The sequence below is a fragment of the Cololabis saira genome, chromosome 1, assembly GCF_033807715.1.
Source record: "Cololabis saira isolate AMF1-May2022 chromosome 1, fColSai1.1, whole genome shotgun sequence".
NCBI classification, from domain to species: domain Eukaryota; kingdom Metazoa; phylum Chordata; class Actinopteri; order Beloniformes; family Belonidae; genus Cololabis; species Cololabis saira.
This window is the reverse complement of record NC_084587.1, coordinates 28348681-28491207: the sequence shown is the minus strand read 5'-3', so window position 1 is coordinate 28491207 and position 142527 is coordinate 28348681. Positions and strand designations below refer to the sequence as shown.

Below are 142527 nucleotides of genomic sequence, written 5' to 3'. Positions count from 1 at the left end.
TCACAGCAACAGTAATACTTTAACAAGTCGAAATGATGAACTGTATTCAGTCACATTAACAGAAAAGCACACATGGTTGTGAAAAGTCTGAATTTGGTTCCTCAGGAAGTCCTGTGTTGTAGCGTGTTATATCCGTCAGGCACAGAGGTGCTGGTGGAGGTGCCCAGGTGGAAACTTTGAACAAAGGTGAAAAAAGTATGATTTTTTTCTAGTGACTATGAGTGATATCAAGTTAAGGATAAAATCCATAAAAGCCCTCGTTGGAAACCATGTAATAAAGGAGCATATAATTATTTCACTGATCTAAAACATGATTTTGACTTTCAATGGCACTTATTTTAACTTTGTAAATGTGCCGCAGAGACTTCCAGTGCTTTATTTGAACTAACATCACAGTGGAGGGCACATTTAGGCAAAGACACAGACGCAGTACATTAGCCTGGACCAGAGGCTCGTAGCTGCAGGTGAAATCCCCATTTAGACACCCAGCGCAGTGTAATTCATGTGAGAAGTGTAATCCTGAAATTACTGACCGAAAATTGCAACTCAAGTACACCAGCAAGATGCATTATCTTACAAGTGTTGTGGTGCAATTGGTTTTTGGGGCCTTAATGTGTGAAAGGGATGTGCCCTATCGGGGTCTTTTCATTATCTTTCCATCTCCCATCTGTCACTTGTAATTTTTAACCCAAGGCAGGTGAGTTTGGTATGTCTCCATGGTTACATCATCTGTCTCCCTATCCTCGTTTTCCTCCCTTTGAGGCATCTTGTATCTCATGCTCAAGCTCAAACAACAGAAGTACTCTTAGTTAGTAAGCACAAGTGCTTTTGAGCAAATCTAACACTTATAGATGTTAGGATGGAGAGATATTTTGTCTTGCAGATACCTTAAAATATTCTAATTTGATTTGTTTTATATCTGATTCATAAGCATAAATATTATTTACAGAAATGCAAACAACGCTGTAGTCGACACGGAGCTGATTATTAAGAATACGCTCACCTGGCAGAGAAATAGGCTTTGGTCGTGTATACCGGTGGGGCACTTGAAAAGGGCAGCCAAACAACTTCAGGTATTGCCGCGGCTCAGACTGGAAGGGAAACCATGTTTAATCTAGTTCTAAAGCGCGCTGGTTGAGGGCTGCCCTTTGTAGATGTGGTCTCATCAAAGCAGTCTGACGCAGAGTACAGATGGAGCCTCCAGCCTGCCCTGGTGTCGGGCTTGGAACACAAGAAGTTGTCAAGCTCATCAAATGCAATGCTGCAGTGACCAAAATATCTGCTTTTTTGTATGTGTTTGAGAACGTGTGTGCCGCCTGTCTCCCTCATCACTCCACCGTTGCATAAGCTCCTCAAGTAACAAAAAAGAGGCCTCCCCAGGCACAAACAATAACCCTTCCTTCATTCTCCACATGGCATTTACACAGAAGCCTCTGGTTGGGATGGAGGGGTGCCGGCTATATGAGGACAGAACGAAAAGAAAAAAAGAAAAAAAACAGAAAGGAGAAGGAAACAGAATTAAAAAAAGCACGCTAAGGAAGATAAAAGAGGACACTAAGACAGTTCTTTGCTCATTTTCAGAGTTTTGATTTCTCTCGGCGCCCCAGGGGGTCTTCTTTGTGAAATAACCTTCTTTTGAAAAATGGGAATTAGACTCGCTGCCTCACTCAGAGATGGCAAATTAATGTGGGCCGGCCTGTAAAGAAGGCGGCTTGATAGAGCATGATGATAAAAGAAATAATGAGAAACATTCTCACCGCTGTATTAATATCTATTAAAATCAACCTTCTAAAGGGAGAGCCCTACTTCTCACTGCAACATATATACAGTATATACACACACATGCTCACACCGCTGCACACATGGGACAAGTAGCATTAATAATGTAGCGTCAAAGTGATAGAACACTGCGGAAAGGTCGCGGTTGGCTGAAGGGGGATACAACATGACTTATGCGCTATTAGGTCAGTGGTTACACTGGTTACCTTGTCTTTGACTAGACTAGAGGAACAAATCTAACCTGCTGCTCTTTAAATATTCGATGCGCCTAATCATCCGAGAATAACTTGTTTAGTGGTAACATTTTCAGTATAACTCTTTCTTCCAGAAAGAAAAATTGTAGTTAGATTAAAATAAATAGATCAATGAATGAATGTCCGCTGAACGAATATTGGTGGATTTCTGGAGTTTATTTACCATCGGACCAGCCTTCGGGAATAGGTACAGAAAAACCAGCGACAGGCTTTAAGCCAGGAGGAACATAACTTTGGCTTGAAATATCAAAAGTATGAGCAGGGGAAGTGCAATTAATGCCAGCTTCATGTCAGCTGTGTGGCATTTGTACGGTCCGGTGCATTGCTGAGCCGAGAGTATTCACACTGCAGACATTTCTTTTTCACAGATACCATCTGCACAATTTGTCTTTACACAACATTGACTGTGGTACTGACAATAAATACACAGAGTTTTGTGTAATCAATGGTTCATTTGACTGAAAAACAAAAAGGTCCCCAGCTGTTTGTTTCAGAGCAATTATATGCATTTTAATAAAATATGAATATCATTATACTGTTTGAGCTACACATTTTAGTAAAATGGGAATTTTGACTGTATAATAGGGGTATTCTTGCAGATATGATGTGAATTTAATGAGCATTTAACGTCTCGGCTCTTCAGTGTATCTGAAAAGTGCTTCCCTGACACCTGTGTAAAGTCTAGTTGCCGTGCAGGCAGTCAGTGTACATGCTGCAATCGTAACAGGTGACAGTTAGCTGAACATACACAAACACACAGCAGCATGCATTCCAACACATACCCACAAAGGCCCAGACTGAAGGAGGCTGAGGCAAGATATCAAGGCAGTGCAAATGTAAAGTGCTCTAATTAGCCAAACTGTCACTCTCCTGCTCTGGCAGCCACACTGGAGTCTGCCTGGAGACCTGCTCATCTGCACATTCCCACAGTCCCTCCAAACAGCTATATAATATCTACTGAATGGCAGCGAGGATTAGGGGCAACGGCTGGTGAGAATTCCACTTGCCAGACGTTGAGTGCTGCAGCAGCTCCGAAATGTGTTTATGAAAGGAGAGAAACGTGTTATTGAAGCTGCCTGTAGGGGTCTATCATTATAGGGCCAGTATTAAGTTTACCTCATTACAACTTGTTTCCACATTTGCTTTCAAATCCTGGAATCATTCCTTAGTGCATTATTGTACAGAAATGTTTTGATCAGGAGAAAAAAAACAAAGCAGATGTTAGTATCCTATCAAATAGGTTATTTGCAATGTATACTACATATTTTAGTTGAAGAAAACCTGAAAAACAAGACTTTACACATTGTATAGTATGAGCTTAAAGACTTAACCCCTCGTGGTAATCAGATGATGCTCTGCTGTGTGAATTGAGAACCACATGCAGCAGCTTTTGTTTTTGCTTTTGAAATTCTAAATGGATTATCGGCTTTATGTGGGGCCTCTGATATCAGCTCATGCCAGGAGAGCATGAAAATCAATTTGAAAAACTTGAAATGTGGCTGAGTTTGGTGATCCATTAAAGGCAGCAGCTCCTTACCTGCAGCCTTTGTTAAAGTTATGCTTCCGTCACGGCAAAAGGCAGCACAACGTGTTTTGTTTCCTGTTGGCGTTGTGATTTTCACATTGACATTTTAACATTACAGATTTGAAGCAACAACTCAGTTCACACACACAAAAAAAGAATTACATCATTTACAAACTGTCTGTTTGTTGCTTTTCTTTTGGTAGCGATTTTCAGGCATCATGCTGCGCTGTCAAGTCACTTATTACATCTTGGATGTCAGTGTGTCACAAAAGGGTTTGTATGTGTTACCAGACAGTGTAATAGTGCCTAAAGAATCAGAAATATGAACCTATTTCATGTATTAAATTACCAATCTATTATATGTCTGTGCAAAATCATCTAATTGATTGACTTAATGAAAAGTCGACAACAATGGATGCATGAAAGGTAGGAACTGGATCAAAGATTTGTTTTGGTAAATCCATCCAAGCTTAAAATAAAGTCACTGCATGTAGTAATACCACTTCTGCCACATTATCCCACTTGAGATGCTAGGGAGCTGACACAGGAATGTTCTTCTGCTCTGCTGCTCCCATGTGGTCAGGAGTGGTATTGCCACATATAACACATATATCAAGGTGAAAACAAAAAAATGTTTCAATAGAATGTTTAAAAAAAAAACATTTCAGTAATGGGTGTTAGTTATTTAATTGATTGAATTGTTACAATGACATTATATAAAATTATAAAATAATTGTTTTGTGGACTTGGAAATGGTATTTGATTATGTCCCTTGGGGAATCCCTAACAAAGTCTGTCCGTCCCTGTACATCCGGTGTCAGAGTTTGGTCAACATTGTTGGCAGTAAATTGGATTCATTTCCAGTGAGGGCTGGACTCTGCCAAGGCTGCCCCTTGTCACGATACTCTTCATTACCTGTCTTGAGGTGCGTTTCCACTAGCAGCAGTTCAAGGCAAATCTGCCATACAAGAACCTATAACAGGGCCGCCCATCTCCTCTACCCCTTCAGCTGGTGTGTCTCCATTACACTGTAGTGTCACACAAGAACCTTTGTCTGGAAAAAAAATACCACAGCCAGCCACCATTTTTCGCACCATAAAGGTTCCTGAAGGCCACTTTTACCGGGCCGTTTCCTGGTAAAGGAGACAAGCACAAAGAGCCCAGCACCAAATATCTACCTAGAACTCCCGCTAGTACAAACGGGCCTTTGGACAAAATGTATAGGTGCAGCTGAGAGGTGGAGTACTTTCTTTAGGTTGGGGATCAGATCCTGAGTTCAAATATCTTGGGGTCTTTTTCACAAGTGGAAAAAAAGGGAACAGTCATGGTGAAGAAGGAGATGAGCCAAAAGGCAAAGCTCTCAATTACCAGTTGGTCTACGTTCCTACCCTCATCTGTGGTCACGAGTTGCGGGTAGTGACTGTAAGAACAAGATTGCGGATACAAGAGGCAGAAATTGTCAGAAATGGTTTTAGTGAGGACCCAGATGCAGGAGAGCAGGAGGCAGGAGTTCCAAAAAACTGAGATTTATTCTCTTAAACTTAACCAAAAACGCTGCTGAGCAGGATACAAAACAGAACATGAATCAAAAAAACTGTGAAAACCTGACGAGGAGAACATGGAGGGAGCAAACAGTACGGACCAGCGAGGAGCAGGGGCAGGACAAGACTAGATATACACAAAGGTAAACGAGACACAGGTGCAGACGATCAGGGCAGATGGGAAACAGGAAGGTCAAGACAGAACTGAAACTCAGGGACATGGGCTTTCAAAATAAAACAGGGAAATGTCTAATCCTGACAGAAATTAGTTTCCTCTGCAGGGTGTTTGGCCTTTCCTTAGAGGGAGGGTGAACTCAGTCATCCGGGAGGGGCTCAGAGTAGAGCCCCCGCTCTTCCACATTAAAAGTAGCAAGTTGAGGTTGGTCAAGCATCTGGTTAGGATGCCTCCTGGATGCCTCCCTGGGGAAGACTCAGACACACTGGAAGGACTTTGTCTCTTGGCTGGCCTGGGAACTCCTTGGGATTTCCCCAAATGAGTTGGACTGATAGGCAGCAGAGGGGGAAGTCTGGGCTTCCCCGCTTAAGCTACTGCCCTGCGACCCGAACCCGGATAAGCAGTAGCAGGCAGATGGATGGATAGAAATAGCATAATAATTACATTTATAACACAAAAATGTGGCTTTTTGAAATAACTTAAATTGAGCTAAGTAAAAAAAAAAAAAACAAGTCAAATTGTAGCTGAACTGCTAACACTTAATTTTAGCAAGGCGGCAAATCATGACTCTTTCAAACATGAGCTGTACTCCAAATTACATCGTTGTACACCTTTATCACTTTTTTGAGTACACAAGTGTGTTCACACCGACAATTCTGTCTTTGTAAAGTACACTACAAGTGCCTCGATGGTATACTTAAAACAGTCATGAGACTGAGTGTGACGCACTTAGTGGTCACCATCTTGTTCAGGTAGTGGAAGTGGTTGGACATTTTGGTTAAATAGACGACAATTGTCCACCGTCAGTGTAAAAGATGGAGCAACTTTAAACTATGATGAAAAAGGGAATTCATTTTGTTTGGAATTAAAAGTCAATGAAAAACGTGACGGTGAAGCAGCCAAAGAAGACATTTTTCCATCATCAATTCTACTGAGGGCACAACGGCTCTTTTTAATTGGGACAGCACTGAGTCAAACACTAGTATACCATGTGAAACACAACCATGCACTGCTTTCTATCAATCTGGATGCAGCTGAAAGTGTGGGCGTAATGTGCGAGTGAGGCTCTCAGAGGGCTTTTCTATAACTGGCAAGGGCAGACTTAGAAAAAAAATGAAAATGAATCACTTTCAACACAGCACAAGTCTGAACTATCTGAACTGAAGCTACATTAACAGACAGACGCAGTAGCACTGGGATCTTTTAGCCTGTAATTTACTACTCAGACAAACCTGATACCTTCTGCTGATAATAAATACATGACAGGGATTTCCAGTCTTTTAAACTCTGTGTTCTATGGACAATGATGAACTGCAGCGCAGATGTTCTTCCTTCACCCATCACTTGAGCTGAACGAACAAAACCAGACGATTAAAAAGTTTTGAGCTGCAGGTAAAGCTTCTCTTCTTTCATTATACGTATATCAATATTTTCCAACTGCTCTGATGACATTTTTCTTTCTTTTTTATGTCATCTGCTGTTTAGCAATGTTTTTAACTGCTTCCTTCCACTGCCAATATGTTTTAGATAACCACTGGGCTTTTGATACACTATGAAATGTTGCATCAAAAGGATATGATGTGAGAAAACTGGGAATCCAGAAGGATTTCTTCTCATACATCACTTGATTTATTGCTGTGTGCAAATTGAAAGTACTGTGCTGGACTGCACATCTTTGTCACTTTCACGGGCATGTCTGAGTGAAGGGTGAGGGAGGAGGTTTAACGAAAATATGACCAGTGTCTGGATGCCATCCCTTTAACAGATTGATGAAGCCATTAATATCAAACATTTCATGCCTGAAAAGGGTTTACCTACAGTATGCAGGCAGGTATTTACTTACCTTAAAGGAGCCGTCTGTAAGAAATGTCCAAAACTGGTACTGCAGTCACTTTCAAAATATTGTTGAGCGGCGTGTACCCTCCCCCTCCTCCCCCCGACCAGAGGTTGCCAGGTAGGCTGCAGAATGCAGCAGGAACGTAGGCTGCCATGGCTGCGATAATTAGAGCCGAGCTGGCAACCCGGATGCCGAAACAATACTGACTTTGTGATTGGGAGATAGGTGGAGGGTGGAGCTTCAGAAACAATACTGACTTGGTGATTGGGAGATAGGTGGAGGGTGGAGCTTCAGAAACAATACTGACTTGGTGATTGGGAGATAGGTGGAGGGTGGAGCTTCAGGCCAAAACAAAAAATGACAACATAAACATCAGTTGAGGGCTGCAACTCCTCTTTTTAAACTGGAATATCCTGGCTTGAGCGCTGTTGTCAGTGACATAAGTATTTGAAATGAACATGATTTTTAAATGTCTGTTGACTTATCAGGGTCATTTTATGATTTGTTTTATTATTGCTCTTACATACAGCTCCTTTTTCCATTTGGGAAAAACTTGACTAAGTCACACAAAGGATATCAAGTCCTATTTTAAGTTTGTGTCCTGGAAGTTATATGGCTCTTGGTGTAGCGTTAGCGTACCACCCAGTTTAAATCAGCACTACCTGATGGCAGCAGTCCCACGAAGCTCTGTCAAACCACAACTTGTTGAAAACTGTTAAGATTCCAGCATCCAAACTACAAACATCCAGTGGATGTGTCATAACAACCCAGAGTTGGCCAACCTGATCACCTCTGCAACAACAGGGCTGTTTTTGGCATAAAGGTTCCTGAAGGCCACTTTTACAGGGCTGTTTCCTGGTAATGGAGACAAGCACAAACCAGCACCCTGCTAATGGAAACGGGCCTTAGGACATAATTAATAGGTGCAGCTGAGAGGATGAGGGGGTCCGGTTTGATGAGCTCAAAATTGGGTCTCTGCTTTTTGCAGAGGATGTGGTTCTGCTGGCTTCATCAGGCCATGACCTACAACTGTCACTGGAGCTGTCCGCAGCAGAATGGGGAGTGGCTGGGAGGAGAATCAGCACCTTCAAATCCGAGACCATGGACCTCAGCCATAAAAGGTTGAGTACTCTCTTTAGGTTGGGGATCAGATCCTGCTCCAGGTGAAGGAGTTCAAATATCTTGGGATCTTGTTCACAAGTGAGTGAAAAAAATGGAGCAGTCATGGTGAAGAAGGAGCTGAGCCAAAGGACAAAGCTCTTAATTTACCAGTCCTTCTACGTTCCTACCCTCATCTTTGGTCACGAGTTGCGGTTAGTGACTCTAAGAACAAGATCGCGGATACAAGAAGCAGAAATGAGTTTCCTCTGCAGGTTGTTTGGCCTCTCCTTTAGAGAGAGGGTGAACTCAGTCATCCGGGAGGGGCTCCGAGCAGAGCCCCCGCTCCTCCACATCAAGAGGAGCAAGTTGAAGTGGGTCAAGCATCTGGTGCAGACGCCTCCTGGATGCCTCCCTGTTGAGGTTTTCCAAACACATCCCCTGGGAGGTAATGCCGGGGAAGACTCAGACACACAAGTGTTAAGTTCCAAGATTCCAACATCCAAACTGCCAACATCCAGTGGATGTGTCATTACAACCCAGAGTCCTAAATTACTTCATTGTAAAGCAGTGTATCTATAATTAGTATGAAGAAATTAAATGGAATTTGATTGTGTTATTTGATTGCAATTAATATACATTATTGAATTAACGGTATTTAAAGTGATACTTAATACTATTTTGAAAACAAAATATCAACTTCAAAGAAAATAATTATTTTTAGGGAACATTGTCTCGCTCTCGTGGTGTCCTGATACTTCAGTCAGCTAAAACCATTCAAAGTAAGCTTGGACTCCCATCCTGAATGTCTCTAACGACACATCTACAACACTGTTAACTAAGACACAAAGATGAAGACATCGTGGTAACAGAGAGACCCAAAAGGTTATGATGGAGAAGGTGAGGTAATTGGTAGATAGGTGAGGGAGTGGATAAGGGAGAGAGACCAAACAGAATTCAATCTCGGGATAAAAAAAAGAAAGAAAAAATTTAAACTCCACACCTCTTAGGAGTCCCTCTGAGCTAAATATTGCACAAAGTCCTATGAATTTAATGCAGACACAGTAAATACAAATGCAAACAGAGATTGGAAAATTTTAACAGATTGGATTTGCCCTCTAATAGTCCTCCGGTGATTTGGTCTCTCCCGTTGCCAGCAGTCTGCACCCCTCTCCCACTTGCCTCTCCACCACAAACAGTCGCTCTGAGCTACAACTCTCTGCAGAGCACCATTTACTGCAGTGTCGAGGAGCTACTCTATAAAGGTTAACCCAAAACATAAGCAATGCAATATTTGTTCTTTTCTTAGAGTTAAATGTGTTTACAGTTTTAGGCTTACCTTGTTTCTTTCTTTCGTTCATCATGCTCTAATCTGATATTTACATGAAGCTGCTGTTAACACTTTTGCTTTCAGCATATTTTCCTTTTCAACTGTGTTTTACATGTCTGATGTTCTGTAAACTTTTAAGTAAAGACATGACCCATAAGAGAGACCTAATTCTAACATAATAAATTAAAATATTAGGTGGGCCAAAGCTGGTTGTTGGTTTTACAGCATTTTGGACTTTGACATCATCTAAAAATCATTACAGTTGCGCACATATTTTGCTTTAGCTGAGTTAAGAAGTGTTGCCTCTAATAGCACAGAGATAAAACGGGAGAGTGTGAGACTGACATCCGGTCATTTTTCAGTCAAGTAAGTAGAATTTTCCCAGGACTATCAAAGGCAGCTTCACAAAGACTTTCATAAGAACGGGCTGATGTTATGATGAAAATATTTCATAATGATGTCATCAGGGGAAAATGACAGAGAACGGAGTGCGGCTCAGAGAGACAAGAACAGACAGAGGACAGCAGGTAATTTCACTCATCTTTTATCAGTATTATGAAATATGGAGCCCCTTCACATCAAGACACTAGTCTTTCCGCTGCACTGAAAAGTGTGTTAGGTTGTTCTGAGTGGGAAAAACGCCTCATGTCTCATCTCAGAGACACGGTGTTCATATTTAGTGAGCTAGGTGGAAGGGTCAGAGACAGGAAGAGGCAGAAAACCTGAGACTTCAAACAACAGCACGAGTCACTGGGGGCACAGTAGATAATGATGATGATAACCCAGCTGCCAGGAACAGTGTCTGCTTCAACATTTGCTCTTCAGAAATGTTCTTTCTATTGTTTCTAGAAACATTAAATGCATTTTTCACCCGTGGTTCAAATAAAAATGTCACCTTTGAATACATGCACAGTATCTAGCATCTGCCTAGATTTCAAATATAAATGAAGTTGTTCTAGATCAAATCCATCTATTTTTGCTGAAAATTTAGAAAAGTTGAAGCTATTAGTCAAATTTATATCACAGCATTGAAATTGCTTTTGAAAATATTTTATATAACATTTGCCTTGCATGATGCAACAGTTGCAACACAGTTTTTATTGTACTGTACACTTCACTTGACTTCATAGTAAAACCATTACTGAAACCTAGTCCATGTAATAATTTATTTTATTTAGAGGCGCCTTTCATGTCACCCAAGGTCACCTTACAGGATTAAAACAATAAATACAATTAAAAATACATTTTATAAGTTAAAAATACAAAAAGACATCCGTAAAAGCAGCAATAGACAGCATAGAAAAGAGAAAGTAAATAAAAAAGCATGTAGCAGTACTACGTCTCACCACAAGGCATATAGAGCTGTTGTGTCTGTCAATACTGTGCTAATGAGTAGGGACGCACCAGCGTAACTTCTAATACCTTTTTTTTACCACTAGAGGTGCACTTCATTGTGTCTTATGCCAGGGACCGACACGTGATCATATCATCTTATTGCGATTTGCTGCTCCCATGTGGATGTGATAGATGTGACATTACTACATGACTTTAAAGTACTGCTGGTAAAATACTGAAACAGTGAAGCAAACACATCATTAATTTGCTTAAATACTTTCACTGGCTTCTAATCAGTTATGGAGCTGAATGTAAAGCTCGGCTTTCTGTCGTTAATCTTTGAAGTTTAAATGTGCAAGGTGACTCAGGTAGCCAGCATTCGAAACATCCATCCATTTTCCATACCTGCTTTATCCTTTGCAGGGTTACGGGGGCTGGAGCCTATCACAGCTAATTACAGGCGAGAGGCAGGGGTTACACCCTGGACAGGTCCATCGCAGGGCCACAAATACCTACAGAAAAACACCCACTCAAGCACAGGGAAAACATGCAAACTCCACACAGAAAGACTCCCGCTGGGCCAGGGAGTTGAACCGGGAACCTTCTTGCTGTGAGGCAGCAGTGCTAACCACTAAGCCATTGTGCTGCTGCACATTCGAAACAAACAAGGTGAAATGACTTGTAGACTTTTTGTTGCGCTCCCCAGGAACCAGATTATGTGGCCCATCTGTTGCCCTTACCAAGACAGGTGATCAGTTGAAGACAGCTGAAAGACCCTTTTCAATTCTTTGATCTAATATTCTGAAGTTCCATCTCTTATTTATTTTAATCAGTCCCTGTCTAATTTCCATGATTAGATGGGTAAAGATGGTGTTTAATAATAATTGCTCATTCTCTGTGTTTCAATACATTCTGCGCATTGACTGTGTTGTGTTTTTTCTCACCCCGAGTCAAGTGCAAGTTTCGGTTATTGACATCTCATGGTTTCCACCATGGACAATCAGCAGCTCTGCATGTGTGTGCAGCTAAAGGTTTGTAAATTGTCTTGGATCACTTATTGTGTAGGACACTGTAGGTGTTAAACCTCTATATCTTGCTGGTATTACGGTACTTCTTTTAAAAATAATTGATTGCTGCCAAAGTTAGTTTCTCCTGGGGTCAATCTTAGACTGCGGATGCCAGGTTGGTGTCAGATGTGGGATTGTTGATTTACAGCAAACATGTCAAAGCTAAGAGCAAAAAGATTGATGACCTCACTAGGCAGCTAGGAAGGGAGGGCCTGCTCTGTGAAGCTGGACTGGCTGCTCCATGACCAAGTTCCCATCCCCTCTGACATCGAGATGAGAGCATCTAGAGAATATCAGGGAGCAAGGCGCAAGGCACCGGGGTCAGCCATCAACAATACCGGAGGGGGCTAAACCTAGGCAGCCAGATCATGGCATTACAACAAGTAGCCAGGGCCGGATTAACGCAAAGGCAAACTAGGCATGTGCCCGATTGACAGGGGAGGGGCCCAGACAGAGGGACAAAAAAAAAAAAAAAAAAAAGTGTTTTTTTTTGTCTGCACACATATTAATGGTTGATACCATGCCGGTAAAAACCTAAGGCATATATATATATATATATATATATATATATATATATATATATATATATATATATATATATACATACATGTGCATTATTACTATATTTAGTATATATACTACATACATATACGCAGAGCTGTCTGGGAGATTTGCGAGGCCCTGTGCGAAATGGCCGGGGGGGGCCCTCACGCGCTCGCTGCGCTCACGCGCTTGCTACGCTCGCGCACGCAAAATTTGGGGGTTTTTCGGGTCGGCCCGAGACGCGGCCCGAAGACATGGCGGACAATTTCTAAATGGTCTTGATAAATGTGAAGGGTTCATGTTTGTCTTCTTGTTCCTGTACTTAATCACAGGTGTGAATATGGCCTCCAGGAGAAGGGACAAGAATTTTTGTTCACCCAATTTAGGCTTGTTTTCCTTGGCTGTCTGAGCAGGTTAGTAAAGAAAAGTTAAAAAAGTGTTCTTGGTTCAAACATAAGGTATGGATCAAGTTATTTAATGATTGGTAATTTTTCTACGATGTTTCTGTGATTACATCTGTTTTTAGAATGCAGTCTAGTAAAGAACAGCGTCCAGAGAAACATCCAGACCAGTGGAGAGAACTGCTCAACAGTCCAGACCAGGAGCTGAGAGTCCTTGTCCATGAAAATAAACATCTTTACCACTACAGCACACTTTGTTTAACTGCAAATTTTATTGGTCTTTGTAGATTTGACTTCTTATTTAACTATTCAATTTAATGAACACATTTAATTAAGATTTTCTGCAAAATGCAATAGCTTAAAACATTTATCTTATTTTACTCTGTTTAGATAGCAATGCTGACACCTATTGGTGATTTACTGGTACTAATACCTTAACAATGACACTCGCAATCGATAAGATAAAGATAATTTAATAGCATTTAATAGAGCGTTGTAATAACGTATAAATAATAAAAATCAAAAAATAGTCTGATAGACTGTTTAATATACAACGCATGATTTATTTTGGAATACAAAGAACCAACTTGACTATGACTATGCTATGTAAAATGTGAATTAACTTTTATTAGTAACTTTGGTAAGTTTAAGATTTCAATTCATAAATAACATCGATGGAGGGGGGGCCAAAAATCACAGTCTGCCTAGTGTAATCCATTTATTTAATCCGGCTCTGCAAGTAGCACATCAGCAGCTGACACAAACGGTGAAGTTACCCCAACACAGTGGTGAGGATCCCCCTGATTCAGATGCTACTAGCAACCAAATTCAATGCCTGGTCCCCAGCAGAAACAGCAGTCCAGCTGGCCTTGGCCCTGAAGAGAAAGGCAGCCCAGGTTCTGAATGACATCAGCCCAGAAGAATGTCTGCATCGGCTGAGCATTGAGAAGGTGCTGCAGCATCAGTTGGCTACCAGACAACACCAGACAAGGCGGAGGTGTTCCCGGAGCTCATCTGGTACCTGGGGATCAAGAAAAGAGAAATCTGTTTTCTCTACCCCCAGAATGATGGATTAGTTGGCGATGCTCAGAAACCAGTGATGGTGGGACTTAGACCCTCATGTTAGGGAGTGAGGTTTATGGGCTCTCCACCTGGACAGACTCACTTCACCAAACGTTTTATGGATGGACACTATATGGTTTCACAACAAGTGTTAAACTCGTACATCTGGTCCATATTGTGATTACAAAAATGAACAGCTGCTGCCAAAGTGAGAGTGCCTTGTGGTGTCCATCTCACACTACCAACACCACAATATTTTACTCGGTGAAGGCACTTCCAATCGATGTTGCGTATGAAATGTGCTACATTACAGTGGCAAGAAAAAGCATTTAGATCTCTAGCAATTAATTGTTCTTGCTGTTTTTTTGTTTTGTTTTCATTCATATTCCATAAAATGTGATCCTATTTCTATCAAGTCACAATAACAAACAAACACATTAAGCTTACGCTAATTAAATGAATTCCAATGGGCTCAAAGATTACCTTCCCTAAAGATGCAAATAACATTAAGAACTGAAGCATTAGTCAGAGTTTCTCACTTTACACCAAAGCTACCCAAACACTGTGAAGCGCAGAAGGATGGATCAGAAAGGTGGTCTGTGATCAAGATAAAGAAAAAAGCTCACCGTTCTTCACTTTCTCTGCCGATTCAGTTTTGCTACACTAAAGATTTGTTGAAGTAATTTGAACATTTTTTGTATCTCTTGTCTTTAGCTGTGCTATTATTGCAGCTGGAAATGTATTTAAAAAAATGACAAAGGCCCGGTTTCCCAGATCAGTTACGTAGTTCTTAACAGCGAAAGACTTCTTTCAAACCATCTTAAGGAGCCTGTGAAAGAAGTCTTTCGCTGTTAAGAACTACTTAACTGATCTGGGAAACCGGGCCAAAAGCTGAGAGGCATGCTGTGGTATAGTTAAACCTTTTTAAATAGGAGCATCAGCTACAATTGTCACGGACAGTTACAGATAAACACTGCATTGAATTCATGTCTAAAAGTGAGTTAACTTTTTCACCATACAATACTGTAAGAACGCATGAATGCACCCACACATTTTCCTCTGAGAATACAGTTTCATGCTGTTTTCTCTCTACAGGGGAATCCCAGGAAAAGAAACTCAGATCTGAACTAAAGCCTGACAGCTCTCTCTCTGTTGGGCTTTTAGAGATGGTGAAAGCAGGGGACCGGGGGAACTGATGGGAGAAAGACTCACTTCAGAAGAAATGATACAGCGTTTCCTGCGAGAGTGGAGACTGGCAGGTGGAGAGTACATTGAAGATGGTAAAATGAGATGAAGAAAAGGATGAGAGATGAAAGACATAAGTGACAGGTGCTGTCCTCTCCTGTATTCCTGCCCTAGAAGTATCTGGTTTCCAGCTGGGACTCTTCCCTGCAATGGGGACGTCTCGTCTCAGCATGCCTTCCTTATCAATATCTGTCTGTTTAGAAAGAAAAAAAAAGAAAATGAAAAGAGGAAGATGAAATGACAACCCCTCACGTTTTCATGAATGAATCATGCGTAAGAAGTGCTTTAAAAGATTTAGTGCTGCCTTGAAATGTTGTCTGAACATTTTTAAAACATTCCTCTTTAAAATGGATTGTTTACCACTTCCTGGGGACTGGCATGTTTGTGTGAAATGTGACGTATGCTGTGGAATTACGAAGCTGAGATCTGGCATTGTCATCCCACTCTACCGCCTCATCCATAGTTAATGAGATATCAGGGCGTGCACTAATTATTTTGCGACTCAGAGATGATGGCCTGATTAAATAAAGATAAAGGAATGAATAAGAAAGTGGAAAGAAGCCGGAAGAGACGGATAAGATGGCGGCGGGGCGGGGTATGGATTGTGGTTTAACAGGTTGAGAAAGAGAAAAATGTAAATCACCTCAATAAAAACAGAGAAAAGGGCTTTAATTTTCTCTGGGGGCAGGAGAAGGACATTAAGGATTAGTTCTCCCAAAATTGTAACTAATGGCCCTAATATTAGACTACGTAGAATCCTCTACATACTTTCTAAAGGAAAACATGAGTTACGATTAATGGAAATAAATTGTCTCTGGTTTAATGGAGCTAATCATTAAATGAAATCGCGACGAGAACACACTTGTATGAACATTAAGACAAAGCTTCTTTTAGGGCCATTGCGCATGCACAATAACCGTCCAGGAATCCAGATGGTCCTGCTGAGGAAAGAATGAATCAAGGGAAAAGAGAAGCAATTTTGTTTTCTCTACAGAAGGTGCAGGGGAAGGGTTCAGGACTTGCACAAAGAGTAACTTCCGTCATTCAACTCTTACTCAAGGTCGGCCATTGTCCTCTCATGACGATTGAAAAAGTGCCATTTCATAACCACCACAAACTGTTCCTACAGTCAGTTTCAGTTGCCATGGCAGCCTGTCTTGTCTCAGTAGTATTTATTTGTCCACACATTATCTGTTCTCACTTTCTCAAAAATATTGTGAAATGTATAAGTTGGAGAAAAAAAAACTAACGGAATATAAGCAAATAAATAAATACATGAATAAATCACCTGTTTATTTTATTTTTATTTTGAGGATAGGAAGTCAGCATCTGTAATAAAAAGGTTCTAAACAAATGCTTTTTATTTCACAATCACCGAATGTACAAATGCTATAAATGAATGATTCCCACTCACCTCTCCCTTCCAAAAAGTGAAATTTTGTATCTGAATTTCATGAATGGCGTTAGCTAGATTACATTTAATATATCTGATTTACTGGCTTGACACATTTTATGTTTGTTAGTTAAACTTTAACACAATTAATTAACTCTAATAAGATCCCTGTAACCTACTTCACAGGACATAGACTTGGGATCAACTTCTGTTGCTTTCATTGGTCTTCTTATCCCGTGCAGTATTCTAGGATTGATCAGTACATGTGATGAATTAATGCACAGTAACATGCGAAATTCCTGGAATTCTGCCCTCCTCATTAGTCATGTTTAATTGACCCCAAGGTCAATATTTATTAATAAAGTTACTGCAGATACCACAATAATGTGATACCTCTTAATGTGCTCCAGGAAGTACGGTTTAATAAAACATCCATAAGTATGAAGCATAACCTGTAAAAGGAAAACTGGAAAAAGATTTTCTAGATTGCTTTTGATGCCTCTTTTTTTCTTATACTGCATGGTCCCACGCCGCCAAGCCTGACTCAGTCACCAAAACTTGTTGGCTTAGCTTTTGCTAACCTTACAAATACAACTTAAAATTCATTCTGCCATTCATTCAACCTAATTACATACAAAAAACCTATATATAGTATATATAATATATAATATAATTCTACCTGATCTGATTCAAAAATCTCTGCCCTGTAAAGTTATCATTGATGTGAACTATACTGTACCTCAGGAGACTAAAACATGCTGTAAATATGTTTATTTCTGCTGCAATGTTGTACATTTTAACTCTGGGATCATTGGAGAATGGAGCCAGGCCTTTGGGTCTAGCCCCCAGTGGTCAGTTGAGGAACTGCAACTTTTCTTTCTTCCGCATTGGACGCAGAAGAGCAGATGTTGCTCCTTGGTATGAAGGCTTAATAAACACCAACACACTGTAAAACAGCTCATCACAACACAGGATTCTAATACAGTAACACGGGAATGCTCTTCGTTTTCACATATTGTTTCTCTGCTCATGTAAGACCCTCTATGAAAACTAGTAGGCTACTCCTTTCAGACAGAGGGAGAAATCCACTTATTTAGTGTGAAGTTGGCTAATCTGTGTCCAAAATACTAAAGTGGGCACAGCTCCTGACCTGCTACCCCAGTAGTATGATTAGTGGTAATCCTTTAAAACCCTTTAAGTCTGAAGCACTGAAGCGTTTTGGACATTGTGACTGAGTGGCACAGTAAGTTCAGTAATAAAAGATAATCAGCAGAGGAACAAATTTGGAAAAAGAGATAAAGGAAACTGGAATGACAACAAAATCAAAGAACTCCAGGTTCTATTGATAAAAATAAATGATGATGGAAAAAAAAATGTAATCTGTGACCATCAGTGCTTAGCTAACAGCAGGCAAGAGTTTCATATGAAACAACAGGCGACTGCTGCCAACCCGTAGGACAAGCACCGCAGGAGTGAGTGAGTTCGTCAGCACTGCCGACTCTCACAAGCGTCTGATTACGGTTTGAGGAAATGGATTGTGCCTCAGCCTCTTGATTCAGGGGCAGGACAGCTCTGGGCCAGAGAGCTGGATATATCACCACGAGTCAATCAGCACTTGCAGACCAGTTCCCCACCAAACCGCCCCCAGTTTTGCAGCTCTGTGAACATTTTGGATATAGAATTAGGAAAGAAGATGTTCTTAAGCATTCCCTTTAGCACAAATTACTTTGAATGCTGGGGATCATTAATTTAATGGTTTTTAAAGGTCTGTATGAATGGCCACATTTTCTCTCTCCCACGGTTGCTAATTTGAAAAAAACAGAACAGGTTTTACATCTTAAAGCTGTACAAGTACCAAACTAGAGGTTTATCCACCTCAGACAGACCTGCCTGCCGTTCACCTTGGTGCAGTCTTATGGCACTTTTCCACTAGTACCTACTCAGCCCAGCTCAGCTCGCCTCCACTCGGTTTGGTTCTTTCCCACTAGGGGTCTACCTGTGCTGAGTAGTCGTCAGACTACACGCCACCTTTTGGTCGGGGGGCGGGGCCGTCAGACGACTGAGTCAGGATGTGACATCAGCGAAAGAGCGACTCTGACGGCGGCCTTTTGTTCATTTTATTCAACGGGCAATGGCAGCAAAAGTCTGTTTTGTGATCCAGCTCTGAGGTGCAGATGTTCATAAACCTGGTGGCCGAGGAGAGAATTAAAAAGGGATCTAGACGGACGATTAGGAACGACCAGATCTACCGACTTTTCAGCAGCGCCAAGACAAAAAGTAAAAAAAAATTAAAAGCCTCGCCGCTTGAATCTTCTTTCACTCTCATTTTTTAACCTGATATTGAACACAAGCCACAGACCCAGCAGCACATATATCATCTCCTCCAGGGGCCTGTACTACGAAGCGGGATTTGGGGTTAGCGAGGTAACTTCAGGTTTAACCCTGGGTTTTCAGGACTACGACGGTGGTTCACTTCTTATCGCCATGGTAACTTATGCTGAACAGCTAACCTGCTCCGGAGCAGGTTATGTTCGAGATACAGATCGCCGGGTATAAAAGCACCGCCCACTGACCAATCAGCTCTCTTGGAAAATGACATGCCCTTTCGAAGAGAATCCAGTGGAGCTTGGTGCGCGGATCGTGAGAGGATCCCTCCGAAGAGAACGCGTATTCAGGGACCACCAAAACCCCTTTGCTTTCCCTGATGAGTACCTGTATGAACGATCCAAAAAAAAAGGAAAAAAAGAAAAAATAGGTGGAGGAGAAAATAAAAAATAAATCAATCAATGAATAAATAAAACAAATCATCACCCAAAATCCGATGTACAGTCAATCCAAAACTAATACCAATTAAATAAATAAATCAAGAAGAAATCAAAAAGAAGATGCATTTGTAAGGGGATAGCAAAAGGGATTTTCAATTTCGTCCCTCGAACATTCTGAGAAGTCACTTTTAAAATACTAAACACCCCCCTCCTGAAAAAATAAAAAATAAAATAAAATAAATAAAAAAACCCAATTCTTTGGTACAGCATCAGCACAAGTTATCGGTCAACAACAATAGTTATAGAACCAATATATACAGGACTGTCTCAGAAAATTAGAATATTGTGATTTTCTGTAATGCAAACACAAAAACAAAAAAAATGTCATACATTCTGGATTCATTACAAATCAACTGAAATATTGCAAGCCTTTTATTATTTTAATATTGCTGATCATGGTTTACAGTTTAAGATTAAGATTCCCAGAATATTCAAATATATGTTTATATCCCTATGAACTTATGCATTTATACAGTCAGCGATCTTTTGCCAGTTGTCTTTCCTGGATTTTGCAGCTGCAACTGTGTTGCTTTTTGCCTGTATAATATTCCTATACTCATCGTATTTCTGTAGAATTATAGTTTGCTCTTCACTGCTGAAGTAAGCGGCTCTGACAGCGGACTTCTCCATGCTTGCGATTGGTCATACGCTGAAAACACCGCCCCTTTTATGTGCACGCGCTCATATCCAGATTGGAGAAAGTCGGGTCGATCTACCGAGTTGATAACCACCGTCGTGTGACCGCTTAGCGTGATTGCAATTGTCCCGCTTAGTGAATCTGGATAAGGAAAAGATATCCTGGATATGTTGAACTTGCTTCGTAGTACAGGCCCCAGGTTCTACATCTATAGTGTTGTTGTTGTCTTCGTTTAGATCACACAATCAAATACGTCACAGCAGCTTCGCTCCAACCCGCCTACTTCTGCTCCAGGTGCTGAATTGTTATGGAAAAGAAACTAGGCCAAGTTGAGTCGAGCCGAGCTGAGATGAGCAAAGCCAAGTAGGTATAAGTGGAAAAGTGCTATAATTTATTCTTTATTTTTACAACACTCATTAGCCACTACACTTGAAACTAGAACTCCCAGGTTTGCATGTAAACACAAAGTGCTGAAAACTGTCTATTTGTTGATACTGACTAATGTCTGAACGGCGCTTTCTCAGGCTCGAGTTATTACAGATGAGTCAGAAAAAACTGAAATGCTGCTGCAAGACAATTTTCAAGTAAAAACTGAAATTTTCAGCCGTTTATTGATTACCATTCACATTTTCCTCAGAAGATGGGTACAAAGCTTTTGTTAGTGCATACAATAGTAAAGTTACATCACCATGCACTTCTAAAGAAAAATGCCCTACAAAACAATGTGCGTTACACAGAATGTGATAGCCTCTAAAATATGACCTCCATTTGAGAGCAGTTCCCAGTGCAGAATATTTGCTGTGGGATGAACATGAACAAGTTTATGGAAAGAAAAACAGAAACACCAGGACAGCATGTGCATTGCACAGTACAGGAGGATGTTTTCTCAGGAGACATATGGCCACACCAGCTGGAGATCTTATGTGGTGTCTGTGATAAGTCGTTAGGCGCTTAGCTCACTTCCTTTTCGTTTCTCACTTTTTTTATTCCTTGTTCCATTGCTTCCCTCTTCAACCCATGTGTATTTGTACCATTATGCTTTATTGCAACTGGGAAATTTCACAAGTCTTGCACAAGCAAAGACATTGTCAATTCAGGTAAAAACAACAACAACTCTAGATTTAAAAAGAAATGTAGTTCAAACCCAAGGCATTCTTTGTAATATAAAAGATCATTTCAGTCTCATCAAATCTGTAAATGCCACCATGGTGATGTAGTACACTTAGTGAAGTTCATATCATACATAGCAGTTCCTGTAAAGTAAACTATGTGTTTTAAAAAAAAAAAAAGTAAAATTAAAAAAATACAGGGGCAAACCGACACAGATTTATCTTAAACTAAAATATATCCTTCGATGCATTTCTTCTGTCTGCCAAACAAGGGGTATCTTGTTTGGTTGTGTGGAGCGGATACCAGTTGTATAAAGTCACATTTATGTCTAATGCAGATATCCGTGACCCTGCATTGGAATAAGCGGGTAGAGATAATAGTTTGATCGATGGTAGACATCTGTGGGGGTGTGATCCCACTTACAATGACCAATTATGAGCTGCTCAAAGCAGTCATTTTTCTCTCCACCACAATACAAAAAGCCAGACTGATTCATGTGAGCAGAACTCAACTTTAAAAGAAGAATTCCCACATGTGGAAAAATCCATGTCAATCCCAGGCGACTCACTTCTTTTTCTGTGCTAAACTCACAGTGAGACTTTAATAAGCAGACTTTTTCTTTTAAACTGTTTATTTCACTACTTCACGACTCCACATAGAGTTTCATGATTATTTGTGAGACTGTTTAACTTGTTTTTTCCCTATTTTTTTTATAATTAAGAAAAGATAAATAACTTTCACTATGAGCTTTGGAAGAATGACATAAAAGCTTCCAGTCCTGAATCTGACAGGTTTACTTCGTGACAAAGACGGGTGTGTTGGGGACTATGTATGTTTGTCTTAAAGGTAGGGTAAGTGATTTCTGCCTGTCACATCTGTTATTTGACAAAACATTGAGACCTCGCTCCTTTCTCACCTGCCCTCCAATGCACCCCAAGAAAACACACCCCATCAATAGCACAAACCCTCAACCTGCAAAAACAAACTAAATATTTTTTTCTGTTCCTAACAGTGCGTGTAATGTTTGGTGGTCAAATGTATTTCATGTAACAAATATCAAAATAATGCTCCAAATGCAATTAAACTGTGGAATTGTCCTTTTCATGATACCTTTCTACCAAAAAAGACTATATACAGGTTTTCATCCTCCACGTGTAGCACTCGCTACACTGTTCATGTTTTGAGGTTTTAAGAAACACCATTACATTTTCATAACTGACACTTAAGCTAACTTAACACATAATTTCAGTTGTGTTTAGTATGTCATATCACTTCAGATGGTGGTTTGTCGACTGAAGAGGTCAAGGGTCACAGCCGAGAGGAAGGCGGGAATGCTCTTCTGATGGTGCAGATGAAGAGCCACCATCTCCCCCAGAGTTTTGGAGAACTCGGTTTCCATGAGTTGCATGCTTCCATTAGAGCCCTGAGTCAAAAGGCAACAGACAATATCAAACAATTAGGCATCCAACGACATCCATTTTCAGAGCAAAACTTTCAAAGTACAGTACTGCTAGATCACTTCAAGTTGTTCCTGTCTAAAAGGAATAGTCAACTGTGAATCTGTGTGTGTTATGTGTACACAATCACAGCAGGGTGAGGGGTGTCTAAATCTGTGTGGATTAATTAAAAGGAGCGAGGAGCGGCTCGGGGCGATGGAGTGAAGGTGAAAGGGATGAAGTAAACGGGGGATAAAGTAATTAAGGCAATGCAGAGAGTGAGGAAGGGTAGCGTGGAGCACAGTCCCATGACATAATAGGACGATATTGAGACATCTGACAAATGTCCTGCTTCCGTGTCTGTCAGTGACGCAGATCTTTAATCTGACAAAACAGTGGGCCACAGGACAAACAACAAAGAGGGTAATTTAATAAGTAACTCAAGAACAGGAATGAAAAAGAAATGAGAGAAAATGAGCAGAAAAACAGTTAACAGTCCATTACACTATTCCCTACACGAACACTTGCACTGCAGGACAACTCCGTAAATGTTTACCCACCAAATGAGAGTTAGAATTAAACGGCGTTAGAAAAACAATTACACATGGAAACAAAAGACAGTTTTGCAAATTGGTTGGCATTATCATTTGAAAGCTGTCGGGACTTCGGCAACAGGAAGTTGAAAGTTAGAAGTCAGCTGTACGCTGCCACAAATCTCTTATGGGTGAGAGGACAGGATTCCTGAACTAATGGCATTTGCTCGCTGACTGCACACTGCTTAACTGAGGATAGAAACGCTGTGTGGAAAGCGATTAAGATGCACAGACAGAATAACTTTATGTTTCAATGATCTTATGCAAAATGGACAGAGTGAACAGACACCCATTCATAGTCAGGAGAAAAAAATCATTAATTAGAGACTTCATCTGGTAGAATTTCAATTTAATACTGGCCATGTGTAACAATTATAATTAGACTTATTGTCTCATTAAAGACAATTGTAACAAATCCCATGCTTTAAGATGTCATATAAAAGGTATACAGTATTGTTGCTCTGTGTACACTTTCAATGTGCTTTCTAATAAGTTAGATAATCTTGGGGCCAAATGTCCTTTTCTTCAATTTTTTTTTTCCTGGTAATTTTGTTTTGTTTATTATGGAAAGGCAAGTGAATAGAGACAGGAAAATTAAGAGGGGAGAGGATGACATGCAACAAAAGTCTGGAGCCGGATTTGTTGCAGTTGTGTGGTAAGCACCTTAGCCTGAGACCCATATCTGGTTATATTTTCAAACTGAATGCCAAATTAAAGAGGAAAACATTTAAGACAGTTGACAATCTTCAAATATACCCGAAGGTCGGATGCTTTCTACCCAAGGGTTGTAACTTCATTTATCCGTTTAACATGTTAACATTTCCCATGCTTTTGACCATATTCTCAGTGACCATATTCATTGTTTTTGCTTCAAGTAATCTTTTACTTTAGATGATTTTTTCCCCCTTATATGGCACTTACCTCAGTTTAACCCAGCCTGTGTGCATGAGCTTCATGTGTGTGTGTTTAAACGTCTTAAAAGGACAGAGGCACAGCTGCCACTGATACTTTCCGGACTTGTCTACCTCAGCTTTTACACAAAGGCATTTGTTGAAAGCATTTTATATATCAGGACATCTCAAAGCAAAATGGACTGGGTCACGTCTTAAATCATCAATCCCTTCAAAAGGTCTTGATTTTATTTTAAATTAATATTTAATAGACAGGCTTGAATTTCAAAGGCTTATTTCATCACATCGTGTTTCCCTGACAACTTTCCATATCTTCATCTTGCTGCTCACTATGTGGCTCCGTTTCCCTGACAATCCCTGGTGTGTTTCTTCTTTTCCTGTGTGGCTGTAAAGCTATACCATATCCTGAGGCTTGTTACCGTCTTCACAGGTGCATAAACAAACACGTGTGCACAAGGCTCTAGAGACCTACCGAGGCTTCGAGAATGTTAAACATGCACATTAACTATAAAGAAATTAAAAATTATTAAAAAGGAAAAAAAAAACGTTACCATGGAGACCTGCGTGTTTAAAGCACCTTGATGCTGAGGTTTGTCCTCAGAACAGGCCAAGTATGCGAGTGGGTGAGAGACGCAGTGGAATATTTGATGGAACCCTATGGGAGCTGAGCTAACTGTGAAGTAGGGATGGGCGGTATGGACTAAAAAATGTATCACGATAATTTCTGGCATTTATCCCGATAAAAAAAATACCAATTCAACTCCATCTTTTTAACTATAAATCTATCTCGCTCTCAGATCCGCCATGTTTGTTACACAAAAACGTCATCAACGGGATTCCTTCCTTCCTTCCTTCCTTCCTTCCTTCCTTCCTTCCTTCCTTCCTTCCTTCCTTCCTTCCTTCCTTCCTTCCTTCCTTCCTTCCTTCCTTCCTTCCTTCCTTCCTTCCTTCCTTCCTTCCTTCCTTCCTTCCTTCCTTCCTTCCTTCCTTCCTTCCTTCCTTCCTTCCTTCCTTCCTTCCTTCCTTCCTTCCTTCCTTCCTTCCTTCCTTCCTTCCTTCCTTCCTTCCTTCCTTCCTTCCTTCCTTCCTTCCTTCCTTCCTTCCTTCCTTCCTTCCTTCCTTCCTTCCTTCCTTCCTTCCTTCCTTCCTTCCTTCCTTCCTTCCTTCCTTCCTTCCTTCCTTCCTTCCTTCCTTCCTTCCTTCCTTCCTTCCTTCCTTCCTTCCTTCCTTCCTTCCTTCCTTCCTTCCTTCCTTCCTTCCTTCCTTCCTTCCTTCCTTCCTTCCTTCCTTCCTTCCTTCCTTCCTTCCTTCCTTCCTTCCTTCCTTCCTTCCTTCCTTCCTTCCATCTAATCCCTTGCCTTCCCGTACGTTGTGTGTGGATTTAACACAGAACCATAAATCAGCTTTACACAAAAACATCATAAACGGGAATTTATCGTTTTTACAGCGAGATGACAAATTCTTATCGTGAGGAATTTTTTTGACGGTTTATCGTGAACGGTAAAATATCGCCCATTCCTACTGTGAAGACCCCAACGATAACTGCTTCAGTCTGGTTAAACAAAAGTGCTCCTATACAAGATTTAATTGAAAGTGGACAAATGTGCTTGTACACACACGGCTCAACAAAGGCTTCTCAGTTTGGAATATGGTTAAAGACTCAAAAAAATAACAAGAATACTATCAATCTTCAGAGTGCAGATCTGAACACTACATAAACTGTGGATACAAAATGAGTCTAAATTCCACCATCGTGCCTGACATTGGCAGGAGGTGTTTGTGTTGGCGTTTGATTCTTGCCAAAATCAGAGATTGGCATCAAGGCCAAAAATGTCCACTTTTCCCATATCCGTCAAAAAGACATTGTTTTCTATATTTTTGTTTTTTTAGATGCAACTTTAGAACTCTAAACTGTACTGCCATGTTCTTTGTAGAACCACATTTGTGCAGGATTGTTCAATCCTTACATTCTTAAACTTAAAAAAAAGAAACATGCTGAGACCTATGGAGTGTCTCTATTTTTTAAGTTTCTTTTTTTTTTAGTTTCTGTAAGTATTGCATGGTCTAACCCTGGGGTGAACTTGCTGAGACTCTCTCTCCTGGGAAGATTAGCAGTTGTACAGAATGTTCTGCTCATCAATATTTTTGTCACTGTAGAGAGATGGGCTCCAAATTGTTTGAAAACAGCTTTTCCAGACTGATGGGCAGAAACACCTGCCCCTGTCTTCCTTTGCACTGAGGCATTTGAGCAGCAGAACCTGCTACTTACCCTTCAGGTTCCTATGGAAAAGTATGTACATCCCCCACGGTATCCACATTTTGGAGTAGTGTTTGTAATATAATTAGACAATATATTTGTTTTTCTAATCTGACAGTGTTTTACTCATTTTAAGGCCATACCATTTTTATTTATGTATTTAAAGTGCTGTTTAATTAAAAATGTTAAAAAAAAAAAAAAAAAAAAAAAGTTATGGCAAAGACCAGAAGATTACGATTCCGTGTTGCTATGCAAAACATCAAAATTGACAAAGGGTGAACTTTTTCTTCACAACTGTTGGATAAAGCTGCCATCTGAACCTGGGTGTACACCCACCCAACTGCCGCTGTTCTACTTTAAACATCAGTGTGTGATTACAGACAGCTTGCTGGCATTTTAGAATCATCAAAGCGACACAAACTCCATTAGTAAGAGCTGCCTGTTGCGTGTTGCTAGCTTGCTATTACGTGCAGTGCTCATCTCACATCTGTTGCAACACCCCGAGACGTTACACAGTGCAAAACAAAAATGGTCTGCTGCTGCACTTTGGGGTTGCACCCACACACACACTGAGGGGGGATACTGGCCATAATATCCCACCTTGAAAATGCTGTGTGTTCCAAATGGACCAAACTATTTGTCCAATCAGGGTGGATCAATACCTAAATCAAAGTTTCATCTGTTTTTTTGGTATGTGGCATAATAAAATAATGCATCAACCAGAAAAGCCCAACGCTAACAACCTGAAAGTGAGAAGTACTGCCACCTATGGTGAGGGAGTCTGACATGCTTTGGATGGTAAATTCCCTTGAACATGAACGTGAACATGTATACCTGAACAAAGGACATTTCGATTGAATGGCCTTGTCAAGCTGGTCTATAGATCAACTAAACTGTGCATGTAAATATTCTCATCAAGGGGAATGTCATTAGGTGTAATGATAGAGTATGCTTTGCTATAGGACAAGTAAGATTTCTCAAAGGACCATGATCAAATATTTGAAGCCATTTCAGTCTACATTAACAGCAGTGGAGTAGAGCGACTGACCAAAAGACAAGGCAAGTTTATTTGTATGACACATTTCAGCAACAAAGCAATTCAGACATCCACTGCTGCCACCAATTCAGCCATAATACTGTATTGATCAAAATGAAATTCAGACCTGATGAAGGAGCACCAGGAAAATTTAGGAGATCACTCTAGGTATTAGGATCAATTCTCTAGCAACCTTGCGCATCTGACATGTTGCTTTTTCATCTAATAATTGCTCAGAGGGGACATTGTGACAATAGTAGAGATTCCTCGATTGTGTAATTTTTCTTTGTCAATAGGCTCAACTACTCTCAGTAAAATGGCCAAAATGACATCTTTTTATCTACTTTTCTCTTGAAGTCTTAAGGAATCTCATCATTAGTATCAAGGTTATGTCATTTAACAGAGTGGTCACACATCACAAGCTTATAATAGTAGGTTTCATGTGTATGTTTGTTTTTGAATTTTTGATTTAAAACTTAGGTTCAGTACAAAACAGTAAGTCCATTGTATTGAAAATAAAAACATGCAAAATAAAGAAACAAAATCAAATAAAAGATTTAAAAAAATAAAAACAAAATAGTACAACTACCTAAACTGAGGCTCACAGCTCCTATTTTTCAGAATATTACAAGTTCATATTCATTAATTGCAATGCATATTCTTTTTTTTCCTTATACCTACCTTAATTATGTAGATACTCTTTACTGTCTTAAAAAATAGTTTTTTTTTTTTTTATTTTCATTTCCATGCCACGACTTTGCTAGTGTTTTTCACCAAGTCCACAGATCTTTTAAATTCTGCTATAAGATTAAAAAAAAAAACTTTTTAAAAGGTAGACAAAAGATAGAGGACCTAGGTGTCTTTTTTTTTGTTTTGTTTTTTAAAAACAGTCCAATCTCTTGTGTCTAGTTTAAAATGTTTGCGTGAAACACTCTGGAACCCATTTCTATCCCATTTCTATTGTGGGATGTCAAAATTCCCAGGTATTTACATTACATTAAATTATATGTAGCACATGCTGTTAACCAAAGTGACTTACAAATAACCATGCACACTTTTTGGCTGTGGGAGGAAGCAGGAGTTCCCAGCAAAGTCCCTAGCTAGCATGGGCAGAACATGCCTCGACTCGAAACAGGAAGACTCCTGCTTGGAGTTGAATAGGAATAATGTGCTATCCACTAAACCACCATGCTGTATTTAAGTGTAACAAATCCTGCTCCTCCTTCCCTGAAACACAGGATGCACTTTGGATTTTACAAACACTTGCCTTCACTGAAAAAGGGACCACTAAATTTCTTGCTGTTCTATAAAATAATCATTGATTATGAAAGTGAAAGCTAAATTCAGCAGTAACCAAATTACACCTCTGCTATCGCAATTGGTATGGAACCCTTATCAGAAGTGAGGCAAAGCAGCGTTAAAAAAAAAAAAGGAAAAAAAATGTCTTAAAAAAAGTTTACTCTGAATCTTAAAAATGACTTATGGCACTTTTCCACTAGTACCTACTCAGCTCTACTTATCTCAGCTCGGCTCGACTCAACCTGGCTTCTTTTCCATAACAATTCAGCACCTGGAGTGGGCGGGTTGGAGCGAAGCTGCTGTAACGTATTGGATTGTGTGATCTAAACGAAGAAGACAACACTAAAGATGTAGAACATGGAGGAGATGATATATGTGCTGCTCTGTCTGTGACTTGTGTTCGATATCAAGTTAAAAAATGAGAATGAGAGAAGCTTCAAGCGCCAAGCTTTTTAAGATTCAATTAATATGTTTCCAATTGTATATTGTTAACAAAGAAAGTTGCTTTAAGAATTAAATCACAAGACAAAAAAAAATTTCCTAAACAAATACTTCAGTACCTCAGCGCAACTTTAGCATCAAAAAGTGCATCTAGATATTTATTTTCCACATTCCTTCCTTGTCAAGTTGAATCTTCAAAACAATTTTTTATAAAACTGCGGTAAAATCAGTTTTATTCAAATACTGACCTTAATCAAAGCTTATTTACATGTTCACACTTCTCTAAAAAACAGGTTTAAACAATATTTGACCTTTATAAAAACAATAAGGCTCTGCCTGTGTTTCAAGAACACGGAGCCTTAAATCTAACTTGCAGAAACATGCAATGTGACATTAAGGTAAAATACCAACATCACAGGTCAAACAAAAACCGAAAAAAAAATTAAGAAACATTGGGTTTCAGAAAACCAGTGGAAAGATTGTTTAATGAATGAAAAAATAAATGAATAAATAAAGAATTTGCACAGAAAATCTAAGGTTGGTCTCCAGCAATGCAGAAGAGAAGGGCTATGTAATCCCATTCATCTTTTAATTCGTCTATCCAACTAAAGGAAATCAATGCCTCCTGACTTGAGATGCAGGGTGGGGTTTTATAATGACCTCATCCAATCAAAAAGCTGCATACTGCCTGAATGACAATCATGATACTCTCCAAATGCAGACAGGTTCAAAGAAATAAGGTGTACACTAACAGCAAAGGGCTGTGGGCAAAAAAACACGGATAAAGAACAAAACAAATTTAAAGATGTGTGTGTTTGGATGCAAATACAAAGAGCAGAGAAATGACTAAACAATGCTGGCTTTTTAACGTAACAAAGATAGTTGTACAATAAACAACTTCATTGAGAGACTCTCTTTCCTAAATTAGGGACACATGTTGACATTAGGGGTGTTAAATTAGCCCGTTAATTGCAATTGATTTATTAGTGTTTCTCAATCCTGGTCCTCGTGGGCCCCTGTCCTGCATGTTTTAGATGCTACCCTGCTTCAGCAAACCGTGATACAAGTACCTGTGTCATCAACAGAGCTGTCCAGACCTTGGTGACAAGCTAATGAGGACCATTAATTAGAATCAGGTGTGTTGGTGCAGGGAAACATCTAAAATATGCAGGACAGAGTAGCGGAGAAGAGAAGTGAAAATGGCGGAGGAGGTGAAAGTTGTCAGTCCAGTGAATGGGGAATTTACATTTCAAAAAAACCCTGATGGTATCATTGATAAAGGTAGAGTGATATGTGTTCTTTGTGTAAAGGAATTTGTTTACCACCGAAGCAGTTCAAGTTTAGCCACATAAACGCAAAGCACCCGGTCCCTTTTCATCAACGCATTGGTTTTTATCTGTCATACACATCCTATCACACCGATAAACTGGGAAACATGAGGTTCAGTGTCAGTGCCCAAAGAAGTGCTGTAGAGGCAAAGTATTACACCACCAACCTTTAGATTAGCACATTGGTGACACCTTATGAAATTACCCTGTTTCTAGATCATTTGGCTTAGTCATGCTTAATTTATCATACTGTATTTAAACTGGGTTGTGTTATTTCAATGTTGTTGTTTGAATTGAAATTAGTAGTAAAGAGTGTGCAGTCAACTACCAGAACAGGAGAAAACCATCTGGTTGGAGACAACAGAGTGACTGCTATGATAATTATGCAACCACGATAGCAAATAGCTCAATTAACTGGGTTTACGTAATTGATTGTTCACTGTGACAGACCTAATGAGCAGATAATTACTATTCCATGTCATTTTATTTGGCATCCCTCTATTGGCTCACCATCCAATTCAGAATTGATCGAGATTTTATCGTTGACTGTTAAAAGTTTCAAATGGGGGCCGCTCGGTGGCGCAGTGGGTTAAGCAGCGGCTCATATACTGAGGCTACAGTCCTCCTCCTGAGCCTTTGCAGTGGGAGCCCGAAAACTATGGGATTCCTTGCCTTTTCATATTGGCACGGGCTCTTATCTTTTCAGGTCAATGTTAAAAGCGTAGTTCTTCTCTTTGGCTTTCAATTCTGAGTATGATGCAAAGACAGGTATTTGACTGTACCTCTATTTCGATGTTATTGTTTGTTTAATGTTATAAATTAATTAATTATTTGTTTAATTATTATATCTTCCTGTTTTTAAATTATGGTCTTTGTTATTTTATTGTAAAGCATTTTGGTCAACTTTTGTTGTTTTTAAATGTGCTATATAAATAGATTTGACCTTGACCTTTGACTTTCATTTGTCCTTTATCCATGTGACACAAAAGCACTTTTGGAGTTTTTAGCTAAGCAGGCCCCCCTACAGGTCTGGAGGTTAAGTCATTTTGACGACAATTTCACTTCCATCATTACTTTCTTGGGCATATTAATCACCTCTGTATTGGGCTATTCTTTGCTCTGATGATGATCTAGCGCTATAAAGCAAAACACAGTAAAAGCAAGACATAACCCAGATATCAGTCCCAAGATACGTAGAGAAGTTTTTACCAATAGTAAAATGGAAACCATGAGACCCAGACACCAGCTCCTTAAAATAATAATTTTTCAGAGGAAAGTGAATCTGGTATTCTAACATTAAAAGAAATCTTCTTAGCTTTGAAGTATTTTTATACCATGGTTTATCATCCTAAGAGAAAAGGGATGGTGCTCTGCACTGGGTTTTGTTGCTGCACTTGTAGGGCCAAAGACTAAAAATCTCCTGCTGGTTTATACATCTCTGAATGGTCTCGGGCCAAAATACAATGCCTTGCTTGTTACGCATTTTGTTTCATTACAGCCTTTAGTTCAATGTTTTTGTTAATCTGAATTGTACGTGATGGATCACAACACAATAGTCTAAGTTGGTGAAGTGAAATGAGAAAAATATATATATAAAACTATTTTTTAGAAATAAAAAACTTAAACTTGAGGGAAGTTCACCTTCCAGCAGGACAAACACACAGCTAAAGCAACACTTGAGTGGTTTCAGGGGACACATGTAAATGTGTTGGAATGGCCTAGTCAAAGCCTGGACCTCAATCCAAACAAAATCTGTAGTCAGACTAACAGATTGCTGTTCATATTCAACTCAACTCAACTTTATTTATAAAGCGCTTTAAAACAACCACAGCTGAAACAAAGTGCTGTACATAAGAGGACAAACAATCAACAGCAAAAGACAATAAAAACAATTAAATAAACAAATAAAATTAAATAAAACCACTAAAAACAGAGTGAGGTCTCATACTGGGTTAAAAGCCAATGAGTAAAAGTGGGTTTTGAGGTCAGTTTTAAAAGCAGACAGTGAGGAGGCCTGTCTGATGTGCAGAGGTAAAATGTTCCACAACTTGGGGGCAGCAACAGAGAAGGCTCGGTCCCCTCTGAGCATTCGTTTTCATAAGCGCAAACCATCCAACTTGAAGGAGTTGGAGCAGTTTTGCAAGGGGGAATGGGCAAAAATTCTAGTGGAGACTTATCCAAAGCGACTTGCAGCTGTGATTGCTGAAAAAAGGTGGATGTACAAAGTATTGACTTTAGGGGGTCAATACACATGCACATGGCAATTTTCGTTTTTTTATTTCCAAAAAAATAGCCATATCGAGGGCCGAAGAACATAACCTCCTATCTGCAAAATTGTCTGACTGGTGTTTTTCACTTTAGATGACATCACAGGGTGGGCTGCACCTAATCAGCCTGTCTGTACGTTATTTCCACCCATATAGGTATCCTTAAAACAAAATAGCATTCTACATAACACAGTTTTTTGTGTTTTCCCAAAAAAGTGAAATTTTCAGATAGGAGGTTATGTTCTTCGGCCCTCGATATGTATATATTTTTCTCATTTCACTTCACCAACTTAGACTATTGTGTTCTGAGCCATCACATAAAATTCAGATTAAGAAAAAACCTTGAACTAAAAGCTGTAATGAAACAAAATACGTACAAAGCCAGGGGTGAATACTTTTGCAAGGCACTGTACATCTCTGATCTCCTGGTCCATTATGAACCAACCAGAACCCTCAGGTCGTCAGGGTCACGCCTACTTTCTGTAACCAGAGTTAGAACCAAACGCGATGAGGCAGCTTTCAGCTTTTATGCTCCTCACCTATGGACCAAACTCCCAAAATGCATCAGGGCTGCATCTCCGAGAATGCACTACATGTCTGTATGTCATTAATTCTGCATTTGAACTTTTACATTTTAATTAATTTTCTGAAATGTTTTCTGTAAAGCACTTGAATTGTCTTGTACATGAAATGTGCTATACAAATGCACTTTCTATCCCTTGCTTTGCCTCGCAAGGTGTGATAGATGGTTTTATTTTGAAGTGATGACATGCAGTTCACAGATCAGCTGACCTCCGTCTCTGCTCTCACTTGCTAATGAAGAGACTTTTCTGCTCTATCACAATCTCTTTTTATCATTCGTTCCATTGGATCTCTATCCAATCCACCCCACTGCAGGGATACAAAATTTAGTGAATTTGATCAATTCAAAGCATATTTTTCCTTATACACACTGTCAGTTCAAACATTTCACCTCCACTTGCCTCTAGTCCCATTATTCCACAATCAAACCTAAAACCGCACATAGCTGCTTCCGTAAAAGTATCCTTATCAATGACAAATAATTTTACTGGATAGCGGAGCCACTTGTTGGTGGTGAGGGTGGTGGAGGCAGAAGGCAAATTAAATGAATAATCATAAATATGCAGATGAATGGCTTTCAATTTAAATGCAGATTTTGGCATTTTTCTGAACTCCACAGTAGGATGTTGGGAAAAAATTGCCTACCAGAATTAATTCAATCAACAGCAAATGTATCCATATTTATATTTTAATCAGTTTTTAGCTTACTGATATTAAAATGTTATTTTAATATCAGTGGTAAATAACTAACAATGACAAACAATTATGATAAACACTTTAACTGAGAAACTGATTAAATTGATTCTCAGTAGCACTAATACATAAAACATGGGAGCAGTTACAGTTAGTCTAAACTTAGGATATACAGTGTCTAGATGCTAAAAGAGATTCAAACTTGGTCCTTTTTCTTTGACTAATAGAGGCTGCAGAATCTGGGTCGTATGATGTAGCAAAAGAGTTTCCAAAAACCCAACCACAGAAGTCCACATGAGACTGAGCGAATGCGGTCAACATTTGAGGTCAACCAAGGATCCACAACAGGAGTGCACTAGTTGGTAAATAATTTGGATCACCCAAATATACAATTGAATGTTCACCTGATGAACAAACATCTAATTAGCTGAGTGATTTGGGTTAAGCTGTAATATAAGAATAGCTAATCCTCTAGTGTAGGCGAGTCTTGCTCAGATCTTGTTCGCACCATCCTATCATAGCATCTTTCTTAGTTAATATCCTTCAATAATATTCATCCAATATTTTTGCAGAAGCCACTAATCTGTGAACTGTTGTGAGTCTGTGATATTATTGGGACATTCATCTTTGATTTAGGAATATTCATGACCTCAGGTGAATCTGAGTTGTGATGAATCATGTTACCATGGAGACAGATGACATATGTTCCAAACGGCAACCAGAAGAGCTTGTGACACCGACAGGCACAGAAACTCGTGTACACACTGACACACACACCCAAGTTTACACACCCTGGGGACAAGCAGGACAGAGAGCTGTCAGGGGAAATCAGAGTCAACATTCTCTTCTTTCTGAGGGATGTTAACTCCAAGATTTCTCTCTGAAGGTTTAAGTACAAAAAAATCCTATGCACTTAACATTCGGTATATTTACACGTTCCTGTGTCATCAGCCTTTTCTTTAACTGTTCATCAGTGCTTTGCCTCACGTTTATCTCCAAAGTTGTCAACTAAAGGCCTGTGATGTTTTGTTTAGTGGGACTGAATTTAGCTTTGCTCACCAACACATTTTCTTTTTCTCCAAAACATTTAAAACACTCTGGAGCTGAGCAACATGTGCCACAGATTGCATCACAGAATTTTCTAAAAAAAAAGGATTTTTGTACTGTCGCAGACCAGCTAAATTGTACCCTTTTTTCAAGCAGTTAACATCTTTTTGCATATCTCCTGCAATCTTTTCTCTCAAATGCCATATTTCTATAAAAGTGATTTTACAAATGTGGCTTGATCTCATACAATTACCTTTGACAGTGTCAGTGTTTTAATTTTGGATGCATTCATGTGTGAAAAGTACTTCTCAAGTACAGCTTGCAGCGCTGCAGGGTGGACATTATTGAGATGTGGAGAGCTACTGTGCAGCACTCTTTGTCTATCAAGTTGCTACACATATCACTAATTGCTGTTTAGAGAAAAAAAATAAGAAAAACCTTTTTCACAGCACTCCTGACAAAGTCTTAATATAAGAGAACCACAGGAAATGTGAACTATAACTGTTTCTGAGCAAAGTTGTGCGTGAAAACTTTTCAAAAATCGTACAATTTGAACAGATATCAGAGTTGCATGGTATAACCCAGTTCCTTTTAAGCCTTGATTCTTCTTCTAAAACCGAAACATGAAAAGTTTGCACTTTCCATAATGTTCACACTATAATTGGAGGCAAAAAGTGAAGTTAATCCTTGTGAGTCTTCTATCCATTCAAATCCATTCAATACCCACTTTCAACAAGAGCTCAAGCTGAAGTCAGAATCAAGTTTTGCATACTAACTTTGAAGACAACACCGGAGAAGTTAGATGGGAAGAGACATTAACGTGATTAAAAATGGTTCTGGGTCCCTACTGCCCCCCTTCCTAAAATCAGCTATATTGACATTTTTACATCCTACTGCATGCCATCGATAGTGTTGTGGTGAGAAATGAGTGTGTTCTAAATGACATTCCCTTTTAAATGGGCTTTTCTCCCTACTTTATTCTCTAATTAATACAAATGCTTTAGAATGAAAAAACACATTTACGAATCCCTCTGATTTTGTACACGTCAGACTGAAGGACTGGCCATCTGCCAGTCAGTGCGGTTACATGCACATCTAAATCAAGCTATTGGCAACAATCTAGCTAAGGATTAAACTGAGTGTTCAGAGAAATCCAGGTATACATGCGTGAGAAGACAAGCGCGAAGGAAGACAAAAACATGCGAAAAAATGGACGCTAAGGATGCAACAGCTCTGTAGATTTCGTACATACTATGCCTGATCATGTTACAGGTAAGATACACGGAAAGCCTCCCTCTTCTTCTTCTGTTACCGTGTCGTTGTGATGCCGTGACTGTTATTATTCCCGCTCCTGCAGCTCGTCACTTCCGGCAGGGGGGGTCCCGGGGCAGCCAGTAGCTCGGTTAAGCGCAGGTCGCATATACATCCTGGAATAACTCGAATTAGGACCGCATTATCTGGCACTAATAGCTTGATCTCAAGAGCCTCAGTTCACTTCGACCACAGCCCGGCTAAGGTGTATACATGGCTTTTAAAACTTTGATATCGGTTGGATTAAGGCAACAATTTGAAGCAGCACCGGAGCACCAGAGGTGACTGCAGGTGTCTGGGGCTGCAGTTGGATGACAAGCTGCAGTGGTCACCAAACATGGACACTATCTGCAGTAAAGAAAAGAGCCGTCTGTACTTCCTGAGAAGGCTGGGGTCATTAAACACCTCAAAACGCTGCTGCAGATGTTTTACCAGTCTGTGGTGGCCAGCGTCCTCTGTGGGACAGTGGGAGAGAAGAGGACTCTGGACAAATACTCTCATTAATAGACAACACCCACCACCCTCTGCACAGCATCTTCACCAGGCAGAGGAGCGTTGACAGTGGCAGACTGCTGGCACAATCGTGCTCCACAGACAGCCTTGAGAACCGTTTTGTCCCCGTGGCCATAAGACTGTACAACATCTCACTGTCACGGCACTGTCACTGAGGGGGGGGCTTCTAAATCTTGTTTGAGGTTTATTATATACAGAAGGCTGGGGGGGGGCAGGAGGTGTTTATTCTTTAATATTTGTTGTTAATAACATCCTGCATGTCTTGTATACTGCTACCGGATGTCTTGAATTTCTCTCAGAATCAATCAGAGTATCCATCCATCTATCTACTCAATTGCTAGAAGAAAAATAAAAAACAACAAAAAAAACTGGAGTCTAACACTCCACCAACCACTTAAATCTGATTGGTGGTGAAAGGAAAAGGTAATTGCCTTATTAACAGATGGGAGACGGACAGACAGATTAAACTACCAACTGGTTTTCACCCTGACTGGCTTGAATCAATGATCATCAGGCAGCGTTTTTCAGGCACCCTACATATAGCGGAAGACAAATCCGATTTTGTGTTCCTGTCAATAAAATAAGCACCATAGTGACCACAGAGTCACATACACTCGCCACAAAGCATGTGCCTTCAAGTATAGAGCATTTGCAGAATAACCAATTCTAACACGGAGGATCAAAGGGCAAATGTTTGGGACAACCGAGTGAGAGACTGCGTTTCAAAAACGTTTTAATCTTATTTAATATACAAACCTTCTAAGGGGCTATCTTAATGTAGGAATATGTTTTTCATACCATGGGAAATTATCTTGATGCCCATGCAAGTCCGACTGCCCAGTTTCTGTTTTTTGTTATTTTTTTGATTCGCACAAGTACAATTCTGCACAGCACTTTATATATGTTAAAGCAAGAGAAAACGTGTTTTTCATAATAGGTCCCCTTTAAGAAAAATAATGAAGAACTATTAAGGGTGGGATATACAGTTAAACCTTGCCTGTAGTATCTTGAAGACTGAAGCACTTCTTTTTATCATTTTTGAATGGCTGATAAAACAGACAAATCATTAGGACAGGACAGTGTTCATGAACCACTGGATTAGCTGTCTTCTTTCTTTAGCCACTTGAACACACCCATTACTTAGAGTTAGTTTTCTACATGGTCAATTTTCATTACTTTTGCTCACGGATGTTATACCTAGCATTCACTATGAAGTTACAGTTTTTCTCTCCATCTAGCTGCCTATAGTAAGAAGCCTGACAGATAATAGGAAGTGCACACAATGTTTTAATGAAGTCATTTGGCGATTCTGTTCTTTCCTCTCATTAGGAAGTGAAAACCAGAGAGAGTAAACAGAAGTGAAAAAATAGTTTGAGCAAAGGAGGAAAGGAAAGTAAGTCTATGGTTAAGATTTAGACGTTTTAGGTGACTGATGTGGAAGCAAAGCTCTGTGCAAGTGTGTTTGTTTATATGTTAATGAGCTAATCAATAGCAGGTGTTTTTGCACAGCAGTGGGTCTGCTTCGGCAGATTACTTAGAGAGAGATAAAACTTGCAAGAGTTGTTTGTCTAAAATATGTTTCTTTTTTTAAACTGTCTGAGTCAATCAAAGTTGCAAATCAGTCGCATATCCTTCCCTAACAAATGCAGTGGTTTAATTGAGTCTTGTCTCCAGCTTACAGTACATTACTGCTACAAATGCTCCATTTACTTTCTATTCTGTTTCCTCTCTTTATTTCATGATCTGGATGACATGCACATGTCCTATTGAGGGGGTTTGGAGCTTAAACAAATGTATCAAATCCCCCAGTCCTGTTTCACATAATATTTATTTCATCTGCAGCAAGCCAATTCTTAAACATTTCACACAAGAAGTGTCATTAATATTTCTACTCCTTAGTATTACCGTAATTTCGCGACCATAAGGCGCCCTTTTTTTTTTTTTTTTTTCTTTAAAATGTGCCGGTCGCCTTATGAAACGGTGCGCCATATCTATGCTTTGGGTGAAGCCCAGGGGAGTTGCGGACGTGAAGGAGACCATCCACAGACAAGGGGGAAGGGGGGGTGTGTGAAGCACCCGTGGTCTGCGGACGTGAATGACACCAGCCACAGACGTTAAAGGGGGAAGGTGGGGGGTGTGAAGCACCCATGGTATAAGCACACGTGCGTGTGTGTTCTGTGTTCTGCAGCGCGTGTGACGCGCACTGCTGCAACCCGACTTCCAGGTTCCCAAAGCGGGATCAGATCAAATTCTCCTGGTTCCCACCCGCTTTAGGAGCAGGGATTTCAGGGGTCTGTCCCAGGTCGGATCAACTTCACCCTGCGAGATTTTCAGGCAAATCTGTCGGTTACCAAGATGCAGAGGATGCGCTCAGGAGCCGCCAGGCTCCCGCCGCGGGTTTGCCGGGCCAGGGCGCACCATCCCCGGGGCAGATCCGGCCGAAATGCCGCTGGTCTTTCCCCGGGAGCCCCTGCTCCCATACAGGTGGGTGGCTTCGGTCCCAGCCGGTCCGAACAGGTCACATTCCCGGTTAAAGCCGCTGTGACGCGCGCTGCTCCACCCCGCTGGGGAGAGACGGGCTCTGCGCGGTGGAGGATCCGCACAACGGGGTATGAAAAGTTTATTTACTGTTGTGCAGAAAGTGTCTGACACCGAGGAAATTCGGACTGGCGCAGCTGAATTAGTGGAGCTCTTTAATGCAGAAACAGAGGTTTTGCTCCTGCTCTATTTTTTAAATTAGCGCTTGTGTGCTTGTGTGTGCGTTCTGCATGTGTGTGCGTTCTGCAGCGGGTGTGTGTGTTTTCCGGCCGGCGTGTTTTGCGGCACGCGTGTGTGCAGCTCTGCTCTGTAGACTGCGCCTTTTGGGTCGGTGCGCCATATGTATGTTTTAAATCTAAAAATGACACACAAAAATGAGGGTGCGCCTTTCCACACTGTGCGCCGAATGGTCGCGAAAATACGGTACATTTAATTTTCCAACTTTAAAGTAATGTAAAAAAAACAAAAAAAAAAAACAATGCTTTCCTTGTCAGAGCTTCAAACAGTCCACTCCCACAGCTATGATGTTTATCCCGGAAATGAGCAGAGCCACAAATACTTAATCAGAGATGCTAATCAGCCCTCTCACCTAGGTGCGATCTAAAAATATAATTCACACACAAGATAAGTTATACTAGAACACACATTTTCTGCATGTATATTTCAAAATAATTGTGAAATCCCACACATTCTCAGTGCAGCAATAATCCATAATGCCCTGTGACGGACTAGAGACTGCTAGAATATGCTCCTGCCGCCCAACCCTGCAGACCTTAGCAGGATGAAGCGAGTGTAGGAAATGGATGGATGGATTAATCCATAATTAATTAACAAGCAGCATTTCTCCATATAAACTGGCTGCAACTAAGCAGCTTTTGTGACAAACTGGTTTGTGTTGATACGACTGTAAAAAAAACGGCACAGAAACACACAGCTTTGACACACACAACTTTTGATCTCCTAACACTCCAACACCGCCTGTTAAATGATCACAGATGGACCTCTGACTATATTCTGTATAACAGATCAAAAGCAGAACTGCTGAGATGCCAACATTTAATTAATTTCATCTCTGAAGTATACGCATCAATACACGACTTTAAAATATCAGAGGTTTAAAGAAAAGGAGTTTTCCACCATATCCCATACTTGCTCTAATGAAGTTAGACTCTTGGGTGCATCTTGCAACAATTTTAATTTCTATACATGGCAGTATAGGGATCAAGTTGAACTGAACAATTATAATGAAAATGCACAAGAACTTGAACACAATGTTATCTACGATATTTGTCACTCAATCATTCAGATAATGATAGTTCTAAAAAGCCTGAGCAGAAGACAAGTAGCATTCTTTACTTGTTTGTTGAACGTTATTTTTCTCCAGCCGAATGGATGGGTCAGGAGTTTACTTGTGACTTCAATGACAGAAGAACAAACAGACAACAAAAAGCTTATGAGTCTCCTCTGCAGTCGTTTAGAAATGAAGATGCCTTTTGGATGAGATGTGAAACTTCAACATTCAAGAAAGGTATACCTCTGCTTACCCTCTTCCCCACCCATTTAGAACTATTTTTATTTTCTGTCTTTTTCTAATATAATTTATTCCATGTATGAAAGAATAAGTTTGTCTTAAGTTTCTTCTTTCAGACCTACAGGCATGTTAAAAATTCACTTTTTTTTTTAAGTTTGTTTTATCTTGTCCGATGTAGATTTTCATTAAGCATGACAAAGTTCATTTACATTGTATTGCAGTATAGACAATGTGCAGGACAGAGAGAAGAAATGTTGGTTTGTTGGTTGTACTAGTAGAAAGTAATCTTTCCTTTAGTTCTTGAGTGTTTAGGTTATGATCAGTGTTGGACTGGTTCATGATGTTGAAAATAACATTCCTCAAAAACTGAATGAAAGGCAAATTAATTCTTAGTTTTTTGGTTGTTTTCTTTTTTTATATAGACACTTCACGTTCCATTCAGAAGGATGGTGAGGAGTTTTGGATTTATATGCTGTTAAAATCATAAATCACTGACCCTCCCTTCACTGAGGGTCCTTTGTCCACCGTAAGCTGTTTACTTGGTCAGCTTGGGAGTAGGGCTGTTCGATTTTGCCCAAAAATACAATCTCGATTTTTTTCTCTCAAAATCCGATTTTCGATTACGATTATTTTGTGAATTGACAAAAGGCAAAGAAATGATTTCAAATATGCTGTTTTTTTATTGAACATTTGCCCTATTGGGCTTTTAGTGCAAACTTTGCTCTTATTAAACCAAATGAATGAATAAAGTGCAATACTCTGTAAAATAAGTTGAAAAAAAGTTTTAAAAAATATAATAAAATATAATGTTTTATCTCTGAAAAAAAAAAATCAGCAAATCAGCACTTGCAAACATACAGTAAGTTATATTTCCAATTAAATAAAACAAGACATTTTCTAATTAAACTAAACTGGGTCTTTGCATGCTAAATAATAATGCAACCCATGAAGGAGGTAGAGGTGTGTAATGTCAGTCATTACATTTGCTATTCACATTTGCACGTTTTTTGCCGGTCTACGGCATCTGGCTTGAGGGATGCCCGGTGGCATGTTACAACGCCCTCTCCTACACTAAAGAGCCTCTCCGATGGGGCACTTGTCGCAGGTATTGAGAGGTATTTCCATCAATCATTAATATGTGTGCAGACAAGGTAAAAAAAAAAAAAAAAAAAAGTGAAAAATCGATTTTACGATTTTCACGTTTTAACATCGTTTTAATTACATAATCGCGATTACGATTTAAAATCGATTAATCGAACAGCCCTACTTGGGAGATGTTTTGGCCATATAATTCAAGGTATGAACAGCTGTGAGGCTGGCTGGGCCGGGGATTGAAGACCCGGGGACTACATTGTAAATGTGTATTCTTTGAAACTTGGCTGCTTATATACGACTCTCATGAATAAATAAATGTTCAAAATAATAAGAATGGATAAGGTTAAGGATAATCATTTTTGTAATTTTAATCTTCGAGGGGGTATAGTTACCAGCAAAATGTCCAAGTTACCTCAAAGACCTTCCATTTGGTTTTATTTTTGTTATTTAAGTTGCAGGGGTAGAGAATAATTAGACCATGGATGCGTGCACTCCCATGCAGTCCTTTTAAGTCTATACCACAGGTTACTCACTTGCAGTGCGAAAATGTGGTTCAGCCGCTGGCCTCTTTTCTTATCCTGAAACAGTGTAACAGTATGTTTACAGCAGGGGGCTTCCCCTTTATATTACCTTAATGTTTGGCATGTACATATGATTATAATACAAAGGATATGCATCACATTTAAATACTACATAATAAAGGCAAAGGCAAAAGTGTTAATCTATTTGTTTTACTATTAATTATTACTGCCAGTGCACCATTGTTTATTCTTTGTAATAAATAAATAACAGTTAATTTCTTTTATGTTATTTTGATACACTGACTTTTAAAAATGTTGTTTAGTCAGGAAATAAATATTGTTTTCAATCTTCATGCTGGTAAACTTTTCCACATGGTGAGGAATAGTGGTTATTAATGGAACAGTTTTACCTTTACTGATATCAACAAAGTTAAAAAGAGGGAAAAAGTTGTTTAAATACATCAAAAGATTATTTATTTTAGGTGTTCTCATCACATAATGCTGCTGATCTTTCCTTAATTTCTGTTCAGGTGCAGCACAATAAGGAACAGACAATTTCACCAGAACAGTTTCAATTACCAAACTATAGTAATGTTAAAAAAATTGAAAAACAAAATTAAAAAAGACTGAAGAAAGTACCTGAACGAGTGTCTTACGGTGATGAATCTATTTGAAACAGCAAACTGAGAAATGTGACTATTGCAGGTTAAACGGCTTATATCATAGGAGGGGGATTTGGACGCCTCTGCTAGAGGGTAATATTAGCCGGATTATCTGGCAACGCTGTCGCTGAGGTAAATAACGTTAGAATCCTATTTGTACAGACCTCTGTGCTTTCTGTCCAAAATCACCCATTTTCTCTTCATTTACTCGCGTCTCATCCCCCCAATTAAACCATTTTACATTCTCACGCATAAAAAGCCTTTTCTGTACATAGCACTTCCGTGAATGTGTGCGTGTTCCTTTAGTTGTGGGTGTTCCTCTACACATACTCCATTAGCAGTACAGGCCTCTCTGCTCCCATGGGCCACTGCGCTCACAACTCAAACACACAGTGGTGAAAGCCTGAATACCAATTCTGAAACCGTTATCCCTGCTTCAGGTATGTTTGTGTGTCTTTGCACATCTGTATGCATGTAGGATGTGCTGTCTGGTGTCAAAGAGTCCGAGACCGAGATCAGATGAAGTATGCGCGATCAAGTGTGACGGTGCGTACCAAGAGGGCATTACGACTGCATGCATCCGTTTTTATGGACACAGTCTGAGGTTACTAAATATTGACAATGAATTATCCCCTCCAATAGAGTTGCAGGCGGGTTCGATAAGGTGGATTAGACACACCATGAAGAATTAAATACATGGACAGACAAATACACAATCTTCTTATTTTCACAACATTATTCATCCTAGCACTATTCAAGTGAGTCCTTGAGCAAGGCACTAATGACCATTATAATTACCTTCACATATAATAAAGCTGCTTTTTAACTTGCCAGAATGGTTTTTCCTCTAGCTAGAGTCCCAAAATACAACAGAGCAACAACACAGTGATTAGCCACTGCTGCACACTCAGATCCAGGTAGCAGAGACTATTTGTAATATGTTAGGATGGAGAAACAGACAAAGAGGCAAGGGTGAAGGGACTAACAGCAGGATGTTTGTTGTTTTTTTTTCCTTGGTAAAGCTACTTAAGTAAAAGATTTGCTCCACTGCTAAAGGACAATGACACAAACAGTTTTTTATTAAGCCCACTCCGTGTTTGTACAAGAAGTGGACATCCATTAATGCAGGCAAGCTCTGTCACAATGCCCAGTCATTACACTGGTCCTTGTGCATACAAATGCAGAGTATCTATTGGCCTAGTGTTCATACATGACTGAGTGGGAACAAAAGCTGTAATGTGTTGAGTGGTGCATAAACATGAAAGTGAGGGGGACAGGGAAATAACCAAACAAACAGATAAAAGAGGAGGCTGGGACTCTTGGGCCATTTTGCAAGAGCTCGGTGACACCGATATCAGCCCAGACACATATGCTGCGGCCTTTAGGAAGTTTGATGTTGACAGTGTGCCTATTTTAATTCCCCATTTCAGCAGTTTAATGATCACCATACGCATGCCTACAGAAACACTGCCAGTAGCTCATTGCCATCTGCAACCATATCTGATTTCATTAAGTGTGCAGGTGCAGATGTGTGCAAGGCTACATTCACACTGATACGATTTCATTTAAAAACAGAGCTTCAAAAAAGACATGGATCTCTATCCCAATAAGTGTTTGGGAACATACACTATGAGGAAAATGTTTCTTTGGCCATAGGAAGAAGTCTGGAAGCACATATATGATATCATATATGACCATTCATATACAAACGCTATGCGCATTCATGTAAAAAGAAAGCAGAAGCTGGGAACAAACAAACAGCACTGGAGGGGGAAAAAATACCTGACATTTTTATAGAATTAAGCTAAAAGGAACAAACAAGATAGTAAAATAATCCGAAAATTCCCCAAGTATAATAACTTGGATGAGTTTGTTGTTCTTGTTTTCTGCTCTTAATTCCTGCCCATTGCAACTAACACACAGTCCCAGAGTTCTTAAAATGAAACCGGATCAGAAGCCTTGACGTTTTTGTTATGTGGGTTTTAAATTTCTGGTGTAAGGGGAGTGATGGGTGCAATTTTTGCAAACATTTTGAGTTAAACCCTGACTCCAGATATACTGGTAGTCTTTGGAGATACTGACAATGTTAATAACAGAGTAAGACATCAGATTTTTGTTCATAGAAAAGTAATATATGTACACAATAATGGGTTAGAAAGTGTGGTATTGGAAATGCGTGGATTGTTCATCCCCAAATGTAAATTGTGCATACCTTTTTGAAAAGCAAGGAGTCATCCATCTGCTCTGCATAGACCGAGGTGAGCCTGTACTGGTTCTCGGTAGTTATATCTATCTGGTAGCCAGTCAGGACATAGCAGACAGTGCGAAACTCTTGAATTTTCTTCTGGAACACCTCCTTTAGCCTTTGGTTCCTCAGCTCTGAGCTTTCCATTTGCTTACGTAAATCTGCAATACAAACGCAATACAAATATTTTGATGCAAAAATTGAAACACACAAAAAGCATGACTGGTAAATGTATTTTTGCAACAGTACTCTTAATAGACATGCTCAACTAAGACATTCTACATTCGGCATTCTGAAAAACACAGAATATTAATCTAGACTTCTTCTCCAGGGAGTGCCACAGCTTCACAATCCAACTCACTTGGCTCATGCAGCATAGATGGACAGCTCCATATCAAATATACTTTCCCTGCAGCAGTCCATCTGTTCTTTTGAGTTAACAACATGCTATAATGCAGAGAGTGAATCACTGACTAAAGCAGGCAGCCTCATGAATTAGCTAAGAGCAGAGATAGTCACGGAGAGGAGAAACTGGACTACGCTTCAATTTAATTTGTCGAAAATCAATTTGCGATAGTTATATTAATTTGAAAGTAACTGTAATGACTCAGTGAGTAAAAGAAAAAAAAAAAGATATGAAGAGTTGTGTCCCATGACATCTTTCATGCATTTAGTATGTGAAGGAATATTAACTCAGGTCAGAAATGGTGAAATGAGTTTAGACAGCAGAGCCAACTCAGAGAATACCGTGGTTTTTATGATTAATGTTCACATACAATTCCCCTGGACTGTGTTCCAGCTATTTATTAAAAACACAACTTTTCTCAATCATTTTTAATGTCTGAAAAAAATGTAAAGCCATTTCCAACCAAGTGTCATTTTCTTCTTTTTCCTACAGTGGAATGCAGTTGAACTTCAAGAAAATACACGTGGGCAGTTTTTAACAACATCAAGCTGTTTTCTGAGAGTCTAATTATTTTCCGTGCTGACCGATTATTATAGCGTCTAGTGGGTCAATGTTCAAAAACAACATTTAAAAATGAAAATGCCTGGTATAAGTTATAAAGCATATTTGCATAATCAAGTACAGGATGTATGCTTATCCTGAATCAACTGTGGAGCTTACCTTTAAATCTGAGAATAATATGTGACAGAAGGACCTAAAATGCGCATCTAAAAACTCATAAAATTTTAGCTCCTGTTGATTCTTAAATGTCAAAATTATTACAGTTTTTCAGCATTTAATTTATTATTGGCTATAAACTCAACTGTCCTTAATGTCTAATGCTGGAAGCCCAGACTTCCCTGACTGCTGTGACTGAATTATTTCCACCCATTATTATTCTCTTCACACGTCTTACCCTCTTAAGATTTAATTCAGTTCTTCAGTTTTAAGATGTGAACAACTAGAAAGCATAAACGTAAGTGCGAGAGTGTGCAGTGATCTATCTACTGGGTAAATGGGCTTCCCTCAAGTGTCAGTCAGTACTGATAAATAACATTTCAAGATTACAGAACTGTGACAAAAATGCCATGTTGTAAGAGGTATCCAACTGTTCTGAAATGTTTTATCATTTTCAGGTCACAGCTACATTCAGGTTTAATGTTCAAACACTGGATATATATTTTGGAGTAGTTTCAGAGAGAGGATGAACTGCCAGGCCTGTCTCTGTATTAGTTTACAGCAGTTCCCCTTTCCTCAGATATGACACAGAGGGAAGAACTCTGGATGAACTGCAGTGATTGCACAGGCCAGGTACTCCTAAGAGGTAATGCAAACCTGTAGACATTTAGCCTATATTCAGTAAAACACATAAAGGCCCAATCCCAATTCCCCTTCACTCGCCCGTCTTTTCTACACTCGCCCTTCTTTTCTTCCCTACCCCCTAAAAAAGAAGGGGGAGATTTTAGGGGACTTGAAATCTAGGGCACTTGGCCAAGGTGCCTGTCCCATTTCTCCTACTCCCCCTCGTTTTCATTCCTAACCTGATCAGGAAGCTGAGAGCCAAAAGCTGTTTTAATTTCAGCTGTAGCGCTGTTAATATGGCACTTCATTAAGTTTTAATATTTTTTCAGGCCCAAAAGTAACCGTTAAGATCCCGAACCTGGGTTCAGTTCATCCAAATAACGCCTGTTAAGAAATTTGACTCGACGTTTTTGGAGATGATAAGAGCCGCCGGCCCCGGGGAGCAGCAGCAGCTCACAGCCCGAGAACAGACGTGTCCGCCGGGTCAAGCTGCTCCGTCGTCCCGGGAGAGAAACCTGCAGCTCTGTTGAGAATTAGCTGGCTGAAATAAATCATTTAGGAAGATGTTGGTTTAATAGATGAAATCTAACAGTTGAAGCTACGCCTGTTAAGAAATTTGCTCGGAAATTTTGAGATTTCTGTCTGCCGGCTCCGGAGCTTGGGTCCGCGTTAAATCGACGCAGAGCCTACGGCGTAGGTTATGGCGTACGGCGCGCATCGCCGCGTACATCGACGCAGAGCCCTCGGCGTAGGTTACGTAACCTACGCCGTAGGCTCTGCGTAGGTGTAACACAGAACCATAAATCCCTTTATTCTGGCGTGATCTTCGGCAACTTTATCTGAAAGTGTGTAAATTACCCAGATAACAGCTGGATTACTTTGGTTTCTGAAAACTATTATATCAGAAACATCCAAAACAAATCTGATGAGTCACAGGATTATTTCTCTCCATTTCTCACAAAAAAAATGCTTGCTCCCTCGGTCACAATCTGAGACGAGTCTGCCTGTTTTGCCTTCGGTCGGCGAGTCAAATCGACGCAGAGCCTACGGCGTAGTTTACGTAGCATTCTGGGAAATTTTCATAGCCCCTCGCTCGCGAAGTTCTACCACCAGGACTAAAACTCAGAACTCTGAGTTTGCTCATCAAATCAAATCGTGAATTTATGTCAGTAATCTCTAAAACATTATGAAACAGTTTTTAAAATAAAAAAACATGCACAAAAAAAAAGTATATTATTTTTCCAATCAATCATTTACCGCTGCATAATCTATAGTTGCAGTGGTGGATGACTGCATGATCTATATTTGTTAACATTTTTAAAATTCATCAAAGTTGTGCTGAGACAACCTGAGACAACCTTGAAAGTTATGTGGATTTTGTTTATGGAAGGAGTTTTTTAAATATTTGTCAATACATGGCATGAGGTTTTCTATGTTATGATTTACTAGTTACTGTACCATTTCTCATCTTATTTAGAGCAACTAGCTCCAACTAGCTACCTCTGATTTACCAGTCAACAGTCAAATATGCAGAAATACATCCAGACATTCATTTAGTGATGCTAGAGCGGGTCGTCCAATGATCGGAAGGTTGGCGGTTCGAAACCCACTCAGTCCCAGTTACTGTCGTAGTGTCCTTGGGCAAGACACTTTACCCACCTTGCCCCGTGGGAATGTGTTTGAATGTGTATGACTGTTGGTGGTGGTCGGAGGGGGCCGTTTGGCGCAATATGGCAGCCACGCTTCCGTCAGTCTGCCCCAGGGCAGCTGTGGCTACAAAACGTAGCTTACCACCACCGGTGAGAATGTGTATGAATGAATAATGGTCTCTGTAAAGCGCTCTGGGTGCCTTGAAGGGCGCTATATAAAACCAAGCCATTATTATTATTATAATCTATTAATTCCAATATCACTTTTTAAAACATGATTGGGAATGAGAATGGAGGAAATTGTGTCCAATTGATAGTATTATTGGTGCAGGAGAGATCAGGGCCACGGTAGAAAGTGATCTCTGACCGGTTAAAACCACCCACAGTGTCGCTCCCTATGTCCCCCCCTGCATCCTACGACCCACTTATGTCGCATTTTTACATGACATCCAGTGCAGTTTCCAGAAATAGTTTACTTTAAGTGGTACCATTTGAACAGAACCTCAGCTGCTACTCCTTCCTGGCTGACCTGTGGACTGCAACAAGAAAACTAGAAAAATTTGATATGGGCATGGCCTACTGTCCATTCGTCCCCTCTTGCTGCTTTGGGTTGGGGCTGTAGTGGTTGTGTGCGGGGTGGTTCTATGTCAGTTTGAGGTGTTTACGGTTGTATTGCATTCATTCCTGTGCTCCCCGCAGGGGGTGTGGTTTAGGGTTTTTAATAAACCAGAACCCCTGCTTCGGGGTTGTGTGGTTTAGGGTGATTAATAATGGCCAAGAAGTAGTTTAGGGTTGTTAATAAACCGTTAAATGTTGATAAACCTTTGAGGATGGGGCCATTTGGCAGGCATTTTGACTTAAAATTTATGTAAATCACAGTTTCATGAAATTTGAATATGTTGTAGTCCACAGCGAGTCGAGTTTTGAAACATTTGAATCATGTCCCTAAGATAACCTGTTGCCTAGCAACAAGCGTCCAAAGTCAAATGGACATTCTTTTTTATTGAAAGTTTAATATCTCAAGAACTGTAATAATTGACATAACGAGGTTGAAAGATGTTTTGGCCCGAAGTTAACCGAGTCGGGAAACATTTAAATGATGTCGCTACGATAAAGTTTGGCCGAGCAATAAGCGTCCGAATTTTAACCTTTTTTTCCGCTTCTTGGCACCTAGCGTTGCAACGTTAACGCTTTTGGCTGAGAAAAGTATTGCCCTTCGAGGCACGATGGATAGCCATAGGTTTTTTTTTCACCATGGTAAAAAAAACCCATCCGAATGAATGGGGCCTCGGGTGACGTCCCCCTAGGCGCAGATTCTAATCGGCTCAAAAAAAAAAAAATCACGTGACACTGGGGGATTCTGTAAGGCGGGGGTCAGAGACCTTGCAGAAATTCATGGGATTTTGTCTCCCCTGTGCTGGCAGGGTGAGGGGAGACCACTTTATATACCGTATTTTCGCGACCATAAGGCGCAACTTTTTTTTTTTTTTTTTTTTTTTTTTTTTAAATGTGCCGGGCGCCTTAAGAAACGGTGCGCCGTGTCTATTACCTGAATTACGGTAATGTCAGGTCGGCCACCATGAGAAGGTAAAAAGAGAAGGGGGCGGGTGAAGCTGAATGAGACCATCCACTGAGCTGTTTAATGCGAAACAGATGATGAAGGATTTGCTTGATGTGTAAAGTGAAATAAAATACAATCAAACTAAGTTTTGCTCCCGCTCTATTTAAATAAGCACACTTGTGTGTGAGTGTTCTGCAGCGCGCGTGTGTTTTGCATGTCGGAACCGATCGCACCTGCCGTGGGTTTGCGGGTCCGATCGCCGCATCCCCGCTGCAGATCCGGCTGAAATGCCGGTGCTCTTTCCCCGGGAGCCCCTGCTACCAGTCCATGTGGGCTGCTCCGGTCCCGGTCGGTCGGAACCGCTCACTTTCCCCGGTTAAAGCAGCGGCTGGAGCAGCGCGGTGATGCGCGCTGCTGCAGCCGACTTCCTGGTTCCCCAAGCGGGTCCGATCGACATGGTTCCCGGCCGCTTTAAGAGCAGATATTTCTGGGGTCTGTCTCAGGTAGGATCAGCTTCACACTCCGAGATTTGCAGCCAAATCTGTCGGTTACAAACCCGGTACCCGATCCCGACATGCGCGTGTGTGTATTCGCGGCGCGACACACAGATTCTCATGTATGTGGTGCTTGGCTGGCGCAGCTGATGGACAGAAACTTATGGTGATTTTTAAAAGAAAAACTTTGCATAAGACGTTTCCAGCCGGAGTCATTATAAGGGTGAATGAAAAGAGGGGGCTGGATGAAGGGATGATGATCAAGAAGCTGAGACAGGTCTGGAAATTCGGACTGGCGCAGCTGAATTAACGGAGCTCCTGTCGGATACAAACCCCGGTACCGGCTCCCCGACAGCGCGTGTGTGTGAGCGGGTCCAGCGCGAGGGTCCCGGGACGCGGGACCCGGGACCGCCGCGGGACAAGCGGGGGGGGGGCAGCGCGAGGGAGCAGACGGGGAGCGGGACCCGGGACCGCCGCGGTCGGGATTTTTAAAAGAAAAGCGTTCCCTAAAGAGACTTTTCCGGCCAGAGTGAAATGAAAAGGGCTGGATGGATGAGGAGATGATCAGTGGCTGAGACAGGTTTGTGCAGCAACCCGGTGTTTTTTTAAAATTCTTTAATGCAGAAACAGAATATGAACCTTTGAAGGGTTTGATTGATGTGAAAAGTGAAATAAAATATCAAACTAAGTTTTGCTTCTGCTGTATTTTTAGCGCGTGTGTGTTTTGCAGCGCGCGTGTGTGCAGCTCCGTCTCCGTAGACGGCGCCTTTTGGCGTCTAAAATCTTTTTTTTTTTTCTTTTTTTTTTAAATCACGATTTTTTCCCCCCATTTTATCACCCAGTGCTCCTTCCTAAGTTAGTCCTGGGCATTGCTCCCTCTAACAGCCCCGGGAGGCCCTGCACTGATCTCAAGTCTCCTCCTTAACCTGAGGAGTGAGCAGGCTGCTTCTTCTCACCAGTCAGGGTGGGGTTATTCCGTTATTGTAACTAAAATATCTATATCGAATCGGAAATCGTATCGTCTTGGGACCTAGTGTATCGGAATCGTATCGGGAGGTCAGTGATGATACCCAGCTCTTAAGTAATAAGCGTTTGAATTTTCGCCTTTTTTTTTGCTTTTTGGCATCTAGCGTTGCCACGGTAACACTTTTGACTGAAAAAAAGTAATATCCATCGAGGCATGATGGAGACGCATCCAACGATGTATGCCATGCATGGGTGCACGTTGCGGTTCGGGCCGTATTAACGGACGAAAAAAGCGTGCAGAATAATAAGAAGAAAAGGGAAACCTTTCTCTATAATATTATATCTCCTTCATTTTCATGTTTTTTCTAATTTTTTCGGGCGTGTTTTATTTTTTGGGGATTTTTTTTGTCCACATCAGAGCGGGGTCATGCTGTACACCCACTTGTGTGCAGTGGGACTTGTGCAACTTTAGCTTATTAGCAAAATGCTAGCAACATTGCCCTTTGGGCCATTCTGGACGATTGCAATATGGTCATGCCACTACTTGGCATGCCCATAATTAATGAAAGAGGCAAAAAACTCCCATTCTAGTTGATTACTTCTGTGTGTCTGCTAAATTTCATTCCCAGGGTCTATAAATGAAGGAAAATCATATGAGGTCTGGAGTGACTGATCTGCATTTTGTCCAAATGTATTATTCTTATTTTAATACTTCAAATATCTGCCTCATGTTGAATAAACCTGTATGTCTTTTACATAAATTAGTTTAATGATTTTTTGAGCAGTGTGGTTACTACTAAGGGGCATAAATCATGCAACATTTTGGGAAACTGATCCAGTTATAAACACACATTTCACCTTTATAGAGGAAGTGGTCTACTTATAAAGAAAAACAACAATAATCATAATGGTATAAATTAGTCAAATGCAGTTGTGATGCTATATGTATGTAGTTCACATATACAAAGACAAAATAACATATACCCAGCAATGCATGCATAATTACAGATAAATGCAATTGAATACAAATATGTCAATGTATATCTTTAACTACTAAAACAAAATGGGTAGATAATGCTCAAAGAGCTGTCAAGAAAAAGTCTACTGAATAGACATCTTTTCATTTATACAAATATGCCCCTCCGTTTTTCAACTTTTTTTTTGTTTTTTAACATGAGGAAAAAAATGTCTTGGTACATTACATGCCTCTGGGAAACCAAGGCATGAATTTTCTGTTCGGATTCACCGTGTTCAGTACCAAATGTGATATTCACTGCAAAAGAACTTATAGGAAGCTTTCAAGAAAGGACAAAGCCTCATCTACAAACTACAGATATGTATCAAGCTCGAGCTAATACTAAGGGGTCCAGTCTGTAGGGTTTAGACAGATCTGCTGACAGAAATGGGAAAAAGATCTGTTTTTTTTTCTCTTGTTATATATTTACCTTGAAAATAATCCTAAGCCCTTTTCACACATGCACCGTGCAATCCTGAAATATTTCCAAAGAAGTTCTGAAGGGTTAGCATGTGTGACCGCCAACTCCCTAAAACATTCACGTTGACTTGTTGCAGGAAAGTAAAATCCTTAGTGAAGTCTATAGAGGATTGCAGAGTGAGACAATGTGCCAAATGGAACCGTTCATCTTATCGGACCAATTAATGCCACTGAGACGTCCGTATGGGTGAGACCTAAAACTTTCCTTTCTATTCACTCATACTTTCAAATACACATGGTATATATATATATATATATATATATATATAAACGTCAGCAGAGCTTAAGCTACGGCAAATGAAGGTTACAAAAACATGCAAAACCTAATGCTTTTGGATATTTGTATGCACATAAGGGACATCTGATTACAATCAAACTGTTAACTGTATTAACTTTGCTCTGTACTATTTTTTATTGCGTTTTCTTTGGCCTTAATCCCACCTGTCACAACTATATTTGGCTCTATAAACATGAGCATAAATTAATGTTTAATAGCCATTACAAGTGCATGTCTGTTCAGTGAATCTTACCCAGCACTTCCTTTGATGGCGGTAAACTGAGGCTGAGGTTTGAGGCGTGCATACTGGAGTCATCTTGCGAGTGCAATCCTGCGCCTCCTTCCTGCAAGGAACGTACAAGCTCCCTGAGACGTGTCACTTCCTCTTGAAGAGCCTCGGTTTCCTGCTGGCGCTGTTGCTTGGCAACAGTAGCAGGGTTCATTTTAAAGTGGAGAACACGGGTCTTAACGGGATCATAGTCTCCCTGAAACAAACAGAAGCATATGTATGCAGCCATTAAAATGCACTCTTTTTTAACATGAGGTAACTTTCTATCCATGCTCTATAGAATGGATGACTTTGAATTAAAGAGCAGCAGACAACACCTTCTATATATTTACATATCCTGCATTGTTGTTCATCTGGAGTTGCATTTGGCTGATTTTAAGAGCTGGTACAGGTCAGACAATTTTTTTTTTTTATTATGTCACAATACTTAAAACCATAAAATTCAATATATTGTATCTTATGTAGATAACTTTAGATTGTCTTTTTGAACTATGGTGAACACATTTTCCCATCCCTAGATTTTCCATAAGAAACCTTCTGGGATTTAGCTTTACAATAATGAGCCTTGACAACTTAACGTAAAGTGATTGGTTATCTCAAAGTGGCAATTAAATCTGCTGCAAAAACTTGTAAATAACGATAAAATGTCACCATTATAAACAGTTCTCAACATTGTCCAATAAAAAATTAAACACAACACACAAGGACTCAGTTTTGTGCGGAGTTGGACTCAACATTATTTTGACTAGTCTATCAGCCTGAAGGCATCAACCAACTCCAACATATGTATGTTCATTATGACGGACAAGAGCATAACTCCAGAATACTAATGGGTATTCAACTGGCCTGAAACAGTTTTGGACTGGTTCATGCCAAAATAGCAATAAGTTAACCGAATAAGCTCTGTGACAATCTGTACCATGAATTAGCTTTTGCTGTAGTCACTGACCATTATCAATCAATTGATTTGTTAGAAAATGCTTGCAGCCAATCACTGTAGCAGTCAAGAAGGTAAAGGTCTGCTCTGTTAATTGGTAAGAAGATGCAAAAGCCTAAGTCTTTAGCACACATTTGAATTTAGTGTGGTAGCTGTCTTGAAAGCACCAGATAAGTTATTTCATATGAGTCATAATGTGAACTATATAGACGAGGCTTGTAATGTATTGGTGCATTTTAGGCTTGATCCAGCTCTGTTTGGCTGCACACTGCAAAAATGTCCTGCACTGGCTGAAGCAGAAGATCATGAACAAAATTGTGAGGTGTCTAAAAATTGGCATCAGCTCAGATAAAGGTATCAATTCAGATGATTAGATAAGTGCAAAATACAACGTCCAGCAAAGTACATATCTAAATTCAGTGCATTTAAATCTGCTAAGACACAGTGAACTAAGAGGAAGTATATCTGAGGTTATGCAAACAAGTATATAAGTGTACAGACTATGATATATTTTCATTTCATTAGCCTTTTGCCCCATGTGATAATGACAATTACAGAACGGATTGCAGAACATGCTTAGTTAGAAATTTCAATCTGGTTAAAATTGTTCATAACTATTCAGACTGTCATGTATTTTCATGTCATGTATAACGTTTTGCTTTAAATAAAGTAGAACATATATGAATTGATGATTGTATAAACATCAGCATCAATAAAACCCATATGATACCCATCCTTACTTCAGTATCATTTTCAAGACACACTTCAGCTGTTTCAAAGGCATTGCCCATGGATGGATGGATGGATGGATGGATGGATGGATGGATGGATGGATGGATATGCCTTTAACATAGCTGTAACTGGGCCTTAGTGTGGAGGCGTTTCGTTTAGAGAGGAGATGAGTTTAGCTCACCGTTTCTGCTTAAGAGTCTCATTCTCTAACTTTTTTCCAATGTTTACACCAGAGACCGAGGAGCCGTGCCATTTCCTGTGATTCGTTATGTGAGCTAGACAAGGTACGGTACTGGCTGCATCAGTGCTCCAGCAGTAGTGAATACTGCCAGACAGTGTACTGTGAATGATAAAGACCCAAATAATCAATGGTCCAGTTCAGTGGCCACATTCGATTGCTTTTAAATCAATAAGTTGTTTCAGCCCTGATTTATTTCACAATGAAAATGCACAGGAGTCCATTTATTTTGACCCATATTAGATTGGAATGAAACTTAAAAGCAGTGAGGCACATTCATTTTAAATTCATCAATTAATTTTGAATATGTATGTTTTAACATTTTGCTAGTATTGTACTACATGTATTATTTATTTGGTGGGTAGTTTGGCACATATCAGGTTTTATTCCAAATTTACCACCTATTTCTTACCCTTTCTAAAAGTCTTGATAAAAGCTCTGGGTGGGTCAGACTTTGTTTTTACTGGAAGATGTGGCCTTAAAGGGAATGCCTCTGCTATGAGGGAGGGTGTCTGTTGTTCAGTATTATTAACCTGGGTTATAAATGACCATCTTAAAACAGCATAGATGTCAAGATCCAAGGCTTCCAAGCAGAATATTGCATGATAACAATATGATCAAAGTCAGTCGCTTTTCCTGTCATGGTCAGTTTGTGCTTCTGGATCTGGGTTCTACAAATCAGGTTGAAACGTCAATTGTGATTGCTCCGCTTGGTAGTATTGTATTTTCTGCCAAAATATTTCTGGCTACTAGTTCTTCATCTGTATTTACAGGAAATTTGATAGACAGAGTGCTTTAATTTTCATAAAACTAACTGTTCACTATTTTTCCATTAAAGCACAGACAAGAGCTGCTCCAGACTGTCTGTGTGTCCCTTAGCTACAAAAAATCTTAACAGTTCTAAAATGTATTCATTTACTTTCTTACTTACTGATTGTGTGTGTAGATCATCAATATTTATTTAGGATCTACAAACCTTATATGAACTTACTTTAAAGAGTCTGGATGCACTATCACAGCCAATATGGCATTCTTCATAACAAAGGATGGAAGTTCTTGAACGAATGTTTCACAAGGAAGCATCACGAGAAAGCAATACAGAGCTGTGCTGATATGCAGGACAGTCAGAGAGCGTCGGCTACGTTTCTTTTAATCAATGTTTTGAAATATGGAGCTGTTTCACATCTACAGCAGTTAAAAAAAAGACTGCAGTCTTGCCTTTGTACTGAATTGCCTATTGGGTTTGTTAGTATGGGAATACACTTTTGTATAGCTTTATAGAAAAAAAAATGTTAAGATTGGTGAGGGATGTGGAAGAAACAGAGTTGAAAAGAAAATGCAAGAATTTCTGCCTGATTTTCACTTTCAGTAACCAACCAAAAAACACAATTGTAAAGTAATGCAAAACACTTTTACACAGTTGATTTCTTTCTAAAAATGTTCTCTCTGACTTTGTAAGACCTGGGGAAAAGAGCAGAGTCATTCATACTAATGCAAATAGCTGAGGAGTGCACACACAAACAAGAACACACACAGCAGTCTAAGCCCCTTGATTACTGGCTAAATTAAATTCCTCATGCTCCCCTGCAATGAATGCACATAAACTAAGCAGAAAACACAGATATATAATTTTCTGGCCAAGGCCTAATTTGTATAATTTAAAAGTAATAGAGATTAAGGCTTCCAAACAGATTTGCAGTTTTCATTAGACTGTAAAAAAGTTACATCCAAAAAAAACCCTGGCTTGTTTTTTTTCACGATAAATCTTTTTAACATCTGCATCTGTTGAAAAAAATTATTATTCAAAAACTTTCCTGTGAGCATGTTATTATAAATGGTGAGATAAAATTTAAAGGACAGATATATAGGTCAACAACAAACAAGCCCACACACAAAAAAGTTTCTTTCGCATTGAATTACAAAAAATTGCTTAAAGAATAAGTCATGACATAGCATAATCATTTTCAGTTGGTTGCAACGTTTCATCTTTTGTCTATTATACAATTTCCAAGAAAGAAAGAAGATAAATGAAAATTTCATGAAGTGAATTCATCTTGTTCTCTGGAGAGGGAAAGAAATTGTATTATTCATTTACTGACGTTATGGTCATTTTGTATTTGCAAAAAAGAAAAACGAGGAGGTGCAACGAGTGGCATTAACACTTAATAAATCATGTTTGATACATGGATTTTTGCACCTATCACATAAAACATTCCAAAAATATAAAAACATAAATGCTTGATGTATCAAATATAATACAAAGATATATAGAAATATATATATTTTTTTTTAAATGCTTTTTTGGATTCTGTTTAAAAGGTCTGATAAATATGTTTAATAAAAAAACAAAAAAAAATATTATTTCCACTGTCAGGCTTGACAAAGCCATACGTTTAGTTTACTGTGAAATAAGAAAAAATACCAAACTGACTTTTAATTATTTAAGCAAATTGATTCATGTACGATATTTCAAGTAGTCTTTGTTGCTGGTCTGTGATGATTGATTTTGTGCTCACGTGCATCTATACAGTTAACTGTTCCACCTTAACAGTAAAGCAGGATGGAACATCAGGCACCAGAAGCCACACATCTCCTGAAGAGCAACAATAACACGCACAAGAACAGAGTCCATTAAGAGAAAGAGCAGGAGAAAGGCAAAGAAACAGCTAAGTGCAGCACAGCAAGAGATGTGGTTCAAGAGGAAGGGAGAGGAACAGTGTTTGGGTAAGGAGGGGGTGAAGATGGGGGCATGGGCAATTTCAAGGAACAATGTCCATTTTTAACACTGCTCACTTACATTCTCAATATAGTGCCAACCACAGGGGACAGATGAGTCACTGATTAAACAGGTGACACAGTAAGAGTGAGCGAGTGTTTGAGTGGAAGGTGTAAACAGCATTTTTGTACATGAAGTGCTAAAAGTGAAGATACATGGAGAAACAGGAAAGACAAGTAAGGCTTCTAAAGATCTTTATAATTGTACTTTTACCCTTTCTAAAATTGGCTGCATCTGTCCCATGGAAATTGTGTCCTTTATGAACCTGATCAGTCCCATTATGAGACACAGATTAATGCATCACTCCAAAGTAATTGACGTCCATTTGTTCAGCTCAGAACAAAAGTCATTCTTAGAGATAAACTAAATCAACCACATAGAATGCCCTTGTTACGCTGCATGACGCACAAATGAGACTGTCAAGAGATTTATTTTTAACTTTGTAATCTAAACAGTGCACACTGGAGTGAGTATAGAAAAAAAAAGGTGAATGAACTTGATTGAAATTGGTTTCCCTGCTACCAGCAATCATAATGAGGGCCATCGGGTGTGAGGCAAAATACACCTTGGACAAGTCAGCAGGGGGCAGACTTGATAGTCTCTTGAAAAGGCCTGGAGAGGATACTAAACTCCCAGTTGAAAGCAAGTAAAAAAAGAGAATGAAGCCTGATAGCTTTGGATGTTGTACTGCCACAGCTCTCTTTGTGCAGCGAGAACATTTTGATTGGTAATGAGCAAAGCCTTGTTGGCTAAATCCAGGACATCCTTTCATGTAAGTGTTATAAAATAAGATACAGAGACTAATAATGCACAAACTTTGTGATCTATGCTGATCTGAGGAGTGCTAGGACTTTAAGCTGCAGAGTTTGAAGAAGCACTGAGGTAAAGCTGCAATCTCATCTTTTGATTCCCTTATGTAAAAATGCACGTCAAGCCAGGGGATAGACAGGGGATAAATATCACTAAGGGATGTTAGTGCACTTGAAGCCCAAAGCTAGTATGTTGGAAATGTTTAATTACCCTCATAGTTAGGTCTGTCGTTTGTTTGTGAACACAAGAAGTTACCATTTAGCTAAAGGTCCTAATGTCAGTTCATATGTCCGCCAAATTAAGGCATCTGAAACAGTTTTTTTTTTTTTTTTTATATTTTTATCCCGGTTTTTTTCCCATTTTTACCACCCCGTGCTCCTACCTACTGACAGTCCTGTGCATTGCCATCCTCTACCAACCCCGGGAGGGCCCTGCACTGAGCTCAGGTCTCCTCCTTAACCTGAGGAGTGAGCAGGCCGCATCTTTTCACCAGACAGGGTGGGGTTTCTCCGGCCGGACGTAGCGCGTGGAAGGATCACGTTATTCCGGCCGGATCCTCCCCACCCCATCTGACGCCCCGGTTGGCCAGAGGGGGCATGTATAGCCCAGTATTTTGTGAGGGTAGCTCCCATTAGCTACCCAAGGGAACACGGGGAGAACATGCAAACTCCACACAGAAAGATCCTTTCGCCAACCCCACCCATGGTGTGGGCACTGAAGTCATGGGGGAACTAACACGCACTTCAGCACCCACAGCGTCCCCCGGCGGGAATCGAACCCAGGACCTTCTTGCTGTGAGACCGCTGCACTACCAGCTGCGCCACCGTGCCCCCTAGGCATCTGAAACAGTTAAACATTCTGGATTTGTAAAATAAAGACTGGCTTAAAATGAGTGCCCCCCAAGTATTAGAATGACCTTTCTTGTCTTTCCACAGGCACAGGGAGCAATTATTATAGCTTATTAGTATGACATGAGCCTAATGGCTTTTAGTCATTTATTGCTAAAACATATTGAATCTTGACTAACTGGCTGACACTCCTGGCAGAGGGGCAAGCAAGGCTTGAGCAGAGCCGTATTCCATTTAAGTAAAAAGAAAAGCACATTCCTCAGATTTTTTTTTCTAGATATAAATGGTAAATTCTATAATCATTAAGTGTTCAGTTATGAAACAACACACTTACAACTGCAAGTAGTTTCAAGCACTATACATTTAAAAACTAGAAATTGCGTCACAATTGAAGGATTCAAGTATTTCCAGCTCTTGTGAAAGGCATGTTTTCATGCTTTTGCCGATTTATTATTAGGGCTTGAGCACTGACAGTGCGAAGGCCCTATTGTATCTGTAGGATTTTTTTTTTCTCGTTTTTTTTTTTTTCCCTTCTTCCAACGAAATGAGGGCCTTTTTGCCCCCCTAAACGTGCCCAAAAAGTCATCAAATTTTGCACGCAAGCCAGGCCTGGCGAAAATTTTTATATTTAATGGTTTGCATTAATGGGCGTGGCCTAATGGCTCAACAGCGCCCCCTAGAAAACTTTGTGCCTCAAGCCCCACAATACGGTTTGACGTACATGCACGAAAATCGGTACACACCTGTATCATGGCACAACTTAAAAGTCTCTTGGCTCCATGGCCGAAACCGAACAGGAAGTTGGCCATTTTGAATTAATCGTGTCATTTTGGCGCAATTTATGCCATTCCTTCTGCAGTTAATAAGGCCCGAACCGTAACCTGCACCCAGGTGTGTTATACATCAAAATGTGCGTCTCGATCCTGCGACGATGCACATTACTTTCTCAGTCAAAAGAGTTACCGTGGCGACGATAGATGCCAAAAAGCACGCCCCCTCTTCATCTGATTGGTCCATATTTGATAGTTCCTACTTTCTGCAATAACCTTTGAATGGTTTGACATAAAGACTCGTTGGTGGTGTCATCGGACTCGGTATTGAGTACTTGACCTTCATTGGCATGAATTAGCCCCGCCCCTTCATCTGATTGGTCCATATTTGATAGTTCCTACTTTCTGCCATAACTTTTGAATGGTGTGATATAGAGAGTCGTGGGTGTATCATCCGCTAAATGTCCAGGCCTGAAGAATCTACATGCAAGTCATACAAGCGCTTCCACTGCAGCACGCCTGATCGTGCACAAGGGTGCGAGGGCCCGTTCATCGCTGCTTGCAGCTTTAATTTTAATTGCTTTCATGTTGTGGTGAATCTTAACTTACAAAACATAGTTAAAATTTGGACTAGGTTTAGCAAACAAGCTCACATGTGACATTTTAAGAGTAATGCACAGAAAAAACCCACACACTTGAGGGAAAAAGGGAAGTCATGGCTGTAGGCCTGTGATTCTTAGGTCAAACTATCAAAAGCTCTCTGGTATAACATTGCATGCCTTTTAATTTCAAAACAATGCCTAAGCCTACAGTACAGTAATGCCTCTGGGCTTTCTTTTAAATGGTTGGACTGCCAATGAAAGCAGATGCACAAGAGAGAGTCGATAGTAAATTGATGCAACCTCCTGCAACATTATCCATCCAGACAAAAGCACAACAGTAAGAGCACAAAAGTACAGCTGTGCCAGGGACAATAGATGCAGCAGCAATGCACAGGGTGTTTAAAAATGTTTTTGAATATCAGAGCATTTAAAGCTGGTAGATTCTTTTACCAGAGAAAATTAAAGTGATAACATCACAAAGAAAAAGTCCAGTGGTTCTAAATACATGAAAGCATTGCAGCTCTAAAATTTTAGTTTGCTTCGTTTTATAGAACAGAGCTCATTAGTTGGCATGCTGAAGAAACACTTCTTAGAGCTGACAAAAAACCAAACAAATAAATAAATAAAAATGGTTTTGAGTCAGGCTGCACCAAGCCTACCCTTTTAGCCCCTATGGCCTTGCACATAACCAATATTTGATAATCAGCAGATGCTAACTTGCAATCCAGCACCTTCGCTGTACCGGACTGCTGGCAGGCTGAGCGTGTGAGGCATGACCTAAACAGGCTGGCCAGTACCACAATAAATCTTTCTTCATTTTCATCTTCATTCGAGATGTAGTCCATGCCACTAAATAAGCAGACAAACAAATCAGACGAATGAGGCATGTCTTTGTAGATCACACAATAAACATTCACAGAAAATAAATTTTAAAAATCTGTTACGACCCATCTATAACATACCAACCTATAGTGTCATTTCTGTGGCTACTGTCAGTCCTCAAGGGGCGAATGGGGACAACACAGTTTAGTAAAGGAATTACATTTCACCAATGAAAACCCAGAACATGATGCCGTAGGGACATATAAGAAATAAAGTTATAAACATTATGTCTTGGTTTACTGCTACAAACCACAGACTGAACTAGCCCAGTTTATCGTGATATGTTTAACAAACCCCTACTTGCGGGCCACTAAAAGTGGCCCACAAGCCAATGGCTTTAAGATGTCTTTGTTGCCTCGGCTGAAATTCCCTGAAATCCTTGAAAACATGAAATCCCCAATGAATGAATCTTTTCAGAGTGGACAAATGGAAAGTAGATGGGAATAAGTCTGTACATGTTCAGACAGAGCATGTACTTATGTGCAGGCTAATATCTGGCCATTTTCTTTTTCTTTCTTTTTCTTTCTTTTATTGTTTATTTTGGTCATCCAAAAAACAAAAAACAATGTTACATCGGTGCAACCATCATCATCATACAGCACACATGGGGAAAACAGCAAAACCAGGGAGGAACTAAAGAGATGGCTCAAAAGATGTGACCAAAAAAGGTGTAGGCTGAAGCATGAGCTTGTGATGCCTACCCTATTATCATACAATCAATACACACACACGCACGCACGCACGCACGCACGCACGCACGCACGCACGCACGCACGCACGCACGCACGCACGCACGCACGCACGCACGCACGCACGCACGCACGCACGCACGCACGCACGCACGCACGCACAACAATAATACATCTGTTACACTATCATATATTGGTGGATGCGAAGAAGCAAACTAAAGCCCAGTAATAATACTATGAAACCACTATGAAATTTGATGTCAATAAATTAGAATATATCCGTACAGTTTGTTACAGTATTTTTTTATACCCGTTGATAGTCTTAATTTTAAACATTCTTTTGAAGGTATGGATTGAACTACACATCCTTAAGTCCTTTTCGCAACAATTCCATAGTTTTACACCATTTACTGAAATACAATGTTCTTTTGACTTTGTTCTTGCCTTTTGGTTTTTGAATGAACCAGCATTTCTCAGTTGATATTTGTTCTCCTGGATTTGGAACAGCTCCTGTATGCTGCGTGGAAGGAGATTGTTGTGAGCTTTGAATGGGACCAATAAAGTTTGCAACTTAACTATATCCCAGAATTTGAGAGTATTTAAATTTATAAAAAGAGCGTTGGTTGGCTCATGGAACGTTTTTTTCTTTATTATACGTATTATTCGTTTCTGTAATACAAAAATGGGTTTTAGATGGGTCTTGTATGTGTTTCCCCACATCTCCACACAGTAAGACATGTATGGAACTACAAGGGAACAATACAAAAGGTTAAGTGACTTTGAATTTAAAAATTCTTTTGATTTATTTATAATTGCAATAGTTCTAGACATTTTCTTTTTGACATAATTAATGTGTGATTTCCATTTTAATTTATGATCAATGAGTGTTCCAAGGAATTTGTATTCTGTTACTCTTTCAATGGGAATATTGTTGATTTTGATAGAAATTTCTTCATTGATCTTTCGGTTTCCAAATATTAAAAGTTTGGTCTTGCTTAAATTTAGGGAAAGTTTATTGGCGTCAAACCACTTTTTCATAAAATCCATCTCCCCTTCCACTGTTCTCAGGAGCTGCTCCAGATTTGTACCATGGCAAAGCAAACTAGTGTCATCTGCAAATAGGACGCATTTAAAGAACCTTGATACATTAACAATGTCATTAATATATAGTATGAAAAGTTTGGGCCCCAGAACCGACCCTTGAGGGACTCCACATTTTATTTTCAAAAAAGCTGATTTGGTTTCCCTAATTTGTACATATTGGTAACGGTCTGCAAGGTAGCTTTTTAACCACTGGTACGCAGTCCCTCTGATTCCATATTTCTCCAATTTCTTCATCAACAATTCATGATCAACAGTGTCAAATGCTTTACTGAGGTCAATGAACACAGCTGCAGTAAGTTTGTTGTTGTCAATGGCTGTAGAGACCTGCTCTACTAAACTCATCACTGCCATTGAAGTTGATCTGTTAGTTCTGAAGCCAAATTGTTGATCACACAGAAGATTGTATTTTTCAATGTAGTTGTCAAGTCTAAGCACAAATAATTTTTCCAATATCTTGGAGAATTGTGGGAGCAGTGAAATGGGTCTATAATTAGTAAATAAGTGTCTGTCTCCGTTTTTATAAATTGGGATGACTTTGGCTATTTTCATCTGATTAGGGAATGTACCTTTTTGAAAAGATTGGTTACAAATGTGAGCAAGAGGTTTGGCTATGCAGTATATAATGTTTTTAACTAGGGCCATGTCTAACCCTAGCCAGTCAGTGGACTTTTTATTCTTAAATTTCCTCACAATGTCAATGATCTCAGTTTCATCTACATCCTTTATAAAGATTGAATGCAGAGTGGTTTGTATTGTATCTTTAAAGTTTGGAGTCCCAGTTCCATTTCTCTTCTCCCCAATCTCCTTAGCAAGATTACTGCCCACATTAACAAAGAAATTATTAAATTCATTGGCTATATCAATAGCTTTATTGATAACTTGATTGTTTGCTTTGATAAAATGGTTGGGTATATCCAACTTTTCTGTACCATTTTTAATAACCTTATTTAATACTTTCCATATTTCTTGTGTATTACTCCGATGAAGCTCCAATAAGTTTTGATAATAATCTTTTTTATTTAATCTAATAATACTTGTTAATTTGTTTTTATAAATTTTGTATTTATTTTCGGCTTCTGTTGTTCTTAATTTCAGGAAGCGTCTATATAGGAGGTTTTTTTTATTACATGCTTTTTTTATCCCCTTCGTCATCCATGGTTTGTCTTCAAGATGTCGCTTTTGAGTACATTTTTTTAATGGACAGTGTTTGTCATAAAAATCCTTTAATTTAGACAAAAACATATCATAAGCCTTGTCGGGATCATTGCTCTCAAGGACGTCATTCCAATTGTTATTGCTGAGGTCCTTAACAAGGGCAGCGGTGGCTTCTGGTGATCTGAGTCTTGTATAGTAATAAGCAGGCCTAGGCGCAATGGTTTCCTTTCTTGTCTTAAATATGTCCTGGATTACAGCAAAAACAGGAAGGTGATCACTTATATCATGTAGGAGAAGGCCGGATGTAATATTAAGTTCAATTTTATTAATAAATATATTATCTATCAATGTGGCGGTATCTTTGGTGATTCTACTGGGTTTTGTAATCAATGGGAAAAGGCTACTGCTGTACATAGTATTTATAAAGTCAGTGGTATTTGTATGTCCATTTGGATTAAGTAGATCAATATTCATGTCACCACATATTATTTTAACCTTGCTGTCACTGACATTTTCCCACATAGCAGCCATTTGTTTGGTAAATAGGTTCACTGGGGATTTTGGTGCTTTATATACACATCCTATAACAATGTTGGCTGTTTTTTCTAATTGTATTTCAACAGTGACACATTCCAAGGTATTTTCTATTGTTTTAGACATTGATTCTACCAAATTACATCTTAGAGAGTTGTCAATGTAAAGGGCGACACCACCTCCTGTTTTACCAGCGCGATTTTTTGTGAACATTTCATAACCCTCTATTTGCATATCGCGTTCGTTTTCATTATTTGCCCAAGATTCAGACACAGCAACCACATGATATTTTTTAAATTTGCATAAATAATCCTTAATTCTCCCCAGGTTTTTGTTGAGACTTCTGCCATTAAAATGAATAATTGAAAATGCCCCATCCATATTAATATTGCTGTTAAATTGAGTCTCTGTGTAATACTCACAGTTTATGTTGATAGAGCTGTAGAAGTGGGATTCAGGATCAATGTCACTATTCATATCATGTATTTCATGATCAGTAACCTCATGTGAAATGTTCACGTGCTCATTGCCTTTATTCGAGTCATCGTTCATGTCCCCTGTATCCTCAGGTCGCTCCTCTTCATCTTCTTGTCCAGATGTTGACGTGGTGAAGTATTTATCTGTCATTAGGAGGATGTTTGAAACTGATCCCCGATACCATTTCACTCCCACGTTGATAGTAGGCTACTCTCCCACGTGTTCCAGTGTCCAATACAGTCCCAATCCAATCCAGAGTTAATCCATATCCATTTTTGAGTACAAACCTAGTCCTCTCAGAACCGGACCCTTTAATCATTGGATAAGCAAGTTCATTACCAAATTGGCAGTTCACAGTAAAGAAAGGAACAATGTTGCAGTAAGGAGAATAACACGTTGTCAAGGTGGAATACATGTCCATAAATACCCTCTTAATATTTGCTCAACTCCCCCAACTCTTTTATGGCTATCACCTTTTCTGCTCCATCCGGTCCTTCAACTTTAATGAAAGTTTTGCAGTTTGCTGTCCAGGTTGATACGATTTTCTTGTCCTTTGCTAGTCGTCGAGCTTTCTTGGCAATATCTCCATTTTTCTTGGTTAGATGCTCATTCAGGTACACGTTGCTTTTCTTTAACTTGCTCCTTTGCCTGAGTAGTGCAATCTTGTCCTTACGGTTTGTAAACCTCAGGATGACAGTGGGGCTGTCGGTCGGTTTTTTCTTTGGGAGAGGGTGGCAAGCCTCAATCCCTCTCCCGTCGATATCAATCTCATATGACCGGAGGAAGTCGATCACCTGTTCGTCCACGCTTTTGCTTTCAGCCAGGCCGGCCTCGGTGAAGTCATCCCCCCGCTGTAGGCCCACCGCGGCTGCCCGGGCATATGAGCGTGGTTTAATGGCCAGTCCACTAAGAATTACGTCATTCATTTTTGAATATTGTTCAATATCTGCCATCCGGTTTTCCAATTTAGAAATGACCTCATCCTTCTTGACATTTTCTTCTTTTAAGTTGATGAGTTCTTTCTCATTCTCTTTCACTTGAGTCTGTAGCGTACTCACTTGAGTCTGTAGCGTACTCACTTGATCCATTAGGTTGAGAATTGTATCCTGCTTCAGCTTGACTGTGTTGATCTCAATAGTCAAAACATCTAGCAGTTCTTTTAGATCCTTACACGAAACCATAGTGAGAAGCTGTTAACAAACACCAGTTGTGGCCAACAGATCTTGTTGTGGCTAAAGTTGAAATACACCTCTTTGTTTGGTAACAAAGAGGTGTATTTCAAGTTTGCCAGTGAAATTACTGACTGGCTGATTAACTTTTGTTCACAACAATCTTCAGCAGGTCACGATGCAATTAATTCCTGCCATTTACACTAAAAAGCTTAAGCCACAGCTGGCATGCTATACTTATGTGGTCTGTTCCCGCCCTACCAAACACTTAACAGCGCATACAAAGTTGTGGGTTTTTTTATCTTTTATGTCAAAATAACCAAAATGATTCAAAGAATGGCAATTTGATGTTTGGCCATGACGGCAGTCTCATTAGACTAGTATTCTGAGAGGCTGACTGGGCATAGGCAATAAGTTAGACCACAGCAATCTGATGTGCAAGTTAGCATAGTTTTAAAAAAACTTCCTTTATCCATTTAGTTCTGTATGTTGTTCAAGTATATTCATTGACCATTTTATTTCTCCTTTCAAATGTTTCTCTATTCAGCCCCTCATCTTTTCATGTGGTCTGATGTAGAGGTCTCTTGGAGTGCATTTGACCGTTGAGGACTAATAAAACTTAGCTCCGAAGTACTGGCCTGGTCCATTGACTGCATAACCTTGAATCTTGTGCAGAAACACACACACTCCTACATATGCTCTGTCGTCCATTGCCTTAAAGGTAGTGGTGATGCTTGAAGAAAGATTTCCCTCCACAGCTAAATTGAGCCAATGTTCTTCCTCATACACATTTCATTAAAGTGTGCTGGTAGGCTTAGTTTGGCATTGCATGACTCACGGGAGTTAGAAAACTTGACTGAGATGAAACCACACATCAATGCACATACTCCATAGAGAAAGAGCCAATTTAAAAAAGGCTGTAAGTCATGAGTTATAACTAAGGGATGTTGTTATCAAACTTTAGAAGATGAAAGTTGCTGGATTAGATGCAGTCGTGTGTGCATGTGATCATGGTCAGTACCAAGCGGGAATTATTTCAATAGCAATTTAATTTCTTCATACATTTTGCATTATTTGTTTAATCTTTATATAACCAGGAAATACTTGTAAGATTTAAAATCTTTTGTTGTCGTTGTACAAGTGTGGAACGAAAGGCACTACCTGAGTTGAGCAGACATACATGCACACAACATACATAGCATTTAAAGAACTATAAAGCATCATACTTTAAAACCTAAAAGGTTAAGCCAAACAGGGGAGGAACAGCCAATCATAATATACAGTATATGACCAGATATTATTGTCTTACAAGACTTAAAAGTCATTTGAATGTATGCAGTGAGATAAGTTCTTAAAGATGCAGAGGGTTTATTTCTATTCACAGTTGATTTCAAGAAACAGCAGTATACTTAACTTCTATTTTTTCTGAATTTGGTGCGGGGCTTACAAATCCATGAAAGGGATAATTAATTGGAACAAAGACAATAACGCAAGTACGCATCTGAAGGAAGCACACCAAAAATAGCTTTATAAATGAGAATATACAAATGTTCCAACTCTACAAGAGGACAAAGCAGACGACTCATCATGAGCAAACAATATGCAATGGTGGCTTGAAGAGTTATGGTGAATGTCAATGCACCATTGCAGATTGCATTCAATGCAAGTATTACAAAGCCGCATGCATGTAAATAATGCTGCAGCAATCCAGCACATAAATTGCAGCAAAGATTCTCTTTTTGGTATTAAAAAAAAATATTTGATTCTGAAGAAAAACACTTTATTTCACTGTTCTTTTTCCCTTCTCTTATACCAGCTCCTTAATGTGATAAAGGAATTGTAAAATTTGATTCCTGTTATGTCCATTGCGATTCTGACTCAGTCATAACGCTGGACTGCAAATGGCTGCAAATACTGATGACAAGCAGAAGGAGTTCCAATTTTGCAGCTCTTTTGTTTGCATTAAGACCATGTTTTAAATGATAAAAATGCAAGATCTACAATATCATAACATTGCTGTCAATAAAACTAAGAGCCTATTGATGTGTAGATGCAAAACAGCATATCACAATATCACCAGCATAAAAGTGGAATTTGGAAGTTCTTAGTTGGTAGTTGTCGAGGTACATGGGCAGGCTAGTCCACTACTTGCATCCTCTTTTCCCACAAACTAATCCAAATCCTTTAAATGTTGGAAGAATCTGCTTGTGCATTGTGTTTTTGTGAATTGCATTGGCATTCCTGAAAAAGATGTTGCCTTCAAAGCATCAGGTTATTTCAAAATCTCAAGGTACTTTTTCAAGCCAGTGCCCTCTTTTTTTTTGTCAAGAGTTTTGACAGAACCCTAAACTTTTCTCCAGATTTTTGAATTATCAGATTATACTGTGCATTGCCGAGGGAGGAATATTCAAATCCCCTTCAATATTTCTTTTGAGGAACACTGTCTGTAAATAGTTCAATTATTTCTCCTCAAGCATTTAATTATTTGTTTGTTTGCTTGCTTGCAATGTGTAGAAGGCAGGTGTTATAGGTAGTGTTATTTCAATTAAGTTTGTTCTATTTAGTTTCTCACAACGAGATATCCCAGGACTAATCTTGTGTTTGTTGGTCTGGGTCTCCCTTTCCTTTCATCTTAAACCCTCAACAACCAGCTGGGTGAGATTATATCCTCCCTGGGTTTAGGCCTACTAGAGGTCTTTTAGTCTTACAATTAGTTTTTTTTACTTGCTCAGGATGGTGGACCCATGAATTGGCATTATATATTTCTGTTGGACTGACCCAAAATAAAACTGAATTGAAAAGGATGGTCTTTTAATGGGTATTGTACAAATAAATGAATTGTACTGAAGTACGGGAATAGTTGTATGTAAACAAATGAAATGATGGTGACATGAGCAAAAATGTGATATTATGCGCTTACACTGTTTGCAGTGAAGTAAAAGTTAACAAAAATATAAGGGTCATTAAAAGAACATTTATCTTAACTTTCAATGTGTATTTTCAATACTCTCCTGACTTATTTTTATTTGAGGTTACATGTCTTCTCTACTGGAGACTGTTGGAAAGACATCTGAGTCCAATTGTGTTTGAAAAACTGTCATATGAGACAAATGTTTCTTTGAATCAATCTGTGGTGTCTTGCAGGCTAAGCTGCTATACTTGGGGTTATTAAATTGGTTCCTTTGTGCCAGACAAGTAAATCCATCATAAAAAAAAAAAAAAAAACATTTGAAGGGAAGGTCTGGTGCCTACCTGCAGGTTGTGTCTCTCCAGTCTCATTTCCAAAATGTTGTTCTGCTCCTCCAAACGCTGTCGGTCTTTCTCTAAATCTTCAATTTTTTGTCTGAAAAATGCACGCATAAAAGACAATGTCTACCATGTATGCGTATTGCTGACAGAACGCTTCAATGTGGTAAGTTATCTCTATTCGCTATGTAATGTATTATGTAAATAATAAATAAATCGTTTACTTCTAATGGCCCTGCAATTGAAAACCCTGCTTGTTGTAACAGGTTGTACAAGCTGACTACCTGAGTATATTGACCTCTTCTTTAGTCAATAAAGAGCTGCTGTCAGCATCAGAGGCCTGCTGCTTCTTTAGCGTCTCTAGCTCCAGCTCCACCTGGAACAGATGAAGAGAAAATAAGCCTGATAACTAACATTATACTATATTTTGACAAGAACCTGACAGACACCACATTTTATCCCACAGAAAAAAATTGTTAAGGCTGTACCATCATTGGATGGTTATCTTTGAGACACATCAAGAGAGACAGAGCAGTTCCTTTACATAGAATTAACCATTTAATGAACTGTTGTAGAATTTCACAATAATTTTATCTGACAGTGTTTAATCCATCTCATAGTTATCTTACAGCAAATGTTCCTCTTTGTGGTGGAATCTGTACATCTCTCATTGCTCACTCCCAGTATTCCCAAGACATAGTGATTAATGCTGTACCAGTCAGTTACATTTCAATCATCAATACTCAAATGTCACCTCTGCAATAAGGAGACATGTGAACTCATGGAGTGAGCAAAGAGAATAAGACAGTGATGTGTAAGAGACTTTAACCTGCCATAGTCTATTTGAAAGTGCAACTGTTGGATCCACATGGGTTTTCTCTGTCACAGCCAACTAAAGTAAACTTATACAGTACTATAAACAAAGACAGTTTTAAAAAGTACAATTTTAAAGTCGCACAAAATTTAATGTTACTAGCATCTTTCATTCATATTGCATTTGGGAGGATTACAGCCATGACTAAAAACGTCCCTGATAAACTACAGATTGTACATGACTGGTTGACGACACTTCAGGTTCAAAGGAACTATCGTGATATATTTGAATATACCGTCAATAGTATGCCTAAGAAACAAAACAACACTGCTGGATACTTACAGTTTGCAACTGCAACTTGAGTGCCCCTGTCTCTTCTTGTGCTTTTGTTAGCTGGGCCTGAATTGATGGTACAAAGAGAAAAATAAAAGATACTCCACACAGAATTTGGACAATAAACTCATTCAACTGATATACAGTACAGATAGAGTGTATGTGACCAGAGCAAGGACAGGAGACCATTTAAGTATCCGCGTGGGAGTATACTGCTACCTTCAGACAAGGGCTTTTTTTTTTTTTATCTAAAGAAGGCTTATTTGTTTTTTCTCTCTGTTATTTTCCTACTCTTTCACAACACCCTGCACTCATATTCAGATATAGTGTATCTGGGTGCAGCAAATCACTTGCCAACATTAATCACCCAAACCCATAAAAACTATGCCATTGTGTTGGTACTATCTAGAAGTAAATCTGCAGTTTAGATGTTTCTCAGAGCGGCTGAAAATATGATGGCTAGTAATGGATAATAATCTCTTCAAAATGAATCCAAACAGAATCGCACGACTCTGCAGGAATTATAGACATAAAATATTGGTTTAGTTCTTGTTTCATAATTCATGAAATACAAAAAAAGGTTATTTCTACAGTGGGGTCAGCATCAAAGGTTTTAGACCACAAAGTACACAAAGCTGTATGTTCATATGACCCATTTCCATTCCACACTAAACAAACACAGAAATAATGAGCCCTTAAATAGGCATGCTATTCTGCATTCTCTTGCTGTTGTGTGCACTGGAATATATTTGTGAGAAAATTTGATTTCATTAGCTTCATCAGCAACAGACTGTAAATATACATGCATGTCTGACCTCACCAGTTGTGTTTACTTCTTGTTCACTAGTGAATTTTGCTGTTTCTCTTCAGTTAATAAACACTGACATGTTAGAAATAAAAAAATAATAGCATGATTAAGAAAATATAATTTAGCTGAATTATAAAATTCAAAATCAGAATCTCCGTGAGTGCACAGAGGAAGCCCGTGTTCGAGGAGAACAGAACATCTGTTCATTTGAGACCAGAGCCAAACTTGAGATGCAGCCGAGCATATTTGGACGCAAGTAGAGATTTCTTTTTGGGTGTGAAGTATTAGGAGAGATCAGTACAAAATCTGAGCATGAGAAGAATGTTCTCTTTTTAAATAATACTGATAATACACCAAAATATAAATATATAGCAATTTAGTTTCATATACAACCGAAGTAATGCAATATGCATGTTTAGTGTCTTCCCATTAGAACAACTAGTATCCTGTATAGACATGTAGGTGGAGGAGTGTAAAGCTTTGTTTTCAAGTTTGTTCTGAAAACACTGGGCTCAAATATGTACATATGAGGAATGATACTTGCACACACGCACCTCCATCTCTGTATTGTGATTCTGTGTCCTTTGCAGTACTTCTTCTGCCTCTTTGAGGCGTTTGCTGAGTTGAGGAGAGTACTCGGTAGAAGCCAGCTCGTTGTCATAAGACTCAAGTATAGCACGCATTCCATCACGCTCCTGGAACACATGGACATACTATGTTGACATGACATTATGGATATCCCACACAGAAAACCGGCAGCTGTCACACAATTAAAACAAGTTTCATTGGACACAACCCATCGTGGAGGTGCCGTGTACCATGTAAACTTCGGAAAGCATGGTTGTCAGCTGTTCAACACAGAAAAACATTCATGTGAACTTTTGCCAAAGAGTTTACAATAAAACCGTTATTGTGTGAGTTAATTTGTGAGCCATTCATGAAGTCATGTCAGTATTCTGTTAATCTCTTAAGGGATTCATTTCCTTATCAGAAATGAGAAATATACAAGTTTTCGAGTTAAGCTACTTTTATGGTTAATGGCGTTGCATTTAAACTATTAAGGGTAGAGATGCACCAATTGTAATTTTCTTTGGGGTCTGACTCGCCAATAGCAATTTTGGCCAATTCCAATTTTCTTCTAAGAAGTGCAATCAAGTGCATGCATTAACTTAATCAACAACAATAGCCGGGGCTGCAAACCGTCTGCTCTACTGGCTTTATTCTTATCCTCTTACTCTGTGTTAGTTTCATACCACTGAGCATGCTCAGCAGGGTAATGCTGTTTTTTGTTTCAGATTAACTTGGTTGTATCAAATGTTTTAATTGTTGTTATTGTCCACAAGTTTTGTTTTTATTATGCCTTAGACATTGTAAGAGTTACTTCTTATTAATCATAAATTCAGAACATTTTCTGTAGTGACAGTGGAAAACATCCACAACATACTTCCCAGTGACTGTCACGATGTGCTTACTGATGTGGAAATAATACAATTTAAACTTTATAGTATTCAAAGTGTTTAAACTGATGTATTTACTGAGAAATGCATTAAATAAATAAGCAAATAAAGAAGGGAAAAAATAGCCAGTATCCATCAACTTCAACAACATTTGACACATTCTGATCAGAGCTCGTCAGACAAAAATTGGCTGATTCTGATCATCAGCCGGTCCATGTCTACTGTAATTGGTGCATCTCTAATTATGACCAGATGGAGCAAATGGATTTATCTGTTTCAGACTTTGAGCAATGTTCAAATGCTGAACATTGCAGACCTGATGCTACGCAAATGTGGCATCAAGCTTGTCACTGTTAAAGACATACATTTTGTATGCATTATTGATGATCACAAGGTCAATGACAGTCTAACTTCTGAAGTTATTTTAAATTCACATTTATAATATCTTCTTCTGAAGTGTCAATTCTATATATGTTTTTTTTTCTTTTCAGAAATCCCTTTCATATTAGGAATCTCACTTCAAGCAATCTTGGATTTCGACTGCTTTTTAACAGGTTCTTTGGCCTGAATCAGTCCACTGCTCATGAAACGTGCTGCAGATCAGAGTGATCCATGTCGATCATGTTACACCCCTAAATTAGGACTTTTGTTGTTATTCATTTATATTTAGTTCATTGCAGGTTATGTTTATCCAAAAATATTGCTGATTTTAAAAAGAAATAAAAAAAAAAAAAAACAACCAGTCCTACAATTTGCTTCTCTAGTGTCTTGATTTCAGAAACTACCTCTAATATTCTTTACACCCATACAAGAAATGATGGAGCTGAATCATAATCTGTTAAGACAGGAGTCTAGAAGCTGATCATCAGGTCGTGTGTTCACGTCGCTAAATTCCCTGAGCATCAGTGTCATTTGTTTAGTTGTTTCAAATGAGGAGAGAGGCTATGTGAAGATCTACAGAAAAAAGCTCTGCACATGACATATTTCTTCAGTGTCCTGTTTTTATGCACTTCTAGTTGGGGGGTATCAAAATCAAGGAAAGATTGACGTGATCGCTGCCGCTACTTCTCAGTGAACCAGTCATATGGGTAGAAGCCGTCTGCTTGGTAACAAGAATTCAAATCACCTTTCTAGTCAGAAAGATTCTAAATCAAATCAGACAATATGCACACATTTATGAGGCAGTTGTTAGCCATCAGTCAAAGTGACAAACCTTGTATCCAGGCAGTTTTAGTTACAAAAAATCTTATGAATACGTCATGTTCAAATAAAATCTGAGGAAAGAGTTATGACTCAAATCAAAATCTTGGTCCTAACACAAAAAGGTTTTAATAAGATAGCTATTTTCTTTAAATTTTTTTGCCAGATCCCCCACACAATCATGTGGAAGTCTATACCTGACGTCTGTGTCCAGGACTGGATTCAAGGACTCCAGGATTTGTTCATACGGTCATGATACTAACATTTAAATCTATGGACAAAAATAGAATGTGCCTTTTTATCCAAGGTGTGATGAGAGTAGCTTAGGGTTATGATCATATTAAACAAAGGCAAAATGTTTTTGGAAATAAAGGATGAAGAACAAAAGAAAATAAATTAATAGAATAGATAAAATCAGAGCAGAGTCATGACAGAGAAATGTATTTGCAAATTACTTATACCATAACACCTCTTGAAAGAAAAAGAAAAAAAAAATTCTGACGAAATGTTCCTCTTTGATACTAGTCGAGCACGTTGAGAAGAAATCCTCGCAAATGTCACTCAAAAACTGGCATACTGTCACCCAAATAACTCGCAAGTCAGTAGGTCTGAGTCTGAATGGTTGTTGTACGTGAGCATCCTAATGCCTGCACATTATGCATTGTGCACATTTTGATTTAACCAAAACAAAACATTAAAAAGGTGTTCAACAAGAATTAACGTATTTGCAGTACACATTAAAGAGCACGATGTGTTAGGAGAAAGGGGTGTGTGTGATTATGGGTGATGGAGTGAGAATAAGTGGAAATGGTTTGTTAATTTCCATTCTCACACAGCAAAGCAGCAAGGCCTGGTGCAGCGTAACTGCTTCTAAATCATTACACCGTCTTCACCATGGTCCATTTCAGCCACCTCTACTCTGGATACCTAGACTAAATGTAGTGTCTCGGGTTACTAATTAAAAACTACAACAAGAACATAGTACCAGTCATGGTGTCTGTGACACTAGAAATAACCACCTTGTTTTAAACAGAAAATGTAAGCTGAAAATTCCTAAGAAAATCCCAACTCATATGAGTAATGTTCAAATTTAACAGTGCCATTAGGTCCTGTGAGAAAAATATGATCTGCTAGAGTAGAAAAGATGCCCTCTCTTCCCTCGTCTTCTGCAGCCAACTCTGTATTATTAAGAAAATCAGTTTTGGCGAAGACAGACTTTTAAAAATCTCTCACAAACATTAAGCTGCTTAGCACCATCCTTGAATCTAGAAGGTCACTGAAATCCTAATCATCAATCATCAGCAAGGCTAAATTGGGAAACTGTCTGAAATTGAGACTCAAATATAAAAAAAATATATCATATATAAATCTTAATAATAAATATTAATACCAAAAAACAGTATGTAAAATATGCCAGTTGCTATACAGCATAGCCTTATAGACACTTTAAGCTTAAACTGTAATTCCTAAATCTAAAATCCCATCAGTAGACCGATATCGTCCTGCCATATTAGCAGAATATCTGCTATCTGAAGATTCGATCAGTATTTATAAAGCAAAGATAACTCCAGTTCTATCCCTTCGACATTATAAAGACTTCACTGTGTCTATCAAATAAAAAGGTAAAAAGCTCAAAGAAAAACACCTAGTTGGGTTCATTTAAAACACCACATGAATTATACATAATTCAACATTATTTGTTGGGTGGATGGGAAATGTTTTGCACTATAAGTGCTCTGCTTTTCAACCTTGTTAAGTTCTACAAAGAGCTCTGCTGTGCGTTTCTCTCACAACCATTAGCACATATACTCACAGTCACTATTCCATACGTTACCTCTCTTTATATGCATTGCTTTTCTCTACAATCAGACACTGAAGCCCACTTGCCCTCTATATGCTCATCAATGTGTTGCCCAAGCAATGTCATATAACTCACCATTAAACAACTGCATATTATTATTTCCAGCTATTGCTGCACAAAGGTAGTAATATAAGCTACAGAGTCATGGCTCCAACGGCACTGTATAATCTGTCAAGATTCGTCGCTTATTTTCAAGACCAGATCTTTCTTTCATTTTGAACCAATTCATACAACTTGCAGCAGGGTGTACTTTCTTTTTCACCGCATCACTGTACATTTGGAGGTCAGTGTTTGTTCCAAATATAAGCCACCACGCCCTTTGGCTGTTTACTGTCCATTAATGTTCCCTAAATCTTAATCAAAAATCTGCCAGCTTTTCTCTGATAAAAACCCTTCATTTAAAACAGGGAATGGGAGGAGTGATAAAATGATCGTTGCCGTTATCATCGTCCACCTTTTTCCCCAAAATTGCTTTAATGTAAACCACTTTCCAAGTACGTGAACCAGAGACTCCGGCTTTAACGGGTCAGTGAGTTACAAAAAGGGCTTGTGATATACTGGGAGCGAGGTGCTGCCTTGAATGCTTGTGATATGTTTTTTTCCCCTTCATGGCTCAAGTACCTTGGGGTCTGGTTTACTAGTGAGGGAAGAATGGGGCAGGAGATCAGCCGACAGATTGATGGGGCATCTACAGTTATGCGGCGTCTGCTCTGGGAAGAGAGAGCTGAACCAAAAGACGAGTCTCTTTTTTCCCCCACTCTATGTTCCTGCCATCATCCATGGTCATGAACTGTGGGTAATGACCCAAAAGTCGTACCAATCGCGGGTACAAGCGGCTGACATGAGCTTACTCTGCAGGGTCGCTGGACTCTCCCTTCGAGATAGGTTAGAAGTTCTGTCATTCAGGAGAGATCTCAACCGGCTAGTTCATGAAAAACCAGGAGATGGTAGTTTTGGAATGTGGTTAAGATATCGCCGGTGTGCCTTCCAAACTAGGGGTTGGTCCAGGGACAAACAGGAAAGATTCTAGCTTGGGAATGCCTTGGTATTCCCCTATGAAGGCCTAGAGGGAGTAGCTGGGGAGCGGCAAGTCTGGGCCTCCCTGTGGAGGTGTTTTGGGCATGTCAAACTGGGAGGAAGTCCAGGGACACACTCGACAGATTCTGGCTTGGGAACGCTTCAGTATTCCCTAGGAAGGGCTAGAGGAGCCAGGGAGCGGTGAGTCTGGGCCTCCCAGACTATGCTTCTGACCCCGTGACCCAAACTTGGATAGGTGGTAGTTAATGGATGAAAGCTGGTTTCAACCCTGTCATAGCTAGTCCATTAGTGTGCTGCGGTTTTCTTGGAATTATGTAAAATTGATGAAGAAAGTTGATAAATAAAAGACCAACACCACTTGAGCAGTTGGGGATATGGTTGAGTGAAAGGCATGAATATTTTTGACCATTATGGCTCGTTAAAAAGAACTTCACCTATGCTGGAAGAAACAGGAGGATTGTAGCATTAAAAAGACCAGTACTGATCAACAACTGCAACGTGTATTGTTTTGTGATACACTAACTGAAATATAGATTTTTTTCCCCATCCAAAGACTCAATCCTTGGAAAAAATGCAAATGATTAAAAACACTATCTCTCAAAACATTTTTTGAGCATGTTATATTCAATCCTGTCGGATTGGAAAAGGTGTATGTTATTCATGTACCAGGAGATTGTGTTTGTTATTCTCTAGGTCATCATGCACAAAGAAATCAATATCACAGGGAGGTGGAGTCAACGACTGCAGTGTAGGATGAAGCAAGAAACACGGTGAGAAGAATCACAAGACATCCACTGACCACTTGGGAGCATCCAAGTAAAGGAAAGATTAAGAATTCAGTGTTGGCCTTGAGATGTGAGTCTTTACTGTGTTCCCACAGTTTTTTTTTTAGAGCAAACTGCTGACGTGTTGGCATGTTTTGCCTTTTCGGGATTACAAGTACCTTGGTTAACAGTAGTACTCGTTTCTGTAGTCGCCGGACGAGAGCATCTTGTGCTTCTCTCTTTTTCTGTTCCTCCAGAGTCTTGCTGCACTGCTTGTTGAGTTCTGCACGAAGCTCAGACTGTGAGCGCTCCACACTCCTCGCGCTGACAGAGCAGAACAAACATAGAAATGGGGAAGTAATTGCGTATGCATGTCAATAAGGTGAGAAAAGGCACCTGGGAAAAAGGGAAGCAAGCCGATTAGGGTTGGATATTCAGACGTATTTAAAAAAGCAATTTATTGCCGGTTTGGAATAATGGCCCTTAAGAGACAACTTACCTGACTGACACCAAATAATTCCTAGACAAGGAGTCCAAAAATCATTTGCAGCAGAGATTAGTGCAATGTCTGATCAATAGGACTGTAATTATACCAAAGGCCAATAATTACACTACGCACACTCTTTACCGTCCCCTCCCACATTCATCCCTCTTCCATTCTGCTTCTTAATCGGTCCAATATGCTCAGTTGAGGTACAGTGCTTTTTGACCAAGGAAAGCTTTCTTAGCTGGACTCAGCTGCTAGGGATGGGATAAGATTTTTCCGATTCCGATTCCATTTTCGATTCTGCTTAACGATTCGATTCTTTATCGATTCTCTTATCGATTCTCATTTGGAAAAAAGAAGAACAAATGATTTTAGTATCAACTTTGTTTTATATCTTTGAACAAAAAAATACAAGTGAGGTCTTAAAACACCCCCAGCCTCAGGTTCCTCGATGGTGTGCCAGGGGGTCCCCACAAAATTATTTGTAATATAAAATATGTATTTAATATAAAATAAATATTCTTCTGTAGAAATTAACTAAATACAAAAAATTATTTTGTAGCAATTACACAAGAATGTCCAGTTACATGGGTCATACTCAGGGTTGCCACCCTTGTCCCTTAAAATACGGAATCTTTACTTAATTTGGAATTAAAAGTTGCGTTCCGTATTGAATAAATACGGACATATATTATTATGCTCTTATTTATTGATGTCATAACATACAGGTGAAGGTTGAAAAATTTGAATATATTGAAAAAATTCATTCGTAGTAAATTCAACTAAAGGTGAAACAAATATATTATTTCCCACTGCATTCAAAGTGAGATATTTCAAGCCTTTATTTGTTATGTTGATGATTATGACTCACAGTTTATGAAAATACCAAGTAAAACATTTGAATACTTTATGAAATCAATAAACAATTCAATCATCAAAATTATAATAAATGTTTAACATATCTTTCTTTGCATGTAATGAGACTATGAAATTTATTAGTTTCGCCTTTTAAGTTGAATTATTGAAATAAATTAACTTTTACACCATATTCTAATTGTCCGACCATCACCTGTAGCTATATTCTACATGGCGATGTGGACAAACAAGCATAGCAGCATAGGAGGCTATTTCAGTTGCTATATGGTTGGCTGTCTGTACAATCATGCAAGTTCAATGCTATTAAAGCACTTTAAATCAAAGCGTTTTGTTTTTTCATATAAAATAAATACATTTCTGTGCATTTTAGAAGTTTTGAGGATGTCCCTTTTTTTGGCGCCTGCGCCGCTGAAATCGGGGCGTCCCTTATTTCTATTTCTGAAAGGTGGCAACCCTAGTCATACTCTTCCCTGCCTTGATGAAAGGAGAAGCTAGCGGTGACTGCTCTTTAACTTCTCCCATAGATGAGCTGATGCGCTGCAGCTGTGTCAGGAGCTCCGCTGTCCGCCGGAGCGGCCCGGCACGTGGCCGAGCGCGCAGCTCTTCTACCACACGCCGGCTGACTCCGCACTCCCAGCGCATCAGCCGGCCGAGCCCTAACAGTTTCCCCCCTTTGTTGAAATGTCCACATTGCAAGTATTGTCCCCTGTTGTCATCCTTTTTGGTAAAATGTAACCAAACTTTCGAGCGTTTATGACGCTTTGTCCCCGTGTTTTCCTGCTGGGCGCGAATGCGCACTTTGCGCAACGTGCTTGGTGACGTCACTGGAATCGATAAGGGAATCGTTTGCGAAAAAGGCAAACGATTCCAAGGAATTGAAACACTGGGAACCAGTTCTCAACAAGAACCGGTTCTCGATTCCCATCCCTATGCAGCATACTAGAGCATGCTCCCAGTCTACCCTACAGACGTCACCTCTGTCTAAACGGGGCAAGTTTAATTAGTGAATTCCCTCCAATACACTTTCAAGCTTTCACACATACACTCCCTGTGCCGATGATTACTGTCAGTAGTGCTATCAGAATCAGGAGCAGTTTAATTAAGTTTGCGACAATTAAGAGCATTATATACATAGGGTAGAGACATTTGCGAGGCAGACGGAACGAGAGAAATAAGTCTGAAGCGAGAGAAGGGATTTTGTGTGCGAGTCAGTGTGTCTTACCCGCTGCTGAGTGTGTAGTTCAGCTCCTTCAGAGCAATTTCTCTCTTCTGGATCTGAATCACCTCCCTGGATAGATCTTCTGGTTTCCTGCAGACCAGCACAGCCCAGAGTAGTTGGCATTAGACATGTGTACACACACAAAGAAAAAAAATCAATATGACTCATAAAGCAGAAAGGACAGAGCAGAAGAAAACAGCCCTATTTTCCATATTGTTTTGTTTGGTGACCACTCCTAAGCTGGGAAACAGAGGGAGCGATGAGAGGAGAACAGTGAGCTACATAGCAGTCACTCCTCTACGAGTCAAACCATCAGAAGGGAAAATTTACAGGAAACAAAATGGAAACACACAATGACAGGCAAAACCAAAAGTATTCATTAGTAAGTAAAAAATACCTCCAAAAGTGTAAACTTCACAATTTTCTGAGACCTGTGCAATATGTTGATGCTGGAATATCTTTATCTGTTGTGGAGTAATACACATCAGGGAAATTCAATATAGAAAAAGGCCTGTTTTTCTTTGTTTTTTTTGGGGGGGGGGGTTCACTGACAACCTTAGGTTAAAAGTAAAATATTTCAGACCACAAGCCAGTCACCTGTGTTGATGTTACAAGTCACAGGCTGCAGATTATTCGGCGAGATGTTGTGAATAGCTACATGGTGTAACCGTCGAGCATAAATGCACTGGCAGGGGACTGCGAGTCTGCTGTTGGTCGAGTTTAAAGCTCTCACTTTAGTAGACGGTGGGAGCGACAGACACCAGATTTCAGAGTCTTGTTTAGATCTTGTGGGTTGAATTTAAGAAATAATTTATAAGACCAAAGACATGACCACACTTCCCACAGTTCATGTTTTCTGTCTCCCCACCTCTATCTTAGAGTATGAAGACATCTGTGAGTAAATCTCATGTTACATACAATTTTTATGTTTTTTAAAATATTTAAATACCTACTCTACCAACAGACTTTCAGATAAAATATAGAAACGAGTTTGTGATGTGGAGAAAGAAAGAAAATACTCCAATTTGAACTATAACTTATACCGTTGGCTAAATGCAAAACATTGGAGGGGCACAGCATGGCAGTTTCAAATGTTTTGGGACACAAATTCTCCTGACAGAAGGTGTTTCCATCCCACAAGTTTAACAAATAAATAGTTGAAAGTGTTGATTATATTCCAAATGTGTAGTCAGTTGTCTGGTCAATAATAATTCACAAATCAAACACAAGATATCTAACCTTTTTTAGTTTCAATGAGATATTTGCAACAGGGAGCTCATTGAAGAGGTTTGATGTTAAAATCTTTAGAAAAGTCTTCAACAGATGATATACAACAAAAACACTTTTAACCAGAAGATCATAGGAACTGCACAGACACGAAGTGTGGAAGTGCATGTAATACAACTTTTGAATAAAAAAAATGTCTCCAGTAATTGAAAGACCTCCGTCTCTCTCTCTCAGACATACGCATTTCCCAATAATTTCTTCAACACCCTACCGTATATTTCCATCAACTGTCCCTAAGCATCCTAATTAGAAGAAAATATTTTCCAAATCTGTCAACTTTATTTTCAATTATCAACCATGGGCCCGTGCATCAGCAGACACAATGTTATCAAACCATATGACAGAAGGACAGCAAATGACTAGGAGCACCCAGCCAGCAGCTGGCAAGCTCAAGCTGTGGCTCTGAGCCCTGTCTACTTCACCAGGCAGTTTCCATGATTGTCTTTTCTGTCCAAAAGTTATTGTGTCTTTGGAAGAAAAAAAAAAAGACAAAATGGTAAAAAGTGAAACCTTTGGTGCCACCAAATTCTTCAACTATGGTAGCAATGTGAATTACTTCACCTGATATTCTTTTAAACACTAAAGTTTGACTTGTTTAATGAAAGTTAAAAAGAGATGAGTAACCGAAGCATTAATTATAAGAAGTTCATATTTTAGTAAGAATTACATTATGGTCACAACTACAGCCACCACACTGTTACAGAACAAGATGCACTATCAAGAGGGCCACATGGAGTGCAGCACTGCCTGACTTGCACAAAAGGACAAATGTATTCAGCTACACCTGCTAAATATTCAACTCAGATGTTTTAATCAGAACTGTTACCGCCACAGGTGTATGAAATCGAGTGGTTCAAACATTGATCATTCTGAAGAGCTGAGTGACTTCAAAGTGTGGGACTGAGATAACCCACCGATGCCTCCTCTGCAATAAGATGGTTTGTGAAATTGTAATTGCCACTAGGTATTTTACAGCCAACTGTAAGTGATATTAGAAAGTGGAAGCTTTTAGGAACAATAGCAGCTCAGCCGTGAAGCAGAAGACCACATTTTTTTTAAATCACAGATTAGGTCCAACACCTGCTAAAGACATGCTGCACAGTCACTAATGCTCTACAACTAAAGAGTTCACTGAAGTTCTTAAACATCCGCTTAACAACCTCCATACAAACAAATATATGAGTTCAAAGGTGTTTGTGAACGTTGATTTCAGGGCTGCACTAGGCCCTTTTTTGTTGGATTAGTACATCACCTGTGCCCCCACCCTACCCTTTTCTCCTTTCTATAAATTGACTTCACTCAGGCAGTAAATGACCTGTACCTTTACACACCTGACTTTCGAAAGGGTTTTAAATTTCAACTCAATTTCACCAGAAAGACAGCCTAGTTGGATTTTCTGAAAAATGAGTGACACCACAACTAGAACAGTGTACCAGGATTTTAAAGTGAGATTGAAATTACATCCTCAGAGATCCTCATAGGTCTCTGAGTAACAGCAAATGCTATTAATTTTAAACAATTAAATAACATTTCCATTATCCTTTAACATGTACCCAAATGAAGCTTTACGTCAGGATTCATTTTGATGTGGCATCAGCACACAAATGCACAAAGTGTGAATTATCTCCTATATTGATTTTTGATGAAGATGCCTCAATGTGAGTTACAGACCAAAATGCCTCCGGTTGGACAACCAACCAATGTAACCAAAGAAATGATGATGCACAGGGTGACATGCCTTTGCATCGCTCCTCTGTGCAATCTTATATCACACAAAGCATAAAAGATAAACAACTGTGGTAGTGCTGGCCAGGGTCAGACCAGCTGGAAAAACAGAAGGTAACCAGATGCATTCTGCCAAAGCAAATTTAACGAAGTCCCAAATTCAACTGGTTCACAGGCTGCTTTGGTTCCACTTGATTTTCTTTTTCATCATGTCCTGGCATCCAATATTTTTTTCCCTTTTTCCCTAAAAAGAAATGTGTAGCACCTTTATACATGCTCTCAAACACACGGGACCGTGTGGATTTATTCTTTGTACTATTCCATTAAAACCACAGCAAGAGTTAATCACAAAGGATACGGTGTATATTTATATGTATGTGCACAGGTCTCTGCGCTTGTTTCAACAGCAAAATATGAAGATACATGCAGCGCACACACAAAAATAAACCAATGACAATGCACACTGATGGAATGACTCTTCAATGATGAGGCACATTTATTTGCAATGGCAAAAGCTCCACCTAGTGGTATTTCAGTCATTACAAATGATGACAAAATGCACCAACACCCAGTAATTTACATTTTCAAATTGTGACTGACCTTATGTTGAGTCCAGTAGACTGGCCAAGGTTCTCCCAGGCTTGGAGCTTCTCAGCCAACACCTAAAAATAAATGAAACATGAAGCACTGAAGCCTTATCAAAGACAGATTTAGAGATAGCGAAATCAATATACTTAGAGTGAAAACATATTTAGAGATTTAAACATTTATTTCTAAAATATTAAAGGAAATTTAAATTTGAAATTGAATCATCAAACACTAGATTTATATCACGCCATATATATAATATATGCAAAACAGCTCCATCAAATCCTGAAACAGGGAAATGAGTTAAGCAAGAAGGAAGACGAGTCATACAGTTTTGATTTTCATTGTAAAAGGTCTCACAGTTTACATAGGATTTCAGCCGTTTCATATTTGCGGTTTCCTTTATTTTATTTTACACAGTTCATAAGGCAGGGATTCGAAAACTGTCTGACAAAGCCCTCTGGGAGAGCATGACAGCAAGACGTGGGAGTGATGGGACCTTCTTTCCCTTTTTTTTTCTAAACAAAGGATTTCACGTCAGAGAATTCAGGGTCATTTTCAGCATACACAATGAACAAATCATGCTTCCATGGCGATTGGAGAAAAACACAGCGAGAACGAACATCAACTCATCAGAGTCTTATGTTGCTTCCCTTTGCCACTTCCTACCGTTGTGAGAGTAATTTTCTGCCATTTCCTCTCTGAAAACAAAATACAGATCCAATCGGAACACTGAGCATTAATTAAGAGCTGCAGAAACAAATCTGCAGTTTCATTTTGATTATTTGTCACTGCAGCACCTACTTTGCAAACGGACTAAAGGCTGCTTGACTATCTAAAAACAAAGAAAAGCATAATAACTATCATTTTGGTCACTACTGAAATCATCTAAAGCAACTATCCACTGACTTTTGATACATGATGCATTTACTCAACATGAACATGTTGTAAATTCACACATGAACTAAAAGTAAAAATGAACCAAAACAAATGAAACTATAATTTCAGACTAAATAAAAATGACAACATACAGTAGCAAATGCTGGCAGAGCCACTAGAATGATCCCTTAAAAGATCTTGACCAAAAACAGTGTGATCTTGACAATTTTTCTAGATAGCATTGTTTTTGTGATTGAAGGGAGAAATTACAATTAAATTACAATTATAATTTGTGGCCTAAATTTACCTCTGATGGTGTCGAGTACAGTGATAACTGGTCTGAACCGCTCAGCTTGAGAATGTGTGTGCATGCATGTGTTCCTCAAGTTTAAAACTAATGTGATCATAACAGGCTCATTGCATTTTTTTTTGTGTTTTGAGGTTTTATTGCTTTAAAAATAGATGGTAAACTTTACCCGTTTGTATAAAAAAAGAAAACAATGAAAGAGAAGTAAAGTTTATTACTATTTTAATAGCCAAGTGACAACTGTTCTTTAAATTTCTAAAACACAGTGATGGAAATTCAAGAAATTATCTCTTTTAATTATCAATTCATATATTAATTATCTTTTTTTTTTTTTACCTACACATTCCCATAAAGTCTGAACTTTTTCTGATTTTGACTTTTGGGAAAACAAGGAAATAAAAACATATTCCTGAAGTTTGTTTTGTATAGCTTGTTGAGCAACTTCACATAGTTTACCTTTTTCTCAAGTTCCATATTGACCAGCTCTTCTTTCGTCTTCTCCATCCTCTCCAACTTCCTCCTTAGTCCTTCCACCTCCTCTTTTAACAGGCTGCAGTTCTCTCTACTCTCTCTGAAACCACAAAATAAACTTCAGGATGATGAACGTATGAATTGCATACTTCTGACTCCGGAATACGTTCAATATATTTGAATATTTAAAGACATCGCTGATCTCAAAAAGGGTAACAGGATGCACAAACACCAATATTTCATCATGTAAACATCACCATATTACAGATGACGCCTAACTGATGTCACGGCTGGTGTTACCTAATAATTTCTGCTCTTTTACTTTCACATTAGCATGATAAAAACTTTCCAACTCAATCCTAAAGGAGATTGACCAAGCAAAGGGTTGCAGTGCCTTCAGCAAAGTAGTTATTGTACTTTGTCTCCAAACCTGTCACAAATCACCCTCGCACTCATCCTGTACCTGCCCTCTCTGGAGGACTGCCCATCGCTATCTTACTGTGTAGGATAAATGTTATCAAACCAAACATGCAGAGCAAGGTTAAGAAAACCCACGACAATGCTAACTCAGTTACTTGTCACATTGTAACCCCCATAGAGGTACTAAAGATTTAAATGTTCCTGACCTGAGAAAAGCATTATCATCTCTGAGGCGCTTAAGCTCCTTTTCCAGGTCTGAAACTCTGGCCACATCTGACTTCACAGTTTTCGCAATAGCAATGTCTTGTTCCTGCAGGGTAAGACGCCTCTCCAACTCCTGCCAAATTAGAGAGTGAGAAATCAGCCAAAACAAATGGTGGCTGTATATTCTGAACATATGCTAAATTATTCAATTCTTTTGTTTACAAACACATACAGACATCATTTAAAAATAGTCAAACAGGGTTTTTGTCATTTCCATCATGCAGGTCACTTGTACAAAGCAGGTGGTAGGTGAATTCTCATCCTTGAACTTGTTTTAGCTTCTCATGTTCATAATTCAAAAAGTTGATTGCTGCCAATATTCTTGGTATTACTGTTTTACACATTACCGGTGTTATGTGAAAGTCCAAGTATATCGTAGATTTAATTTTTCACTATCCAACTATATTTTAATGATTACTTAATCGATTCAAGTGCATTTCCAGTTGTATTACTTGTGGAGAGAGCAATGTTACACCCTAATTTTCTGATTGACAGGAAAAGAAGTCAACCACACATAAAGTGAGACAAGACTTAAGAGTGGAGAGGTTGATTATGAACCGTGTAGGCACAACATACCTTAATCTTGATTATGTGCTCTGAACAAGAGGATTGGGCACCTTGGAGACTTTGGCAAAGTTGGGAAAGTTCCTGATACTTCCTGATAAAAATTCCAATCAGATACAATTGTATGTGATCAGGATTATCTTTTCCAGTTCAGCATCAAACAGTGTGTGTGTGTGTGTGTGTGTGTGTGTGTGTGTGTGTGTGTGTGTGTGTGTACCTGCGTTTCAGATCAAGCTGTTCCTGTAGTTCCTGGTTTTCCATGGTTTGGTTTGAAATTGTTGCGTCTTGGTCTTGAATCTTCTGCTTTGATTCTCTGATCTCGTCCTTCAAAGAAGTGATGGTCTGGAAACAGATTACAGGGGTGAGCAGACATAAAATAAAAGACATGACCAGAAAACCAACACCAGTCTGGGTGGTTACCTGATTTGCTGTGTTTAGTGTAGTATTTTGCTCCTCCAATTTCTTGTTCTGAGTCTCAATGTTCTTACGAAGAGTGGTGTTTGCTTCAGCCTGCTCTAATAAGTTTTTAATTGCCTCTCTCTCTCTCTCCTCCAACTTTTTGATTCTCCCCAAAAGTTCCTGTTTACGGTCCATTTCATGCTGTAAAATAAAATATTGTAAATAAATTACCTTATATTGTTCTTAATTATAGTATGACGGTATTATAAGGGAACTCTACCTCCAAGTCTCGTGCACTGTCAGAAGCTGCCTTCTCCAGCTCAAAACGAGCTCGTTTGTGACTCAGTTCCATCTGTTTCTTTTCCTGGTCCAACTGCAGAAAGCGGTTTTGTGATTGATGCCTCTCTGCTGCCTCCAAGAGCTTAAAACAGGACATAGGTTAGTTAGTGAGTGAGTGAAGTGGCTGGATGGTGATGTTGTTTTGCTGACTCTGCTGTAAATACTCATGGTTTATGCATATACCTCCATGCTGCGTTTGTACTGACTCTGCAGCATTGCACTCCCTGCTGAGCGGTCTGACAGCCTTTGCGGATGTTCAGGACGACTTATGAAGGTATTGAAGGACTTCAAGGTTGTTAACACCGTTGTGTCGTCTTCTAAGTCCATTTTGATATTCCCTGGTGTTTCTATTCCCTAATGAAATATCAAAAGTATGAGCAAGAATACAACCACACAAATATTAAAACATGGCATTTATCAGTGACACAAACATTTTCAAATATAAAATAGTTTTTAAAATAAACGTGTAATCATGTCCTGCATAAAAGTGATGTGATCCAACACAACTGAAATGTATTTTCAATCAATGTAATAATAATAATCAATTTTATTTATAGAGCGCTTTTAAAAGATCTCAAAGACGCTTATCTAGTATTTCAATCTAGTAAAAGCACTGGTTTGGACAGTCTTAGGTCAAAGCATAAGATTCAAGTACAAACACTTCAGAGCAGTCAGATAAAAGCATAAGACCTGAAACAACAGCGTTAGTAGTAAAGTTTAAGTTTAAAGGGCAAGACAAGTTAGACAGTTTTTACGTTGTGGACCCAAAAAAAAGCCAAAATTTAGACCAGTCTCCCCGGTACTGATTTATTGTGAGACTTTTTATACGTGTCTCAGTTTTCATGTTAGAAGTTTAAACTATTGTTTTCACCACCAGCTAAACGCGAGTCTTGGTAAACTGACAGTTTCCGCACCTAATCAGAAGCTTCCTGCACGCCAATCATTCAAAAACATCCGCAAATGGTCTCATCTGGAAGCATAAAACCTCACCTCGTAGCTGACTAGTTTACAATGAGCTTTTTTTTTGTGAAGAACACGTTTGTTATAGATAAACAAATCCTGTGTAGCTAGCGAGCTAGCTGCAGAGAAATCCCTCCACAGAAACTCGAAACTGATGCGTGAAGCATCGCGAGATTTCCATCTGCACGTTTGTTCCACTTTTTTCTATTAGTTGTTAGCGTTCCATTTGTCCTCGGAAGTGGGGATTTCCTAGTTCCCAGTCGGAATTTTCAACTGAAACGCCTCTCGAAGTGGGATTTCCCACTAGGAAAGTGGGAGAGTCTTCACCACCCCCGAGTTCACATTCCAAGATGGCTGCCCCGGTTGTAAACAGTAGAAGAGAGCTCCGTAAAAAATCGTAGCACTTCATTCTAGTTTTGATCACACTAAATCAGTCGTATACAAGTATTGTTCGGCATATATATGCTGCCATAGTGTAAGTTACATTTTTCATGTGGTAATATGCGAACTACAAACTTGTTTACCTACTTTGTAACTGGAACGCTGATACCTCGGCTGTGACGTAATTCCCAGTTGCGAGTTCCGACTTCCGAGGTAAATGGAACGCAGCACGTAGATGTATGATCTAAATACATTAGATGTATTTAGAACGACGTTTGTCGATGAAAATACACGGGATAATTATATAAGGTTACATTTATGGAAAATTAAATGGAGAAAAAAAATGTAAATTAAGAATAAGACACGGTATTAGATGTAACCGTTCCCTTAATTAAAAAAACACAATTAAACTGTGATGGTGTTGGAAACTGTAGAGAGCAAATGAAAATTCAGAACCAGCGAACTCGACTAAATTAGTTTATACATTTCATTCCAATAGGTTATTAGCGACAACCGCGGAGCAATTTAAACGACTGTAAAAACATGGGAAGAAAATCACCCGTCACCTACAACACATGCAGTTGCATATCTTCTCCTACAGAGGGCAGCAATGATTTGTGTAACAGTTGTTTTATACTGGCCAGGTAACATGGTCTGGTAGAAGACTCACATGGTCAGTTGTACATTATACTCTACATTAAGCCTAATATGCTTTTTTGGACTCATGGCAATATGAGATTGGCTAAATTAAATTAAATTAAATACTTTTATAGGTATGAATGTGAGAATACATCCTGCATGCATATCATATTAGAAACTAATGACATTAATTTAGCACTGTGCTTAATGAATTGACGCTGTAGCTGAGATGATATGATACTATTCTATGTTTAATTCAGTCAAAAGTTTCTAGAAAAACAGTTTTGCTTATCTGGACAACAGGAACTCTCATTAGTTTTCATGTTCTACATATGTACTGAATTTCTTAACACAGAGCACATCGATACTCTGCAAAACAAACTGAGTTCTGTAAAGTACTATCATCGGAGCTTACAACCATGTTCACAAATCAGTGTGATAAGAAACGAAAGCACTCAGAAAATTTGCATTTGCATAGAAAATTCCATCATTCAAACTTTATTTGCATTGCATTTATTATACAAGAGAATATAACACAATGTGCTTCACAAACTCCCAGAAATAAGAAGTATCAGATATGTACCAAGTGCATATTCATGTACGTAACAAGATACTGTACACAAACATCCCTTAAGCATGACACTGATGTAGTAACTTGTGTAACAATAACTGACAGAGCAACAGGTAAGACTTCATTTTTACAGAGGGATATGAGAAATTGGAAAAAATACATGATTTCTTTTTTTTTTTTGCTTTAACAGCAGTACTTAATTTTTTTTTGCCTTGAATAAATGTAGCTATCATATGCTCTGTCGTGAGATTGGATTGTGCTGCAAGACAAACATTTTTCTCGTTTTAAATATTAGCTTATGTCTTACCCTGGCTGCAATAAATTGCGTTCTTATTGAAAAAAATAAATAAAAAAATAAATAAACACAATTTCAGGTGAAATGACCGATACAAGAGGGCAGAGCGATTGTCCTTTCTCACCAATATTTACCTGAGAAAAATCTGTAGAACTTTAAATAAAAGCTAGGGAGAGATACAGAGGTCCTTTTTTTAAAAGCTTATGTGAACTCCAGAGAGAGATAGTGAAAAAGTATGAACTTGTCTACAAAGGTCAAAGGGAAGGCTTTCCATCCTCAGAGGGACATTGTAGCTTTTCTCTGTCACCTTCGCTTTCTTTTTCATTTTATCAATCCCAAGAGAATTCTGCCTTTTTGTGCCCACTCTCTTTGCATCCCTTCCTGCCTTGCATAGCTTTCTCTTCTATCCACAATCCATCACACTCACTGTCACTGGCTATTAACACTTTTTACTTTGCTGTCTCTCTGAATCTGACTACCCACCCTATACCTCCCTTCTGTTGTTCTGTCACCACCGCCTCCACCTACACTCAACCTCTTGAAGTAAACCTGATTCCACCAGTTTCACTAAGATGGCGTAAGTGCACAAAAAGCCCACATTCAGATGTATCAAACACATGAAGTTGTAAATAAGCACAAGTGTCTGCAGATGTGCCTTTTGAACATTGTTAGACACACATGCAGCATGCAAACATCAACACTAATTTTTTTAAAAGTCAAGAAAAAAGGGCTGATATTAAGATATTATTTTTATGCATTGATTTGTAACATGTCATGTCATTCATCCATGTTCTTTTATCAAGATCATCAGGTGAGTGGTTACTTTTTTTGGACTCCATTACATCTTGGTGATTTTTCTTACAAAATACAATTAAACAAAGAAGAAAAAAAAACAAATACAAACTCCAGATACAATGTGTTCCTTCAGCAGATATTGTATCTGTAATCCGTGAAGGGAAAATTACATAGTCAAGAGGAAGTAAAAGCTTAGGACAAAGCAGTAGATATGTGTTGTCATGAAGGGTCCATAAAGTGCAAGGATGGGCACAAAGTGAAAAAAAAGGGCAAAGATGAGGAAGAAAACTGCTTGGAAAAAAACAGAGAGAAGCAGAGAAAAAACATTAGTGATCAAATGGGGCAAAGAATCGATAGTGCAAAGGATTTTATACCCTTCTAATGAAGGACGACAGAGTCGATAGCTGATTCAGGTTTTCTGTGTTCTCAAGCCTGAGGGAATACTTTAACAATATTAGTTTATGGGTGTGCATGCTTATCTTATAAACAGATTGCAAAATACACCCAATGATGCATGGAGGGGCCACAATTACAGAATAAAGTACATTTAATTTGTACTAACTAATTAATTCAATAATCAACATTTCTGGAATGAGAAAATGGGAGGAGAAACATATGTCAGATATTTTTCCAAAACAGTCTCCCTAGTTGTGCAGTCTGTCGCAATGGTGGGAGTAGAAAACATCCCTAACCTGTTACCACTTTTAAATTACAACCTAGATGTATATAATAAAGTAGCAAGTGTATTTTTGAATCATAGTTTCACACACCCCCCTAGTTCATCTCAATTGATCCAAAATTATTTTACTGGGAGTTGCTTGCTGTGCTGTGAAGGATAGGAGTTTGTGTTTGTGTTCATGTGCAGTTGCTCTTCAACTTATGCGGGCCATCATATGGAAAGCAAATCGCTGAGATGTTTCTTATCTGCCCTGTAGATTTTATCAGCAGCGTGGATTTTATATGCAGTGTGGTTTGATTCAAAAATGCAAAGGATTAAAGCGTTACAAATGCAGGTGAGTTGTGTGAATGAAAGGAAGAAAAAAATATTTGGTTGTGGTGGATGCCAAGCAGGTGGGATGTAGGGATTTTAAAAAGAGGAGGTAAAGAACCACAAAAGAGAGAGGAGGGGTGGTGGGGGCCTTTTAAGGTAGCGGTGGCTAGGAGTGAAATGTGGAAACAGCTGCAGTCATCAATCAAGCTTATATCATACAAGAATTCATTAGGTAACAAAAGGATTTGTGAGGATAAATCGCTGATACTGCAGTTCTCTGAAAGGTTGGTAGTCATCTTGCATGACCCTGACTAGAGTTGATGGATGGATGGATGGATGGATGGATGGATGGATGGATGGATGGATGGATGGACAGAATAACCGGCTGAAATTATGTCTTATGGGCTGCAAACTTTAGTAAAAGTAGCATTTTAGGGATTAGTTATTACAGTGTGAATTTAGAAAAATGTTTCCCCAGAAAGAAAATGTACAATTTGCTGACAAATTGGATTTATTGGATTTTTTAACATCAGCCAGAGACTGCTCGTGCCTTTTTACCGCTCCACCATGGAGAGAATCCTCACCTACTGCCTCTGCACATGGTTTGCCAGCTGCACATGGCAAACAGGAAAGAGCTCCAGAGGGTCACCAGAATGGCTGAGAAGGTCATAGGGTGCCCTCTACCCACACTTGTGGACCTTCACGGCTCTTACTGCCTCAGGAGAGCCAACAACATTATGAAGGACTCATCCCACCCGGGCCACTACCTGTTTGAGCCACTGCCGTCAGGAAGACGGTACAGGGCCATCAAATCCAGAACAAACAGACTGAAAAACAGTTTTTTCCCAACCGCAGTCAGAGCCATAAATGCCTCAAACATTCTGTAAGTCTGTATGTTGTTTTTATATTGTTTTCATATTGTTTTTATATTGTTGTTTTTATATTGTTTTATATATTTATTGTTAATATTGCACTCTGTTTTTTGTTGTACTGAAGGCCTGCACCCTACCTTTAGTTGCACTTGTTACAATGACAATAAAGATAATCTTGAATCTTGAATCTTGAATTTATGTACAGGTATCAAAATTGTCAAAAATAAATAAGAGCATCTGTTAAGGTTGTTCATACTGTAATCCTTTCCTGTTTCCAACCTCCTCCTATCCAGCTCCACTTCCATCTGGCAATGTTCCTCCTGTAACACTGAAGTGTCTTTTAAAGTCATTGCATTATTGTGTTGTCATCTTTTTCATTTATTATGGTTTCGCCCCCTTGATAATCAACAGTGTTTCACCCGTTTTCTCTGTTATTAGGGAGGTTGTGTGCCAGCAGAGTAAATTTACTGATGTGTTCTTTACACCCTAGTCTTTAAAAAAAAATAGAATTAAATGCTGGAGATCAAACTACCCAACAGTATACTGTAAGTAGAGAAAATAGCATTTTTCAAAACACATATACATTTATTTTTTCCTTGATTATATTGTGAATGAAAATGTTTTGTTGAATGCAATGTCGTATATTCTTTATTTTTTTAAACTCACAATAACGGTTTTCTCAATAATATTATTCTTTTTAATCAGACACGTTTCATTTGTAATATTTTGGAGAGGGTGACCATGACAGGCACCAGCACAATGAACAGAATTTAATATATGCACATTGCAAATGAAAACTCCAGTCAGCCTCATTGTAACTAAGGACTCTGAAAGCATGTACTCAGTCAAGGCATGTCATTTGAAAAGTTTGACGAAATAACTTTTTCATCGAAATTTTGGCCCATGTTCGGTTCTGGTAGTAAGGTTGCATGAAAAAGATTTAGGAGTAATCTCATCTCAGGAGTGATGGTGAGGTATTGTTTGCATTTTACAGAGAGGGGATATGAATTCTGTCAGAAATCCATTCTGACAATATTTGTATTCCCTTGAAGCTTAATATAAGAAATAATCAATTTCTCCATATTTGGCTTTTATGCCCTGGTTTCAGGGTTATGGACAAAGGACTAACAAACATACGTTTTTTTTTTTTATTTATCAAAAAGTAGCCTACTGCAAAATATTACAAAAAGAAAACAGCAAAGAAAGACTGCAGGGACAAAGAAAGCGAAAAAGGAAATCTGAACACAGGAACACAATGGGTCGGTAAAACAGTTATGCTGGCAGGTGAAAGGGAGAAGACGGACAGGATAATATACTGTTTACTGACAAGATAAGGCTGACAAATGCTGTGAACATTATCTTTTTTTTTTAAATACAAAAATGTTACAAAGAAAAGAACACAGACAGCAAAACTAACTAAATAGAGACTCAAGACCATAACATTTGTTTGTGGGAAGACATTGTAAGAACATGAAAATTAAATTGCATTGAATGATAAGCTAACTTGCAGATATTCATCCCTGGGTGGGGGGATATGAGTTGCAATATGCTCTTCAACTCCAGATTACATGGCCACCGAGGCTTAAAGCACAAAACCAGATATCGAAACGAAATCCTGTAATGGAAACAGCACAAATTCAAAAAAACTCCAGAATATTGAGTAAACCTTTTTACCCTTCCATGTTTTTCAGGCGATTCGATAATCCACTTTTTCTCAAAAGTGTAATTGAAACTCTTTTTGCAAATTTCCACATCTCTGGCAGCGCTGGATGTGATGTAGTCGGCCAATTTAAAGTAATCAAAATCTAGTTTCCAGCTGTGTTTGGCCTCATTAATACAATGTAGTTGTGCTACATTATACATTTCATAAAGGCTTTACGTCTGAAAAATCATTTGAATGATTATCCACTGCCTTCATCATCTAGCTATTTTCTCAAAAGTGGTAGCTTTAGTTTTTATCAAAGACTAGAGATGTTTGAGTCCATTTTGTTCAACGTTGAGATTTTCTCTGTTGTTTTGAAGACAAGTCTCATAGGACGAGATACGAAGAGTTACAAGAATTACACTTATTCGAAAAACAGTGATCAATGGATACACCGATCCCTCGCAGCGCTGCCTTATCAAACTTTCAGAGATTTTTTTTTTTTTTGCGCAAAAGTACAATGAAAACGCAACTTAATCTTGCTCCGATAACAAACACGCTGGCATGCAGAAGAGAGGTTTCTCCTCCAAGGTCTACTTGTGCAGTGTTATTCTAATTTCAGTTACATTAACTTGCTAACTGAGGTCTGTGTATTCTGATATTTAGTTTGTGGATTTGTATAACCTAAGGATAAACATGCTGAGAAGGCCCACCCTGTGGTAAGATTGGCAAGCGTCTTGAATGTTATCCACTTGTGAATAATGTTTGTCACAGTCTAGGATGATGGATTAAAGCTTGATTGGAAATGGCCTTTTAACCATTCCCAGGTTTATGGGCTGACCAGCAAACTGCCATAACTTGTGCTTTCACAAACATGATCACACTTGCTTATGATCAGTTAATGAAGAGCATTTGATTATCAGCAGTCAGCAGCTACTTACCCTCTTAATCTCTTAATTACTTTGAAAGAAGTGAGGATTTGGTCTTTGCACTCACTGCTTCTGCGTTCTTTTTCTCAATTTTTCAAAAGATTATAGATAATGGTGCAATGTATGTCATTTGTTGATGTAAATCTGATTTTGCGTTCAGCTAATTTTAATTTTAATTTTTTTGTACAAGCATTGCAACCATAGGTCTTTTTTCCTGTATGACTGCATGTCTGGGAAAAAAATGCTACTTTTTACTTTCAAAAAATGTCTATTTCTGTTTATCAAAGATCATAATAGTAAGTAAGTAAGTAAAGTTTATCTATAGAGCACCTTTCAAAGACAAGGGAATGTCACAAGGTGCTTCACAAAAAATACAACAATACAATGAAAGTTAAAAAAAACAATAAAAATTAAAGCTGCAAGCAGCGATGAACGGGCCCTCGCACTCACGGCCACCGCCCCCCATAAGCATATCCAAAAATGATACCACCCACGACTTCCTATGTCAAACCATTCAAAAGTTATAGCAGAAAAAAGGGACAACCAATCAGAAGAAGGGGCGGGGCTAATTTTCACCAATTATGGTCAAGGACTCAATACCGAGTCCCATGACACCACCCACAACTTCCTATGTCAAACCATTCAAAAGTTATAGCAGAAAAAAGGGACAACCAATCAGAAGAAGGGGCGGGGCTAATTCAGGCCAATGAAAGTCAAGGACTCCATAACGAATCTGATGACACCACCCACGACTCTCTATGTCAAACCATTCAAAAGTTATAGCAGAAAATCGGGACAACCAATCAGAAGAAGGGGGGGGCTAATTTTCGCCAATTATGGTCAAGGACTCAATACCGAGTCCCATGATACCACCCACGACTCTTTATGTCAAACCTTTCAAAAGTTATGGCAGAGAAAAGTATTCTAGTGGGCGCTGTTGAGCCGTTAGGCCACGCCCATTAATGCAAACCATGAAAAATCTAATTTATCGCCAGGCCTGGCTTGCCCATAGGAAAAACAACACCAACCGCCGCTGAGTTTGTGTGCAGTTTCCCATTGAAACAATATCTCACACTACTGAGGTTAGATGAAAAACATTAATTAGATGAAGTTGGTAATTAAAGGAGCATGAGGCAGGATTGAGGCAGGATTTATGAAAAAAATGTGTATACGTTTTAAGTTTTCTAGTAATAATGTCAGATGAAGCGTTCCAAACCAAAAAGAATGAGCCCTCTTGCGTATCTGTCCTTTGCCTTGAACAGGCTGTGTGCTGCAAAATGTGCTGCAATTGTGCCCGGAATTTCCCGCGCTGTCCTGTGGATGTGACGTCACGTGACGCTGTATGCGCGTTCTCCCCGTTCTCCCGTGCCGGCTTCACTGTTGGCTGCAGTACCCCCGACGGCCGTCGTGGTGAAGGGTGGCGCTAGAGAGTCTCATTTCTTACAAGGAGCCTCAAGCTCCTTTAAAGATTACAATATTTAGATATCACTCATCACACCAGTAAACAGGAGAAATCACAATGGTCAATTCTCGCCAAATTGAGTAAATTCCAATTGTCCCTGAACACACCAGTGGATGAAAGATGCAGTGGATGAAGAAATAATCATCAGTTTCCGAATTCCGACGGTGTATATTTTTATTTGCACCTTTTGCTATAAAAAAAAACAAAAAACAGTCAATGAAAAATGGATAGGAATAGTAAGCCAAGAGGACTTATAATATTACAAAGTTCACTCTCACTCTCAAATAAATAAATAAATATATATAAATAAATACAACAACACACCCCTCTCCCCTTCAAATAAATTCAAATGAACAATCAAACTTGTTTCTTTATACAATTAATTAATTTATACATTTATCAATATTCCATACCATGTCTTTGTAAAAGAGCATAATACAAAGTCTTTCAGCATATAAGTACGTATTTTTAATGTGTGACAGCGTCCTGTTTCATAACTAAATCTCTGCCAGCCTCTCCAAGATGGCCGTCGGTACCTTATCCAAGATGGCGGCCGCGCTGAACGTCAGCTCCAATGCCCCGCCCCCCCGCGGGAGATGCGCGCGCATAACAAACCCCCCCCCCCCCCTCCCCTCCCCCCACCCCCCACCCCTCCCTCCGTCCCCCGCGGGAGCACCCCTCCTTTCTCTACTCTCCTCTGGCTGTCACCCGCTGCAGGCAGTCAGTCAGAGTTAAGAATCCAGTGAATTTAACATAAATATTAATAGAAAATCAACGGTCCCACTCAGGCTTATGAAATTCACAAGATATTTTCTCATTATAGTAAACAACATATCTATGAAGTCGGATGTCAATTTTGACATTTTGTGACAAAGACATAGCTTTTTATGTTATTAGTTCATTTTTTTAATTTTTAGAGTGACGGAGTTCTCAGAAAATAATATGTTCCAGTGTATGATTTTTTAGTCCTGTTGTAAGCGATCTGAAACTGCCATTTAATTTTCCTTACACAAAATCTCTGATTTTTAATTAATATTTTACCAGAAATACAGAGTGACATAAAAATGCCAATTCCTTTCAAATTACGGCCACGATACGCGACACGGTCAACAAGGAACCTACTGCCAATCAAATGTGTCAATTTGCTTAAGATTGGATAAACCAAACAGCAACTAAAGCACATAATTTGATGAAAAATGTATACCTGACCAAAAGGTGGCGCTATGGAGTTCATCCAAGATTGTCATATCCACTTGTTCAGAATGCAAGCCCGATTAAATGTATTGAATTTGGGTTCATTCTGACCAATTATGTTTAAGTTACAACAACTTTTATGTTCATGGCGAGACCCCGATATTTGACAACCTCTGACAGCGACGCCCTTTGACACAAACTTACAGTTTTCTTTGTCAGTCATCGTCAATGCCTTACCTATTATCTCACCAACTTTGAGATCAAGAAACTGATCTCGTTTGGAGCACAGATGCATACTAGAAGACATGACAATTCCTGGTGCCAACAGGTGGCGCTACAACCGATCCTGAATATTCCACCAGAGATGGGTTCAGGCTCAGCCTACAATCATGCACATACGTTTTCGACCACATCAAATCATGTATTGTTGAATTACAGCCAATTGATGTTTGATGGCGAAGCTTAAAAATGACCTCAAACTTCGCCGGATCACCACAGTCACGCCCTCTGGCAGAAACTTAAAAGCTTCGCAATTTAGCGTCGGCCATGTGTCTAGATTGTACAAATCAAGTTGTGAGCCAATTCGATAAAATCTCTAGGAGGAGTTCGTTAAAGTACGAGGCCTAGAAATGATCAGAATTCATGAAAAATGACATTTTCTGTTCAAAATGCCGGACTTCCTGTGTAACTTAGACCATGGGTCCAAAAGACTTTTTTGTAGCTCTTTGTCTAATATAATACTCACATAAAGGTCATTGCTGTAAGTCAAACCATATTGTGGGGCTCGTCAAAAAACATAAAATAGGTGGCGCTATAGAGCCCATTCTTGTGGACCCATGCCTGTCGCCCATAAAATACGTAATTTTACGCAACTCTGGAAGCGTGTGCAAAATTTGGTGAGTTTTCCAGCATTTTAAGGCCTCCAAAAAGGCAATTTATTTACGGCGAGAATAATAATAATAATAATAATAATTAAAGCTGCAAGCAGCGATGAACGGGCCCTCGCACTCACGGCCACCGCCCCCCATAAGCATATCAGAAATGACACCACCCACGACTTCCTATGTCAAACCATTCAAAAGTTATAGCAGAAAAAAGGGGCAACCAACCAGAAGAAGGGGCGGGGCTGATTGAGGCCAATGAAGGTCAAGGACTCATTACAGAATCCCATGACACCACCCACGACTCTCTATGTCAAACCATTCAAAAGTTATAGCAGAAAATCGGGACAACCAATCAGAAGAAAGGGCGGGGCTAATTAAGGTCAAAGAAGCTCAAGGACTCATTACAGAATCCCATGACAACACCCACGACTCTCTATGTCCAAACATTCAAATGTTATAGCAGGAAATAGGGACAACCAATCAGAAGAAGGGGCGGGGCTCATTTTCGCCAATTATGGTCAAGGACTCAATACCTAGTCCCATGACACCACCCACGACTCTTTATGTCAAACCTTTCAAAAGTTATGGCAGAGAAAAGTATTCTAGTGGGCGCTGTTGAGCCGTTAGGCAACGCCCATTAATGCAAACCATGAAATATCAAATGTATCGCCAGGCCTGGCTTTTCTTTAAGTTGTGACATGATACAGGTATGTACCGATTTTGGTGCATGTACGTCAAACCGTATTGTGGGGCTTGAGGCACAAAGTTTTCTAGGGGGCGCTGTTGAGCCATTAGGTCCCGCCCATTAATGCAAACCATTAAATATCGCATTTTTCACCAGACCTGGCTCAGTGTTTCGAGAGGAGGTAGTAAAACGTTTTTACTTTTAAGTTTAACAGCACACTGGTTGGATGAAAGCTTCGTGCCACACAGTACAATTCTAAACACAACTTTTATCTTATTTCTAAAGATAAAGGAAGCTCTGAAAACCTTAAAAGGAACCCTGGCTATTAAGACATGTAGGTCTTAAAAGATAAATGTTGGTATCAATTATAACAATGTGATATAAAAAACCTTTTAGATGTCTTAGTTTTTATAAAATTTGAAAATATAATTTAACATGTAGGTCGCCATTGTTGTTTACATTCTGGGTAGTGACGTCAGACGGTGGCACCTGCTAGCCGCCGTCCACTGTTTTGACACCCAGAAACAGATGAAAACACAGCTAAACAGGTGACGGCGCACCAGAAACACAGATCAAAACACAGCCAAACATTAAGGTGACGAAGCACCTACAAAAAAGTTAAGAAAAAAAAAAAATAAATAAATAAAAATTACAGCACCATAAAGCATGAACTATAAAAACTAGTGCTGGGCGGTATACCGGTGATATAAATTTTTGGTCATACCGCCCAGCACTAATGAAAGGACACATGAGTCTATCTTTCTTGAACAGTTAATTTAATTACTGATACTTATTAAAATATAAATTTTGTTAAGGAAATCTATTAATTTTGAGATAGATAAGGGTCGCCCCAACTGACTTTTTTAAGGTCGTTGCCCTATTAATGTAGGTTTAAAAACACTAAAATACCTTTGTTTTAAGTTTTCACATATATGCACACTACATTCCAAATGTTTGGAAAATGGCCAAATATATCTTTATTTTAAGTATTTTAAGAAATAGGCCTTATACATCATTGACCCAGAACTGTAATTCAGGCTTAAAGGAGACATATTATGGCATTTAATGTATATTTTAAACAGGCCTTGAATGTCTTAAAAACAATCTAATCTAATCTGTGGCTCATTTTCAGGGCGGTGGGTATGGGGGTATTATTGTTCCAATATTATTTGTGTGTGCGTAAAAAAGATGTGTCCATGTTATAACGATTCGTAATGATAAACATTTGTATGTAAATAAAAAAGTTGTACCCAAAATTCTGCAGTCACTCACATGAGTGATAAATTATTAGGGTTAGGATTGTTTTTATGTGAGTATGAATCTAAAAGCTGTGAGTGCAAAGTCTTGTGAATACAACTCTAATTTCTACGACTACGAGTCTTCACTGTGAACACGAATTCAAGTTTATGGGTACGAGTCGAAAAACTGTTGGAATGACGTCACAGCATAGACATACGTAGACGCCCCATCGAGTGCTGAGCCAACTGCCACATCCAATATGGCGTCAACGTCGCCGCCATATTGGATGTGGCAAGACTGCGCTGTAAACTACCGGTACAAGTAAATGGACTTATTTTCATAAAGCGCCTTTCTACAAAGAAATTTACGTTTTACGTCTCATTTATTCATTCACACACGCACTAATATACTTGGGAAACAGTTTAGGCACCAAATATAATATATTTAATTTTCTCAGATGGCAAAAATAAGAACTTTATTGATCACACATAGGAGTAATTCATGTTGTATCAGCTACAGAGAACAAGTTAGTGCCGAAAAACAATATATATCCCCCCTCACAAAAATAGAGAAACATATTTTCTCATCAACAAAACATATTTTTAAATTTTCAAGTAACAAAATAACATTTTTCATTTATTTTATTGTCTGAAAAATGGTTCAAATGTTATTTTATTGTCTGAAAAATGGTTTAAATATGTTATTTTGTTATTTGAAAAATGTAAAATGAATTACTCCTATGTGGGATCAATAAAGTTCTTATTTTTGCCATTTTTCAGACAATAAAATAACATGTTTTGTTGATGAGAAAATATGTTTCTCTATTTTTCTTATATCTATGCTGTGACCTGCCTGGACGTCATTCAACAGTTTTTCGACTCGTACCCATAAACTTGAATTCGTGTTCACAGTGAAGACTCGTAGTCGTAGAAATTAGAGTTGTATTCACAAGACTTTGCACTCACAGCTTTTAGATTCATACTCACATAAAAACAATCCTAACCCTAATAATGTATCACTCATGTTTGTGACAGCAGAATTTTGGGTATAACTTTTTTATTTACATACAAATGTTTATCATTACGAATATGAATAGTTATAACATGGACACATCTTTTTTACGCACACACAAATAATATTGGAACAATAATACCCCCACACAACTGCCACATCCAATATGGCGTCAAAGTCGCCGCCATATTGGATGTGGCAAGACTGCGCTGTAAACTAATACCTGTAGTAAAGTAAATGGACTTATTTTAATAAAGCGCCTTTCTACAAAGAAATTTACGTTTTACGTCTCATTTATTCATTCACACATGCACTAATATACTTGGGAAACAGTTAGGCACCAAATATAATATATTTCATTTTCTCAGATGGCAAAAATAAGAACTTTATTGATCCCACATAGGAGTAATTCATGTTATATCAGCTATAGAGAACAAGGTACTGCCGAAAAACAATATATATCCCTCTTCACAAAAATAAGAAAAATAGAGATACATATTTTCTCATCAACAAAACATATTTTTAAATTTTCAAGTAACAAAATAACATATTTTAACTATTTTTCAGATTTTTTCAATTATTTTATTGTCTGAAAAATTGTTCAAATATTATTTTATTGTCTGAAAAATGGTTCAATTATGTTATTTGAAACATTTTAAATTTGTTTTGTTGATCTATTTTTCTATATTTTTCTTATTTTTGTGAGGGGGGATATATATTGTTTTTCTGAACTACCTTGTTCTCTATAGCAGATATAACATAAATTACTTCTATGTGGGATCAATAAAGTTCTTATTTTTGCCATTTTTTAGACAGAAAATAACATGTTTTGTTGATGAGAAAATATGTTTCTCTATTTTCTTATGTCTATGCTTTGACCTGTCTGCATACCCGTCACTATGGGCGGGCCATAGGGGGCCGGGCCCGCCCATAGTGACGGGTGTGCCCCCCCCCACTGGGGGCACGTAAAAAACAAACTTTCTTTTAGTGCTTTCTTTATCACTAAAATATTAAAAATATAATGGAAGAATGGTGTGTTTATGTTTGATTGGTAAATTTACACTGCGACGGCCAAAACGTCAGATTACATACTTGACGTAGCGTCAATAACCGTTACCGCGCAATTCGAATGAATGAATGAATCTGCAGTCTAGTTTTCGCTGGCGAAGACATGGACGTGTTCACTGCAGTGACTCTTGTGAATAGCGCTTCTGACTGTGTGAAGACACTGCGCACAGAAAATGAATTTGCTGCGCTATGAGATCTCTGCGCTCCTCCAGTCACGGCCAGCGAGGCTGTGCCAGTGACCGGCCCCGGTCCAAACAAGAGAAGACGCACAGTTAACAAGAACCTCCGTGAATTTGCAGTTGAAGAAACCATTGGGCAAGCACAGAGTGACATAGATGAAAAGACTGAGTTCAAGAGGCTATTTCAGTGTCATCGATGCTGTGCAAGGAGAGATGGATGCGCGTTTTGGAGAGCGCAGCTGCTGCGCTCTCCAAAACGCGCATCCATCTCTCCTGCGCCGCAGCAGCAGCTCATAGGCGCACTGGCTGCTCTGGATCCAGAGGCCGAGAATAATTTCATGGACCCATCAAAGGTAACCCCTCTACTGGAATTAGCTGGAGCCCGTGAGTTCTTGGCGAAGAAAATGAGCAACACCCCGCCTCCCCCCGAAGATGGAAAATGGACTGTCGTGCCAAAAAGTGATTTCCTGCCAGAATCTGATTTCTCGCCTGAAAATTGGTCTTTTCACCTGCCAAAAATTGATTGAAGGCCAAATACAATTAATGAAAAGTTGTTTCTACCTAAATATGACTTGATCTCATTCTTGAGCTTCATAATCTGAAAATCTGACGTTTTAGTTCTATCGCTCAACGGGCTGCTGTGCGAACTCTCGCGGCCACAAATCACATTCTGGCACGCAATCACTTTTTGGCACGACACCTCCTCCCGCTGTACTGACACAGGATGGACTAATAAGAGGACAGCGCTGCCTCCACTAAAAGTAAGATAAAAGTGCGTGTGCCTGTGTGTATATGGGTGCGCGCGCGTGTGCGTAATGGAAATGCATATCCCTCTGTTGACTGTTTTAAAATGCACCCGCGGTACCGCGGTTGAATTGGTTTGATATTGGATATTGGATATTAATTCAACACCCATAAAACTTGTGATACATACCACGGATTTTGGTCAAAGCGCTTGTGATGTGTTCATGGTCATCTAGACTATATATCACAAAACAGTAATTATTAAAAAAAATCATATATATGGGCTGATTTAAAAATCCTATATATGGGCTGATTTAATGTGGTTTAATGAATTCAACACCCATAAAACTTGTGATACATACCACTGATTTTCATCATATTGCTTGTGATGTGTTCATGGTCATCTAGAGACTATATATCACAAGAGAGTAATTATTATAAAATCATATTATGGGCTGATTTAATGAGGTTTAATGATGATTTAATGAGGTTTAATGATGATTTAATGAGGTTTAATGAATTCAACACCAAATGAATTCAACACCCATAAAACTTGTGATACATAACACCGATTGTTTTCAAACCACTTGTGATGTGTTCATGGTCATCCAGACTATATATCACAAGAGAGTAATTATTAAAAAATCATATTATGGGCTGATTTAATGAGGTTTAATGAATTCAACACCCATAAAACTGAATGAATGAATGAAAAATTAATTCACAAGTTTTATGGGTGTTGAATTCATAATATCCAATATCCAATATCAAACCAATTCAACCGCGGTACCCGCGGTGGTGCTTTTTCAGTTTGAGAGACGATTCTGGCCTTACATCTATGTTGCATAGTCAAGTGTTTTGTGGATATTGCTTCAGTGTTTTGTGGATATTGCTTTGATGTTATGCTTAAAATTGCGAGGAATTATGCTATATAGGGTAGGCTATATAGCTGGTCATATTTACTGTTGGTTATGTTCAACGTGATGGTTACGTAACACGTGTATCAGTGCTGCGCGAATATATGGCTGAAGTAATGGTGCCCCCCCATGCAGTTGATATGCCCCCCTTAAGACTGAGGTCTGGTGACGGGTCTGCCTGTCTGTGACGTCATTCAACAGTTTTTCGACTCGTACCCATAAACTTGAATTCGTGTTGACAGTGAAGACTCGTAGTCGTAGAAATTAGAGTTGTATTCACAAGACTTTGCACTCACAGCTTTTAGATTCATACTCACATAAAAACAATCCTAACCCTAATAATTTATCACTCATGTGTGTGACAGCAGAATTTTGGGTACAACTTTTTTATTTACATACAAATGTTTATCATTACGAATACGAATCGTTATAACATGGACACATCTTTTTTACGCACACACAAATAATATTGGAACGATAATACCCCCATAGGGGGGGGCTATGATAATGAGGCTCTGCTCTGATTGTCTGCTTGAATGACGTGTAGGAGGGGAGGAGACAAAGCGTTGCTCCGTAGCAAAGCGTGTCCACGGTTCTGCGTTAAATCGACGCGTACCCTACGCCGTAGGCTCCGGGGGAGAGCTGGCTCTCCCGGCTCTCCCCCGGAGCCTACGGGTTCGGATCCCCTCGACGGGCTGGTCCGTGAGCAGCTCCTGCAGCTCCGTACGCGGCGCCGGGGCTCCGGAGCTAAGCTAAATACTTAGCCCATGCAAAGACCATACTCGTAGACAAATATAAATTACATTAAAAAAACCGGAACTTACCGCTGGCTCGTGTCAGTTCCCGGGTCCGTGCTGTGGGATCTGATCCTTTTATGAGGGTAAATGTCCATGCAAAACCTCATCTTAACTCTCCCTCGTTGTTCAAACAGCCAGCGCTGCTGAACAATGGCGGAGCTCGAGCGGCCGGCAGAGCTGGTGGTGGGCGTGGTTTCAGCAGCGGAGGAGACCGAGGGCGTGGTTTGCATTTTGGTGACGTAAAGAAAATGCACCAATCACAACGGCCCGTGGAAACCACATGACACTGTCACTGTGAGTGACGTCATCACGCAGTCCGGGCTCGGAGCTCCGGGAGCGCGCCCCCTCCCTTTTCTCTTCCCCAACTCAAAACTGCAGTTTGCGCGTTCACGTGTCTGAGACAGGCTGAGACAGGCTGAGACAGGCTGAGACAGGGTGGCAATGATTCATTCGACATAAATATTCATAGAAAATCCCATATTGGAAGGACTTTATAGCAATTCACACAATATTTTCACATTACAGTAAACAATATATGTACGAAGTCACATGTCAATAAAATAATTTTATGGCAAAGTCATAGCTTTTTACATTATTAGTTGGTATTTTCAAAAAAGAGAGTGGCAGAGTTCTTCAAAAATAATATGTTCCAGTGTATGATTTTTTCGTCATGCCAAAAGGTCTCTGAATCTGCCATTTCATTTTCCTTACACAAAATCTTTGATTTTTAATTAATATTTTTCCAGAAATACAGAGTGACATAAAAATGCCAATTCCTTTCAAGCAATGACCACGATACGCGACACGGTCAACAAGGAACCTACTGACAATCATATATGTCGATTTCATTAAGATTGGATGAACGAAACAGCAATTGCAGCACATAATTTGATGAAAAATGTATACCTGACCAAAAGGTGGCGCTATGGAGTTCATCCAAGATTGTTATATCCACTTGTTCAGAATGGAAGCCTGATTACATGTATTGATTTTGGGTTAATTCTGACCAATTATGTTTAAGTTACAACAACTTTTATGTTCATGGCGAGACACCGAAATTTTACTACCTTTAACGGCCACGCCCTTCGATAAGAACGTACAGTTTTCTCTGTCAGTCATCGTCAATGTCTTACCTATTAAAGTGACCAGCTTTGAGATCAATACACTCATCTCGCTTGGAGCACAGATGCATACTAGAAGACATGACAATTCCTGGTGCCAACAGGTGGCGCTACAACCGATCCTGAATATTCCACCACAGATGTCTTCAGGCTCAGCCTACAATCATGCACATACGTTTTCGGCCACATCAAATCATGTATTGCTGAATTACAGCCAATTGATGTTTGATGGCGAGGCTTAAAAATGACCTCAAACTTCGGTGGATCACTACGGTCAAGCCCTCTGGCAGAAACTTAAAAGCTTCGCAATTTAGCGTCGGCCATGTGTCTAGATTGTACAAACCAAGTTGTGAGCCAATCTGATAAAATCTCTAGGAGGAGTTCGTTAAAGTACGAGGCCTGGAAATGACCATAATTCATGAAAAATGACATTTTCTGTTCAAAATGCCGGACTTCCTGTGTAACTTAGAGCATGGGTCCAAGAGACTTTTTTGTAGGGCTTTGTCAGATATAATAGACACATAAAGGACATTGCTGTAAGTCAAACCATATTGTGGGGCTCGTCGAAACACATAAAATAGGTGGCGCTATAGAGCCTAATCCTTTTTGACCCATGCCTGTCGCCCATAAAATACGTAATTTTACGCGACTCTGGAAGCGTGTGCAAAATTTGGTGAGTTTTGGAGCATTTTAAGGCCTCCAAAAAGGCAATTTATTTACGGCGAGAATAATAATAATAATAATAATAATAATAATAATAATAATAATAATAATAAACATCACAGATACAATAGGGTCCTCGCACTTTCAGTGCTCGGGCCCTAATAATAATAATAAACATCACAGATACAATAGGGTCCTCGCACTTTCAGTGCTCGGGCCCTAACAAGGCGATACAGATAAAAAGCTCTTAGAATAAAAGCACATAAAATCAACATGATGGTTATATAACAAACCCTCTCATTACTGATGTTTAAAAGCTTTTAAAATAAAAAAAAAATAAAAGGGTCTATGGAGTCCAGAGAACGTAGAGACAGCAGGAGATTGTTCCAGAGCCTTGCTGCGACGGCCTGGAAGGAGCGATCTCCTCGCGTCTTATAGCGGGTACGAGGCACCATGCGCAATCTCTGGTCAAATGATCTCAGCCTCCGAGATCGAGTGTAGGGACATAGTAGCGTAGTACCCTTGATATAGGAGGGGGCCTGACCATGCAGAGCTCTAAATGTCAGCACCAAGATTTTAAAGTTATAATGAAAAGGGATGGGGAGCCAATGAAGAGCCTTGCTGCAGAGTTTTGGACTTGCTGAAGACGAGACAGTTCCTTCTTGTTTAAGCAAGAAAACAAACTGTTGCAGTAGTCCAAACAAGATGACACAAAAGCACGAGTAATTAGCTCAAGTTCATTTTTTGAAACACTTGTTCTTAGTTTGGAAATATTCATTAACTGGTAAAAACAGTTCCTTGTCAGCAGCTTGGATTGGTGTTCTAATGACATTCCTTTGTCAAATACAACACCAAGATTTTTTAGGTTTGACTTAGATGAGACACTCAAATCACCTAAAAACTGGTTGAAGTCAGTTTTATCCAAGTTCAAATGCAGAGAATTTGTTGTTGTTTTATCTGCACAAGGCACTCCATCAAGGAATTCAATTTCTGAATCTCAGAGGCCTTAAATGAACAGTACATCTGGATATCATCTGCAAATAAATTGTACGAAACATCAGAAAACTCCTGGATTTTCTTACACAATGGGAGAATATATAATAGAAACAAAAGTGGACCCAAAACAGAACCCTGAGGTAATCCACACAGCAAATCAGCAGAGTCAGACAAGAACTGGTTTGCTGAAACACTAATACACCATATAGGGCCCGATTTACTAAGATCCTAGATAAAGAGTACTAAATTGTGTGTGCACTGAAAAAGTTTGCACGTGCTGTTGTTGTGTGTTTTGCGGGTGATCAACTAAGAATGCTCGAGCAATTGATAACAGGTGCAATCCGCAGTATTTAAATGAGGTGTTGCGTGTCTTACGGTTTGGGCCATGGAGAGTCTGGATGGAAAGCAGGATCGCAAGCGCAAAATGAGTGGAGTTAGAAATATTAGTGGAAGAGGCAAATAAACACATTCGTGAACTACAGCAAAGAAATTTAAACATTACCAAAAGTGTTGTGCCGTATTCAGCACCCCTGCCGTGAAAAGCACCCCCTCGTCGACATATATTACCCACAGATCTCTTATTCACGAGTAAATGTCAAAAAGGACTAAATGCACATGTTTAATTTACTACAAATGACAACGTACACACAATGACAAAAATAATATTCTCATTCCATGTCACGTTCTGTTTAGCGTCCAGTTTTTGTGTTAATGATTCATGTTTAAATGCGCTCATGGATTCCACAATAGTCATACTTTCCCACAATCACAGTCACAGATGACAAAAATCGGGTAAATGGTTATTGATGTCATTAATTAATAGCCTGCTTACTGTGTTGTCTTCCATAATATTTGTAAATATATATAATATAAACTCCTAAGTATGTGTTTGTGTGAGTGTGTATGAGGGGATGCTTTTCACGGCAGGGGTGCTGAATACGGCACAACACCACAATAACGGTGCGTAATGCTGGGCAGATTAGCACCTTCCTTTCGAACTTATTAAATACAGACGCAATCCCAATCCCCGCAATTACTTTCGGGCTTGGTAAATCTCATTGCGTGTGGTTAATGAAGCTATTTGCATTTTCCCCTCCCAGTATTTAGCGCTTTCTGGCGGGTACGCCCCATATTGATTATTCATCAGGGCAAAAGTACTAAATGAACAACGTGTGCTATTTTGCGCATTTGAGAGGCGCATTCCTCTTTGCACGCTGTTAGTAGATCAGCTTGCACATTGGTTTGCGGGTGATGTCAAGTTAGCACACGTTTTTACGCACGCAAACCTTTAGTAAATCAGGCCCATAGTGTTACTGACCCATCTGTACTAAAGACTGCTTGATTTCAACGGTTTCAATCAGTACATTTACATGCACTAACAGAAAGTCGAATTGTTGGCTTAATCCGACCGACATCAATTTTTTTAAAGCTATGTACACACCTTAGCTGGGCTGTAGTCAAAACAAACTGAAGCTCTTGAGATCGAGCTTTTAGTGCCAGATAATGCAGCCCTAATTGAAGTTATTCGGCATGTATCTGTATACCCACGCTTAGCTGAGCTAGTGACTGCCCCGGGAATCCCCCTTCCGGAAGTGACGACAACGCGAAAGCCAGAACATCAACATGGTAGGAGAAGAAGAAGACCTACAACAAAGAAGAAGACATGACAAAGACTGGTCGATGTATGAAATATACAGTGCTGCAGCATCATTGGCGTCCCTATTGTCGTGTGTTGTGGTCCTCCTATGTAAAAGAAAAACAAAATGCTGTATGTATTGGAATGTTATAAGGCGTTTTGGCCATAAAGGCTTATTGAGAGAGAGCAGAAGGCAGAAATGAAGGGCTCTAAAAACTGAAAAAGGCAAAAGAAGCCCTGCTGGGTTCTATAGTAAGTCATGAAAGATCATGTGAATACTAAAGCAGCTGATTCCTACGTGGCACCAGATTTCTATTCAGAATCATCAGCTTCTAAAAAATTGAAGGAAAATAGTCTTCAGTTGTTCTTCTTAAGATCCTGTTTTATTCAAACAACCTTTTATGATGGAAAAAGTTTTTCCAGGGATGCGTGTTAAATGTGAGCAAAGTAGAAAGGTTTTCAACCACGGAATTGAGCCCAAAATGTGTGTGTGTGTGTGTGTGTGTGTGTGTGTGTGTGTGTGTGTGTGTGTGTGTGTGTGTGTGTGTGTGTGTGTGTGTGTGTGTGTGTGTGTGTGTGTGTGTGTGTGTGTGTGTGTGTGTGTGTGTGTGTGTGTGTGTGTGTGTGTACCCTAAAGGATGATAGATCTTCCGTGCCCGTGCCTGTCTTTGTTCTGGTAAGTCAGAAAAACAAAAGAACATGTGAAGCAGGAGCTTGAAGTTTCATTCGCGTTTGTTTTTGGTTTAAGCCAACAAGTGATTCACGGAGTGTTATGATGCCAGGTTATTATTGATGTGCCTGCTCTCCAACTGCATTCACTGCAATCAGTAATACTTTGTTGTTTACAGAAAGCTTAGGAATCATCTGATGCAGTAAAGTGACTTTTGCAGAATACTAATAAATATTCTTTGCTTTCTTCACTCTCTGTTATTCCACCATTGCTTGAGTTACATGAATTTATAAGTTAATGACAGACTGATGTACCCAGCTTGAGTCCATCTTATGATGGTCACTTTGAAAATGTTTGTCAGTCGCTCATGAAAAATTATCCTCATCCATAATTCCCCCTAAAAATCTTTGAATACATATTCCCATAAAATGAACAGCCCAGTGATGAACAAGCAAGCTGTCCAGGGTGTTTTCCTGCCTTTCCTCTGTAAAGAGTTAGGATAGGCTCAAGCAGACCCCTGTGACTCTGAATAGGATATGGTATAGATCAAAAGCCTTTATTCCTGGTCCTCGAGAGCCAGTCCTGCATGTTTCCCTGCATCAGCAAACCTGATTTAATGGTTGTCACCAACTTTTCATCATGGTCTGCACAACTCTGTTTGGTGAGATATAGTCATTTGTATCAGGGAGTGTTGAAGCAGGGTACATCTAAAATATGCAGGATAGTGGCACTCGAGGACCAGGAATAGAGACCACTGGTCAACCTGATCTCCCAAAAATCCGTGAAATGCCCACGACCTCTCACCACTATTTTCCGTGGTACCAACAAGGAAAGTGGTATAATTCCGTGTGGGCACCACTGATATTGTACCATGCAAAGTCAAGGGGATCCGTGGTCGTGATATATACACGGATTATGACATTATTATTATTTATATATTATTCTTTGTTATAGTGGCTAAAATATGCGTTTTTGTCGCGCAAGGTACTGTTTGTTACTGTTAGTTTTTAAAAGCATGTTTTTAACGCTGTTTTAGCAGTGTTTTAATGAAGTTTTAATGGGAGCACCACCGATATAGTACTATGGAAAGTCAATGGGAGGCGTGATCGTGATATATATATATATATATATATATATATATATATATATATATATATATATATATATAGGATTAAGTTCTTTTTAACTTTTTTGTGTCATGGAACTTATATCCATCCATCTATCCATCCATCCATCCATGGTCTTGGGTGTCTGCGGAATATCTATTCCAGCTGTGTCCAGCAGAAAGACAGGGTACATCCTGGATTTGGGAGAGAGGTTGCTAGTCCGGCTCAGGCCACATTAAAACATAAGCCTCAAAATAAAAACATGTAAAATAAAGCTAATGCCGAACATAAAATCACCTCATCAAATAATAGTCAGTTAAGGGTTTTTTAGGGAAATGTCAGGCTGTATCTGTATTTCATTTATGTGTTTTGCACTTCCTTGGATTAAATAGCATGAATGAGTTAAAATGTAAATGGTAGAGTAATTATGGTTCACAATTGTTGGTTCCACAAAACTGGTTAGAAAGGACACGTGCAGTGCATATTAGCCATAAGCAATGTTGATGAAGCAAACATTTAATACTCAGTGTCAATTGATGTCCATAGACAAAGAAAACTACCGGGGAAATTCTAGAGATCACAGGTATTGAATTAAATAAACAGTTTAAAAGAACAATGGCGGGAACTGTAATGTCTAAGTCTTTTTTTTTAATTGAAAATGTTTTATTTAATCAAAAAGAAGACTCATGACAGTTAAATCGGTGATACTAATATTCTTCTTCAAAATTCTCAAATGAAAGTTTACCAAAAGAGGGCTCCTTAGAGGAAAAGGTTAAACAAATTAAACAAATTAAATTAAAGGGGACCTATTATGGCATCTAATACCTATTTTAAACAGGCCTTGAATGTCTTAAAAACAAGCGTTTGATTATTTTTGCTAAATAAATTAGAAATTCAGCCTCTGAACCATGTCTTTATCTTCCCATTCTCTAACCTCATTATCTATGCAGGATTCTGAGTGGGCGGGGAGGCTATGATAATGAGGCACTGTGCTGATTGGCTGCCTGAATGATGTGATACACCGCTACGAAAAAATGGCGGAAGCTCCGGCCGGCGGAGTTAGTTGTGGGCGTGGTTTCACGCATCAGAAGCCAACCTATGTAAATCACATTTTCGTTACGTAACGACGGGAGCAGAATCTGAACGGCTCGTAGAAGCCACATCAGACTGGATGGCTCATCCGGGTGGCTGTACAGACACTGCAGAATTTGGTTGCTTTCCTCCTTCTCTGAGTTGGCAGGCTGAGGGGAGACCACTTTATATATGTTAAAGCAAGAGAAAAAACGGGTTTTTCATAATAGGTCCCCTTTAAATTAAATTGATGGTCTGTTAATCCCTCGTTATGGAGACAGCTATGGTGGCACACAGAGGCAAAATAATCAAATAATGAAAACTAGAACACTGTGAAAATATTTTGCAGACCTTGCCATATCCTGTATCAAATCAAATCAAATCAAATAAAGTTTATTTAAATAGAAAATAAAGTCCTAAAACAATAGCCTACATAAAATAGATGATTTAAACCAACACGTAAAACTTAAAACCAATATAAGCAGGTGTAAATTACCTGAGGAAAAGCACTAAAAAAAGTCAGTCTTCAGTTTTTACTTAAAAAGTTTGAAGTCTGTGGCAGTGTGAATGTCGGGGGGTAGATTATTCCATAATCTGGGGGCCGCAACGACGAAGGAGTGGTCATGTTTAAATTTGGAACTGGGGAGAGGCTATAAAAGCTGTTTGTTGAGAGCAAATCCTTGCTTCTTCGAAACTGAAATACAGTCCAATATACAGCACATCAGGATAAATACTCTTTCTTTACATTGTAATCAGTGAAGCCTGGGATGTGTCATTTGCTCCGCTCTGCGGTCTGCACACATGCCTTTGCAGATCTCATTCCTTTTATCTGAGCAAGACAAAAATATAATGGAAACATTAGAGTTTCACTAGGGTTAAGCAGTGGGCTCATGCAGAGGATACCAATTTCAGCTCAATTGAAACCTGTTCTACCATCTTTAATCAACCCTTTTGCTCTATTGATTTTCTTCTTCTTTTTTATCTTCAAAGAGGACCTACAGGTCGATACTTGATACTTGATATGTGGATGCTATTGTATGACCCAGACAGTTGCCATGGTCACAGTCCCCACAAAGGCAATGAAAAAGCTTTAATGAATGAATGATGATAATGCCATCCAATCCTAGAAGATCAGAAACTGGATGCACAAGACTGTTTTGCTAATCTATTAAGAGTTGTATTAAAATTAAGGTAAATGGTTTCATCTGTTAAAAACACACACACACTACACAGAGAACAGTTGAGTGTATCAAAATGAGAAATAAAGCTTTTTATTTCTCCCGTTGACCCACTCTGTTAACTTTTTCATACACTGTTGCCCATAAAGTTGGAATAAAACATTTATTGCACCCTCTCTAATAAAAACCTGATTCCACCGGAGCATACAGTGTGGCTGACGCGGGTTCCAAATAAAAGTGTGTTCTCCACACAAGTACGTCTTTGCTTTATTGAACACGAAATACAAAAAATATAAAGTACGTCCTATTGTACACTGCTTTCCCAAACAGGCAGACCTCTTTCATAAACTTTTTAAACACACCTGACAAAAAACCGTGAACTCCTCTTCATTCTGATTGGCATCAATGCACGCGGTACCTCACTTTCTTAAAGATGCAGGCTCTTATTTTTATCATTAGCGACTAAACATGGCATGACCAAAATACAATAACTATATTAAAATTAACAATGAAAATACCACAAACTGGATATACCAGATGTTACAACTACATGTTATAAGGGCTACAACCTTTTTAACTCTTCTCATGAAATATTTGTAAGTGAAATAAATAAGAGGAGCAATGTTTCTGAAAACAAAATAATTCCAACTTTACGGGCAACAGTGTAGATTGGTAATTTATTTATGTTCTGGCAATAAACATAAGGGGAAACATGGATGTGCAGCATAATGGGTAAGACAATTATTAACTGAGTTGATTGAGGTAAATTGTACATACAGTAGATTAATGTTTGGGATTCCTACAGAAAGAAAATTCTGGTTAAAAATGTATTAGAGATATTGCTTGTGAAAGGCATTTTTATTTATTTATTTTTTAATTTATTGTATTAGTTTGCACACAATAAAAGTAACACTTGCAATCAAAATAGTAAAACAAATGTGACAGGAGAGGTCAAAAAGCCAACAGGCTTATGCAGCAGACCTCCCCTCAATTTAGGAAGTAAAACAGTAATTACAAAAAAATCAAAAACAAAACAAGACGAAGACTATAAAAAAAAAACAAAGAAGGACTACATAGTTACAGATCATCAACACACAAAAAATAAACAAAAACAAACCAAAAAAAAAAAATCAACAAAGAAAACTTGTGACATTTTTTAAATGTGAATTAAATGAGATGATACATTTCTTTTAAAAATCTCTAGAGAAGCAGAGCTTTTGATAATGTGAGATTTGGAGTTCCATATCTGTACAACGCGATATCTGAGGGAAAACTGGCCGTGTTTAGTTTTATAAAAAGGAAGATGAAGACGATTAATCTGTCTAGTATAATATGAATGTATTTGAGAATTATATGTCCTCCAGCTATTAATGATTAGGTACACATTGCATGGAAAGTCTTCACATCAAACATGACAATTTATTAAATCCAGATTGTAAATTGTGGCTCACACTTAAAAATAAATGAATGAATAAAAATAAATGCTGCCAGAGTTCCTCAAGGATGCAGAAGAAGATCTGCATATCATCCAGGGACTCAAATAAAGGAGGGCATCCTTGACCAATACTTGGAAGACCACCAGGGGCACTGCTGAGGCTGCAGAGGCCATGACAAGGTATTCAGTACATCCCGAGTAAAGTGTTAAAAGTCATCTTCATTCAAGGTGAGTACCAAGATGTGACAGAAAACTGGCAATGAGTGGAGAGAATGCATGGGGGATTAACTGCAGGAAGTGGTTAAAGGTTTCGCAGCTGGTACGCCACAACTGCCCAGGGGGAGAAAGAGCCACTCTGCACTGAGTATGTACAATACGTTCACAACCAAATCCATACCACAAAAACACGTAACAGAAGAGGGGAAAAGGTCTGAGAGAAACTACTGGACAGAATAAATCCAATGTTTTAATGTATGGCATTCTAGGTTACACAAAATTATAACTACACAGGATTAACTCTTTTTTTAACTTTTTTGTGTCATGGAACTGGAACATGGATCCATCCATCCATCCATCCATCCATCCATCCATGGTCTTGGGTGTCTGCAGAATATCTATTCCAGCTGTCTCCAGCAGAAAGACAGGGTACATCCTGGATTTGGGAGAGAGGTTGCTAGTCCGGGTCATGAGTCATTAAGAGGTACTTAAAGTTTACCTAGCCTGCCAGCCTCTCATGTGTCCGTGCACATGCTACAAAACCGAAAGGCACAAGCTGAATTATTTTGACAGCCTTTGTAGAGATTAACTCTTCTGTGATCAGGTTTTAATGAGTAACATCAACTAAAAATAGACAGTGTCACCACCCAGAAACGGATCACCGTGTACCCCAACCAGAAGCCCTGGATGAACAAGGATGTTCGTCTACTGCTGAAGGCTCGTAACACCGCCTTCAGATCGGGAGACGCACAAGCCTACAGTACAGCCAGGGATCACCTGAAACAGGGCATCAAGAAGGCCAAGTACTGCTACAAACTGAAGGTGGAGGAGCACTTCTCCAACTCCAACCCTCGACGGATGTGGCAGGGCATTCGGGTCATCAGTGACTTCAAGCCCACAACCCCTCCCCCCACATCCTCTGACACATCCTTACTCAATGAGCTGAACGAGTTCTACGCTCATTTTGAGAAGGATAACCATGCACCAGCAATAAGGGCAGAGCTGACTGCCAACCACCCGCCACTAACACTCTCCCCCACTGAAGCAGTGCTGAGCCGGACCAACGCATACAAAGCTGCAGGCCCTGATGGCATCCCTGGACGTGTGCTCAGAGCATGCGCTGGGGAGCTGGCAGGGGAGCACAGAGGATGCAGTCTCCACAGCGCTGCACTCTGTCCTCTCACACCTGGACAACAACAACACTTATGCCAGAATACTGTTCATAGACTTCAGTTCAGCATTCAACACTGTCATACCGTCAAAGTTAGTAGTCAAACTTGTGGACCTGGGCATTACAGGTCCCATCTGCAACTGGCTACTGGACTTTCTGACCAACAGGCCACAACATGTCCGGTTAGACCACCACTGCTCCTCCACACTCACCATCAACACTGGCGTACCACAAGGCTGCGTGTTGAGTCCATTCCTCTACTCCCTCTTCACCCATGACTGCAGACCTGTACATGGCTCCAACGCCATCATCAAGTTTGCGGACGACACCACCGTGATTGGCCTCATCAGGAACAATGATGAGTCGGCCTACAGGGAGGAGGTGGACCACCTGGCTGCTTGGTGCGAGGACAATACCTTAGACTCAATACCTCGAAAACCAAAGAACTCATTGTGGACTTCAGGAAGAATGCTGTCACTCATCCACCCATCCACATCAACGGTGTGGCAGTGGAACGTGTGACCAGCTTCAAATTCCTGGGGATCCACATTTCCTGGACAACAAACCGCTCCAACCTGGTCAAGAAGGCTCACCAGTGCCTCTTCTTCTTGAGGACTCTGAGGAAACACCACCTCTCTTCAGACGTGCTGGTGAACTTCTACCGCTGTACCATCGAGAGCATCCTTACCAACCGTGTCACAGTCTAGTACGGGAACTGCTCTAGCGCTGACTGGAAGGCACTGCAGAGGGTGGTGAAAAACGCCCAGCGCATCGCCAGAGCTTCACTTCCTGCCATGAACACTATCCACAGGAAGCGTTGTCTCGGGAGAGCAACCAACTTTACCAAGGACTCCTACCATCCAGCACACAGACTGTTTGCTCTCCTGCCCTCTGGGAGACACTACAGGAGTCTCCGTTCACAAACCACCAGGTTCAGGAACAGCTTCTTTCCCACAGCTGTCTCCTTGCTGAACTCTGCCCCCCCAGGCCCCCACCCCCTTTCACTCACACACACACAAACCCCCCATCCCTCCACCCCCCCCAGAAGTGAACGGGGCTAGTACCCACTGACTCTTTGCACCATTCTGCACAACTGTATATAATATATTTGCACTGGACTTTTTACCTTTTAACTACCTCCTCGCACTACTGTAGATACTTCCACACTCATGTAAATATTGCAATCACCCATGTATATACTGTAACTAAAATCTGTGTAAATCGTATAATCACATCTCATCTGTTCATAATATATATTATCATCCAATCATGTCTGACCTGCACCTTATAACAACAGTTATTTATTAATCTGCACTATGTACATATATATATATATATATATATATATATATATATATATGCATACATACATATATGTGTATATATGTGTTTATTTCACTGCATAAGTACTTCTGGTTAGATGATAACTACATTCCGTTGCCCTGTACTTTTGACATGTGCAATGACAATACAGTTGAATCTAATCTAATCTAATCTAAAAACACATTTAGTGAATACTGCTTTCATAATTATAACAATGTGCAATTATAGCAGTTCATATACGCCAAAAGTGCTCGGTTCTGGACCTTTCTGTGCAATCTTTGAACGCCTGCAGCAAAGGTCCCCAAGAGTGCAGAGCTGAGAAGCATCAATGAAAGACATGGCACAGATTAAATCAGATTTAGTTGGAGGAAAAAAAATGAGCTGCAGTGGAGGTGAGTGGGTTGAAGAAGAAGCAGCAAAGGCAGACAGATTAAAGCAGTTTAAATAGAGTTTAAGGGGTGGAGTATTTAATTGAATAAAAATAAGTCATTGATTAGGGTTAGCATAGCCAGTTAACTGGGTAATAGCACCAGCTGACATGTTTGTAATTTATCTTAGAGGCAACAATGCTAACCACCTGATTTCTCTGGTTGTGTCAGAAATAAAACCAGACAACGCTTATAATACGACCAAAGTGCATGAGTGCAAAGAAAGGAGCAGATATCTAGCAACTGTTGTTACACCAACAGGTCTTACATAATGTCTCTGCAATCAGAAATTTTAGCCTAGTCAAGTTTAATTTTGTACTGATACCAGATCACTATTTTTTTTATCTGACATTGTCAAGGTTGAAAAAAAAAAAACTTGCTGAGGACAGCTTCACCTTGGTACCGTTCAGTGACTATGTTGTTAGTAGATTACTTTGTAATTACCAACCCGGTAAGTCTTTTTGCTGTCTCAATGTGTTTAAATTGCCTCACTAATATTTTCTTTATTGTAAAGTTGTTCATAGGTTCAAAGGGTTTATTTTTCTGCAGCAGCAGTAATGGAGCTGATGCTTTTATTTCGTTGACCGTGTCGTAAGTCGATTGATGCTAATGGTTCAGCAGCGGCGCTGCACTCCAGGGTGCAGAGAGAAGGTGTGCTACATGGTTAAAATGGAAAAAAGGCTATTGTTAAGGTGTAATTCTAAGCTGAAAACAGTTCCTTAGCACATGGTTGATGGAGGAACAGGGTTTGTATTAGCATTTCATACTTTGAATATATATTTAGTTATAGTTCATGGAGCATACACATTGCTGTTGTGTAGCACTTATGTTTTTGCCCATTAAGAGGGTGCTAATGCAGTTTGGTAAATCACTCAAGCTTAGCCAGTAATGTAACAGCAACGTTTTACATGATTCAATATTATTTGTTACTCAAGGTCACAGTTACAATATGGCAGGGGTTGGCAAGTAAATTTGGCCTCAGGCCAAATATTTTTGGAGCAACTGGATGGTGGGCCAGAACATCACATCAATCAGGCAAAACAAAGCAAAGCTTTTTTCCCCTTATCTATAGGCTACTATTATATCTTGTACAAAAAAGTAAGTAATTTGTTTAAATAAAGTAACTTGAATTTTCTACACTGTTATTAGTGTGTTATTAGTGCTTTACGCCAGTTGTTGCGTTAGAAACAGTTCATAATAGCAACTTGGTGATAATAAGCCTGCTGTCTTTAATCAGCGACTTGTTACACAGACTGTCTTTTAAGACATGAATGTGCCATCAGCAAACTATTTGCCCTCTCCACACATTCAATAATAAATATAATAAACCATTTAGAAAATGACTACTTCTTTGAGCCCAACTAACTTAGGCTATAACGATTTTATGGACATCAGGATGGGCTATCCGTTCGTAATGTAAACGTATTGTCACGTTACATCCGAACGTTTCATCCTACCTGATTTTATAAATGCCAAGCCTGTGTGTTTCATCTGCAACGAAGGTGTTGCAGTTTGCAAAGAATACAACATCCGACGGCACCACGAAACAAAGCATGGCACAAAGCACAGAGGTCTGGTGAGCAGATTAAAGGAGATTGCGCCCTGTGCCTGTGTGTGTCCTGTGCACCAGGCTCAGTGGTGAGCTAAAGGGGGTTATGGATGAAGGTATGCGCGTCATTAATTTAATCAGGGGTAAATCAAGCACTCAGCACCGTATTTTCCGACAACTTGTGCTGAGTAAGACGATGCTACTTACGATGACCTGCTGCTCCACGACGTGCGCTGGTTAAGTAAAGGCAAAGCGCTGGAGCGCTTCTGTGCAATACTGGATGAGGTCAAGGCTTTCCTGAGATTAAGCAAGATGCAAGCTGCAGACGACCACCTTGCCTTTCTACAAGATGAAATGTACATGTCCAATGTAGCATTTTTAACTGATATTTTTGGCCATCTGAACCAGTTTAACCTGCAGCTACAGGCGAGAGGCAAAACCATAGTGGACATGGTTGAAAAGCTGGAATCGTTCACCAGAAAACTGGAGTTGTTCCAGACATTAACTGGCAGGCTCCTGCACTTCAGTGACAGGACTAACGGTGGATTTAATCAAACAGCTACGGGTCAACTTCAAGTCCAGGTTTGAGGACTACTCCATCCCGAGGGACATCGCTTTTGTCCGTGACCCTCTCACTGTCCGAAGTGCGGATTTCTTCTCCCTGGCTAAAGAAACCATCCCCTCGTTGGATGAGGCCGCATTTCAAATGGAGCTTATTAATTTCCAAACAACCTCCCTGGTCAAAAGTGAGCAATCCGTTGATGACATGCTCAGATGAGTACAGATGGATCAAAAAACTTTTTACAGTATGTGCTGACGAGGTTTCCCTTCACATGCGAGTTGACCTTTTCTATGAATGCCATTAAGACGCACAAAATCTGGAGAACTGCTTGCAGGTTAAAGTCACATCCATATCTCCAGTGTTAGGTCTCAGTTGGCGTTGGATTCAAGTGCACGGGAGACACGGGAAGGCAGAGGTGGAGTTTAATGCCCGGAAGGGCCTTTATTGCTTTTTTTGGGGGGGGGGGGGGGTGTTAAGCCTGGCGAGCTGGGGTGACCGGAGGGTGAAGGAGTGGAGTAGGTTGGCTGGCAGTCCAACTCGATTGCAGCACAACGGGTTGGAGAAAAACAGGCAATTCCTAGGGAAGATCTGGCCGGTGAATGGCTGAAGAACCAGGGTTTAAATAGGCAGGGGGATCTGATGAGGAGAGTGGCTGCAGCTGTGCTGGACCTGGCTGGAGGCTCCTTCCCTAATCACCCACAACTCATGTCACCTGCGGCAAAGAGCACGCAGTGCACTAGCTGTTGGCGTGGGACAGACCGGTTGTTGTGGAGGGACAGCATTAGAGGGAATGAGTGGAGGTGACACCGTAACACTCCAGACATCCAAAAGATTGTGACTGAAGGGAAATGCCAGTTTTCCCATTAAGTGAGTACTCTTTTAAGCCTGTCATTACTGTTTTTATTAGCTATATTCATTGTTGCTTTATTTTATTTAAATAGTCATTTATTTTTCTCCTTTTTCCTTTTTTTTTACTCTGTAATTTCAGAAGCGCATATGTGGCAGGGTGGATGTACAGCCACTCAGGTTGATTGGGCACAGGTGGGCCCCATCAACCTCTCCACCCTGCCTGCCTTCATAAGGGGTGGCTGCACAGAAGCAACAGGTCTCCCTGTGAAGGTGCTGGTGGATGTGTGTCTGCAGTGAAGGAGTAAATAAAATTGGTTCCTGCACAAAACCCTGTGTCCTCTGTCCTGTCGGTCGGCCCCCGTAGCACTAGCCCTGCTACACTGGCGCCCAACGTGGGGCCCGATAGGATGGAGGAGGGATGCGGGGAGCGGACCCTGGAAGCGCTGGCGCAGGCGCTGGCAGACCTGGCAGCCCTGCTCCAGGGCCAGGGGGAGCAGCAGCTCGCAGCACTGGTGGCGCAGCAGGATGGTCCCCGGCCTGAGTTGGGCGATGGGGGTGTGTGGCAGGGTGGAGGAGCAGACACTCAGCAGAGTGGGAACAGGTGTGCCCAATCAACCTCTCCACCCTGCCTGCATAAGGAGCAGCTGCACTCCAGACAGGGGATGCTGCTGGGAGAAGGTTCTGCTTGTTCACGTGTGGCGGTGTGAGAGAATAAAGAGTTCCTGCACTAAACTCTGTCCTGTCGGTCGGCCCCAGTGGCAACGAGCTTGCTACAGCATATGTCCCACGTTCCCACCACAAGCCAGTGTGCATCCGGAATCAAGAAGATTCTGCTTTGATTTTATTTATTTTTATCTTTTCTAAATAAAAGCTTTGAATTCTCTATGAAATTGTCGTTTTTGTGATAGTAAATAATATAAAAACATTTTTTTTTTTTTTTTTTGGCAGATTTTATCAGATGTCATCTGCTGGGCCAGATATTATTGGAGACGGGCCAATTTTGGCCCGCAGGCCGCCAGTTGCCGCCTGCTGCAATATGGTATATGTTATTTCATTTTATACGGGAAAGATATAAAAGGCAATATTACAAGGTAAGCACTCAAGGTAAATATTGTCAAGAATAAAATATAATTAATGTAAAGAGGTAAGGTATAGTTAATAGGTTAGGCAAAAGGTTAAAAGCAACATACTACTTGTGTTACTAATTGTTTTTTTATTCAATAAAAGGATTGTGAACCATCAGTTTGAGAGACCATCATTTCAACCGGGACACTGCAATGTGTGATAGTCTTGCATGACTAGAAGACACGGTTGAAGTGAGCTGGCTGTTTGTGCACCATGAAAGAGGTACTGTAGATAGAATACCTTTCTTGATTGCAGCATCACACAGCATCACACTAATTTCTCTAAATTAGTACTCTACTATTCTAATCAATTTCACTACAATTACACTTCATTACCTCTTAACCAATCGAGTCTGCTCTCTGGAGTACATCTAAATGGTCACCATTATCTTTAAAATCACAGAATGGCAGCTCAGATATAATGCCAATGGTGATTTGGTTCGCAGCTGAATTGTAGTGGGCACGCACATTTCCCCAGTATAATTAAACAAGTTTAAACAGGGACAAAAATGGGATGATAATGAAGTTTTGCAGCCGTTAAACATAACTGATAGACCATTTTGATTTTTCCCTTGTTATTCAGCTAATTACAGTCTACTTTTACTCTTATTTCCAGTTTTTTTAGATCAAGAGGAAAATAAATCACTAAAAAGTATGCTTAAAATTCCCCAGCCTTTTCACAGAAGCAGAAATCTCTGAGTCCGGTGGGACTCTCTGTGTGGGTTTTATTCAGAGTAATGCACCACTTCAACCAGCAATGGGTTAATTCATCAACACATCTCCTACAGAGTAGTTCCTCCTCAGGCTCATTCACACACACATGGAAGAACCAGCAGGAGACAATAATTACCTCTATCTGAAAAATCAACCAATGAAATGCGATTTTCCTTCCAAGGCCAATCCTGACTCTTTGTTCTGTTCACGCTGACAGCAAATTTACTAATAATTCTCATGCTGGCAGAAAGAAAAAAGAGATGGCGAAAGAATAGACTCAATACCAGAATTATTGTCATTGTGCAGAGTACAAAATACATGCAACAAAGAAATTAGATAATAATACTAAGCGGTTTCTGTTCTTGTCAGAAAGGTTGGAAATCTGTGAAAACTGGGCTAAGCTTACATTACATGACATTTAAAAAGTTAAATTTAGTCTCTTTGTTATTCTAAAATTCTACCCAAACCTTTGTAATGTTTTCAAAGTATTTTACTATTTTGAATTAAAAAAGGAAAAGTAAAGAACAGAATTATGTAAAAAGGAAATAAGCATACAGTGAGTCATATGGCACTTTTGCACTAGTACCTACTCAGCCCGGCTCAGCTCGACTCCATTCCACTTGGTTTGGCGCTTTCCCACTAGGGGTCTAATGGCACTTTTGCACTAGGACTTACTTGGCCCGACTCGGCGCGGCTTTACACGGCTCCACACGTGTGTTTTCGCACTGCCAGGGGAGAAGTGGGGGGGTTGGGGTGAATCTGCTGTGACATACTCGATTGCGCAGCACCTTTGTTTGTGTCGGCGCAGATGAGAAATCAGCTGGAGCCGGGAGCGGCTGAGAAAAAAACAGCCCGTCTACATCGCTTTTTAAATTTTTTTCTCGACAGCCACCAGGTTTATGAACATCTGCACCTCAGAGTTGGATCACCAAACAGACGTTTTTGCTGTATAATAAAATCGCCGCGAGCCGCGAGTCGCCTCGCGCTGACTCCCGCTTCCTGATTCAAACGTTTGACGGCCCCGCCCCCCGACCAATCAGAGGCGCGGAGGGTGGTGACGGCCCCGCCCCCCGACCAATCAGAGGCGTGGAGGGTGGTGACCTCAGAAATAGTCCCGGCTCAGCCCGCTATAGAACCTCACTGAAATGGTTACAGAAAAAGGTATCGGCTTGGAGTGGCTCTACCCGTCTCAGCCCTAATGCAAAAGCGCAAAACGGGTAGAACCGAGCTAAGGTGATACTAGTGCAAAAGCGGCATAACCAAGGACGGATTATCATGACCACGGGCCCTGGACACAAACTCGCTATGGGCCCCTACCTACAATAATATCCTACGTGCACGGTGCATGCCCTCCCCAATCACTCAGTTTGGTCACACAATGACGCAGAGAATCCACAATCACACCGTGTGATTGTGGATGGCGGAGTGGCGGAGCGTGGCTCTCAGTACAGAGGGGGCGGAGCATTCTCCATGGGCCCTTATGATAGTCATTTTAACGTTCAACAACACCTCATCCTACCCATCAAACAACATTTATTCTCACTTTTATTGAGCTAAGCCTATAGGACTATGCTGCAGAAAGCAGAGTAAAGTCACAAACTTGTTCAGAAGCACACACGCACACACACACACACACACACACACACACACACACACACACACACACACACACCGGCCTGAAAACTGCCAATCACAAGGCGCTGAAAACTCAGTTCCATCTTTGATACAGCTTAAATACAAAAAAAACACATTACACAATCTATTTAGATAGATATAGACACAGCGGTCTATAACATCATTTCTGAGCTCTATAACAGAATAGACTCGGCGGTCTAGTTGACAACAACACACAGCTCATTCAAAGCTACGCAACATTCTGATAAAGAAATTATGTATGAAGGTTACACTGACTCACCAATGGTAGTTGACTCTTCCATAAAACTTTGTACATGCTTAGTCCTCTTTTAAAGTTTAGCATCTCCTTCATGGCCGCAAATTTGCCGAGTCGGCAAATTGGCTCCAACTGTTAAGGCTGATTTATGGTTCCGCGTTAAACCAACGCAGCGCCTACGGCGTAGGGTACGCGGCGATGCGCGGAGGCTCTGCGTCGATTTAACGCGGAACCATAAATCAGGCTTTCCAGCCAATCAGCGTTGGCTCACGGCCTTGATGCGTTCAGGACAGTTGTAAAGTAAGAATTAACCTACACTGACCGCACAATGCACATTTTATCGTAATTATAGCCTACAATTTACGATTATATATGAACGTATCACACAAAACGGGGCCCTATCATTGGGCCATATGAGCTTCTAAATGTATTTATTATTAAATTATTAAATTTATTACACGTAAAAAAAAAAAAAAAAAGTTTGAAAGCCGAGGGCCCCCATTGGCTCCAGGGCCCTGGGCACACGCCCACTTTGCCCATGCGGTAATCCGTCTATGGGCATAACCGTGCCGAGTAGATACTTTTTCTGTACCTACTCTGCCGAGGTTCTAAGCGGGCTGAGTCGGGCTGTATCTGACGTCATCACACTACACGCCACCAGAGATGTATAATCCAGGTGCCATAAAGTAAAAATCCAGTCCAGCAGTTGTTCCAACCAATCACTAAACCAGCTTCTCTGCAGGTAGATCGTTAGTGAAAACACCTGTTCTAAATGTACAGGCTGATCCAGAAACATGGCAGGCTTTTTACTTTATGGCACCTGGATTATACACCTCATGCACGCCACCGATTGGTCGGGGGGTTGGGAGTCAGACGACTGAGTCAGAAAGCGGACATCAGAGAAAGAGTGACTCTGACGGAGGCTTCTTCTTCATTTTATTCGACAGGCAACGGCAGCGCAAAAGTCTGTTTCATGATCCAACTCTGAGTTGCAGGAGTTCCTAAACCTGGTGGCTGAGGAGAATTAAAAAGGGATCTATATGGGCGATAAGGCACAAAAAAATCTACCAGGAGCTCTGTCACTTCATAGCTGCTCGCGGCTACCAACAGACTTTTCAGCAGCGCTGAGACAAACAAAATTAAAAAGCGCCGCTGCTTGAAGCTTCTCTCACTCCCATTTTTTATCTTGATATCCAACACAAGCCACAGTCCAAGCAGCACATATACTATCTCCTCCAGGTTCTACATCTTTAGTGTTGTTGTTTTCTTCATTTAGATCACACAATCAAATACGTCACAGTAGCTTCGCTCCAACCCCACCCACTTCTGCTCCAGATGCCAAATTGTTATGGAAAAGAAACTAGGCCAAGTTGATTCGAGCCGAGCTGAGATGAGTAGAGCCGAGTAGGTACTAGTGGAAAAGTGCCATTACATTTCCTTTGAGTTCTTTCTTCAGTATATAATCAGGATATTTTCTGGATGTTCTTTTTTCTGGATGTATTTTTCAATCTCAGGTCTGTATATACAAAGTATTCCTAAGAGAGTGATTTAGTGCAAGAAAGCTGGCAAAAAAATCCCAACTGATGACATCAACAGCAGAGCAGAAGTATCCATGAAAGAGCAGAACAGAAAATATCAGCAAAAGATCTTTGTTACTCTGACAAATGTGCAAGAAAATCATTAAAATGTTAAAAGCCAGTTTCAAAGTCCTGGGTTCAATTCTCACCGGGGACCCTGTGGTTGCTGAGTTTACTTCCCCCATGACTTCAGCACCCTGGGTGGGGTTGGCGAAAGGGCCTTTCTGTGGGAAGTTTGCATGTTCTCCCCGTGTTCCCTTGGGTAGCTAATGTGAGCTACCTTCACAAAAACATGAAGCAGTCCTGGGCTATACATGCGGCATGCCCCTCTGGCCAACCGTGGCACCAGATGGGGTGGGGAGGATCTGGACGGAATAACGTGATCCTTCCACGCGCTACGTCCGGCCAGAAAAGCCCTAACCTGTCGGGTGAAAAGAAACAGCCTGCTCACTCATCAAGTAAAGAAGGACACTTGAGCTCGGTGTAGGCCCTCCCGGGGCTGGCAGAGGGGAGCAATGCCCAGGACTGACTTAGGTATGAGCAATTGGTGAAAAAATGGGAAAAAATTAGGGATAAAAAAAAAGCCAGTTTTCCTTAAAGACAGGTTGACAGCAGTTAGCTAATTTGTGCTCTCACACTTCTATTAAAGAATTTTAGAAATCTGGAGCAATTTCAAACAATAAAGGGCATGTATGCAATACTTAGTTGGACACCTGTTATGTTCAGTTCCTCACACAGTACTGCATCGAGAACCATCATCTGCCAATAGCTGGTATAACCCGTCGACAGGAGCTCATTGTAGGAAACCTTGTTACCCTGTTAAGCACTTTGAATTATCTTGATGTTGAAATGTGCTATAGTCTATATTCAACTTTTCAACAACAAGGTCTATGGCTATAGAAATAAACTTGCCTTGCCTTAAGGCTTCCATTAACATGTGTCCTGAAAAATTTGATCACAAGTGGCCAGAGTTTCACACATGTTCAAATCTGGCATTAAAAAGTGTACCATATTGTGCTGAGTGATCAATCTGGCACTACATGCAAATGAACACACATCCCAAACATCCATGGTGTTGTTCTACTTAAATGCTAGAGGCAGGAGCTGGGAGTGACTATAACTCCCGGTGAAAACAAACTAACAAAAAAAGCCGCAAAAAAGTATGCCATAAATACTGAGGCAATTTTTTCCCCAGCCTTTATTCAGCCACAATATACAGTATATACAATACAAATAAGGGTGTACTGTTATGAGCTGGGATAGGCTGGATGGATGTACATAGTACAGGGAAAGAGCTGCTGTAAACATGAAGAACAAATACTGTAATGACAGAGGGATTTATTACGGCCATTTTTGTCATGGTTTAGGGTTGTTGTGGTCAGGTTTTGGGTTTCATTTCTTGTGTTTTACTTGGTTCTTTAGTTTCGCTCTTGTTTTTGTGACCTGTTTCCTGTTATTTTAACAGTGTCCTTGTCTCACCTGTGTCTTGTCAGCACCTGTGAACATACTGTATGAAGGCTGTTTCTCAATTCTCAATTTGCAGAGAAAGAAAAATCCCGGATTTGTACATACATTGGGACCATAGTGAGACAAAATCAACAACATAATAAAGCTGGACATAATCATATACCCTCCCAGAAAGCATGGGAGGAAAATTTAGCAAAAATTGAGAAAATCATTTGGGAAATTAGAAATGATCACTATTTATTTTGCATTTTGTGTGTGATCAGAGATGAAATTAGCCAGGTCTCTTGTTTTTTTCATCTATTTATATATCTGTGCATGGAATGGTTAATGTAACTTTGTGCTTCTGCTTCTTGTCTCGAATTTTGTTTTGATACAGTTTCTCCTATTCTGTCTTCTGACATTAAACACATAAGCACGAATGTTGAAGAGCAAACAGTAAACCATGTTTGAAACAATGTCAGTTTAGGTTTACTTTGTCTTTGATTCAACTTTATATTATAATCCATCCTGTGTTTACTTCTTATGTAAACTTTGTAATTTCACTGTCAACAAATCAAAATCACCTTGTTACTGCAGATCAGAGTTCCTGCTGCTGTTCCCCATCTCCCCTTTTTTTTATTTACCTGGACAGAATTCTCAGACAGAACCTATACAGAATAATTAAAAAAGCCCAAGAAACTCAATGTCAGAATTTTTTCAGTGTAAAAAATAATATGAACCCTAAAAATCGTTTAAATGCAGAATAAACTGGTGTGTCTCCTATTTCTCTTCTCGACATAGATTTCGGATCGGAAGCATCTGGGATGAACCATCAGGCATTGGAAAAACATTTGTTTTTGGAAGAAAAGGACACCATGTGTTTTGGACCAAAGAAAAAAAGGATCAAAAACAAGTTCAAAAACTGGGCTCTGTACACTTCTGAAACAGGATTAATATGGAGAAGTAGACCAGAAGTTCAAAGCACCATTATGCTGCCTTCCAAACAGCATTTTTATCAGGGGTGTCCATGCATTTTTAACCAGTTTTTATCATCACACATCACAAAGGCACGGCAGAGGAAGAAAAAGGTATGAATTCTGGACTGAACACACTTGGACAATGTGTATCAAATTTAGACGCATGCTGTAAAAGTGCTCATAGCTACCAAAGTGATTAGTGAAGAAATTTCTCAGTCAAGCACTTCAACAATTAATGCATTTATCAAATTACTTTGAAACTGCTGCTAAGAAAAGGTATTTAGGAGACAAATCTACAAACTATTCTTGAAAGAATAGTGGATGACAGCATATATATATATATATATATATATATATATATATATATATATATATATATATATATATATATATATATATATATATATATGTATATATATTGTGGCAGGGTGGAGTAGCTGCAGCCACTCAGGCTGACGGGACACAGGTGTGTCCCATCAGCCTCTCCACCCTGCCAGCCTTGATAAGGAGGACTGGGAGACTGCAGCTGGAGAGGAGAAGCTGCTGCCGATACTGCTGGTCTGCTGCTGGGAGAAGGTGCTTGCACGTGTGAGAGTGTTTGGTGAGAATAAACAGTTTCTGCACGAAAACTCCGTGTCCTCCTCTATCCTGTCGGTCGGGCCCCCGTAGCACTCGCACTGCTACATATGTATATGTATATGTATATATATATATATATATACATACGTTACATATACAGTGTGTGTGTGTGTGTATATATATATATATATATATATTTAAATGTTTCCCTCTTTGTTTCGTTGCAGCCATTTGCTAAAATCAATTTTATTTCTCATTAATGTACGCTCAGCACTCTTTCTTTTAAAACATATATATGAGGGGGATCGGGGGGGGGGGCAAGCCTGAAATGAGAGAAACACAGGAAAACACACAACGGGCACACATGCCTTTGGAATCTGCAAGAGAGAAAAAAAACAAAAACAGGCACAAACAGCAACCATTTCAGGCCTCTAAAACTAAATCAAGACTTATCTGTCCCCCAAAACTGTGGAGTGAGTATGTAGGTGAGTGAGCAGGTGCGTATGTCTGTGTAACTGTGTGTGTGTGCAAAGTAAAAACAAGGCTTTATCTGAACTGCAACTAGAGTGGAGGAGGGAGGGCACAACCACGCCACCCGAGAGACCAGAAGTCGACAAGGAAGAAACCCGAGACGCAGGTCACTAGCAGCCACACAGAGGAACAGAAGAGGGCGGGAGGAAATCCCCCACCAGCAAGCCCCACCCCCTCCCAGCAGGTGACAGAGGGAAGCCCCGGGCGGAGCCCCCCTGACCACGGGAGGAAGCAGCCAGGAAACCCATGGTGATAGACCAGGACCCAGCCGAGCACCAATCACCCGGCATAGTCCACAACCTCCAGGCCCACAACCCCCACCCGGCGAGAGGCCCGGAGAGACGGGTCCATCTCGACCGTCGACGGGCCGGCACCCGCCCCAATGAAAGCGGGAACCCCACAGCAAGGGCAGCGGGGGTAAGCTGAGGCGGGCACGGAGCGCGAGAACCCTGCAACAAGGAGCCACCCAGACAAGCCCAACAGCAAACAGCCCCAAACCCAGGTTGGACAACGGACACCCATTCATCCATCCATCCATCCATTTTCTATAGCCGCCTTATCCTTTGCACGGGGGTCTGCTAGAGCCTATCGCAACTAATTACAGGCGAGAGGTAGGGTTACACCCTGGACAGGTCGCCAGTCCATCGCAGGACACCCATTCACACAGACACTAACATACACTCACTGAAAAAGACATGGACAGTCCAGATGTGTTTAATTAAACTGATTGGAGTTGATTAGGAAAGGCACATAGGCTACCTGTCTATATAACACCTTATAAGTCACAGTACATGTCAGAGAAAATGAGAATCATGAGTTCGGAGGCACAGATCTGGCCAAGGTTACAAAATAATTTCTGCAGGACTCAAGGTTCCTAAGAACAGTCTCCATAATCCTTAAATGGAAGAAGTTTGGGACGACTTCAACTCTTCCTAGACCTGGCCGTCCAGACAAACTGAGCAATCGTGGGAGACAAGCCTTGGTGAGAGAGTTAAGAGGTACCCAAAGATCACTGTGGCTGAGCTCCAGAGATGCAGTAGGGAGATGGGAGAAAGTTCCACAAAGTCAACTATCACTGCAGCCCTCCACCAGCCGGGGCTTTACTGTATGACAGAGTGGCCCAACGGAAGCCTTTCCTCAGTGTAAGACATATGAAAGCCCTCATAGAGTTTGCCAAAAACACACAAATGACTCCCAGACTATGGGAAATAAGATTATCTGCTCTGATGAGACCAAGATTGAACTTTTTCTTGTTAATTCTAAGCGGTATGTGTGGAGAAAAGAGCTGCCCAATACCATCCCAACAGTGAAACATTGTGGTGGCAGCATCATGCTATGGGGGTGTTTTTCAGCTGCAGGGACAGGACGACTGGTTGCAATTAAAGGAAAGATAAATGTCGCCAAGTACAGAGTACAGACTGGGCCGAAGGGTCACCTTCCAACAAGACAATGACGCTAAGCACACAGCTAAAATAATAAAGGAGTGGCTTCGGAACAACTCTGTGACTGTTCTTGACCGGCCCACCCAGAGCCCTGACCTCAAGCCAATTGAGCATCTCTGGAGAGATTTGAAAATGACTGTCCACCAACGTTCACCATTCAACGGGACAGAACTGAAGAGGGTCTGCAAGGAAGAATGGCAGATTACCCCCAAATCCAGGTGTGAAGAACTTGATGCATCATTCCCCAGAAGACTCATGTCTGTACTCGCTCGAAAGAGTGTTTCTACTCAATACTGAGCTAAGGGTCTGAATACTTATGACCATGTAATATTTCAGTTTTTCTTTTTTAATACATTTTCTAAAAATGTCTACATTTCTGTTTTTTTTTGTTGATATGGGGTGCTGAGTGTACATTAATGAGAAACAAGAGGACATCTTTTTGATTTTAGCAAATGGCTGCAATTAAACAAAGGGGGTAAACATTTAAAGGGGTCTGAATACTTCCCATACCCACTTTATATTTCTTTTTGTTTTTTAACCACATAAAATTGCTTATTTTTTAAGACAAGGTATCACTGACACTCCTCAAAATCTCTGGAGTTTTGTGTCATTTTAAATACCAAGCCGTGAAGTAAAAGACAAAGATAAATCTGAGAGCACTAAAACACAACCATGGATAAGACCATCTCAAATAAAAGGATACTATTATAGAGATGAAAGTGCCTCTGGCTGTCTGTTTTGGGTAAAAGATAATTTCATAAATTCCATGCCTTAGCATTGATTTTTATCTCTAGCTGATGTCTTCAGTGAAATGTTATGATCAAGTTCACTCCCTTTCAATTATTCTCTCTCGTTATAAAACCTGCACTGATTCCCACCTGAATCCATGTCCAGCTTTAGCTGTGTGAAGTTGAAAGGTTTGGTTTATCCTGTCCCTGCTGATTACATCTGCCAGTATACTTTTGAAACTTTTTTTTCTGGTCCTGTCAGCGGTATTGATTCGTACAACCAATACTCAAAAGGCCCGGTCCGACACCAGGGCTGCTGATGAAAGCATGAGTATAAAAAAAGTATAAAAAATATATATTTTTGGCTCCAAAGGGAGGAGTGTTGACATTTTTGGAAAAACAAACATTTCATCCACTTTGAAGCAATGTCTGATGACACAGAAAATACTTTTGAATCAAACTGCAAGAAAAACTTTAATATGGCATAGGTTGGGGAAAGTAAATGCGCCCTTGAGAATCTGGTGCTGCTCTTTTCGGATATATTGCATCTTGTGGGTATTCTAACCTGATCTACGTGGTTTACATTTTTTTTAAATGTTATTATATTTATTTATTTTATTTACCACATTTCAGAGAAAATTGTCTCATTTGTAAGATGTTTGATAAAGTAAATCCCCTCAATAACATTTAACATCAACGGCTTCTACCTCCCGCAGGGTCCTCCAGTCAATCAACTGGAGGCTTGAAAAGCCCTCTAATGGCGCTTTTACACTAGTACCTACTCAGCGCTACTTGACTCGCCACGCCCCCGTTTTGCGCTTTTACACCACGGGTGGAGGCGATGGAGGCGTGCCGAGTAGATACTTTTTCTGTATCTATTCTGCCGAGGTTCTAAGCGTGCTGAGTCGACCCTGGATCTAACGTCATCACACTACAGGCCACCGATTGGTCGGGGGGCGGGGCCGTCAGACGTTTGAATCAGGAAGCGGGAATCAGCGCAAGAGCGGCTTGCGACTCCCTCATTTTATTCAACAGGCAATGGGAGCGCAAACGTTTCGTGATCCAACTCTGAGGTGCAGATGTTCATAAACCTGATGGCTGAGGAGAGAATTAAAAAGGGATCTAGATGGGAGATAAGGAACAAACTTATCTACCAGGTGCTCTGTCACTTCTCAGCCGCTCGCGGCTCTCAGCTGACTTTTCAGCAGCGCCAACACAATCAAACAAAAAAAAAGCGTCGCCGCTTGAAGCTTCTTTCACTGTCATTTTTTAACTTGATATCGAACACAAGTCACAGACCAAGCAGCACATATATCATCTCCTCCAGGTTCTACATCTTTAGTGTCTTCTCCGTTTAGATCACACAATCAAATACGTCACAGCAGCTTCACTCCAACCTGCCCACTTCTCATCTGGGTGTCAAGAAACAAACGAGGACAAGGCGAGTGGAGGCGAGACGAGGCGTGACGAGTCGAGTCGCGCTGAGTATGTACTAGTGTAAAAGCGCCATAAGAAAACCGTCACAGGGTGGTTAATCGAATACTTCATAAACAATCTATGATTGTTCCACAGAAGAAGCTGTTGCTGTTTGTTAACGAAACACTTAGGCCACATTTACCCTGAAGCATCCTGTTGACCCTATTATAATTTGTTTCCTTCTATGTGTGTTTTTGCATTTGTTTTTTTTCAGCTTTTATTTGCTGAAAAAACACATGTACACCAGGATACATCACTGAGGGAGCTTTAAAAGCACCAACGGGGAGGGAGCATGGATTGTGATCACAAAGGAGTGAATTTACATTACAACAACAATACATTTGAAGTTTTTAAGTGACATGAGCTGAAGCACACTTCCTCATGTGTTTTTACTGTGGACTGGAGTGAGCCCTGATCTCAAACAAGAGGAGACTGAATCTTAATGATAAAACTTTAATCTCTGATGGTTTGACATCAGTTTCTTTCTAGAAGCTCCTGTACAGTGTGTGTTTTCTTCAGTCGAATTTAACCATTACGTCTCACATTTTGTACATTTATAGCAACTGATTAATCCCGAGGATGATTTCGATAATGGTATATGCAGAATATAAAGTGATTCAATTCAATTCTATTTAATTTGTATAGTGTCTATTACAACACAAGATGTCTCTAGGCGCTTTCCTGAGACCCAGAACATGAACCCCGAGCAATTATTACATTAAACAAAAACAATGGCAGGTAAAAACTCCCCTTGTGGGTGAAAAACCTTAAGCCAAACTGTGGCAAGGAAAACTCCCCTTTAGGAGGGAAGAAACCTTGAGCAGGACCTGGCTCATAAGGGGGGACCCTCCTGCCTAAGGTCAGAGGGCAGAGGAGGAAAAGAGAAAACAGGCAGAGAGAATGAAAAAAGGAGAAAGGAGGGACACAGACAATAGTTAGCTGGTGCACGTCCCTTAACTTTCTCCTCGGTCTACCCGGCCTAGTGCCCAGGCCCCCTGAGCTCTGACTAGGTGTAGGCCTGAGGACGCTGACATGATCCACTGAACGGTGTCCATCATCCCTCCTTCTCTCCTCTTCTTCTTTCCTCACCTCATATCAACCCTCAGTTATTTATTAACTCATATCAGACCACCTCAGTGTTTGCTGTCTAAATCTGTTTATATAGTCATACATGTAGTGTTGTTGCTGCCATATATGGTCAATTGGAGGCGTTTCTGTATGCAAATGACGCTAACCATTCACGAGCACGGCAGTTAAGGACAGGTGGGATTTATCATCACTGATGTGCGTATGACCGGTGTCCGCACGTTTGATAAATTCTGATTTTTTTGTACTTACACACATTCTAAATTTCATTCCTACGACAGAATTTAGAACCTTTTCTACACACGGTTGATAAATGAGGCCCCAGGAGTTTTAACAACCAGCGCCCTTGGTAGCACTACTTCTACTCTTCGACGCCATGTTCATTGTTTGATAGTTTCACATCACGCACATGTGTGGGTTAAATGACATGACTACTGGGATTAAAGTTCACCGGGCGAAAATGTAATAATGAAACGAAATAAATCTTTACACATACAAATCGATTTTTAGGAATTAATATGAGAATTTTTATTTATTTTTTATTTAACCTTTGTTTAACCAGGAAGTCACATTGAGATACGAGATCTCTTTTGCAAGGGAGACCTGGCCAAGACAACAGCAGCAATAAAATACACAATACAACATACATCACTAAAAACCAACATCAAACAGTATATCCATTCTACAGACAACAACAACATTCTTCAAGTAAATTGTTTCGTAACAAAGATTTAAATGCGCCAAGCGAAACCAGGGTGCTTAAGTGGGTGATGTCTTGTAAACCATTCCATGCCAATGGAGCAAAGTGAGAAAATGCAGTCTTACCTAATTCAGTGAGTGCTCTGGGAGTTTTTAAAAGTAGCAATCTAGTGGATCTGGTATTGTAGCTGCTAGAGGCTAGACAAATGAGACGACAAAGATAAGGAGGAAGCTTACCCAAGATGGTCTTATATGATGATGTACATGTGTGTTTTCCTCCGTAAATAGAGGGAGGCCCATCCTACCATTTGATAAAGTACACAATGGTGAGTAAGCCATTTAGCATTGGTAATGAAGCGCAGGGAAGCATGGTAAACACTGTTTCACACTGCTTCTTTAGCAAGGAGGAGGCAGCATGCATATATATTATGTCACCATAGTCAATAATGCTTAAAAATGTAGCTTGAATAAATTTATTTTTAGCCTCAGTAATAAAGCATTATTTGTTGCAAAATAAAAACCCCAACTTTAATTTAAGTTTCCTTGTGAGGTTTTCAATGTGTACTGTAAATGACAGTTTTTCATCCAACCATAGCTCAAGATATTTGTTTGATGAAACCTTTTCTATGACTGCTCCCTTTAAGGTAACAATATGCATATAGTCCATTGGTGTTGAACGAGCCCTTGTGAATGTCATAAGTTTGGTTTAGGACAAGTTTTAGATCAAGAAAGGAGGTCTGTAAGCATTTAAAAGCAGCTTGGAGATCCTCCATCACCTGTGTAGGGGAGGATGCACACAAGTATAAGACTGTATCGTCCGCAAAAAGATGCAGTTTGGCTGTATGGATTCCATTTTCTAGATCATTTATAAAGATACAAAATAAGACTGGTGCTAAAATGGACCCTTGGGGAACACCTTTGTTAATTTCTAAGAAACTTGATTTAGAATTGGAAAATCCATTTTTTTCAACACAGGCCTAGTTTAATGTCTTTGAAGTTACCACCCTGTATGACAATTCTTTTCATGTTGCTGTTGATACGATGAACAAGCAGCTAAAATTATGATTTGTAGCCCCCAGATTTCCACAAAATCCCCTATAACAGCATTGTACTGCCTCTGTCATTCAGGTCAACGGCCGGTACAGCTTCATGCTGTAAACCACACAATGAGTTACAATGTAGATGCTGCTGAAACAACTGGAGGGCAAGTTATATTGTAAAAGGGTGTTTGTATGTTTAAATGTATCCTGGCAAGTCACGTTTTAAAGTCATTTATTTATAATCAAATTTAATCATTTTAACAGTTGCGTTGCCCAATACCAGAACTGAGAAACTGTAATGTGTCACAGATAACTGAGTGAAAAAGTCTCATAGCATAAAACCGTAGAGCTGTCATTAACTGCAAAGTCAATATAATACCAAATCAATAAGTTTTTACTGAGTGTGTCCTTCTCCTGGTCACGTAATACACTCCTTTAGCTCTTTTTTTTGATTGTCATCATTTAAAGCCATAAATTCTCCAATGTATTTGTGTAGATGTCGTTTGATGAACTTTGTGGGGGTTTTTTTTATTGTATGAATATATTAATGTTTTTATAATCATCAAATGAAAAATTGTTGCAGTGCAGAACAGAAAATGAATAGATACTGATAAGGAATAGAATAATAATCACAAATAGCCAATAGCTAAAAGGGTTGGCACAATGGTTGATTGTCAGACAGACTAGAGGCAAAGGTATAGCAAGTCTATACAAAGTAATAATAAGTAATATAACAAAAGAAACAACATCAGAGTAACAAAAAGTGACGAGAAAGTGGAGCAAAAAAGAAAAAAAAAAGCTTACTTAGAAATCAGCCTGCAGATAAGGTCACAGGGAAGGAGGTGAGACAGCACTTTAAACAACCAAGTCCTGAAAACGTAAAAAGAAAGAACAATCAAGGCAATTCAAACAGAGGGGACAGTTCAAACAAAAGAGGCAGTGATGACACAGATTTAGGTGATGGATGATCATTTGCTTTCCGGGCCCTAATGGTCATCTTTGCAGAACTAACCCTTTAAGAGTCTCCGAACGCATACATTTGTTAGTCACTATTAACCCTTCGTCTCCCAACCAGAGTGAATTAAGGAAGAGGGGTTTGTTTGCAGAATGTAAGAGACTGTAAGTTGAAGAAATTCACATTACACAGAACCTCACAAGAATTCAAAATGAGAGGCTGTCAGCTGGATGACATATCATATAGAAAACGTAGACAATTGGTTATTAGGGACTTGGCATTCACTGATGCCTTTTGCACTCGTTTTAACCAGTGAAAATGAAGTTCATCACAAAACAAAGTAATAATTTGGATACTATGCCCTATGATATTGAAAGACAGTGGCTAACAAAACCTTTCAGGACATGGGAACAGATGGATAAATTATTTAAAATTAGAAATACTCTTATTGCAGTAATGTTCGCTAAGTCCTCTGAGTGCATCACATGCACTATGTACAGTGGGGCAAAAAAGTATTTAGTCATCCACTAATTGTGCAAGTTTTCCCACTTAAAAACATGAGAGAGGCCTGTAATTTTCATTATAGGTACACTTCAACTATGAGAGACAGAATGGGGGGAAAGAATCCAGGAAATAACATCGTAGGATTTTTACTAAATTAATTGGTAAATTCCTCTGTAAAAGAAGTATTTGGTCACCTACAAACAAGCAAAATTTCTGGCTTTCACAGACCTGTAACTTCTTCTTTAAGAGGCTCCTCTGTCTTCCACTCGTTACCTGTATTAATGACACCTGTTTTAACTAATTATCAATATAAAAGACACCTGTCCTCAACCTCAACAACAGTGTGTGAAAACCTTGTGAAGACTTACAGAAAACGTTTGACCTCTGTTATTGCAAACAAACAAAGGGTATATAACAATGTATTGGGATGAACTTTTGTTTTGACCAAATACTTCTTTTCCACTATAATCTGCAAATACATTCTTTAAAAATCAGACAATTTGATTTTCTGGATTTTTATATATATATATATATATATATATATATATATATATATATATATATATATATATATATATATATATATATATACACACACACACAAACATATAGTGGTTAACACTGTTTCCTCACAGCAAGAATGTTGTTCAACTCCACAGGAGTCTTTCTGTGTAGAGTTTGCATGTTCTCCTGCTTGGATGGATCCTCTCCGGGTACTCCAGCTTCCTCCCACAGTCTAAAAAGATGTATGTCTAGGTTGATTGAAAAATCTAAATTGTCCGTAGGTGTGTGCGTGAGCATGAATGGTTGTTTCTCTCTCCCTGTACTTGGAGGGTTGCCTCAGGAAGAGCATCTGGCGAATTTACGCCCGAGGCCCTTCCTGACATAACCCCAATTCCATGTGTGGATTATGATCCAAATCTTGTGCAGGGTATGATCCGCTCTGGCAATTCCTCTGGTCAGAGGGATTAAGCCGAAATGTTTGATAATTTTCGAAATATATATGTATAGTGTTCTTCTTTTTCATTTTATTAAACGTATAATAAAAAAATGTGAGCTCAAACAAATTGAAGACCCAGTGACTAAACCTGTATATTTCCAGCTAATGATGAGATGAGATGATGAGATATACTTTATTATCCCCGAGGGGAAATTTGTTTTGGGCAAAGGTACCAAAGTGCATACAGCGTCTTTTTAAAACATGAGACAAACAATCAACAACAGCATTTCGGCAGTTCACAGTTCATCATTGTAAAAATTCAAGTACTATCAAAAGATCAACAATAAAAACCCCAGTTATAAATCATCATACAAGAGTACTATCAAAAGATCAACAATAAAAACCCCAGTTATAAATCATCATACAAGAGTACTATCAAAAGATCAACAATAAAAACCCCAGTTATAAATCATCATACAAGAGTACTGTCAAAAGATCAACAATCAAAATCCAAGTAGTAAATCAGGTACAAAAGTACAGTAGTGCAAAACACAGATACAAAAAGTTCAGTACTAGGGGCTGCCCCCATGCACCCCCCGCTCCATGCCCCCCCACTCGGTAGGAAGGGTGAGGGGTTGGGAGGGGGTAAGAGTGAGGAGGGAGGGGGATTAGGTAGGGGTTGGGCAGTGGGGGAACATGGAGCTGAGGGAACACAGGCACAACCCCCAACACAGCATACAAAAAGGCCCTATTTTTTGTTCAAAAGGGCAATTGAAGTAGGTAGGAAGGACATTTTATAACGATTATACCTGCAGCGGCTCGCTCTGAAGCACCTAGCCGAGGGTAGCAGCTCATACTCGGGATATAAGATATGTGAAGGGTCGGACAGTATTCTATTGGCCAGGCTGACAACCGTTTTCTCGAAAGTTGCCTGTAGTGACGGAGAGTCTTTCCTACCGATTACCTTCATGGCTGTTTTTTGCATTTTAGCTATTCTAGATTTGAGCTGGACTGACAACGTCCCATACCAGGCTGCCATGCCGTATCTAATGATGCTGCCAAGGACAGCATCATAGAATGTGGACATGACTCCTATGCTTACACCGAATAGCCTGAGCCTACGAAGAAAGTGTAAGCGCTGTGCCAACTTTGCACACAGGTAATCCACGTGGACATTCCATTTGAGCTGATTGTCCACCTGGACTCCTAGATATTTGTATGACACGACCTGTTCAATCTGTGTGTCTCCCATCAACACTGGTTCGTAATGTTTTCTTTCACTCACGCTTCATCCGAACACCAACACACGTTGATGTTACATTGTGTGCCAAATAAACTCACTTGTCACTTTATTAGGTACACCTTGCTTGGACCCCCATTTGCCTTCAGAACTGCCTTAATCCTTCGTGGCGTAGATTCAACAAGGTACTGGAAACAATCCTCAGACAGTTTGGTCCATATTCGCATCACGCAGTTGCTGCAGATTTGTCAGCTGCACATCCATCATGCAAATCTCCCATTCCACCATATCCCAAAGGTGCTCTATTGGATTGAGATCTGGTGACTGTGAAGGCCATTT

The 142527-nt window shown here is 39.7% G+C and overlaps 1 protein-coding gene across 1 annotated transcript; it reads right to left on the bottom strand.

Moving 5' to 3' along the window:
* Positions 1 to 21176: 21176 nt before the first annotated feature.
* Positions 21177 to 90115, bottom strand: mad1l1 (mitotic arrest deficient 1 like 1). The gene is made up of 18 exons (XM_061720103.1): positions 90001 to 90115; positions 89194 to 89364; positions 88952 to 89092; positions 88693 to 88872; positions 88490 to 88614; positions 88285 to 88366; positions 87651 to 87781; positions 87010 to 87124; positions 85380 to 85441; positions 81771 to 81857; positions 79365 to 79509; positions 73420 to 73560; positions 72067 to 72123; positions 71195 to 71286; positions 70917 to 71007; positions 53906 to 54137; positions 45431 to 45624; positions 21177 to 22580 (listed from the first exon to the last, which is right to left on the bottom strand). The coding sequence occupies exons 2-18, from the start codon at positions 89335 to 89337 to the stop codon at positions 22431 to 22433; spliced, it is 2169 nt and encodes a 722-aa protein (XP_061576087.1). The 5' UTR covers positions 89338 to 89364; positions 90001 to 90115; the 3' UTR covers positions 21177 to 22430.
* Positions 90116 to 142527: the final 52412 nt, after the last annotated feature.

Bases quoted from the DNA above. Each gene is read 5' to 3' on its own strand.
- mad1l1 (XM_061720103.1), bottom strand. From the start codon at position 89,337: ATGGACTTAGAAGACGACACAACGGTGTTAACAACCTTGAAGTCCTTC. The intron at 85,442-87,009 runs GTAAACTATGTG...ATTTATTTTTAG, and splicing joins ATATGGAACTTGAGAAAAAG to GTGTTGGCTGAGAAGCTCCA. The intron at 45,625-53,905 runs GTAAGATTCACT...TTTGTATTGCAG, and splicing joins GCCATCAAAGGAAGTGCTGG to ATTTACGTAAGCAAATGGAA.